The sequence below is a fragment of the Topomyia yanbarensis genome, chromosome 2 (assembly GCF_030247195.1).
Source record: "Topomyia yanbarensis strain Yona2022 chromosome 2, ASM3024719v1, whole genome shotgun sequence".
Classification (NCBI taxonomy): Eukaryota; Metazoa; Arthropoda; class Insecta; order Diptera; family Culicidae; genus Topomyia; species Topomyia yanbarensis.
The window spans coordinates 201773680-201917858 of record NC_080671.1 but is presented as its reverse complement, the minus strand read 5'-3'; positions in this window follow the sequence as shown (position 1 = coordinate 201917858).

Genomic DNA, 144179 nt, shown 5'->3' with positions numbered 1-144179 from the left:
TGGAACCTTTGGCGATCACTTCTGTTAACCTCGTTGGTTTTCAATATGAATGACCAAAATGACTAAAATTAATTAGGTCTTTTACGTTCCACTTTTGATAACTTTTGAAAATGTTTATGAATCTCGATGAAATTTTCACAACTAGCTACACAATTCTTTCTGATCAAAATGCAGTATTGTGCATCTCGCTACGACAACCGGAGGCGCTGCAATAATTAAAAGTACGAGTCTAAATTTTAAACTGAAAATCTTATAATCCGTCACCGTCTCTACTTAATCAAAGTGTGTTGAAACAGTCTACTACAAAAGCGTGAAAGTTATTGACATTTTCTATATATTAATAAAGTACAAACCGTCAGCATAACTTTCCATTATTCCAAATATGAAACCGGAACTTTTATCAAAATCCAGTTACACTTGAATAATACTGATATTTCAAGCGATCGATTAAAAATATGAGCAAAACGCGACGGTTTGAACTGTTTGGGTGTGCCAACACCTCAAATATGGAAATTTTGGAGCTTTTCACTTAAAAAGGTATGCGGCAGCATCAGCTAAAGGACAATACATGTACTAGAACCCAAAGTTCTACCATGCAATTTTCGACTTTTGGCCAGGTTTTTAGGGAAATCGGCCACTGTGCATTCTAGAGAAAAGCTTCTTAGAGGTCCTTCTCAAGATAGAATTCTGCCCATATTATGATTTATTCAAGATGCTGAAAGAATCATGTTCCTATTTTCAATGAAATCCGGTGTAAAGGTCTAATGAATATCCTGCTCTGAGTTCCAGTTAACTTTGACACAATATTGCTCTTCTCCTATTATCCCCTTCAACAATTGATTCCTACTCAGAATTCCAATGGTACCTTTAACCTGGTCATGCCCATGTTGTTGGTAAACAACCACATTTCTAAGCGCCTGTGACTTTTGGTTTACACAACATAGTTCACAACGACAAGTAAGGCTAATAACTGGGATTATTATCTTTTATTTGAGCACTAACGGTTATGAATATAATCAGTAGAACAGAAGTTATTACAATTAATCTGATTGGATCCACTGAAGCAGTGCTGTCAGGGATAGTTTCTGTGAATGATGAAAATGAAATCATGGAATTTTTTCATAGTCTGGCAATATTATTGAAAGCTGATAAAACTTTCCAATTTAGACTGCCTTCAACCACTTTTTTATGCAATTGGATTAGATCGGAAGGTAAATAGCTTCTAACACTGCAAAAGAAGCACTTATCTTTATTAAACCAGGTTTTCAATTCTTAAGTAGCTCAAGCAAAGATTGATGTTAGGCTATGTAAAGAGCAGTACTTCTCGTTGAGACGGTCGGGAACCCATCATCTTCGTAAGCTTTTGTAGTCCTTTGCTGGTGACAAACATGAGTGGGAGAGTTTGCGAAGACTACATGCGTAGTGATCACCTGACAATCCGGTAGGATATTGGTCAATTAAATGAGGCTGCAAGGACAAGGACAAGGGTCTCTTTGTGGAGGCACAATGCGCACTCTTCTAACTAGAATAAGGGTTAAAAGAAACGTTAGCTGTGACATGTGACACCACCACGTAAATTAAATTCGAATCAAGAAACAGACGACCCTCAGCTTACTTACTGTTGTTTCTAGTGTACGAGTAATCGAATAATTTGCCCCGGAAAATCGAGGTAGTCGAATTTGATCTGTATTGTAGAAAACACACCTTATTAACAACTTTGTCTTAGAACTCTTGCACAGATAGCTATAAACAACTAATACATACCGTTAACTAGTTATCATGAAATTAATGATAAATGAAAGCCAACTGAAAATACAAATCACACCTTGAAATTCTGAAAAATCGACTAGGGCCAAAATAGGTACATTTACATTTACCATAATAGAAAAATTCACCCTGATCATTTTATTTCCGAATTATTCGCGAATGAAGCTTAAATTCATAAAATAACACAGAAAAAAGTTTGACTCGATTACCCGGGCTGAGATTTTTTTGATATCTTTGTATAATCGAGTCCGACCTGTAATTCTTATCCTTGCATATTTAAGAAAAGAAAAATATGCTTAAGGAAGGTTTTAGTCAAATTTGAGTATGTTCGTCTGCTAAAGCAAATCAAACAGCATATTTTCATATGAGGTTGACAAAATCGGATAAAAAAACTGACAAAACCGGCGGTAGACAAAGTCGGAGGCAGATAAAATCGGGGAATGATAAAATCGAGTCTTTACTATACAATCTAATTTATCATTTAGGGGGTTAAACTAATTTGATTTATTTATTTTATTAATTTGATTCATCGAATGGGTAGAATGTTTTTATGAATTTAATATTTTTCATTTTTTTTTTGCTTTAATAATGTTTTAATTGTACTTGTTTAATTATTTTTTTTTTAATTTTTCCAGTTTATTCGAGGTTTTAATAATGCGGGACTCGAAATTATACTCATTCCCCCTCTAGTTGGATGCCTACTTCGCATGAATTCTAACTAGTGAATGAATGTGTAAGAAATATCTGATCTCACTGTTAGGTGGATTAAGTCGGTTTGAATGATTTGTTTTTGCCTTTCTCAATAGAAAGGTATTGCAATTGCTCTGAAAACCGACTTTTTAACGGAGGCCCGGAGGGCCGAGTGACATATACCATTCGATTCAGTTCGTCGAGTTCGGCAAATGTCTGTATGTGTATGTATGTGTGTGTGTATGTGTGTGTATGTGCGTCTGTGTGTGTGTACGCGAACACAATCTCACTCACTTTTCTCAGAGATGGATGAACCGATTTTTACAAACTTAGTCCCAAATGAAAAGTGCAACGTTCCCATAGGCTGCTATTGAATTTCTAATGGATCCGACTTCCGGTTCCGGAATTACAGGGTGATGAGTACGATCACGCAGAAAATGTCGATTTTAAGAAATTCTGCAATGAATGTATAATGGTGAAAATTTTTCCAAAATGTGACCACAACTGCTTCGATTTGTAGTACTAGGTCATTAACAGCCATTCAAAGTCTCTTTGGTCACATTGGCCATCATCATCGGTTCCGGAAGCCCCGGCGGAAGTATCCAAATTAAGACTAACAGTCACATCGGTTTCTCGGAGATGTCTAGACCGAATCAACCAAACTTAGTCTCAAATGAAAGATGTTGCGTCCCCGTAAATGGCTATTAAATTTTATCCCCAACCGACTTCCGGTTCCGGAGTTACTGGTTGTGGCGTGCGATCACATAGCAAATTGTGATTCAAACCGATACTCCGATGGAAGCAAAAAAGGTAAAAATTTCGCTAAAATGTCTCTCAAATAACTTTGCAGTTCTAGGTCACCGACGGCTAAACAAACTTTCGTTGACTACATTGACCACCATAGACGGTGCCGGAAGTGCCCGGGAAAAGCGGCCATCTTTCAAAATTTACGAACTCACATCAGTTTCCCTGAAATGGTTGGGCCGATTTTCACAAACTTAGTCCCAAATGATAGCTATAGTCTATAAAATTTCGTACGGATCGCTTATATGGGTCCGGAAATATAGACTAAATCGTCCGGTCACATATGAAATTCCCATATAAGCCGGAACTCAAATTTTTTTTCCAAAGGGGGGACCCCATGAAATTTCAGAAATCGAATTCGTATTTTTGATGTCAAACATCTTTAAAATGCATGAAACGTCGAGATTTTATGTTATCTCGAAAAAATTTTTTTTTAAAAATCGACTTTTTGAGACTTTGCCGATTTCGCACCTTTTTTCAGTTCAATATTACCGTGGCTGTTTTTTCTTTTTCAAAATTTTAGAACTCGAATAATGATTTATTTTCCTGTATATAGTTGTCATGTGATGCATAATAATAAAATGTAATATATGCATTTAAAAGTTTTTAATGAATATAAACAACGCACACATTCTCGTGATTCATGATTGAGAAAGGCACAATTGCACCGCTAGGTGGATTAAAATAGGTTTTTGTTGTATAATTTACTATACGATCCTGCTGCTCATGTGAAGCGCAAAAATGGAAAGCAGAGAGGAGCAGGGGTGCCAGAATTGCCCACACAGTCTAAGGATTTTCTCGTCACGTGGTAGATGAACGGCCTCTTAGCAACATTTTACATTTGTTTGGAAGAGTCGGTCTCGACTTCTAAGTTCTAAGAAACCTATCAAAATGTTTAATCGATCAAGTTAATCAGGCTCTCTGTGTCAATTTACAATGGTGGCGTAGAAAATGCGTTCAGTTGATTAAAACTTTTCCTGTGGAACACGACCGATAATAGCATAATAATAGGTAATAATTGACCTCCTCTTATGATAGGGGTGAAACTTTAGGATGCACAACCAAATCAGTTTTGGGCTACACTTGTTCCCAAACCGGCATGTGGTACTACAGATTCATTAGCAATGATTAGGTACTTCCAAATCCAATTCACTCAACCTAGATGGATTATTTCCACCTCTGTTTTCCCATTAATTGAAAATAAACATGTTTTGGTAAATGAAATGTGGCATCAACAGCTGCTCCAGCTCTCACTGTCTGTCTGTCTGTACGTCAGACTATCTTCGCCGCGATGGATGGAGGTACGTTTCTCATATTTTCCACTCCGACATAAAGCCGCGGCCTGCCTTTACCTCACGGGGAGCTGTCACGGTTGCCTGTCTGTGTACGCTGTTGCACGTCGTATTAATTTTAAAAATTTTAACTCATGTCACGAATTATGAGCTGATGATATGCGGCTTGAGTCGCTTCACTGTCAACTGTTGTTGCTTCTGCTGTTTCTGTTATGCTGCTCTTATTCGTGTTTCCCGTTCTACTCCTCATTGCTCGGATATTTCAAGTCAGCTCGGTTGGGATGCCTTTCTGTTAGCGGCGACGGTGCTGGTGATGAAAAAAGTGTCATTTTCAAATTATGAAATGCTATATAACACGGGAAACAAGCGAGTGCGCTGTGCGGGAAGGGTTAATGCGGTTGGAATGGACGAGACAGCTGGAGCAGAAAGAAATGTTCTCACAGTCAGAAGCAGCGAAACGAGTGCATTTCTGTATACATTACACATACTAACAGCCGACAACCGGCGAACGAAGCGATGGAATCAACCCCGGCGGATAGCGATGCTGGGGGAAAATGGTTGTAGTGTACGATTTGTCAGTCCAGGCAACAGACAGGGTTCTCAATTGAGTTAGAGCTTGTCGGTCGGGGGTTATACCACTGGCATTGTAGCGTGTAATTGTAATGACTTACACGTTTTCTTTTGACACATCTTGTTAGTTAATTGGGCTGGAGATGGTCCCCAACAGAAGTGGCTAGATGCTTGATGTATAATGCATCTGATGCGGATTAAGTTGATGGAAAGTGCCAAACACTCAGTCTCTCTGCATGCCAAGAGATTTTTTGTTACATGTTCCCATTCTCATCTATGAAGGTGTAAAATAAAAGTACAAGTACGAGTCGGATATATTCAGGTACCATAATTTTCAAATTCTTTTCTCGAAGATATCTACCGTCTTACATACTTTATACGTACTATATTAAAAAGAATAAAACCTATAGCCATCAGCTGCAATTTCTGATGAATGATGTTCACTCGTGTGTGAAAGAAACATTAGGATCATGGACGTTGTGGATTTTTTTTATTATCAGTCAACATAGTACCAGAAGCATTTTGGACAAAAGGTCCATTGACACCCCATATTTCTTAATGACCATAGACAAAGCTATTTAATCATCAATTGAATTTTATGTTCCACTTTAATGAAATAAACCCGTAGGCGGCTCCAGCCGGCTGGAAATGGAGGGGCACACCTTTTTGACAAAATAGTGTTGAATTTTAGAAACTTATTTCTTAACACAGTTTGTATGTAATGATTGGCGAATGGTTAGACAAATCACATCATCCTTGAATGCAATCACTATTATTTTTTCTCTACTAATTGTCAGGGAGTTCATTTTGCTATTGATTTTGTTAACATAAACAACACGTGGTGATTTTTTTTGTTTTCCAGTTAGTCCAATTTTACGCAACCGAATTTTCAATTACATTGATTACACAAATTGAAATTCTGTTTGAAGTCATTTGACATTTTTTCTGACCCAACACCACAAATTAATTCTTCATTCTAGAAGAACGGCGTATACAGTAATATACCCATATTGCCTTTTTGTGTGACTCCTAAGTTGTAGCGAAATTCTAGGTACCATTTTTTGAAATAAATGAAGTCCTGTCAGTCAAATGGTGATTCAACCACATTCAATAAAGGTTAGTCTGTTGAGAAGAGCCTTTTCTCACTCGTTGACCATAGTCGATTGAAATCCAGTATCTCAATGCAGCCTGGTACCTCAAGCTCAATCTTAGTTGAAATGCCTATAGCGCTCACACAAGAAGGTAACTTAGTATCATTGTGGGTTTATTCGTTAAAAATTTACACCATGGCGAAAAAACTGAACACTGAACTGTTTGGCGAATTCGTCTTCGAGAAGGCTACAAATGTCACCGAGCAAATAAACAACCTAACAGTAGCTCCAAACAACAGAAACCGGTCAGTACCCAGACCCGTTAGCTGTACGGCCAGGTGCTGAAGAAATATGATGGATGTGTCGGGGTCGATGATGGAGCTTATGCGAAAACCAATTTCACATTAATGCAGGCGCTCGAATTTTACGGTTTCTAACCAAATAAATTTTGTTTTCGAAACAAATGGTTTGGCAAGGAAACTGTTTATGTGGCAAGAAAATCAGCATCAGTAGTCCCACGATGGCTCAATTGCATTATGTCCAAATCTAGCCAGCAATTATAACAGCAAGGGCTTGCTTCAATGGTCGACTATGTGGTCCAGTTGCGTGTGTTTTTTTCTTGATGATAAAGCTTTTACGCCGACCCAGCAGACGTTGAATAGTTAGACCATAGTAGTTCATTTCGAGTGATTTCGTTCATCGTGTACCAGAGTGAGGGACTCTGAGCAGAAAAGATAACTCTTCACCCTATTCTACTAACCTCCACCAAGGAGTCCGACATTTACCCGATCTCCCAGATTCCATTTCAAATGACTACTCATAACCGCCATATCAGTATTTCCGGTTCACTGGTGGTTTGTCGCGTTCAGTTTTTATCGGCATAGTTCTCAACGGTGGGACTAGCCTACCTCGGCGGAGAGTTCCCCAACGAAAGAGTGTCTCCAGCAACCGTTGACGCACGCGTTATTGTTACCTCGATGCAGTCCGATAGAATGCCGAGGTCTGTCCGGCGATTCCGTGTGGAGGATTGCGTCCGTTTTACTGTTATCACGATGCTGGTAATTTAGGTGCCGAGGTCAGTCATGCGATTCCGAGGGGAGGATGACTTCCGGCTCAGGTGCCCCGAAGACCATCGTCGACGATGCATCCGCTCAGTCTTGTTCGCGGCGGTGGATCTAGCCTACTCCGGTCACAAGTGCTGGTTCACTTTATCTCTCTTCAGCAGACTGACTAGTCGAGTGCCAAGGTCGGTCTGGCGATTCTGGTTGGAGTTAAACTATACGTTGCTGGTCGTTTCTCCTCTCGCTATCTTCGTTACAACACTGACATAATCTGAGCAACTATTCTGTTCATCGCGTCCCATTTTTGTTTGTCCGCGTACATTCTTTGGACAATATTGTTCATGTTAACGTCCTTACCGGAAATGGTTCTCATATCGTTTTGTTCGTGCTCGAATCGCGGGCATTCGAAGATCATGTGCTCAGACGTTCACTCTGAATCACCGCACGCGATGCAGAACGGCTATCTCGCGTGGCCGAACCTATTCAGATACTTCTTGAAACAGCCGTGCCCAGACAAGAACTGTGTCCTGTGAAAATTCATTTCACCATGACCGAGATATGTTCCTCTTCGTCTGCAGTGCCGTCGACAAAGCAGGTCCTGCATGTCTGAGCACAGATGTGGAGATAGTGTCGAGATCACATTTACGACCCTCCCGCATGCGAGGTCGATGTTGTTATTAAAACTTAGGCAACTATTACTCCTAGTTGTCTAACTTCGCTTTGAGTTGATGATACACTCTCAGACAGAAATTCTCATCTGCCTTTCGGTTGCTTATCAAAATCATCTTGATTTTGTGGTGAGCTAACGAAAGCTTCTACTCGCGCATCGAGTCTTCCAGAACATCTATCGCCTCCGTTGCGAGTATTTCTACTTCCCCTAGTGATTCGCCCATCACTAGGTGCATCACGTCGCCAGCACTCCTTCGTACATAGCATTCCAAAGAGATGGGCCAAGTATGGAACTCTGTGGAACGCCCGCTGTTACGGTTACACTCAAATTACACTTCTTTTTCCGGCATCAGTTTCGTAGATCAGTTGCCAGTTCTGAAAGTAGAAGAGTAGAGAAATTGTATTTTACTTGTTACTAACAAAAATTTGAAACTAATTTTGTTACCAAATTTAATTCATACTTGAGGCTTTTTTCAAAAAGACATCCACAATGAGTGACTCTCATTGTTTACTTTCTCTTCTGTTAATAAATCGGTCACTTTAACATTTATCCCTCATCTCTATGCATAATATGTTAGTCAAAACAACCGTCTTTCGATATGTACTGTAAAATAAGTGAAAAGTGCCTCCGTAAAAATCGATAGAGAAAGTAAACAAAGAGAGTCATTCATTGTAGATATGTCATTTTGAATAAAAGCTCTAGAATTGTCTTTTACTTGGCTAAAAAAGGTGTAAAAAAGAACAAAACAAACTGATCACCATGTTGGTCACTTCAAAAATATTAGCAAAAAAATATCTTTTTACCAAAATGCAAATATCCTTTTACCAAAACAGCTTCTGGTGGAATAGAGGGGGCACGTGCCCCTCCCTGGAGCCGCCAGTGGTTGCCAATAATCCGACTATAGCGATGGTTCGTTGCTTCAACGAGTTTGCTTAGCACTTCGACTGACAATTCATTACAATTGCGTCACCGTTTGCTGTTAGATTAATTATTTTTAGTTTTCTTTTTTTTTTTTTCAATTTGTTTATTTGATAAGGCACGTATGCGTTAGCTTAAAGGTGCCATTTTTTCATTGTTTTACATTTTGAATTTCTTAAAACTAGGGGGTAACACATTTCAATATTATTTTGTTTTATATAATGAAATTAAAAAAAATTTACAGCTAACTTGTACATATAAAAGAGGGTATAATATAATATTCGTAAGATTTGGGGGACGGGTCATTTTGTGTGTTCTTTGTATAGTAATTCAGTTTATGATTTTTAGAAGGGAGATTGTAGGAGAAATTAATTATTAACTAAGCGGAACATTTTACAAGCTTATTAACTAGAAATAACTAGAGAGAGTGGTTCAAGATTAAGGGGAATTAATTAGGGCTATTTTAAAGTAGTGGTACTGTTGTGCATTTCTTAACGAGATTAACTATTGATAAACTAAAACTAGAAGATAGGGGGGCACATAAGTTTTGGGAAGATATTCAAGGGGAGAAGGGGGTGAAGTCATACATCTGTGTATCAGAGACATGGGAGGGAGGGTGGACAAGGCTGAACGGGGGGGGATATAAACTTTCAGTTTCCGGCGTAAGGAATTAACGGCCAGGATTACAGATTCGAACGGATTGATCAACTAAAACTAGAAGATAAGGGGCACATAAGTTTTGGAAAGATATTCAAGGGGAGAAGGGGGTGAAGACATACATCTGTGTATCAGAGACATGGGAGAGAGGGTGGACAAGACTGAACGGGGGGGGGATATAAACTTTCAGTTTCCGGCATCAGGAATCAACGGCCAGGATTACAGATTCGAACGGATGCGTCAAGTATTGGGACGCCGGGCGGTTTTCCTCGAGTCGGCAGGTGTTCCTCCAGACGATTTCGTAGTACGGCTCAGATACGGATCGGAAACACACCGCGTTGCGCGTGTGATGTTGTACTGTAGATCTCGTGTTGTTGGTTCATTCGACAGATGTTTTGTCTCGTCTTGGAGTCGTATCAAACCATCGTTGGGGTACGATAGGCGGAAGAAGGCACTTCTGGGAATGATAAGAGAAAAGATAGGGGCATTTAAATTTGGATATTGATGGTTTTGAGGAACGTGTATGTAAGGGACATGTAGAGAATATCGCGGCTTGCTAGTACATCTCGAACCGGGACATTGGGTGATCTTCCTCGGGCCCGAAGGGAATCGAATAGTTGAGATCTGGCAGAACAGTACTCGGCGCATGCCCAGACAACATGTTCGATTTCGTGATAACCGTTGCCACAAGCGCAGATACCGCTATCCACGAGCCCAATACGCCGGAGATGTGCGTCCAGCCTGTAGTGATTGGACATGAGCCGAGACATCACGCGAATGAAATCCCGACCCACATCCATCCCTCTGAACCAAGGATTCGTCTATACCTTAGGGATTATCGAATGTAGCCACCTTCCCAGTTCACCATTGCTCCATGATGCTTGCCAACTTTCGAGGGTTCTCTGATGAGTAATACTGAAAAATTCGCTGAAGCTAATAGGTCTTTCATATATGTCACCTTGCAAAGCGCCCGCCTTAGCAAAAGAGGCCGCTTCTTCATTACCTGGAATGGAGCAATGCGAGGGAACCCAAACTAAGGTAATCTTGTACGATCTTACAGACAAAGCACGCAGGCGCTCCCAGATTTTCCCCAGAAAATATGGAATGTGCTTTCTAGGTTTCATTGAACGGAGAGCCTCGATTGAGCTGAGGCTATCCGAGACAATAAAGTAATGATCGGTGGGCAAAGTATCAATGATCCCAAGGGTATACTGAATAGCAGCAAGTTCTGCGACGTAAACTGAAGCAGGATCATTGAGTTTGAATGAGGCGGTGAGGTTTTGATTGAATATACCGAAGCCAGTGGAGCCGTCGAGGCTTGACCCGTCGGTGTAAAACATCTTGTTGCAGTCGACTTCTCGAAATTTACTATGAAAGATGCTTGGGATCACTTGCGGACGTATGTGATCCGGGATTCCATGAATCTCGTCTTTCATGGATGTGTCGAAGAATACAGTTGAATCAGAAGCATGAAGGAGATTGACACGGTTGGGATAGTATGAAGAAGGATTGATATTTTGTGCCATGTAATCGAAGTACAAGGACATAAATCGGGTTTGAGAATTAAGCTCGACAAGCCTTTCGAAATTTGCGAAGGACGCCCGCCAGCACTTCTAAACTCATCGTATGTGTCGAGTGCATGCAACCCAAAGCAATACGCTAACAACAATATTGGATTCGCTCTAGTTTGATGAAATGTATGTTCGCAGCGGAGCGGAAACAGAAACTCCCGTACTCCATCACCGACAACATTGTTGTTTGGTACAGCCTGATCAGGTCTCCTGGGTGGGCACCCCACCATGTTCCGGTTATTGTACGGAGAAAGTTAATCCTTTGTTGGCACTTCTGTTCCAGATACCTAATGTGACATCCCCAGGTTCCTTGCGAGTCGAACCAGACCCCGAGATATTTGAAAGTTGAAACCTGAGCAATAGTTTGACCCATTAATTGAAGCTGTAGTTGCGCTGGTTCACGCTTCCTTGAAAATACGACTAGCTCAGTTTTCTCCGTGGAGAACTCGATACCTAGCTGGAGAGCCCAAGCAGACAAATTGTCCAAGGTATCTTGCAATGGTCCTTGCAGATCGACGGCTTTGGGACCTGTAATAGAGACCACACCGTCATCTGCAAGCTGCCTTAGCGTGCAGGAATTGACAAGACATTCGTCAATGTCATTCACGTAAAAGTTATAGAGAAGGGGGCTTAGACATGAGCCCTGGGGAAGACCCATGTAGCTAAATCGTGATGTCGATAAATCACCATGCGAAAAATGCATATGTTTTTCAGACAGCAAGTTTAGCAAAAAGTTGTTTAGAGTCGGTGAAAGACCATGCTGGTGCAGCTTCTCAGAAAGAATTTTGATAGAAACTGAATCAAAAGCCCCCTTTATATCTAGGAAAACTGATGCCAGCTGCTCTTTGCTAGCATAAGCCATTTGAATTTCTGTTGAGAGCAACGCAAGACAATCGTTCGTCCCTTTGCCTTTGCGGAAACCAAATTGTGTATCTGACAGTAAGCCATTTGCTTCAACCCAATTATCGAGGCGAAACAAGATCATTTTCTCGAACAACTTTCGGATACAGGACAGCATCGCAATCGGTCGATACGAGTTGTGGTCGGAGGCTGGTTTTTCTGGTTTTTGAATAGCGATGCTTGCCTCCAGACATGAGGGACAATATTACCCTCAAGAAACTTATTAAATAAATTCAACAAGCGTCTCTTGGCAGAGTCTAACAGATTCTTTAACAAGTTAAATTTGATTCTGTCTGGCCCTGGGGCTTTATTGTTACATGACAAGAGAGCAAGTGAGAACTCCACCATCGAAAACGGTGTTTCGTTCGCGTTATCGTGAGGGGACGTGGCGCCGTGTGCCGGGGCGGAATCCGAACAAACCTTCTTGGCAAAATCGAATATCCAACGGTTTGAATATTCCACGCTCTCATTAGTACTGTTTCGGTTTCGTAAGCGCCGGGCCGTACTCCAAAGAGCGCTCATCGATGTTTCTCTCGTTAGTCCGTCGACAAACCGGCGCCAGTAGCTACGTTTTTTGGCTTTTATCAAACTCTTCATGCGCGTTTCCGCCATCGCGTACTGTCGGTAGCTAGCTGGCAACCCGTCGTCCCGGAAGGTCTTATACGCAGCGGCCTGCTCCGCTTACACGTCTGAGCACTCTTTGTCCCACCATGGATTGGGAGGACGCCCGCGTGAGTTCGCGTCTGGTACGCGTTTAGTCCGAGCTTGAATCGCGGTATCGAGAATCAAGCCAGCCAGGAACCCGTACTCTTCCTCCGGAGGAAGCTCTTGAGTACACTCGATTTTGTCGGATATCGCGGACGCATAGCTTTTCCAATCAATATTTCGTGTGGGGTCATACGAAACATTGATTGTATTCGGTGGCCCTGAACCGTTAGCAATATTAATTACGATTGGCAGATGGTCGCTGCCGTGGGGATCAGAGACTACATTCCACATGCAATCTAACCGCAGCGATGTCGAGCAGAGGGACAGATCTAAGGCGCTCGGTCGCGCTGGAGGGGCAGGAATCCGTGTCATTTCACCCGTATTCAAAATAGTCATATTGAAGTTGTCGCAAAGCTCATGGAGTAGGGTAGATCGATTATCGTCATGAAGGCAACCCCATGCCGTGCCGTGGGAGTTGAAGTCACCTAAAACTAGCCTCGGTGCGGGGAGGAGTTCCGCAATATCGCAAAGCCGTCGGTGGCTAACTGAGGCTCTAGGGGGGATGTAGGTGGAAGCAATGCAAAGGTCTTTGCCTTTAATTCTGGTTTGGCAAGCGACAACTTCAATGCCTGGTGTCGAGGGGAGGTCGATCCGATTGAAAGAATAGCACTTTTTGATCCCCAAAAGTACTCCTCCGTAAGAGCCTTCTCGATCCAAGCGAATAATATTAAAATCGTGAAAGTGTAGGGTTATTTCTGAAGTGAGCCATGTCTCGCATAGGGCAAATGCATCGCATTTCAATTTATTTAGTAAGATTTTAAACGAATCGATTTTCGGGATAATGCTTCTGCAATTCCACTGTAGAACAGTGATTAAATCCTTGACCTCGTTCGATGAATTAGCCATCGAAGGATACAATCGCTGAAAGGAGGGGCCATTTCGCAGTGAACTGCATCAAAAATGTTTTTACTGCGGGGAGAAAGCTTATCAAGATACTTTTAAGGGGGTCAGAAATGTTTAACGCTGTAAGAATACGGTCCACAATGTCTGAGAAATTTATTAAGCCAGCACTGTTTTCTTTCTCTGGCTGAGATATGGGAACACTTGGGGTTTTTGATGTTCCTGGAAGTGCTGGGAACTCCTTTTCTGAGCTCAGGTTACTGAGACCGGGAGCGACTTGCTTCGGTTTTGCACCAGTACTTCCTTGAGTAGTTTTTTTAGGGGGACCATGAAGAGACACCTTCTGGCCTTTACGACGAAGCTTGGAAGAGGAAATGTTCTTCCTTTTTCTACTACTTCTAATAGCAGAAGCAGAGGCACAGCAGAAGATGTTCCCTCCTGGGGTTCATCACAGTCGCCTTCGTCAGTAGACAAATTGGTAAAGATGTTCGTAGAGACAGGTGGCGTAGCTATCTTAAGCATTTCTGCAAAAGATCGCTTAGAGCGTCCCTGAAGGGAACGCTTAAGATTTTCCTCGCGCTGTTTGTACGCGGGACATGAAGGGAGATCATGTGGGTTTCCCCCACAGTAGAGACACTTTTCTACATCTCTACCACAGGAATCATCCGCATGATTCCCACCGCATTTCCCACAGCGGGCTTTATTGCTACAATGGGAGGCTGTGTGTCCCAATTGTTTGCAATTAGTACAGTTCATGACCCGCGGCACAAAGAGGCGAACAGGTAGACGAACCTTGTCAAAGAGGAGATAATTGGGCAGGGCAGAGCCGGCGAAGGTCACCCGATAAGAGTCTGAGTTGACGTATATTTTCTTGCCGTCAGCTGCGACTGATGCTGAATGCAAACGTTTGCATTCCAGTATCTTCACTGGCTTAAGCATGGGGTCTTTGAAACAGCCAGTCCCATATTTTAGCAGGTCCTCGCAATTCAGACTCGAATCGGAAACGACCCCACTGACTTCAACCCTGCTAGCTGGAATATACACCCTGTACTCCCTCGTAAAGGGCTCGTAGCCAGCAATATCGTTTGCCTGAGTTGAACTGTTAACCACCACCCGAAGCTTATCAGGGCGAATTTTCGATATTTCTGTCACGGCCGAATACCGATCCGTCAGAACTCGAGAAATCTGCAACAGATTCAAACACTTTTTTTCTTTGGTCCGAAAGAAGATCACAAATGGCCCGGTGGCCGAGCTCGGATATACCTTGAGCCGGGGAGCCGATTTTATTTCGACGTCCATCTCACCTTGAGATGAACTGCCGTCAGGGGAAGTCATTTTTGCACGGGCCTATTGCCCAGTGCACGTTATTAAGACAACCAAGAAGGGGAAACGAAAACTAATACTTAGCTTGTGTAGGTAACGGTTTCCAGACGGCTTACTAGAAGAACACTGCTTCACTTCACTGACCGGCTAACGGTACTCAGAAACAGAAACACAAAAGAAGGGAAAAAATACTGAAACCTCGTAGTAGAGTGTGCAAATAACCTTGAACGCGGATTAACACTATTTGTCGCTATAGAGTGTACGGACCGATGACAAAAGACTTCTATCTCGACTGAGTGCTCGATAACGAATGATTATTTTTAGTTTAGTTTATTAAGACTCATTATCAGTTGAACACAATTTTTTTTTAAATATAAATGCCAATCAGAAGCAAAAAAATCACTATGCTAAAACCACCAGTGAAGCAAATAAGCGCTATGTGCGATATCCAGTGTACAAGCAATATTGTATCGTTGCCCCCGGATGCGCAGTGAAATGAGTTTCCGTACTACAGGAAAACACATTTTCAATTGACTTTAAGAAGACTTGTTTTAGACTCCCTGGTACAGGAGTTGGAACAACTAGTAAAGTTAAAATGGAACTTTACCTTGGGAAAGTGACGAGTGTTTAGCTACACTGTGTTAATAACTGTGTTGTGAGTTAGTGTTTAGAAGTTTAGTCCATGCAGAAAACTTCATTGCGGAGAGCTACATGCAACACGATTTCTAATAGAATAATATCAGACCAAGATTCCTGTGTATATGGAAAATTATATGGAACCTAAAGACAGCTTACTTTCAATGCAGAATGTAGATCACCGACGATAGGTGGCGTAACCTTTAAGCATAAATCGCTGATCACATATCTGTTTCTGTTATGCTGCTCTTATTCGTGTTTCCCGTTCTACTCCTCATTGCTCGGATATTTCAAGTCAGCTCGGTTGGGATGCCTTTCTGTTAGCGGCGACGGTGCTGGTGATGAAAAAAGTGTCATTTTCAAATTATGAAATGCTATATAACACGGGAAACAAGCGAGTGCGCTGTGCGGGAAGGGTTAATGCGGTTGGAATGGACGAGACAGCTGGAGCAGAAAGAAATGTTCTCACAGTCAGAAGCAGCGAAACGAGTGCATTTCTGTATACATTACACATACTAACAGCCGACAACCGGCGAACGAAGCGATGGAATCAACCCCGGCGGATAGCGATGCTGGGGGAAAATGGTTGTAGTGTACGATTTGTCAGTCCAGGCAACAGACAGGGTTCTCAATTGAGTTAGAGCTTGTCGGTCGGGGGTTATACCACTGGCATTGTAGCGTGTAATTGTAATGACTTACACGTTTTCTTTTGACACATCTTGTTAGTTAATTGGGCTGGAGATGGTCCCCAACAGAAGTGGCTAGATGCTTGATGTATAATGCATCTGATGCGGATTAAGTTGATGGAAAGTGCCAAACACTCAGTCTCTCTGCATGCCAAGAGATTTTTTGTTACATGTTCCCATTCTCATCTATGAAGGTGTAAAATAAAAGTACAAGTACGAGTCGGATATATTCAGGTACCATAATTTTCAAATTCTTTTCTCGAAGATATCTACCGTCTTACATACTTTATACGTACTATATTAAAAAGAATAAAACCTATAGCCATCAGCTGCAATTTCTGATGAATGATGTTCACTCGTGTGTGAAAGAAACATTAGGATCATGGACGTTGTGGATTTTTTTTATTATCAGTCAACATAGTACCAGAAGCATTTTGGACAAAAGGTCCATTGACACCCCATATTTCTTAATGACCATAGACAAAGCTATTTAATCATCAATTGAATTTTATGTTCCACTTTAATGAAATAAACCCGTAGGCGGCTCCAGCCGGCTGGAAATGGAGGGGCACACCTTTTTGACAAAATAGTGTTGAATTTTAGAAACTTATTTCTTAACACAGTTTGTATGTAATGATTGGCGAATGGTTAGACAAATCACATCATCCTTGAATGCAATCACTATTATTTTTTCTCTACTAATTGTCAGGGAGTTCATTTTGCTATTGATTTTGTTAACATAAACAACACGTGGTGATTTTTTTTGTTTTCCAGTTAGTCCAATTTTACGCAACCGAATTTTCAATTACATTGATTACACAAATTGAAATTCTGTTTGAAGTCATTTGACATTTTTTCTGACCCAACACCACAAATTAATTCTTCATTCTAGAAGAACGGCGTATACAGTAATATACCCATATTGCCTTTTTGTGTGACTCCTAAGTTGTAGCGAAATTCTAGGTACCATTTTTTGAAATAAATGAAGTCCTGTCAGTCAAATGGTGATTCAACCACATTCAATAAAGGTTAGTCTGTTGAGAAGAGCCTTTTCTCACTCGTTGACCATAGTCGATTGAAATCCAGTATCTCAATGCAGCCTGGTACCTCAAGCTCAATCTTAGTTGAAATGCCTATAGCGCTCACACAAGAAGGTAACTTAGTATCATTGTGGGTTTATTCGTTAAAAATTTACACCATGGCGAAAAAACTGAACACTGAACTGTTTGGCGAATTCGTCTTCGAGAAGGCTACAAATGTCACCGAGCAAATAAACAACCTAACAGTAGCTCCAAACAACAGAAACCGGTCAGTACCCAGACCCGTTAGCTGTACGGCCAGGTGCTGAAGAAATATGATGGATGTGTCGGGGTCGATGATGGAGCTTATGCGAAAACCAATTTCACATTAATGCAGGCGCTCGAATTTTACGGTTTCTAACCAAATAAATTTTGTTTTCGAAACAAATGGTTTGGCAAGGAAACTGTTTATGTGGCAAGAAAATCAGCATCAGTAGTCCCACGATGGCTCAATTGCATTATGTCCAAATCTAGCCAGCAATTATAACAGCAAGGGCTTGCTTCAATGGTCGACTATGTGGTCCAGTTGCGTGTGTTTTTTTCTTGATGATAAAGCTTTTACGCCGACCCAGCAGACGTTGAATAGTTAGACCATAGTAGTTCATTTCGAGTGATTTCGTTCATCGTGTACCAGAGTGAGGGACTCTGAGCAGAAAAGATAACTCTTCACCCTATTCTACTAACCTCCACCAAGGAGTCCGACATTTACCCGATCTCCCAGATTCCATTTCAAATGACTACTCATAACCGCCATATCAGTATTTCCGGTTCACTGGTGGTTTGTCGCGTTCAGTTTTTATCGGCATAGTTCTCAACGGTGGGACTAGCCTACCTCGGCGGAGAGTTCCCCAACGAAAGAGTGTCTCCAGCAACCGTTGACGCACGCGTTATTGTTACCTCGATGCAGTCCGATAGAATGCCGAGGTCTGTCCGGCGATTCCGTGTGGAGGATTGCGTCCGTTTTACTGTTATCACGATGCTGGTAATTTAGGTGCCGAGGTCAGTCATGCGATTCCGAGGGGAGGATGACTTCCGGCTCAGGTGCCCCGAAGACCATCGTCGACGATGCATCCGCTCAGTCTTGTTCGCGGCGGTGGATCTAGCCTACTCCGGTCACAAGTGCTGGTTCACTTTATCTCTCTTCAGCAGACTGACTAGTCGAGTGCCAAGGTCGGTCTGGCGATTCTGGTTGGAGTTAAACTATACGTTGCTGGTCGTTTCTCCTCTCGCTATCTTCGTTACAACACTGACATAATCTGAGCAACTATTCTGTTCATCGCGTCCCATTTTTGTTTGTCCGCGTACATTCTTTGGACAATATTGTTCATGTTAACGTCCTTACCGGAAATGGTTCTCATATCGTTTTGTTCGTGCTCGAATCGCGGGCATTCGAAGATCATGTGCTCAGACGTTCACTCTGAATCACCGCACGCGATGCAGAACGGCTATCTCGCGTGGCCGAACCTATTCAGATACTTCTTGAAACAGCCGTGCCCAGACAAGAACTGTGTCCTGTGAAAATTCATTTCACCATGACCGAGATATGTTCCTCTTCGTCTGCAGTGCCGTCGACAAAGCAGGTCCTGCATGTCTGAGCACAGATGTGGAGATAGTGTCGAGATCACATTTACGACCCTCCCGCATGCGAGGTCGATGTTGTTATTAAAACTTAGGCAACTATTACTCCTAGTTGTCTAACTTCGCTTTGAGTTGATGATACACTCTCAGACAGAAATTCTCATCTGCCTTTCGGTTGCTTATCAAAATCATCTTGATTTTGTGGTGAGCTAACGAAAGCTTCTACTCGCGCATCGAGTCTTCCAGAACATCTATCGCCTCCGTTGCGAGTATTTCTACTTCCCCTAGTGATTCGCCCATCACTAGGTGCATCACGTCGCCAGCACTCCTTCGTACATAGCATTCCAAAGAGATGGGCCAAGTATGGAACTCTGTGGAACGCCCGCTGTTACGGTTACACTCAAATTACACTTCTTTTTCCGGCATCAGTTTCGTAGATCAGTTGCCAGTTCTGAAAGTAGAAGAGTAGAGAAATTGTATTTTACTTGTTACTAACAAAAATTTGAAACTAATTTTGTTACCAAATTTAATTCATACTTGAGGCTTTTTTCAAAAAGACATCCACAATGAGTGACTCTCATTGTTTACTTTCTCTTCTGTTAATAAATCGGTCACTTTAACATTTATCCCTCATCTCTATGCATAATATGTTAGTCAAAACAACCGTCTTTCGATATGTACTGTAAAATAAGTGAAAAGTGCCTCCGTAAAAATCGATAGAGAAAGTAAACAAAGAGAGTCATTCATTGTAGATATGTCATTTTGAATAAAAGCTCTAGAATTGTCTTTTACTTGGCTAAAAAAGGTGTAAAAAAGAACAAAACAAACTGATCACCATGTTGGTCACTTCAAAAATATTAGCAAAAAAATATCTTTTTACCAAAATGCAAATATCCTTTTACCAAAACAGCTTCTGGTGGAATAGAGGGGGCACGTGCCCCTCCCTGGAGCCGCCAGTGGTTGCCAATAATCCGACTATAGCGATGGTTCGTTGCTTCAACGAGTTTGCTTAGCACTTCGACTGACAATTCATTACAATTGCGTCACCGTTTGCTGTTAGATTAATTATTTTTAGTTTTCTTTTTTTTTTTTTCAATTTGTTTATTTGATAAGGCACGTATGCGTTAGCTTAAAGGTGCCATTTTTTCATTGTTTTACATTTTGAATTTCTTAAAACTAGGGGGTAACACATTTCAATATTATTTTGTTTTATATAATGAAATTAAAAAAAATTTACAGCTAACTTGTACATATAAAAGAGGGTATAATATAATATTCGTAAGATTTGGGGGACGGGTCATTTTGTGTGTTCTTTGTATAGTAATTCAGTTTATGATTTTTAGAAGGGAGATTGTAGGAGAAATTAATTATTAACTAAGCGGAACATTTTACAAGCTTATTAACTAGAAATAACTAGAGAGAGTGGTTCAAGATTAAGGGGAATTAATTAGGGCTATTTTAAAGTAGTGGTACTGTTGTGCATTTCTTAACGAGATTAACTATTGATAAACTAAAACTAGAAGATAGGGGGGCACATAAGTTTTGGGAAGATATTCAAGGGGAGAAGGGGGTGAAGTCATACATCTGTGTATCAGAGACATGGGAGGGAGGGTGGACAAGGCTGAACGGGGGGGGATATAAACTTTCAGTTTCCGGCGTAAGGAATTAACGGCCAGGATTACAGATTCGAACGGATTGATCAACTAAAACTAGAAGATAAGGGGCACATAAGTTTTGGAAAGATATTCAAGGGGAGAAGGGGGTGAAGACATACATCTGTGTATCAGAGACATGGGAGAGAGGGTGGACAAGACTGAACGGGGGGGGGATATAAACTTTCAGTTTCCGGCATCAGGAATCAACGGCCAGGATTACAGATTCGAACGGATGCGTCAAGTATTGGGACGCCGGGCGGTTTTCCTCGAGTCGGCAGGTGTTCCTCCAGACGATTTCGTAGTACGGCTCAGATACGGATCGGAAACACACCGCGTTGCGCGTGTGATGTTGTACTGTAGATCTCGTGTTGTTGGTTCATTCGACAGATGTTTTGTCTCGTCTTGGAGTCGTATCAAACCATCGTTGGGGTACGATAGGCGGAAGAAGGCACTTCTGGGAATGATAAGAGAAAAGATAGGGGCATTTAAATTTGGATATTGATGGTTTTGAGGAACGTGTATGTAAGGGACATGTAGAGAATATCGCGGCTTGCTAGTACATCTCGAACCGGGACATTGGGTGATCTTCCTCGGGCCCGAAGGGAATCGAATAGTTGAGATCTGGCAGAACAGTACTCGGCGCATGCCCAGACAACATGTTCGATTTCGTGATAACCGTTGCCACAAGCGCAGATACCGCTATCCACGAGCCCAATACGCCGGAGATGTGCGTCCAGCCTGTAGTGATTGGACATGAGCCGAGACATCACGCGAATGAAATCCCGACCCACATCCATCCCTCTGAACCAAGGATTCGTCTATACCTTAGGGATTATCGAATGTAGCCACCTTCCCAGTTCACCATTGCTCCATGATGCTTGCCAACATTCGAGGGTTCTCTGATGAGTAATACTGAAAAATTCGCTGAAGCTAATAGGTCTTTCATATATGTCACCTTGCAAAGCGCCCGCCTTAGCAAAAGAGGCCGCTTCTTCATTACCTGGAATGGAGCAATGCGAGGGAACCCAAACTAAGGTAATCTTGTACGATCTTACAGACAAAGCACGCAGGCGCTCCCAGATTTTCCCCAGAAAATATGGAATGTGCTTTCTAGGTTTCATTGAACGGAGAGCCTCGATTGAGCTGAGGCTATCCGAGACAATAAAGTAATGATCGGTGGGCAAAGTATCAATGATCCCAAGGGTATACTGAATAGCAGCAAGTTCTGCGACGTAAACTGAAGCAGGATCATTGAGTTTGAATGAGGCGGTGAGGTTTTGATTGAATATACCGAAGCCAGTGGAGCCGTCGAGGCTTGACCCGTCGGTGTAAAACATCTTGTTGCAGTCGACTTCTCGAAATTTACTATGAAAGATGCTTGGGATCACTTGCGGACGTATGTGATCCGGGATTCCATGAATCTCGTCTTTCATGGATGTGTCGAAGAATACAGTTGAATCAGAAGCATGAAGGAGATTGACACGGTTGGGATAGTATGAAGAAGGATTGATATTTTGTGCCATGTAATCGAAGTACAAGGACATAAATCGGGTTTGAGAATTAAGCTCGACAAGCCTTTCGAAATTTGCGAAGGACGCCCGCCAGCACTTCTAAACTCATCGTATGTGTCGAGTGCATGCAACCCAAAGCAATACGCTAACAACAATATTGGATTCGCTCTAGTTTGATGAAATGTATGTTCGCAGCGGAGCGGAAACAGAAACTCCCGTACTCCATCACCGACAACATTGTTGTTTGGTACAGCCTGATCAGGTCTCCTGGGTGGGCACCCCACCATGTTCCGGTTATTGTACGGAGAAAGTTAATCCTTTGTTGGCACTTCTGTTCCAGATACCTAATGTGACATCCCCAGGTTCCTTGCGAGTCGAACCAGACCCCGAGATATTTGAAAGTTGAAACCTGAGCAATAGTTTGACCCATTAATTGAAGCTGTAGTTGCGCTGGTTCACGCTTCCTTGAAAATACGACTAGCTCAGTTTTCTCCGTGGAGAACTCGATACCTAGCTGGAGAGCCCAAGCAGACAAATTGTCCAAGGTATCTTGCAATGGTCCTTGCAGATCGACGGCTTTGGGACCTGTAATAGAGACCACACCGTCATCTGCAAGCTGCCTTAGCGTGCAGGAATTGACAAGACATTCGTCAATGTCATTCACGTAAAAGTTATAGAGAAGGGGGCTTAGACATGAGCCCTGGGGAAGACCCATGTAGCTAAATCGTGATGTCGATAAATCACCATGCGAAAAATGCATATGTTTTTCAGACAGCAAGTTTAGCAAAAAGTTGTTTAGAGTCGGTGAAAGACCATGCTGGTGCAGCTTCTCAGAAAGAATTTTGATAGAAACTGAATCAAAAGCCCCCTTTATATCTAGGAAAACTGATGCCAGCTGCTCTTTGCTAGCATAAGCCATTTGAATTTCTGTTGAGAGCAACGCAAGACAATCGTTCGTCCCTTTGCCTTTGCGGAAACCAAATTGTGTATCTGACAGTAAGCCATTTGCTTCAACCCAATTATCGAGGCGAAACAAGATCATTTTCTCGAACAACTTTCGGATACAGGACAGCATCGCAATCGGTCGATACGAGTTGTGGTCGGAGGCTGGTTTTTCTGGTTTTTGAATAGCGATGCTTGCCTCCAGACATGAGGGACAATATTACCCTCAAGAAACTTATTAAATAAATTCAACAAGCGTCTCTTGGCAGAGTCTAACAGATTCTTTAACAAGTTAAATTTGATTCTGTCTGGCCCTGGGGCTTTATTGTTACATGACAAGAGAGCAAGTGAGAACTCCACCATCGAAAACGGTGTTTCGTTCGCGTTATCGTGAGGGGACGTGGCGCCGTGTGCCGGGGCGGAATCCGAACAAACCTTCTTGGCAAAATCGAATATCCAACGGTTTGAATATTCCACGCTCTCATTAGTACTGTTTCGGTTTCGTAAGCGCCGGGCCGTACTCCAAAGAGCGCTCATCGATGTTTCTCTCGTTAGTCCGTCGACAAACCGGCGCCAGTAGCTACGTTTTTTGGCTTTTATCAAACTCTTCATGCGCGTTTCCGCCATCGCGTACTGTCGGTAGCTAGCTGGCAACCCGTCGTCCCGGAAGGTCTTATACGCAGCGGCCTGCTCCGCTTACACGTCTGAGCACTCTTTGTCCCACCATGGATTGGGAGGACGCCCGCGTGAGTTCGCGTCTGGTACGCGTTTAGTCCGAGCTTGAATCGCGGTATCGAGAATCAAGCCAGCCAGGAACCCGTACTCTTCCTCCGGAGGAAGCTCTTGAGTACACTCGATTTTGTCGGATATCGCGGACGCATAGCTTTTCCAATCAATATTTCGTGTGGGGTCATACGAAACATTGATTGTATTCGGTGGCCCTGAACCGTTAGCAATATTAATTACGATTGGCAGATGGTCGCTGCCGTGGGGATCAGAGACTACATTCCACATGCAATCTAACCGCAGCGATGTCGAGCAGAGGGACAGATCTAAGGCGCTCGGTCGCGCTGGAGGGGCAGGAATCCGTGTCATTTCACCCGTATTCAAAATAGTCATATTGAAGTTGTCGCAAAGCTCATGGAGTAGGGTAGATCGATTATCGTCATGAAGGCAACCCCATGCCGTGCCGTGGGAGTTGAAGTCACCTAAAACTAGCCTCGGTGCGGGGAGGAGTTCCGCAATATCGCAAAGCCGTCGGTGGCTAACTGAGGCTCTAGGGGGGATGTAGGTGGAAGCAATGCAAAGGTCTTTGCCTTTAATTCTGGTTTGGCAAGCGACAACTTCAATGCCTGGTGTCGAGGGGAGGTCGATCCGATTGAAAGAATAGCACTTTTTGATCCCCAAAAGTACTCCTCCGTAAGAGCCTTCTCGATCCAAGCGAATAATATTAAAATCGTGAAAGTGTAGGGTTATTTCTGAAGTGAGCCATGTCTCGCATAGGGCAAATGCATCGCATTTCAATTTATTTAGTAAGATTTTAAACGAATCGATTTTCGGGATAATGCTTCTGCAATTCCACTGTAGAACAGTGATTAAATCCTTGACCTCGTTCGATGAATTAGCCATCGAAGGATACAATCGCTGAAAGGAGGGGCCATTTCGCAGTGAACTGCATCAAAAATGTTTTTACTGCGGGGAGAAAGCTTATCAAGATACTTTTAAGGGGGTCAGAAATGTTTAACGCTGTAAGAATACGGTCCACAATGTCTGAGAAATTTATTAAGCCAGCACTGTTTTCTTTCTCTGGCTGAGATATGGGAACACTTGGGGTTTTTGATGTTCCTGGAAGTGCTGGGAACTCCTTTTCTGAGCTCAGGTTACTGAGACCGGGAGCGACTTGCTTCGGTTTTGCACCAGTACTTCCTTGAGTAGTTTTTTTAGGGGGACCATGAAGAGACACCTTCTGGCCTTTACGACGAAGCTTGGAAGAGGAAATGTTCTTCCTTTTTCTACTACTTCTAATAGCAGAAGCAGAGGCACAGCAGAAGATGTTCCCTCCTGGGGTTCATCACAGTCGCCTTCGTCAGTAGACAAATTGGTAAAGATGTTCGTAGAGACAGGTGGCGTAGCTATCTTAAGCATTTCTGCAAAAGATCGCTTAGAGCGTCCCTGAAGGGAACGCTTAAGATTTTCCTCGCGCTGTTTGTACGCGGGACATGAAGGGAGATCATGTGGGTTTCCCCCACAGTAGAGACACTTTTCTACATCTCTACCACAGGAATCATCCGCATGATTCCCACCGCATTTCCCACAGCGGGCTTTATTGCTACAATGGGAGGCTGTGTGTCCCAATTGTTTGCAATTAGTACAGTTCATGACCCGCGGCACAAAGAGGCGAACAGGTAGACGAACCTTGTCAAAGAGGAGATAATTGGGCAGGGCAGAGCCGGCGAAGGTCACCCGATAAGAGTCTGAGTTGACGTATATTTTCTTGCCGTCAGCTGCGACTGATGCTGAATGCAAACGTTTGCATTCCAGTATCTTCACTGGCTTAAGCATGGGGTCTTTGAAACAGCCAGTCCCATATTTTAGCAGGTCCTCGCAATTCAGACTCGAATCGGAAACGACCCCACTGACTTCAACCCTGCTAGCTGGAATATACACCCTGTACTCCCTCGTAAAGGGCTCGTAGCCAGCAATATCGTTTGCCTGAGTTGAACTGTTAACCACCACCCGAAGCTTATCAGGGCGAATTTTCGATATTTCTGTCACGGCCGAATACCGATCCGTCAGAACTCGAGAAATCTGCAACAGATTCAAACACTTTTTTTCTTTGGTCCGAAAGAAGATCACAAATGGCCCGGTGGCCGAGCTCGGATATACCTTGAGCCGGGGAGCCGATTTTATTTCGACGTCCATCTCACCTTGAGATGAACTGCCGTCAGGGGAAGTCATTTTTGCACGGGCCTATTGCCCAGTGCACGTTATTAAGACAACCAAGAAGGGGAAACGAAAACTAATACTTAGCTTGTGTAGGTAACGGTATCCAGACGGCTTACTAGAAGAACACTGCTTCACTTCACTGACCGGCTAACGGTACTCAGAAACAGAAACACAAAAGAAGGGAAAAAATACTGAAACCTCGTAGTAGAGTGTGCAAATAACCTTGAACGCGGATTAACACTATTTGTCGCTATAGAGTGTACGGACCGATGACAAAAGACTTCTATCTCGACTGAGTGCTCGATAACGAATGATTATTTTTAGTTTAGTTTATTAAGACTCATTATCAGTTGAACACAATTTTTTTTTAAATATAAATGCCAATCAGAAGCAAAAAAATCACTATGCTAAAACCACCAGTGAAGCAAATAAGCGCTATGTGCGATATCCAGTGTACAAGCAATATTGTATCGTTGCCCCCGGATGCGCAGTGAAATGAGTTTCCGTACTACAGGAAAACACATTTTCAATTGACTTTAAGAAGACTTGTTTTAGACTCCCTGGTACAGGAGTTGGAACAACTAGTAAAGTTAAAATGGAACTTTACCTTGGGAAAGTGACGAGTGTTTAGCTACACTGTGTTAATAACTGTGTTGTGAGTTAGTGTTTAGAAGTTTAGTCCATGCAGAAAACTTCATTGCGGAGAGCTACATGCAACACGATTTCTAATAGAATAATATCAGACCAAGATTCCTGTGTATATGGAAAATTATATGGAACCTAAAGACAGCTTACTTTCAATGCAGAATGTAGATCACCGACGATAGGTGGCGTAACCTTTAAGCATAAATCGCTGATCACATATCCTGGGCAGACTCCTGTATACCAGTTCTGTAACCATGTGGCCCACTACGGAAAAACCTGCGCCGAAGCAACTCTCTAACAAGCAGTCACCGATACTTACAGATAAACCATTAACAATCATCCTATCAATCAATAGCAGACAGGGACAATGACTACAATAAGCGCTTCCAGACCAACAACCAGTATCACCCACAAAAAAAGCAAATGATGATGAGGATAGATTTACAACAGCGGGCAGTGGCGGATTTGTCTAAAAACCTGACCAAAAGTCGAATGCTGCATGCTAGTACTTTGGGTTCTAGTACATATATTGTACTTCAAATAGGGTTCGTCGCGGTGCGGATGTGGGCGGTAAATGGATTGTCCGCACCGCAACCGCAAAAAAATAATAAAACCGCACCGCTTACCGCAACCGCACTTTATTTACCGCACCGCACCGCGCGGTAATGCGGTAAATGCGGTAAAATTTTTATATTTTTAAAAATAGTGTTGAAAAATTGTACATTTGTGTAACCACATATAATAAAATGTTATTCTTATTCACACGAAATTTAACTTTAAGAAACTCCTCCGAATGTAATGTTTATGAAAAAAATCAACTTTTGCATTTTCTATTAATAAGATTCCGTACATTTTAAGGCAAACGTTATACGTTCAAAAACGCTCTACTGCAATAATAGGAAAACTTTTATTTTAGCAACCTTTCAGTAAATTGAAAAATGTGGAATAAAAATGTAATAAGAAATGAAGTTGCCCAAATGGAATGAAATAGATGATTTTCGCATTTACGTAGTAAAACCACTTTTCATTCTTAAAGGAATTTCACCAAAAAAAAATTAAAGTCGAAATACCAGTACTTCTATATAGTAGCGAATATATTCCAATACAGTGAAATAAAAACATATTGTATTTCATCAATAAGAACGACGCCATATTTGACTAAAAAAATGCTCTATACATTACATTTAATCAGGAGTCCGGTCTCAACCGGTACAGATTTATTGAACATTAGAAAAACTACAAAAAATGTATGATTTGTAACATACAGCAGAAATGATTTTAAAAAATAGGGGGTTTTTCGGACAAAATATCCCAAAGCTCTAACTTCCGCATTCTTCAAGAAACAGTATTCTCATTCAAAAACTAAGATTGCTCCCTTTAAAAATGTATGATGTGTAACTTTCTAAAGGCTAGTTCAAAAGTTTTAGCATTTAATGTATTTTCCTCTAATATTTTCCCAAAGATCTAATGGCAAAAACTTCAATTGAAGTGAACGGGAGTCAAACTATGTTCAAAAGAGCTACAAAACAGTCTTAATTGAAAAATATTAGGACTTAATTTGGTAGAAAATTATAATAAATTTGAATGGAAGTACGCGAAAAAAAGTTATGTAGCATGCTTTTTGAGAAAGAGTCCAATAAAATTGACTGCAAAAAAATTCACATTGAAATTACACAGCAATCAAAGAAGATAGAAATACGATGTTGATGAACGAATGATAGAATAATCATCTTAATTGGGACCCCTCCTTATTTTGGACGCTTTCATACATTTGTATCCTTTACCACCAATTACTCCAAATTCGTTTGGTTTGATGAAAATAATTATATTTTTTGGGTTGTGTTTAAGTCCCAGTATAATTAGTTCATCTCTAATTCCTTTAAATTAGTCAAAATTCACAGTTGAAAAATTGATATCGAAAACGATTCATAATTCCACCATTTCCAACGGAAATCGAGAGAAGTGATGCACTTTTAAATTGGATTTAAGAGGAAAAATTTATTGTTTTTAAATGATCTAATAATTTTGTCTCTATTTGGATCTTGCATTTTATGTATTTGAAATGGTTAGTTTGTGAAGTTTTACTTAGAAGTATAAAATAACTAGTCCAAAATATGTCGTAAAAATAATAGCGTCCAAATATTTCGGACACAGCTAGATTTTCTTTCGTTATAGCAGTCTGTTTATCAATTTAGAATAATCAAAATTATCACTTTATCATTTTTTTTGCGGTGCGGTTGCGGTAAAACCGCGCGGTAAAAGCTCTTTCCCGCACCGCATCTGAAGGAAAAAGCGTCTCACCGCACCGCAGATCTTGCGGCGCGGGTGCGGTAAATACCGCGCGGTTGCGGTAATTACCGCAACCGCGATGAACCCTAACTTCAAATGATGCAGCCGCATGCCTTTTTAAGTGAAACGCTCCAAAATTTACATATTTGAGGTGTTGACACATCCAAAAAGTTTAAACCACTGCGTTTTGCTTATATTTTTTTATCGAGTGCTCGAAATATCAGTCGTCGTATAGGTTGGGACGCTGTATAGGTTGGGACAGCTCGATATTTTCGCTCATATGCAGTGTTGCCATCTGTTATTTTTAGGACATACTAGACTCGATCGTAGCTCACTTTTTATACCAAGTTGAAGTTATAGTTCATTATTGTCACAGCTGCACTAAGCAGTGTCAAAAAACGAGCGAAAAATCTTTTGTTGTGCTGATTTTTGCGCCATCTTAAGGCGAAAGGTTGCAGGATCGGCTGCGGCGCTTTTTCTAATTTTTAAAACTTTTACGTAAAAGATATCAACAATCCCTCTCGTGTAAAGTTGCGCAAGGAATTAAGCTATTTTGGTATAACTAAAATTTTAAAATTTTGATGATTACTCACGGCTAGCATTTTCTAGTTCGAACCAAAATATCTCCGATATTTTATTCAGAAGTACCCCATATTATTGCATAGGATTGTAGCTTGCTTTGTGTAGATTTTTTCGTTCGCTTACATTATACAGCTACGATGCTTCGTTTTTGAGTTATTCATATTTTAGTAAAGTTGATGAAATATCCATATTTGCAGCCGCATTTTTACCAAATGCCGTATGTCCATTCTAACTTCACTGAAAATGTATACAAAGCGCACGCGCATGCAAGATGTCGGTTTTGTGCCAGACCGGACTAAGCGATATTACATTGATACAGAGAAAAACGTGTACAAAGATTGAATCCTTGCATTCTTTACGATATTATCCGCAATGGATTCATTTCATAATTCATGCTAATGATAATATTTTTCAAATCTGGCGCAAATGAAAGGTAACTGAAGAAGAAATTCTTGATTCAATCCTATCATCATCTCATCCTTTGAGATTTTGCTACTTAGTCCGGTCTGACTTTACACCGATCATATAGAACAATGGTGAACGAGGTAAGAAAACACAAATCGTCGCTGTTGTGCTATCTTATGACAAACGCCATTTTGGGGTAAACTGAGTTAGATATGCCACATTACTTGTTTGAAAAATCTCTACAAAGTGGCGTTTTCAGAATTTTGAAATTCTACTTGGTTACTTAGATATAGCGAGAAACATGATAAGAAATTGTGAGTTTTTTGCTTCAAATCACTATATCTAGGGATTGGCTCAAGTTATATTGAAGTTTTAGACGGTTTTATGTGTGAAAATGTCTGAGGAACACAATGGCATAAACATTTTCGAAAGAAAATTATACGAGTTGTGAGAAAAACACAGTTTTAGTTTTGAACTGGAAATAAAATATATTTGGCAACACTGTAATCAAGAATAACCATTTTTTCTAGATTCCCTGACTCATTTCCTTTAAAATGCATTTCACCGAATGTTTATAGACCATATGAACCCAGAGATATGAATAAAAGTTAAAAAGTGATGATTTTTTTCTATGGAAAATTTTCCATGCACGATTATGACACGTCATACAAATTTTGTCATCAATACACGCCTATGACACGTGTGAGTGCGACTTTTGTTTACATTCATAGTAAAAACTCGCAACATAGTCAACCGATCTTCGTAATATTTGAGAGATTAATGCAGAACAGATAGAAGCATCAATTGTCTTCTTTGGATTGTTTATACCATTTATAAGTTTCAAGATATTCAATCTCAAACTTTAAAAATCGTTTTTCTCGAAATGTGCTAAATGGCGCTTGTCATAAGATAGCACAACAGCGACGAAATGTCGGTTAGCCGCATGCTACCGGATGGTTATTTATGCAGAGCCACGTGTTTCCCCATTGATGATTTCTATAGTCTGACTGTTGGTTTGAATATTTCATTCTTTCCGATATGTTATTATAGTTAGGCCATTACAAATCTTTTTTAAAAATTATGTCCAAGTACAAATTTTTGTCTGAAGGGGGTGGCAAACAAAAAATAAATATTTATTTTAATAAACACATTTTTTTTTCTTTTTGCATTTTCTTTCGATTGTTCTCGTGGACGTTTCCACAGGGTGATTTCGTATAGCGGGGTTGAGCTATTTGTTTTACTAGAAAAATTCAAGCAAACATTACTGAATCAATCAAAAGTTCACATAGGAAAGGGATGCTAAAGTTTTCGTTTTAAAAATTTTTCCCAACAGTGCAATTCTTAAATTCCCAATAAAAGCTTGAAAGTTCTCTAAGAACTTAATGTAAACATTTAAAAGTACTTTAAGGTATTAACTTTTGGTTGCTTGAATAGTTTTCGTTCCGTTGTGGCGGCACATGGACCGATTGTACACACAAGGCATGAAAATCGGTCAAAGGTGAACCTGCTTGATAACAATGTACAGAAACAGGATTGCAACATTTCACTTATGGACTTTTGGAAAACATTCTGGAATGAATCCAAAGGTAAAGTGTGCGTCAATGGAATTATTCATCTCAGATATGGTTTTCTCTGATATTTTTTTCTATTGCGTATTTCGTATACAGTAGCCTGGCGAACGTACATCCTGTGCATACTATACTTTTTCGAACTCTAGTGGAAACATCAGATTTGGTTTATCGCTTGTGCTTGAAGACTTGTAGATTTGTTTGTTTGGTACATGATAGTAATTCGGCTCGGTTCCGTGTACATCTTCGAAATCTTTGCATTTTTCTCCATCTTGTTGCGCAGTAGGTAACCACATCAGATAAATTCATTTGATAGTCGTACGGATTTATGAAATGTATAGCAATCATCAGTTCATTTTTTGCCTTTTTCATATAAGGAAGACTGTGCAATCACTCTGAAATTCGACTTTTTAAGCTACACCCGGAGTGTCGAGTGTCATATACCACTAGATTCAGTTCGTCGATATCTGAAAATGTCTGTATGTTTTATAGTATGGTTAAATAGCTTCAAAAGTGCATTGGCTCTAGGTGGGATTCACTTTTGTGCGTAACCGCTACTAATAGTCCTTACTTCTCTTCCTTCCTTTTGTTCCACGAGACTGCATCGAAGTGTTATATCGAGGGGAGGCTGATTCAGTCTTAAGACAAAATGATACATTAGAGCGGTTTAGCTCCGAACACATATCCGGCTAATCGCAGTGGTGAACTTCCGTTAGCCATTTGGCACCCGTTTCTGTGAACCATTTAGTTCCTGTTTTCGCGAACCATCTCAATTCCTCGTCGGAAGTTCTCCCGATGCCGATGCCTGTTGCGTGAGTCATTTAGCTCTTAGTTTTGTCGCAATCTTCTCGCATAGTCCATAAATCCTTCTCAAAGGGCCAACCAGTACTTGGCGAGGACGGTTCGGCGATACCGGATGGAGCGTACCTTCTGGTTCGCTGCTTCCGGTTCGTTGAAAACTCGACGACCCACCGCTGGTGCTTCACTCGACCTACTCGATCTTGTCCCTGACAGTGAAACTAGTCTGCTCACATGCTTCGGTCCGGCGATTCCAGCTGGTTCGTGGTGCCCAGTACACTGGCGCCTCAAGCAAAGCTGTGGTTGCTCTCACAGCCTTCCTCTTAACATAATCATCGTAACTTTAAAAGTTCAAATCGATGATATATTTTCCGACCGCGCTGTCTTTCGGCAGCTAGTCATCCCCACATCTGTTTTATGATGGGCAATCGTCTCCGTGTCGAGTGTCTCCTCTTCTAGCGATTGTCCGATTACTTGGAACACCACATCATCCGTGAAGCCGAAAATCGTTGTATCTCAGGGAAGGTTCAGCTTCAATACACTCCATCGTACACTGCGTTTCACAGCGTCGAGTCGAGGAACGTCAGTTGTAGTTGTGATTCTCCCTTGTCTGTCTCATAGATCAGTGTTCGGTACTGAAAGTAGTTTTATAATATCCTGGAGAGTTACTCATGCTGTACAGCGAATGGGCGATTGCTTCCCAGCTAGTACTATTGAAGCATTCTTCACGTCTAAGGGAACCACCACGCAAAAACGATATCCTTGTCTCTGCTGTCTCCAAAGCTCACACAACCGTTTTTTTTTTTTTTTTTTACAATGGAGAAGACCTTTATGTCCTAGCCCAGTACACGTGCTAACGGTAGGGTCCAATCTACCACACGGGGTGCACTGGGGGCGTGTCGGACTCGAATGGTGACCAGCCATTAATACCGACTAAACTCCATTGGGCTCCGCCATCATTCCTCCCAGGAACTACCTCTCGGTATTACTTCTGGGGGGATGGCTGTACTATATGTACTCATTCACTCTCACTCACGCGATCATACATCCTGTATGAGGCTTACTTGGGTGCTCTCTCAATCACACTTTGATTCACTCTCAAACACTCCCACATGAGGCTGACTTTTGTGCTCACCTTTTACGTTCCATGCGAGGCTGACTTGTGTGCTCACCTTACTCATTCCTTGCTAGGCTTACTTTTGTGCTCGCCCTACCCATCCATGTGAGGCTGACTTGGGTGCTCACCCTATCACCTTTGTCACTCCCTCTGGCATCCCATGTGGGACATTTTTCTTAGGCCCCACTTCTGACATACCATGCGAGGCTGACTTTTGTGCTCACCTTTTTCATTCCTTGCTAGGCTGACTTTTGTGCTAGCCTCTACCAACCTGTGAGGCTGACTTTTATGCTCACCCTTAACATGCAGTGTGAGACTGACTTGGATGCTCACCCTTTCACTCCTCTGCCACGCCATGAGGCATCGATAGCTTAGTTCCAACATACTACGCTACGACCCTCCCGTCTTGGCATGAGGCAGTCCACTTATACGCCTATACACTCACTCTTCTGTCTTGCTTCGGGGTGGCTGGGTTTACCCCTTACGCGGTTGCCATTCGCTGCGCCAACCTACCTCGGCATGAACAGACCATTCACTCTCTTATTTTGCGCTTGGCCTTTTTCGCTCCAACTAACCAATCACTAGTTAGCCGTGCCCGCCGTCTGTTGCTCGGTTCGCCAGATTACCTGTAGCCTACTGGCAATCTGGATGGTAGCAGCCGAGACTGCGTTCCACTTCTCCACCGTTTGACACATCCGCTGAATAAGGGTATCCGGGGTTGTGTCCCAGCCACAGACGTCAAGCATTGCTCTTCTTTCGACGTCGAACCGATGACATACGAACAGTATGTGCTCGGCAGTTTCATCTACACCTGGGCAGTCCGGGCAGACTGGGACCTCCGCGTGTCCGAACCTGTGGAGGTACTGACGGAAACAGCCATGGCCTGACAGGAATTGTGTCAGGTGGAAGTGAACTTCCCCATGGGGTCTTCCCACCCAGCTCGATATGCTAGGTATCAGCCGGTGGGTCCACCTACCTTTCGAGGAGTTGTCCCACTCATGCTGCCATCTGGCGACCGAGGTCACCCTGGTGCGCTCGCGGGCTCCCCTATTTCCACGTAGCTCAAAGCACTCCTCATCTTCCCGAATGACCAGCCCGACTGGCATCATGCTCGCTATCACGCAGGATGCATCGTGTGATACCGTGCGGTAGGCAGATATCACTCTGAGGCACATCACGCGGTAGGTGCTCTCCAGTTTCTGTAGGTAACTGGTTACCCTCAGTGCTCTTGACCATGACGGGCCGCCGTACCTGAGGATAGATACGGCAACGCCTGCCAGTAACCTACGTCTACTGGCGCACACCTTTGAGCTGTTGGACATCATTCTCGATAGTGCCGCAACAGCAGTCGACGCTCTCTTGCACGTATAGTCGACATGGCTGCCGAAGGTCAGCTTGTCGTCTATAATGACTCCGAGAGACTTCAGACTTCGCTGTGAAGTGATCGCGACTTCTCCCACATGGATAACTGCATATTGTGCCGACTTGCGGTTGTTGACGATAACTACCTCCGTCTTATGATGAGCGAGCTCCAGGCCTCTCGCGCTCATTCATTCCTCCACCGTGCTAATCGCGTGTTCTGCGGTTAGTTCTACCTCAGGAATTGACTCCCCGTAGACCTCCAAGGTTACGTCGTCGGCAAAGCCGACGATCTTGACCCCAGGAGGGAACTTCAGTCTCAGAACCCCGTCATACATGAGGTTCCATAGCACCGGGCCTAGGATCGAGCCCTGCGGGACTCCGGCGGTAATCGGAACCCTTTTCTGACCGGCATCGGTCTCGTATAGCAGTACGCGGTTTTGGAAGTAACTTTCCAGGATCCGGTACAGACCCACCGGTAGGCTAAGCCGGTGTAGCGAGAGCGCGATGGCATCCCAGCTTGCGCTGTTGAATGCGTTCTTCACGTCAAGTGTCACTAACGCACAGTATCGAATACCTCGCCTTTTTCGTTGGATCGCTATCTCGGTAGTATTTATCACTGAGTTGAGAGCGTCCACTGTGGACTTACCCTTTCGAAAGCCAAACTGGTTGCTTGACAGACCGTCCGTACCTTCCGCGTACGGGGTGAGCCTGTTGAGGATGATCCTCTCAAGCAGTTTGCCAGTCGTGTCTATCAGACAGATTGGTCTGTACGCCGATGGGTCGCCTGGCGGCTTCCCGGGCTTCGGCAACAGCACCAGTTTCTGCCTTTTCCATCTATCGGGGAAACGGCACTCGTCAAGGCATCTCTGCATCGCTGCCTTGAGAGCGTTGTTTGGAACTCCATCCGGCCCTGGAGCTTTGTTCATTGCTAGGGATTTAGCCACTGCGAGTAGTTCTTCATTCGTCACTGGAGCCACCATTTCGACCGTGCCCGCACTGTCTCGTAGTGCAGGTGGCCAGGGGCTTGTGGCTCGAGACGGGAAGAGTACTTCGATAATCGTTGCCAACCGGTCCGGAGACCGTTCTGGGGGTGAGGAGCCCCCTTTGGTCTTGGCCATCACAATCCGGTAGGCGTCACCCCACGGATTCGCGTTGGCACTCTCACACAGGTTGTCGAAACACGCTCTCTTGCTGCTTTTAATAGCCTTGTTAAGGGCTAATTTCGCAGCTCGAAACACTTCACGGCGGTTCTCTCTTGCATCCTCGGTGCGAGCTCTTTGCATCCTACGTCTAGCTCTGAGACAGGCTGACCGTAGAGCTGCAATCTCGGCACTCCACCAGTATACCGGGCATCTACCGTTTCTTGGCAGTGTTTTCCTCGGCACAGTGGCGTCGCACGCGCGTGATAGAACAGCTACCAGCGCATCCCCGCTTAGACTGTCGGTGTTGGCCTCCAGTCCCAGGGCCGCGGTGAAAGCTTCGCTGTCGAAGTGATTGGACTTCCATCCGCGTACCTGACAGGGATCTCCCGCCCTCGGATGCTGCACACCATAGTTGATCTTAAAGCGGATTGCTAAATGATCACTATGGGTGTAGCCTTCGTCTACCCTCCATTCCATGCCTGGAGCCAGACTCGGGCTGGCAAAGGTCAAATCAATCCACGCCTCCACTCCGTTTCTACGGAATGTACTAGCGGAGCCATCATTAGCTAGCACAGTATCGAGTTTCGCAAACGCTTCCATTAGCGCTTGACCCCTGCTATTTGTACAGCGGCTGCCCCACTCCACTGCCCAAGCGTTGAAGTCTCCCGCTATTACTACCGGTTTCCGGCCCACGAGGTCCGACGAGAGCCTGTCGATCATCTGGTAGAACTGTTCTATTGGCCACCTTGGTGGGGCGTAGCAGCTGCAATAGAACACACCATTGATCTTGGCAATCGCCACACCCTCGGCGGAGGGGTGTATTACCTCTTGAACCGGGAACCTTCCCGTTGTACAGATTGCCACCATTCCAGACCCGTCCGACACCCAATTGCCGTTGCCGGCAGGGATGCTGTACGGGTCTGATAAGAGGGCGACATCTGTCCTCGACTCCGAGACCGACTGCCACAGCAGCTGTTGGGCTGCTGCACAATGGTTAAGATTTAGCTGTGTGACTCTCACGGCTTCTTCTTATTTAACTCGCCGAAGGGACACGAAGGTCCGCCCATAGCATGTTTATGGGCTTGCTTCTTAGCGGTGCAGATAAGGCACTTATATGCCTTAGTGCACCCCCGCTCTTTATGCCCCTCCTCGCCGCATCGACGACATAGCTTGCTCCTGTCTAAGCCTTTGCATTCGTAAGCTTTATGGCCGGATTCTAGGCACCGATAGCACCTGTCCACTGAAGGCGGCTGGGGTATACTAATAGGGCATACCGACCAGCCGATCTTCAGCTTCCCTTTCTCGGTTACCTTTTTGGCATCCGCATTGAGTAGCCTGAGGTAGGCTACTTGGGTGCCAGAGGGTCCGTCCCTCAATCGCACAGAGGCCCGCTCGATTGTGACGCCGCATTGCTCCTTGACGGCTGCGACGACGTCTTCTGCGGTCGCGAACTCGTCCAAGTGCTTGCACTGGAGAGTTGTTTCCGCACCTAGCGACCTTATTTGGGCGCCCTCACCAAGGACCTCTTGGGCCAAGGCCTTATATACTGCACTTGATTGTGCGCCTCGCTTCAGCACCAGGAGCATCTCTCCCGTATTGGTGCGTCTTACGCTACGCACATCCTGCCCAAGGGCCGAGAGACTTTCGGCCGCCTTCATCGATTTAAGGACATCGGCGTATTTGTCCTTGTCGGTTTTTAATTACAAGGCTTCGCCTCTGTCCTTGGCCTTCCTCGCAGGCCGCGGTACCTCCGGTTTCGGTGCCGGCTTTTTCTTGGTAACCAGCGTTCAGGGGTTTGAGCCCCCCTGCCCCGGTCGTGTCGGGTTGCTGGTACCATCGCTCTCCACAGCGAGGTCGCTCTCGCCCTCGCTTACCTCACCCAGGCGGCGTTTGACCTTGACGGTTGCACGCCGAGTGGTGTCGGTTTTGGCACCCTCTCCTGGCGACTTCCTAGGGCGCTTCGCATTCGATGCCGTCTTGCGATTGCCCTTTCCTTTTCCCTTCGAGGGGAACTCGGTCGCCGCTCCGATCGACGTGGCTGCTCCGTAGAAGGTAAAGGCCACTGTCTGTGAACCTCTATTGACCTTCTCTCTTTCCTCCCTATTGGAGGCCACTGTCTGGGTTTCTCTGTCGGGCCTCTCCCGACATTCCACCCTCTCAACATATGCCTGCTGTTCCTGTCTTGCGACACGAACAGCTTTCCGGAGCTCCAGGAGGCTCAACTTCAACTCCTTGGCTATGTTCTGCTTTGCGCTAGCGAAGTCGATTATAGCATCGAGTTGCTTCGCTACTTTGCGCATCGCAGCTATTGGCCCCTCCGATGCATTGGTAGGGGTATTGCCTACCGCTGCTGGGGGGTCACTGGTGCTTTCGGGTGCAGCACTCATCGCTCCACTACTCTCCCCACGGGGGGGAGACCTCGCCAAACCACCTCTTGCGAAGGGGTTTGGCACCTCCGTCTGTTTATTTTTATTTTTATTTGCCTCCATGTATAGTCCCACGAGTAGCGCGAGAAATATATGTCCGCCACGCCAGAGCTCCGCATTAGCGTGGTAAGGGACGCTTACTGTGGGGGTTGCCCAGGTACCCCACAGGCTCCGTTAACGATCGAGCATCTTTTTCACCCCCTCGATCACTCATCCCTCGGCACGGGTCGCTTCACGCCTTGGAATTGGGGTTATGCCCTACCTTGCTTTACGTGGTGATCTCGGCCCGGATCATCACAACCATCCTCCTTTACCAGGGCTTTGGACCTGTAGCTCTGGATCTCAATAGTTCCATGTACGTATGTTATTACAGACATGCTACTATTGGGATCCGTCATTCGCTAGCGGAGTTCACACAACCGTTTGGATGGATTTCACTGTAGACCTGCCTATAAGGAAGCCTAATTACATGAGGAGCCGTTCTCACGGTCCGCGTACTTCGTTAGCTTGTTCAGGATTACTCCTTCTCTCTAACATTACCAAGGGATATATTGACTACGCTAAAAGATCTCCATGTTGTCCCGGCATCAGAAGCAACATCAGCTTTTGTCGCTTCCAATTATCGGATCGTTTTGAACATATCCGGGCTCTCATGTATCACTTCACTTTTATGACTTTCGCCATCTCGATAAGCTGTTTGTTGGTAAATCGATCTTCATCTTTGTGATCATCCTCCTCACTGTACGGCGAAAATAGATTCATGTTGTGGGGAAAACCTTTCGATAGTGACCTCCATCGTTTCCGGGCACCTTTCAGGTGGTGCAGCTGTGCCTTTTATCTTTGTTATGCCAACTTTGTAGGTCTCTCCTAACGAAATTCGCGTTGGCTTCGTGGCAAGGCTTTCTTGTACAGCTTGACTGCTTTGTTGAGAGCGGTTCTTGCAGCTCGCTTCCCTTGAGCTTTCTGACTTCTGTTTTAATTTTAAATATATTTAACACGGCTCAATGCGTTAGCACAACTGAGCCGTGGAATGCACCTTGGGGGTCATTTGGTCCGTCTTCTCTCGCGTTTTCGTTTACGTCCATGTCATCATCGGTACTGCATTCATCTTGCTCATCGTCGGATGTTCTTATTTGTTGTTTGTGCTTACGGGTCGCTATTGTAAATCCTTCTTCATCGGTATTAGATTCCTTATTGGTGGTGTTGGTTGTTGGTTTAGAAACATTTGCTGTAATCGTTGTTACTTCGATGTTGGTAATGGCAGTTAGTTTAGTGGTACTGGGGCCGATCGTTGTTGAGCTGGTGTTTGTGAATGCCCGGTCTGCAGTCGTTGGTTTACCAACTGGTTGTGGTTTAACATACGATGATTGTATACCGGCTTTGGTCGTATCAGGTGGAATTTCTTTAGCATTCTCCGCGCAAGGTTTCCCGTGGTGTAGCGGATGATCACAATATTGACAGGTAGGAATCTGTCCTGGGTGCGTGACTAGTGTTCGTTGAGAATATTCAACACCATGAGGTGATTTGCATGTGAAAGTCAAGTAAGAGGGAATAGGTTTTGTCGGACGCATTCTCACTACACGAACTCCGTTGCGGAGTCTTTGGAAGAACTCCAACTATCTTCCTTAACACTATTCACCTCTCCGTATTTTGACAGGATTTGTTTGATAGCGATGGAACTAGTACGTGGTGCCAGGTCATGTATCTTTATTTCAATACTGTCAACATCTATATACGTTGGGATACTGTATAAAATATCATTACATTCGATGACGTGTTTCATGTTGTTCTGGGAAGCGAATGATTCTGCTTGACTAATATTTTTTAACATATTCAGTACCGCATGACGCAAATGGTGGAATTGTACCGCATAAAGTACCGCAAGCTACGTTGAACTTCAAGTTCACCTTCAACATTTGCTCCCCTTCATGAATTGATGGTATTACCGGATATTTCGTGTAGTCAACAGCAACACAGTTTGCCCGCATCGTGATATACTTTTGCTTGTCATTGTCATTTGTTCACGTATCACACACTAGGCAGAAGGAATCAATTTTTGCTATTGCAGCGGAGCGATTTCTAGCTTCTGAACTGAGCGAGATGAGAAACCGAAATGATCTCCGACTTCTTCTCCAAGCTCGGAGGCAACTTATACGTAGATCGATAATCGTCGTATTGCACTCGGCGACCGTTTCTCAGTTTCACATCCCTTGGTATGGTCGCATTACACGCCTTTGTTAGTAGTGCCGTGAACTCGTTCGCATTTAGGTTGAAGAGGATACCCTCAAATTCAAGTTCTTCGACGGACACGTTCCTGTGAAAAATCGCTGTTTTCCATCTTCCCTCGTTTATATATCTCCTACATATTCATATTCATGTGTAGTTCATAGTCCTGTTATCAACGCTGTACCAAATCGCTTGGTGGGCGCTGTGGATATATCCTCGCACACTTTTCAGTCCATCTTTCCGGTTACTCCAAGGCTACAAAAATTGACATCGATAATGGATTCCCGGTTCTTCCTGCGGTAAGTGCCGATGATACTACTATTTGTAAGATCTGTATTTAGCTTTGCTAGAGCATTCTTGATCGCTGATGGCCAGACAAAGTTCTTTTGATTCCAGCGTCTATCTCGAAAATTTCGCATGTTTCTGGTTCTTGGAATATTTCAGAATTAATGTCTCTTCGGCTTCTTGGAAAACGGCTTATTCGATTTTCACAAGCTTAGCCTTAAATGGAAGGTTTGGTAGCAGATTTTGATCTGATCAAGTTCATAAGAATCGCACATATGGCTGCGGAAATACGGTATGAATACTACGATCCCATATGAAATCTTTAAATGTTAAAAACCTTTCGGTAAAGCTCATGTATATTGAATATTGAACCACATATAAATCTCCAGGAGTCTGATTTGAATTCAGATTGTTTCTTTATCGAAATTATTTTCGAATGCAACGATCGATTATGTATCTATCGACTGTTGCGTTTAAAATGGAATCGATTCAGAGGTCGGTCTGTATTAGCCTTTACATGAGATGTTTGTTTGATAATACACAGATGGGTCCTTCCTTCCGCGACCAGCAAACGTTTCATTTGATGTTGGACTGGATCGATGATCTCATTTAAACTTCACATTTACCCGAGAATGGTCAAAATAAAAATTATCATGGGATGGTAATTTCTAAAACTACCATAATAGTTTTCAGTTACGAAAAGCAAAACTCTATGGAAGTTATTGTTGTTCTATAAAACGCGAAAAAATTTTAAATTTTGGTTATTTAAAAAAAATTTATTTGCCCCCTGATTTTTTTCAGCGATTTTGAAGGGGGGGGTGACATAATTTTTAAAAAAGATTTGCGATGGCCTTACTAAACTGCCTGGGCGTTTAATAATAAGGGATGCCGTTGAGGTGGAGCTTCCATACTGCATTGTCAGTAGCTTTTCGCATGTTCTTGAGAGGTGAACATTTGGTTACTCTCCCACTAATGAAGAATAAATAAACGATAAACTGCTTGCCGGGGAAATAAACGCACAATTCAAATGTTTATATTTACCAGGCTGCTGATGTCAGATTCTGAGAATTATAGGTGATTTTCCGTAAGTGCTTGGGAGCAAAATTCTTCATTCTATGTTTGAATGAAGAACTTTTCTCCCAAACCTTTACACAAAATCACATCTTGGAGAGCATACTTCAGCATAGTATGCATATGTATCATTAGTCGATTGTTCGATCTAGTAAAAGCTTCTGCTAAATCGAGAGAGATTTTGAAAATGGCTGTAGTTTTTAAATGTCCGTGTTTGTTTTTGCAGATATACGTTTCCCTACGTTCTTATTGCTGGCTTGAACCTTTCGAATAGAAATTCGTTCAGTTTACTCTTCATATAAAATAATGAGGGAGTAGTACACATGTCCCGTCTAGAACAAAGGTGATAAGCTGGATTGTTGCAAGTACCAGTCAATCACATTGCTGAATGCCACCTACAAAGTGTCCACCGCTGCCCATAGAGAGAAATGGGGAATTCAGAGCAGGTTTTACTGGGGCATGCATCACAACAAACGAAATATTTTCGATTCGACTAGTCTTTCAAAAATGTTGCAATTATAACGTGCCACCTGTTTATAGATTTCAAAGCCGCATATGATACAATCAATTGAGATCACCTATGGGATCTAATATACGAGTATGGGTTTCTAGCTAAACCGACATATTTGATCAAATCGATTATAGATCGAGTGATGTGTTACGTCCGAGTATCGGGGACACTATCAAGTTCTTTTGAAACTCAAAAAATGCGGTAATAAATGGTAATAAATATGTACACGAGAGCAAGAGGTTCGAAGGAAGAAACATTACACCTTATGCTCATATGCTCTGTTCTAAACCAAGAGGCGTGATATAGGATCATGTCAATCATCATTTCAACACTCTAATAACCAGACCTCGAAAGCGAAATTTCCATCTCGTTACATCTTAGCAGTTTAAAAAACATTGCAAACTACTATTTTTTGGGCTATCTAGACTACTGTATTACTACTACTGCATTTAGATGCGACCAAAGTTGAATTTTCTACGACTAAAAAGTCGGTGCAAGTACTACAAAACACTGAAAATTACAATTATGTGGAAGAATTTAAATCTATCGTTAATATCCATGAATGATATAACCTTAAATTATTTGTATGTGAGCGAAACATTTCTAGAAGACCGTTGATAGTTCCTCATGTAAGGAACAAAAATAGCTTCACAATACAATACAGAAAATTTATCTTCACTGGATTTATTATGAAATTAGTATGTATAAGAGTGAGACATTTCTAGATTAACTCAATGAGCTATCTTCATATATAGTTCAGAAAATTTTCTTATTTTCAATTCAGATTTGTTATTTGGCCGAGTCTCATATACCAATCGACTGTGTGTGTTTTTTGTTTTTGTTTTTAGAGGATAGCAAAAAACTTCCAAAAAAGCCCTGAGGCTGCAGGAAAAAAATATATTAAACTGTAACGTGTCAGGGAGCTGGTTTGTGTTGCCACCCGACTTGCCAAAAACCACTACTCTTGCCCAAAACCTGAGTCCTCCCCGGCACTACCTTACGGCATTACTTCGGGGAGGGGTTTTTTATGAGCATAACACCCACTCTAATTCCACTACTTAGCAGTTAGTTCCTTCAGTAGGTTTACAGCACTACTCCTCGACTGTGGTGTGTTCTTCACCATCAATACAGACTGGCAATTTCTACATGGTAGTCGGAAAGCTAGCAGGTGGTTGAAACTTTATGCTCTTCCCCTACGAAGACAATCTGGGTGGCAAACTTCAGAGTGTCTAATTTACCTAGCCCTTCGGTTCCCTTGTGCCGCTCTGCACCGAAACTTTCTTCTCGTACTATTCAGCACCACTTACTCGTTCAGCTCCCGATTTGTTCGCAAACTACTCGGTCCAGTCTCCAATGATGGATCTGGCCTACTCCGAAGGAGAATTCCTAGGCGAGACAGGTTCTCCCGATACCGAGCGGTAGATTTCTCCCGATGCCGATGTTCGTTTCCGTGAGTCAATTCGCTCCCCGCTTTGTTCTGATCTACTCGATAGAGAGCCCCAGCGATGGACCTAGCCTACTCTACGGACCAGCCAGTAGGTGCTAAGGTCCATCCAGCGATTCCGGGTGGAGCGTAGCTTCCGGTTCACTGGCGCCCCAATGATACATAGCTAGCTATTCGACGCGGTCTGATCCCCGGCTGTGCATCTACCCTATTCACGAGCTATCCGGTAGGGTGTTAAGGTCGGTCCGGCAATTCCGGTTAAGTCTGACGTCCGTATCACTGGCGCCCAGATGACTCGAACCCGGTTCTACGTTGCGTACTACTCAACTGGTCCCCGGCGGGGGACCCAATCTACACCAACGGATAGTTCCCCGGCGGCGGAATTTTTCGCGAATCCCAATTTGTGATTTAACGGCGACTTTCTAGCCAAGGGCGTACTTTGTTGGTCCCTTCGCCACTTCCTCTGCATCTCGGAGAGTATACTCGTAACCACTCTATTGATAAGCGTCCCAGGTATGCTCGTCGTCTCACATCTCTTCAACGATACTGTCAACTATCACACCCTACGAAAACTTTTCCGAACCTAGACCACGAGTTCCTGTGTCTGTGCACGTTTACACACTCCGGACAAAGGAGTGCCGAAGCATGTCCAAACCGGTGAAGTACTTCCGGAAGCATCCGTGCCCGTACAAAATCTGCATCAAATGTAAGTTCACATCTCCATGCTTCCTATGCACCCAAGCTGTCACATTTGGGATTAGTCCTCAGCCATAGTGATGTATTTTCGGGATCATGCCGGCGATAACGCATACTACCTCCGACGATATTGTTCTGTAACCACTCGCGACTCGTACGGGTATCAACCGAAATGTCTGGTTCAGCTTTTCACGGCTCCGTTTGGTTTGCAGCGCAGCACCCCAGGCAGGAACCTCATATCGAAGTATCGATGACGAAACAGTAGATAGCATACCTCTCGTCTCGGTAGCCGACATTTGGCATAATTCTCGTTGTCTTCGCCGACTTTTCACAGACGTAGTTGACGTGGTTGTTGAAGCTCAACCGGTCGTCGGTTATCACTCAAAATTCTGCCCTCCAACGTCGATCTGAATCCGCTGAATCGCTTTGACGCTGCTTGTGGTGGGTTATTTACAGCTTGACTCCGTTCATCCAGCTCTCGGTCGCGTCTATTGTCTCCGTCACCGACAACTCCACTTCTTCAAATGTCTCACCAATCACCGTTAGTTACATGTCGTCCGCGAAATCCACACAGAAAAAAATATTTTGTAATTTAAGTTTATTTTCATAAACATATTTGGAGCATGAATATAAATGTAAAATTAAGTTCCACCACAAATCCACACGACTTGTCGTGCTTTCTTCAACGAATTTTATTATAATTCTACACGTGGATTGAAAATTACAGTTTCTTCAAACGGAAAACCAATGCACTTCAATGTATTTTTTACACGCTTATTGCTGTAAAATGAATGACATGTAATATTACACGAACGAAAGTGTAAAATTGTATGCTTTTTGATGCTCTAATTGAGTGCATTGATTTTAACGTAATTTTCAATCAAAGTTTTGATTAAATCTTTGTATGTTTACATTCGTATTGATTTACATGTCGTTTAAATTTCATTATTTTTTTGTGCGCGATTTTCACTTTCCTGGGCAGCCGAAGAGTTATGACCCCATCGTATACCCGTTCCAAAGAGTTGGACCAAGAATGGAGCCTTGAGGAACCTACGCTGTGAATGACATTGACTTCTGCCCTTCGCTCGTCTCGCACAGCAGCACTCTGCTCTATAAGTAGCTCTTCGGGATCTAGCATAGATAGTTGGGAACCCTCATTCTGTGCAGCTCTGCAGCAATGGCTGTCCAGTTGGCGCTGTTAAATGCATTCTTAACATCTATCATGACCACAGCCCAGTATCGATATCTGCAGCACCATCCTGAACACGTCCGGATATGCCAGGATCGCAGCTTTCAGCGCCACGTTTGGTGTTCTATCCGGACCGGGGGATTTCTTTGATTTCAGACACTTCGATGCTTTGTCGAGCTCATCGTTACTTACCAATCGTCCGTGTGTACTCCTTCTTCTTCGCCGTACGGTGTTGGTGGCCAGATAGTTGGATCATGCTTCGGGTAAAAGACCCTCGATAATTATATTCAGCTTACTCGGGCATATTTTGGCTGGCGTCGTCGAACCCTTCATTTTTGCCATCACGAGTAGGTACGCGTCGCCCCCCTCGTCACAGTTCATTGGGGCAATCTGATTTTTTAAGTCTCTCAGGTTACTCACCAAACCCCAGGCGTTGAAGTAACCACCAATGACTACCGGCTTCCGACCGATCAACTACTCGGTTAACTGCTCCAGCATTAGGCTGAACTGCTTTACTGTCCACCTTGGAGGAGCGTAATAGCTACACACGAAGACGCTATTGATTTTGGCGATCACGAAGCCTTCATATGAGCGTTCAACCACTTCTTGAATGGGGAATCTGCCCATAACTTTTATCACAGCCGTTCAATCGATATGAGAGTTCCTAAAATCGATTTTCCAGCGCGAGAACGCCCTCCAGCATTACGAGACTCATCGTATTGGTCGCGTGCATGCAACCCAAGGCAATGCGCAAGCAACGATACTGGATTGTCTTCAGTTCGATGAAGTGTATATTCGAGGGTACTTTTTAAGGTTTTAGACCACCCCTCCCACGCCTAAAAGGACTCCCGATTGCCTTGCGATGGCTTCAGTCTTCTTGGATATAAAGGGGGCTTTTGACTCAGTTTTTTTTCTGAGAAGCTGCACCAGAATGGTCTTTCACCGATTTTAAATAACTTTTTGCTAAACCTGTTGTCTGAAAAGCACATGCATGTCTAAGTTCCCTGTTCTACAATTTTACGTAAATGACATTGACGATTGTCAATTCATGCACGCTAGGGCAACTTGCAGACGACGAACAGTGTCGCCTAGCCGGACAAAACCTCTAAATTTTATTTTGGATTTTTCATGATTTAATATTTTATTTGTTTGTAAAGAGGTTTAATGAAGTTTTCTCAAAATATTAAGTGTTGAAGACGAAAGATAGATTTTTTGCAGAACTTCAAAGGTGAAATAGATGATCAATTCTGTAAAAAAATGTATTTAAACCTATGTTATTCAAATGACTATATATTTTTAGTTAAGATTCCGATTAGGGTCGAACTAGTTTCATTTGAAAGGTTATTCGCTGGACTTATAACTTTCTATTTAGTCGATACAAGCTTTTTTTCTCACACAGACATGAAGCACAAATAATAAATCGTGCATTAAATTAAAATTATAATGTTCAAAGTGGCTGGCTGTACTTTATTTTGAAATAGTTCGAAAAGATCACTTGTAGTTAATGATACTTGAAAATTGGTGAAAATAAATGTGCTTTTTGCCCCGAAGTATGAAAAAATTTGATTTTTCATTATATGTCTTAAGGAGACGCACGATTGTGTTTGATTCCCCAAGGTACGAAATATAATTTATGAATGTCTACCAGCATTATCAACAATTGAAAAAATGTGTATTCTGCTAAAAATTCGCTACACCAATTTTTTTGAAAATGAATTTTCATATATTGTGCACCTCAATAATCGTTAATGTTGAATTTTCCAACCACGAACTAAGTACCAAAATTTTGAGGTAGAAATAAAAATAAAAAAATAACATCAAATATGAATTCAGTGCGACAAAATTACCCCAATGTGAAGTTTTCATCAAATTCGGGCCACTTTTGAGGTTTTGTCCGGCTTTTGTATGGAAGATGATCACTGTGCGATGGGGTGGTCTCTGTTACAGCGCCCAAGGCATTTGGAGGTTTTTCTGTTTCCGCTCTGCCTCGAACATACACTTCATCAAACTGGAGAGAATCCAGTATCGTTGCTTGCACATTGTCGGCGTAGCCAGATATTTGGTTTTGACGAAAATCTTAGATTTTTCAAAAATGTTGGCGGGTCTATTGATGACATTTAATCTGTAGGCCGCGATCGACTGGGTACTACCGTGTTCTGCAGTAATAGCGAAATAGGATGGTGTGAGCGGGCATGGGTGCTATAACCCTACTGTAGGTAGAATTAAATACCTGTCGCATGTGTCAGTTATGTTGGGTGGCGGACTACGAGACAGGTTAGGTCAAGTTCAACGAGTGGCCCAAAACACCACTTTACTAACAATCAAGCAGAAAAGGATGAGCTGAAAATTCGCAACTTCGAAACCGTAGCATTGCAAGAGCTTTAATGGACGGGGCAGAATGTGTGGAAATGCGGGGATCGAGCGACGGCATAAGACCTGGGCAAAATGCGCCAACGCGTATCAAGTGGCAGGCGATCAGCGAAAGGATTTGTGTAGTGTGGATCAAATCCACAGCATTATCAATGTGCACTGACCTCACGAAGCCGAGAAAGATGCATTTTATGCGCAGCTGGAGCATGTCTATGATAGCTATGATGTCATCGGTGACATAAACATCCTGATAGGCCGGGGCATTGTATAAACCGGTTATCGCACAGGATAGTCTGTAAACCTTATAAACAATGAGCAGAAATTCTCATGATTGATAAGTATATTATGACGAACACCTAAATAGCGAAGCAGTAGACGACAAGAGTATTGCAAGAATCAGCTTGGAGACGCGCGCAGTCGACAACAGATCCCGGATCTAAGTCTCGAACTAAATTTGATTGGAATTAGTGATGCATCCAACTGGAAAAATTAATGAACAACATTATTCTGCTAAATACTAAACCTCCAAAGGCTGATAGCTTCCAAATTATGGAATCTTGGCGCCATTCAATTCGATACCCAAATGTACACCATAAATAGCGAAAAACGTGAAAAATTTCAATTTTTTTATTACCAATCTTAGCTAGTGGCACTTTATATAAGTGATAACCCAAAAAAAAAAAAAAATCAAATGCACATAAAAACCGATTCTCACCTGTTAGAGACAAGCGTAAAACGCCATTTTTCATCAGTTTCAATGTAGGCGTTTTCATTGAGCTATTTTGCTTGATATTTACATGATTTATCAACTATAGGTTCCTCACTAAAATATTAGTTACAAGATCCCATTCTCACAACTTACAAAAAGTCCCCATAACGTTTTAAACATGAGGTTCTCAACGTAATGAACAGATAATAAACTTCCAAAATTAATAATTGAATATTTAATAAACTAGTCAGCATCAAACTTTTTTTTGCTTCAATTCAAATATTTTGGTTTGGAGGGGGTTTTAACCCCCAAAACCCACCCTTGGCTACGCCACTGTGCCTTGGGTTGCATGCACTCGACCAATACGATGAGTCTCGTAGTGCTGGAGGGCGTTCTCCCGCTGGAAAATCGATTTTGGGAACTCATATCGATTGCTCATCCGATGCGACATTCTGAACTCGTTGGTGATTGGAAACTTCAAGAGGCTCGTTGAGCTTAATTCTCAAACCCGATTTATGTCCTTGTACTTCGACTACATGGAACAGCGCATCAATCCTTCTTCGTATAATCCCAACCGCATCCGTCTCCCTAATATTTCTGATTCTACTGTATTCTTCGACACATCCACGAAGGATCGTGGAATCCCGGACCATATACGCCCGTAAGTGATTCCCAATATATTTTATAATAAATTCCGATAAGTCGACTGTTACAAAATGTTGTACACTGACGGATCAAATCTCGATGGGTCCACTGGCTTCGGTATCTTCAATAATACTATCACTGCTTCATTCAAGCTCAATGATCCCGCTTTAGTTTACGTCGCAGAGTTAGCTGCAATTCTGTACACCCTTGGGATCATCGACACTCTGCCCACAGATCACTACTTCATTTCGGAAAGCCTCAGCTCTGTCGAGGCTCTTCGTGCGATGAAGCCCAAAAAGCAATTCTGGTATTTTCTGGGGAAGATACGGGAGTCCTTGTATACGTTATCTAAAAAATCTTACCAGATTACCTTTGTTTGGGTCCCATCTCATTGCTCTATCCCGGGCAATGGAAAGGCCGACTCTTTAGTAAAGGGGGGCATTAGATGGATACATATACGAAAGACCAATCTGCTTCAACGATTTTTTTAGTATTTGTCATCAAAGGACACTCAACAGTTGACAAACCTTGTGGAGCAATGGGGAACTTGGACGGTGGCTACATTCGATTATCCCAAAGGTATCAACAAAGTCATGGTTCAGGGGGATTGATGTGGATCGGGATTTCATTCGTGTTATGTCCTGGCTTATGTCCAACCACTACACCTTGGATGCGCATTTGCGGCGTATTGGGCTTGCGGAGAGTAGTCTGTGCGCTTGTGACGAGGGCTATCACGACATCGAGCACGTTGTCTGGGTATGGGCCGGTTATTATGACGCCAGGTCTCAGTTTAAAGATTCCCTTCGAGCCCTAGGTACACCACCCAATGTTCCAGTTCGGGATATGCTGGCAAATCACGATCTTCCCTTTATGTCCCTTATTTACATTTTCATAAAAACGATAAATATGCCAATTTAGCTCCTCTTTTTTATTTCTCGTTTTTAGAAGTTCCCTGTCCTGCCTTGTGGAGCCGATCAGCATCAGAGTGCCATTATGTGACCGCCGTCGCCTTTACCACGCAATTTGAGGCGAGAGCGACCCGATTCCGCAGGTCCGATGAATCCCACTCATCAACCCGGGTCTTGGCGTTTGGCACGTCACTGATCTCCCGTTTGCCTGAAAGTGGCAAGTCTGGTCTTCTTACCTGTCAACATATCCGCCTACTCTCTTCTGTTCCTGATATAACTACTTCAACACCGATGTTGGAAATAATCCACATTTGCATTCTGTATTCCTAGTTTTAAGATAGCTGTATTTTTGTCATAAAAATATTCTTTCCCACCTTGTATATCGAACTGCATTCCTAGTTTTAAGATAGCTGTTAAGAAACCTGTTCCCCTTTCAAACTGCATTCTTAATTTAAAAATAGCTGTAAAATTTTTCGTAAAAAAACTTATGTTCCTCCTTTTGTATATCAAACTCGATTCCTAGTTTTAAGATAGCCGCAAAAAAATTCTGAAAATCTATTGTATCCTACTTTTGTATATAGCATTGCATTTATAGCTATAAGATTGCTGTAAAAAATCCCCCTTGTTGCAAAAAATATTTCAAATTTGTAACCTTCTAGTTTTAAGATATCCAAAATGTAAACAAATGAATTTGGCACCGCTAAGCTAACGCATTTGTGCCTAACAAATAAACGAACTAAATAAAAAAAAACCTGTTTTAATCCACCTAGTGGTGCTATTGTGCCTTTCTCATTTGTCCAAACTACGATTCCATGGCTGATTATGTTCAATACAATGCTGTAAATGTATATTACCTATTCAGTACGATTTGCACATACATACAATGGATCGACAGCCAAGATCTTGAGATACGATGTGTCGACACTGAAACATCGCTTGAAACTAGCGGCGAATCAAGGAGGAAGATCCGAGGGGTCTGGATCCTGCCTAAAATTTTCAACTTGTTAAGAAATTTTAAACTAGTTTTAATTTTAAAGTAGCAACCCCTCATTGCATACTCCTACCTAAGCCTATATAGGTCAAAAAATTTAGGCCGGGATTAGGTTGACGATTTTTAAAGTAATTGCATAATATTTCTATATGAGAATGGCAAAAACAGTTATTTAATTTTGTTATTGAAATTTACGTTGTTCCGTTTATTTCCTAAATCTAGAAACTGGTTTCTCAAAAAATGGCACAAAGGAGAAGCGCGGACTGTCCAAGATGCAGCTCGGATTACGGCAAGGAGCATCGACAGTGGATGCAATTCAGACAGTGCTCAAGAGTTCTGAGAAGGCATCTAAACAGAAGTGAAGAGGAGATTGCTGTAGTCACGATAGATGTTAAGAATGCATTTACCAGCGCCAGCTGGGAAGCCAGCGCTGCACAGAATGAGGGTTTCCGATTATCTACGCCAGATCATGAAGAGCTACTTCTAGAGCAGAGAGCTGCTATAAGAGACTAGCGAAGTGCAGAAGTCAATGCGAGTCACAGTGGGCGTTCCTCAAGGCTCCATTCTTGGTCCAACTCTTTGGAACGCGATGTACGATGGGGTCATAATTCTGCGGCTGCCCAGGAAAGTGAAAATCTTGGATTTCGCGGACGACATGTAACTAACAGTGATGGGTGAGACATTTGAAGAAGTGGAGTTGTCGGTGACGGAGACAATAGACGCGATCGAGAGCTGCATGAACGGGATCAAGCTGCAAATAGCTCACCACAAGTTGTTGGTCAGCAACTGCAAAGCGGTACAGCGGATGCAGATTACCGTTGAGGGCACGTGATTGTATCGAAGCGTGCACTGCACAGTGGTCCCAAAGAGCAAAACAGCGTTTTTTGTAGATTGCATCAAAACTGTTGACTTTAGCAATGTGGTGTCTTCGAGAAAAAACTCCCCTTCTTTCTGTCTTATCGGATTGATGATTAATCTCCCTAGTAGTGAGTTACGATATTTATTTTCTGCAATAATTCAGATAGACAAACACTTACTTCAGTAAACTAGTGGAGAACTCACTGCAAACATTTTACCTGAAGACTTAAACTCTCTAGCTTTTATGCTTTTTGAAATATAGGGGATTATTTGTGAAAGGCCCGTTAAAAGCTTTTTTCATCATAAGTTTGCTTCTAGATTTTTTCCACTATATAAATGTTCTAGAACATTGTTTAGGCTGTTAAACTGCATTACTTTGCCAAAGCCGGAAACTTGATATCGCTAGTATGTGTGGAGATATTAACGTTTCGTGATTGAAAATAGCTCTTTTTTCCAATACCGATAACTTTTAAACGGGCAAACCACTCGGTAAACAAATTAAAGTGCAAGAAAAACACAACAAATGTTGGAAAAATCAGATCTCCCCAAGGCGGCCCTCTATGGAAATACTCGAGTTAAAGTTTGTCTCATTCCGTCATCAAATGCATGTTCCCCTATTTACCATTTTGTTGCACTTGCGCCATTGTTATGAAGTAGGCGCAACGGAATTGTCAGTTTCTAATGTCAGACGTATGTATTAAGTTGTTAAACAACTGTAACTTTCGATTTACTTAAGACGTGCCAACAAAAGTAAGAAAGGCTAATTATTGCGACATTTCAGAGCTAATAGTAATATATAGTAATGTAATTGAACTAATTGTAATATAATGTAATGTAAAGAATGAGACAAACTTCTACTCTAGTATTTCCATAAAGGGCAGCCTTGGGGAGATCTGGTTTTTCCAGCATTGGTTGTGCTTTTCTTGCACTTTAATTTGTTTATTGAGTGGTTTGCTCGTTGTTGCCCGCTTAAAAGTTATCCGCATTGGAAAAAGAGCTATTTTCAATCAAGAAACGTGAATATCTCCACACATACTAGCGATATCAAGTTTCTGTCTTTGGCAAAGTAATGCAGTTTAACAGTTTAAGCAATGTTCTAGAACATTTATATAGTGGAAAAAATCTAGAAGAAAACTTATGATTTAAAAACTGCTTTTAAGGGGCCTTTCACAAATAATGCCCTATATCTCAAAAAGCATAAAAGCTAGAGAGTTCAAGTCTTCAGGTAAAATGTTTTCAATGAGTGTCTCCACTAGTTTGCTGAAGTAAGTGTTTATCTATACGAATTATTGAAGAAAATAAATTTCGTAACTCACTACTAGGGGGATTAATCATCAATTCGATAAGACATAAAGAAGGGGAGTTCCATTTCAAGAAAATTTCTCAAAAACACCACATTACTATAGTCAACAGTTTTGATGCAATCTAAAAGCCGCTTTTTTGCTCTTTGGTACCACTGTGCACTGCAGCAATTTGGAGTGATAACCGACGACTGGTTGAGTTACAACAACCACGTCGACTACGCTTGCGAAAATTCGGCGAGGGCAACAAAAGCAATAGCGAGAATCATGCCAAACGTCGGCTGTCCGAGAAGCAGCACGGGACGTCTGCTATCTACCGTTTCGTCATCGATACTTCGATATGAGGTTCCTGCCTGGGGTGCTGCGCTGCAAACCAAACGGAGCCGTGAAAAGCTGAACCGGACATTTCGGCTGATGCCCGTACGAGTCGCGAGTGGTTACAGAACAATATCGTCGGAGGTAGTATGCGTTATCGCCGGCATGATCCCGAAAATGCATCACTATGGTTGAGGACTAATCCCAAATGTGACAGCTTGGGTGCATAGGAAACATGGAGATGTGAACTTACATTTGATGCAATTTTGTGCAGGAACGGATGCTTCCGGAAGTACTTGCACCGGTTTGGACATGCTTCGGCACTCCTTTGTCCGGAGTGTGTAAACGTGCAAAGACACAGGAACACGTGGTCTAGGTTCGGAGAAGTTTTCGTAGGGTGTGATAGTTGACAGTATCGTTGAAGAGATATGCCACGACGAGCATACCTGGGACGCTGTCAATAGAGTGGTTACGACCAGTTGAGTAGTACGCAACGTAGAACCGGGTTCGAGTCATCTGGGCGCCAGTGATACGGACGTCAGACTTAACCGGAATCGCCGGACCGACCTTAACACCCTACCGGATAGCTCGTGAGTAGGGTAGATGCACAGCCGAGGATCAGACCGCGTCGAATAGCTAGCAATGGATCATTGGGGCGCCAGTGAACCGTAAGCTACGCTCCACCCGGAATCGCTGGATGGACCTTAGCACCTACTGGCTGGTCCGTAGAGTAGTCTAGGTCCATCGCTGGGGCTACATCGAGTAGATCGGAACAAAGCGGGGAGCTAATTGACTCACGGAAACGAACATCGGCATCGGGAGAAATCTACCGCTCGGTATCGGGAGAACCTGTCTCGCTTAGGAATTCTCCTTCGGAGTAGACCAGATCATCGTTGGGAACTGGACCGAGTAGTTTGCGAACAAGTCGGGAGCTGAACGAGTAAGTGGTGCTGAATGGTACGAGAAGAAAGTTTCGGTGCAGAGTGGCACAAGGGAGCCGAAGAGCTAGGTACATTAGACACTCTGAAGTTTGCCGCCCAGATTGTCTTCGTAGGGGAAGAGCATAAAGTTTCGACCAACTGCTAGCTTTCCGACTACCATGTAGAAATTGCCAGTCTGTATTGATGGTGAAGAACACACCACAGTCGAGGAGTAGTGCTGTAAACCTACTGAAGGAACTAACTGCTAAGTAGTGGAATTAGAGTGGGTGTTATGCTCATAAAAACCCCTTCCCCGAAGTAATGCCGTAAGGTAGTGCCGAGGAGGACTCAGGTTTTGGGCAAGAGTAGTGGTTTTTGGCGAGTCGGGTGGCAACACAAACCAGCTCCCTGAGACGTTACAGTTTAATATATTTTTTTCCTGCAGCCTCAGGGCTTTTTTGGAAGTTTTTTGCTATCCTCTAAAACAAAAACAAAAAAACACACACAGTCGATTGGTGTATGACACTCGGCCAAATAACAAATCTGAATTCAAAATAAGAAAATTTTCTGAACTATATATGAAGATATAATAGCTCATTGAGTTAAAACTATCAGCAATAGTCTAGAAATGTCTCACTCATATACATACTAATTTCATAATAAATCCAGTGAAGATAAATTTTCTGTATTGTATTGTGAAGATATTTTTGTTCCTTACATGAGAAACTATCAACGATCTTCTAGAAATGTTTCGCTCACATACAAATACTTTAAGGTTATATCATTCATGGTTATTAACGATAGATTTAAATTCTTCCACATAATTGTAATTTTCAGTGTTTTGTAGTACTTGCACCGACTTTTTAGTCGTAGAAAATTCAACTTTGGTCGCATCTAAATGCAGTAGTAGTAATACAGTAGTCTAGATAGCCCAAAAAATAGTAGTTTGCAATGTTTTTTAAACTGCTAAGATGTAACGAGATGGAAATTTCGCTTTCGAGGTCTGGTTATTAGAGTGTTGAAATGATGATTGACATGATCCTATATCACGCCTCTTGGTTTAGAACAGAGCATATGAGCATAAGGTGTAATGTTTCTTCCTTCGAACCTCTTGCTCTCGTGTACATATTTATTACCATTTATTACCGCATTTTTTGAGTTTCAAAAGAACTTGATAGTGTCCCCGATACTCGGACATAACACATCACTCGATCCATAGTCGATTTGATCAAATATGTCGGTTTAGCTAGAAACCCATATTCGTGTATTAGATCCCATAGGTGATCTCAATCGATTGTATCATATGCGGCTTTGAAATCTATAAACAGGTGGCACGTTGTAATTGCAACATTTTTGAAAGACTAGTCGAATCGAAAATATTTCGTTTGTTGTGAACCTGCTCTGAATTCCCCATTTTTCTCTATGGGCAGCGGTGAACACTTTGTAGATGGTATTCAGCAATGTGATTGACTGGTACTTGCAACAATCCAGCTTATCACCTTTGTTATAGACAGGACATTTGTACTACTCCCTCATTATTTTATATGTAGAGTAAACTGAACGAATTTCTATTTGAAAGGTTCAAGCCAGCAATAAGAACGTAGGGAAACGTATATCTGCAAAAACAAACACGGACATTTAAAAACTACAGCCTTTTTCAAAATCTCTCGCGATTTAGCAGAAGCTTTTACTAGATCGAACAATCGACTAATGATACATATGCATACTAGACTGAAGTATGCTTTCCAAAATGTGATTTTGTGTGAAGGTTTGGGAGAAAAGTTCTTCATTCAAACATAGAATGAAGAATTTTGCTCCCAAACATTTACGAAAAATCACCTATAATTCTCACAAGCTGACATCAGCAGCCTAGTAAATGTAAACATTTGAATTGTGCGTTAATTTCCCCGGCAAGCAGTTTATCGTCTTTATTCTTTATTAGTGGGTGGGTAACCAAATTTTCACCTCTCAAGAACATGCGAAAAGCTACTGACAATGCAGTATGGAAGCTCCACCTCAACGGCATCCCTTATTATTAAACGCCCAGGCAGTTTAGTAACTATAATAACATATCGGAAAGAATGAAATATTCAAATTAACCATGCGGTAGCATGCGGCTAACCGACATTTGTGATTTCTTACCTGTTTCACCATTGTGCTGTATGATCGGTGTAAAGTCAGACCGGACTAAGTAGCAAAATCTCAAAAGAAGAGAAAATGATAGGATTGAATCAAAAATTTCTTCTTCAACTACATTTCACTTGCGCCAGATTTGAAAAATATTATCATTAGCATGAATTATGAAATGAATCCATTGCGAATAATACCGTAAAGAACGCAAAGATTCAATCTTTGTACACGTTTTTCTCTGTATCAATGTAATATCGCTTAGTCCGGTCTGGCACAAAACCGACATCATGCATGCGCGTGCGCTTTGTATTCATTTTCACTGAAGTTAGAATGGACACACGGCATTTGGTAAAAATGCGGCTGCAAATATGGGTATTTCATCAACTTTACTAAAATATGAATAACTCGTAAACGAAGCATCGTAGCTATATAATGTAAGCGAACGAAAAATTCTACACGAAACAAGCTACAATCCTATGCAATAATATTGGGTACTTTTGAATAAAATATCGGAGATATTTTGATTCGAACTAGAAAATGCTAGCCGTGAGTAATCATCAAAATTTTAAAATTTTAGTTATACCAAAAAATAGCTTAATTCCTTGCGCAACTTTACCCGAGAGGGATTGTTGATATCTTTTACGTAAAAGTTTTAAAAATTCGAGAAAGCGCCGCAGCCGATCCTGTAACCTTTCGCCTTAAATTGAATCTTTTTCATCGAAATTTCAACGTAAATAATTTTAAAGTATTAAGAAGTAACTAAAATGTTATTACCGATCAGGGTTTTGCGATCGATTTTGTTTTCTTCGAAAAATTGGTTGGGACAAGCGTGTCGTATAGGTTGTACACCATACAATTACGCATGCGTACAAGATTGCGTACAAGTTTTACATGTAACAACTGTGAGTCAAATTAACTTTGTCAAATGGAAGTAAATAAGTTTTTCAGTTACTTATTCTCATTTTAAAAAACCAATTAACAAATAAATATTACCAAAAAATAAATACATTGCATTAAAGTTTAAATTGCCTTTAATTATTTAAATTGTTTGAAGTGTCCCAACCTTTACGATACTTTTTTTGCCATTTTGCCGTCATGCAGAAAATTGATCCTGAGTCTTATTTAAAATTGCAATTAAACATCTTCCATTCACAGACATTAAGCCACATAATATATCTACAAAATAGTATACTACTACAAGCTAAAAAATATTGTCATGGAAACAAGATATCAGCCTCTAAACAAACCCGTCCCAACCTAGACTACATTCCCTTATTATTCAAATGTAGCTGGATTTTGATAAAAAAGCCAGTTTCGAATTTAAAATAATGGAAAGTTATGCTGAAGGTATGTACTTTGTTTATATGTATTGATGTCAAAAGATATTATTTTGTTTGTTTATAGAAAATGTCAATAACTTTCAAGCGTTGATAGCTGACGGTTTCAACACACATTTTTGCTAAATTATTGAAATACTTTTTTTGTCCACGTATGTCCACTACGTTTCAAAGCAACTTGTGTTCTTGGAACGATTCTCCAATTGGAACATTATAGAATTCTTGCCCGAATTTGTCCGTTTTTTGAATAATCTTTGATTAAGTGGAGACGGAGATGGATTATAAGATTTTCAGTTTAAAATTTGGACTCATACTTTTAACTACTGTTGCACCTCCGGTTGTTGTAGCGAATCGCACAATACTGCATTTTGATCAGGAAGAATTGTGTGTTTAGTGGTAAAAATTTCATTGAGATTCATAAACACGTTCAAAAGTTACCAAAAGTGGAACGCAAAGGACGTAAATAATTATGGTCATTTTGGTCGTTCATATTGGAAACCAACGAGGTCAACAGAAGTGATCGCCAAAGGTTCCAAATTTCAACAATCGATTATTAATACCATACTTAAACGTTACCGGGAAACACTGGTTTCAAATTTGGACGTTTGATCATGGAAAGCAAAAAAAATCTAGAGGTGTAATATATGACTGGATACTACGAGCGAAAATCAGTAGAGTAGTGCAAAAGTATACTGGGATCTCCGGCCGTTATTTGGCCAGAAACTTACTTTGGCGTACACTTCAGCTTGGCGAATTTGTTCGTGAGAAGGTTGTCAGTCGTAGTATTGAGCAAGCATGACAACAAGACGTGGTTGCTCAAAACTATACCAGGAAGCAGTACAAGCATGTTCTGACCAAGCATAACGCATGAATTTAAATGGACGCTTCATCGTAATAATGGACTTTGGACAAATTTTTGGTCTAACAATGTAAATAAAACTATGAATCTTAGCCAATTTCACTTTTTTTCGTATTTTTATCATATTCATTTTTCAATTACTGAAATTTGCTTGCAAACTTGTTGTCAGTTTTCACTCCATGCATTTCGTCGCAGGATCGGCTTATTTTCTATAATTTAGAAAAATACTATTTTCGCTCTTTGAGAAATATGTGCATCGGACAGCAATTGAATAATAATCGTACACACTGATAATATAAATTCGTAAATATAACGAAATCGATCATGCAATGCACGAATTCATTCTCGTCTCTGCAACGAAGTATTTTCGTACATTGTAAACAGTACACCCAAAACTCGGCCGTAATACCTTTACGGTAATAAGAAAAAATGCTCTAATAGCAAGACGTTTCATGCTAAAACGATCACAACAAAAAAATCCTCAAACTGCAATACCAACACATTCAAATCTTCTCTGCGTCGCACTCATCTTTCATCAATTCTTATTCAATAAATATTATCGCGTCGGATTGTCTGGAAGTGTGTGGCACTTCGCTTGTCATTGTATTGCGCATCAAGTGAAGTGAACACTATGTGGACAAAGATGAGATTCGATTTTCTCTACACGACATATTTGAAGATCGGCTCACACTCGGCTAGCTTCAAAGCACAGTCAGAAAAAAACGACTCGGAATAGTGGTGGGGTATTTCGGCTGGTGTTAAATTGAAATTTCTTTTCTATCACGGACGTTAACAGCAAGGTAGCGACTGCACAAAACATGAACAGTCCTTCCCGTCATGTACGGGAAGCAAGACCTATGGTTTGGATCCACGTATCCGAACCGAGGGTCTAAGCACCAGGTCTAGGTCTGGTTCAGGTCCGGACTTGGTAAGGGGATGGGCTAGATCCGGGTACTGGTCCGGATCCGGGTACTGGTCCAGATCCGGGAACTGGTTCGGATCTGGGCACTGGTCTAGATCCGGGTGGTCCGGATTTGGGGACTGGTCCGGATCTGGCAGCTAGGCCGGATCCGGAAACCGCCTAAATTTTTTATTCCACTATCCAACCTACCCAGTAAAAAATCCGTAATTCTGGCTGGTTTCTGTCAATATTAGGGCAGATTCCAGCCGGAATTCGGTCAGAGATCCGCCAGGATACCAGTTGGTTTGACTCGGTACTAATACTATCATAGCAATTGACCGAATTATCCTACATCCGAACAGAGCCGAGGTTGACACATACTGAAAAAGTGTTTGATTGTGTGATGCGCATACATGAACAGCAACCGAAATTCGTCATTCCACCGTTTACTACCTTTGCGGGAATATGAGTTTAATACCTCAATGCGCAATTGCGTGGTCTGTTACCGAAAAGACAATAGAATCTTACCTAAAAGTAATAGAAACATACCCGTCGGATTTTGGGTGTAGGTTTCGTTCATTTCATGAACAAGAATGGCCGCTTGCTCAACGAAAGCTTTCGTAAATTTTACACATTTAATGTACACTTCACGAATGCTATCGTTGATAACGACATTATTTTTCGTGAATTAAACGAAATGTTTTGTTTATTTGAATAAACGTTTGTGTATATTACGAACGATTTAATTGCTCACACGAATTTATTTCGTTCTTATTAGAAAACTTTGCGTATTTATTAGCATGTTGTTGTTTTCAGTCGATCTTTTGGGATCGATGTTTGACAGCATCGATTTTTTTTTATTTAAAAAAATCGATGTGGCCAAATCGATTCTATTGTGGTACGCAGAAATGGCCGGTTGATGAACGAAATCATTCGTAAATTTTACTTATTTAGTTTACGTTGCGCGAATGTTATCGTTGATAATGACATGTAATATTACACGAATGAAAATGTAAAATTGTGTGCTGTTTGATGCTCCAATTGATTTTAACGTAATTTTCAATAACATTTTTGATTCAACCTTTGTACGTTTACATTCATATTGATTTACATGTCGTTTAAATTTCATTATTTTTTGGCGCGTTCGTTTATTTCCTTAAATGTTTATGTATATGATGAACGATTTTGTTACTCGCACGAATTTATTTCGTTTTTGTATTTATTAGCCTATTATTGTTTTCAGTCGACGTTTTGGAATCGATGTTTGATAACATCGATTTTTTAATTTAAAGAATGCGAGGTGGCCAAATCGATTTTATCGTGGTACGAAGAAATGGCCGGTTGATGAACGAAAGTTTTCGAAAATTTTACTTACTTAGTTTACATTGCACGAATGTAATCGTTGATAACGACATTATTTTTCGTGAATGAAACGAAATGTTTCGTTTATTTTAATAAACGTTTATGTATATTACAAACGATTTCGTCGCATTCGATCTTTTAAGATCGATGTTTGACAGCACCGATTTTTTTTAATAAATGGGATCAATCTGGCAAATTCGATTCTATTTCAACTTACTCATCATTGTTGAGGACTAGAAAGATTGTTGTGTGAAGAAATGGCCGCTTGATGAACGAAAGTTTTCGTAAATTTTACTTATTTAGTGTACATTGCACGAATGTCGTCGTTGAAAGCTACATTATTTTTCGTGAATGAAACGAAATGTTTTGTTTATTTTTATAAATGTTTGTGTACATTACGAACAATCTCGTTGGTCGCACGAATTCATTTCGTTCATCTAAGAGAATTTTTCGTATTTAATAGCATATTATTTTGACATTGCTCCTGCAGAGAAAAACTCAAACTTATTTATACAAAACCAACGAGCAATTCGCGATGGCTCAACTGAATCCGTACTGCTCCGGATTCTGGATCAAATGAAAGTGAAAGAGGTTCAGGAAATGTTCCTGAAACCGGCGGACACGGATACGGCTACTAAGTAGTCAGACCGAGACCGTCGTGAAGATCAACAATTATCTGACGTATAGCAACAATGATTCCATATTCTACCTCTATTGAAACTCCTTTGACGTTGACGGTTTGACGAATGGTGGTCGTAAATATAATAAAGACTTTCGTATATAGCAGCGAACAATTCGTTTGCCTAATGAAGCCATTTCGTAATAAGCCAACGAAAGTCGTTTCGTGGATTTCACTAAAAACTCGTAATGAAAAATAAAAATGTTTCAATAGAACTACGAACGATTAATTATATGTACGAAAAATTCGTATATTTTATGAAAATTTTCTGTGCGAAACTAATTCCTAGCGACTTACGAATATATTCTATCAGTGCAGAGAGTTTAGACACCCAAACATCTTAATGCGGGCAAATCAACAAAATCTATCGTTTAACTTCACACCATTTAAAATGCATTGTATTGTAAACGTTATTGGCATACACTGGGACCATTAAATCTTCATCCGCAAAAATTCACATTTATTTAGCTAAAAATGTTGGCCATTTTGTATCCGCCATTTTGAATTTTGAAAATCTGACATCAAAATCGTAATCTGCGACCCAAAAACCGTGGTATGCATCTTTGCAGGTCAATCAAAACCATTTTCGACTTTTGGCCAAGTTTTTTAGGGAAATCCGCCACTGTGCAGCGACCCCATAGGAACAAGAAACAGATAAGAACATTTGACCGTGAACAGCACGAAAGCCGTCCCGATGAAGACATGGAAGTGCGCGATAATACGGGAGAAGGCAGACAGAATTACCACCAATCTGGAGTAGATAATACATTAAAGATTCACCAATCAATTGTGCTACATTTATTGAGCCGTGTCAACTAATCCTATTAATAATAAAAAAATCTCATAGCGGTATCCCTGGTTTGGGCAGCTATCTTCACTTTTTAACAAGTGCGGTGTTATAAGAAAGGTCTCATCACACTGCTGGGTGAATTGAAACAGTTTTATACACAATCGGCTGCCCAAGTAATATTTATGTAATCAAGTAATAAATTTAAATCAAATGAGAAAGGCGAGGGAGAAGGATGATAAAAGGGCAACACTGTTTAAAGAGGGAAGGTCTGACTTTTTTAACGAAATGCAACGAGGGAGGTTTGATAATTATAATCGCCGTGCACGGCTTTTTTAGATCTGTTAATCCTACACACCAAAAAAATCTGAATTTTATCGTTGACGTAATTGCAAACATGACACAATTCAACAAACCGTAATTTACGAAATGACAGAACATTACCGTGTTCCATTTAATTTTACATGAAACATATACTTTACATGCGCAATGACTTAAAATTACACTTCCTACCATTCAGAACAAACGCTGTATATGGAGTAAAATTACATGATTTACGAAATTAAACGTCATGTAAAATTAAAATCAAACGTAAAACTAAGTCATTTTTGATGCTCGTATATGTCATGGTCAGGAGACGTAAATTTACACTATTTTTTCTAGGTGTGTATGCCGACTTTTACTAAGGTAAAGATTATACATACTGTGTGATGCTGTAGTTGTATACGTTTTCATTCAAAATAAACTATTTCTGACAAAATTTCCCAAGACAACAACTTTGCAAAATATATGTATTATTCAAAAAAAAAAATCTTGAAAATTTGAGCGAATTCTGTACTTTTTTTCATAAGAAATGTAAAACTGTGTTCCAAGGTTTAGCTGAGCGGAAATCAGTTCAACGGTATTTGGGATACATTTATAGATAATTAACTAAAGCATACCTGCTATTTTATTTCCCCGGTATCGTCACAAACCGCTGCTACGCGCAATTCAAAATTAGTGTAAATCTAAATGACAGCATGATGAATGAAATACAACACCTGATTTCCAGGTCTGCTTTTGATTGATATTGTAAATTAATCGGGTTCCTACTACGCAATAAGTTATTCAAAAGTACCGATAACGTCTTCCACTTGAACGATAAACCCCTTCGAATTCCCCACACCGCTTTCTGCTTTACCCAATGGTGCAGCTTTTTTTATCTCCCGTTATAAAGAATCGTTGAAAAAAAGTTATAATTTACAACTTAATTGAGTCATAAATCTGTTCAGGTCTGATTTTTCCGCTTGATTCCCACCATGCAACGATTTCTGTGCGAACGCTGTTTCTTCACGTGCAAAAGACCAGGTGACGTACCTCCACATGCTGTACGCGATTGTTGTTGCTCTTTATCGATGCGGTTTAATTTAAGGTTAGATAAATGCTCGAATTTGTAACTCACGTAGTCGGAAACAGTCCCGGAGCGCACAGCGATACAAGGCTACGACGACTTCGGGTCGCCGTATTTTGTTGTTATTGTTGCCTTTTATTACAGTCCATAAATTATCGTTTCGTTATAAAAAAAAATGATAAATTTCAACGAAATTGGGTGCGTGAAAGGAGGGAAACCAGTCAGGGAAACGTCGGCAGCACCTATGTACATGCTTGACAGGCAGACAACGTCGAAAGCAAGTAAGCTTTTTAAGAAACTGAAATCCTTCCATTAGCACTTCACAATAAGTGCCTTTCCCTAAATTACGGCCCAATGCCTATCGGGCGTAATTGCGAGCTCTGAAAAATCAGCTGCCTCAATTATAATGACAGGGAACGAAAAGTGCATGCCGCGACTGGACAGTTTAGAGCCGCAAGGGGTGCGAAACAAATTCTGGACGGACATAAAAAAATCGCTGGAGGTAAGCAAATCATTCCGAGCGGGAAACAAACCTTTTTCCACCGAATACAGTCAGAGCCTCGTTTGGTTATGAATCGTGAAGTTATTCACCGTGGATTGTTGAAGTTGTGTTATAATTCTTGCAATATCTCTACCTTTCAACGGCGACCCAAGTAAATACTGTAGTAGATTCAATTTATGTACCGTCTTGTGGATAACGATTATTGATGAACTTTGTTAAGATTTTTAGTTTGCGTATTCGCACTTTCCCGAGTTATTCTCCCAGAATAAACGAGAAACTTACTCTAGGCTTCGATGGGTACAACAGGAAGGTGGGTAGATTCCATTTTTCATTATTAAAACGAATGAACATGTTGAGTTTCAAAGCGAGTGGTGTAAGTTGACAGGCTAATAATAATATTATATAGGCTGGGCCTTTTGAGTATCGAGTGGCAGGATCACCACCGAGCGCTCCGAGAACACCAGCGCGAATGAGTGTGAGGTTAAACGAGTTGGCAGCGGTTTGTGTTACAAAAGAGGCATCTCGACTAGTACGGATTGTTGGAAGAGGGTAGAAAAAATACTCTGCCAAACAGGGAAAATGTATGAGTAAACACAGTTTGAAAAGGACTAGTTTGGGGTTTTAATTTGACAGGGAGCGGTTGAAGCAGTGACGTGTGTCTTATATTGAGGGCTATTGGATTGTAAAAACGTTCATATCCTATTCTACTTCTGAGGTAACCCCTTATTTCGATTTCGTTTTCATGTTTTTCGCTGCCGGTTAAATGTTGTTTTTTAATTTTCATGTTGATGGGAACATTTTTCTTGTCTATTGGTGGAAGCAACAACAACATATCAATTTTGTTTGCTTTTTCAAGTAGCTCATCGAGAAGGACCTTTGTACCTCATGTGAATAATTGACGAAGGGTACGTTCTGTATTCGAAATTTGCCAGGATGTCAGGCAATCATATTCTCAGGGATGTAATCAGTACTTTCACCACCGACGAACCGACGTGACAGAGGCATTCGAAAAGTGTCCCATACAAAACGATTGTTTTGAAATACTGTCAAACTGTGACAGATCGCTCCGCTATGTTGGAATAACAGCAGGCTTCTCGATAGGTATATTGAAGATGTGTAATTTTTTCAGATGTGTATGAAATGGTATTGTTGCTTTGTTTTCATCACCGCTAGCAAATTTGGTATGGACGGTCATCGATTTTTTTCGGTGAAAATAAAACAAACTGCATTTTACCGGACGTTTCGACCTACTAACATGTTCAGTCATCGTCAGCGGCTTACTAAAATATAATATTTGTTAAAATCTAACACTAAACACAAATTTAAACAACATCACTTACATACTAACAACGTCTACAAAACGAACAATCACATTATCAACTGCTGTCTTGTCTTGTACACTCAATCTCCGTTGGTACTTTCTTCGGACGCACGGTGCTCTTTAGCTTCTCTATTAAGTCGTTGTATGCAGACCTAAACTTAATAGAATCCCGTTATAGATTGAACGTGTTCGACTCTCCTTTTATTTTTATTTGGAACATTTCCACTATCAACCGGGTATCGGTCCTAGGCACCTCGTCCAATATTTTAGCATTTTTAAAATCAAAAAGGTGGCTTTCATTGATTGTATGTTGTGCTAGCCCCGTACTTACTACGCTTTGATTTTTTATATCGTTCTTATGCTGTTCTAAACGCTTTTCTTAAAAATTGACTTGTTTGTCCTATGTATGTCTTATCTGCACAGACACCGCATGGTATTTCGTAAACAATATTAGTTCGTCGGTCTTTTCTATTCTATCCTTAAGGTTACTGTGTACTGTGTCTTTAATTTTGTCAATGGTTTTAAAAGCAAGTTTTATGTTATGCTGTGATAAATACCGGGCTATTTTCCCCCAGACCCGGTATATAAGGTGCAGAAACAAATTTCATTGCCACATCAGTGTTTTTAGGTTCAAGAGTATTGTACAATTTGTGTGTTCGTTCTTTAATAATCTTGTTACAGAATGAAACTGGGTAATTATTATTAGTTAAAAATTAAACACGGGGTAAGTTTGATCAAATGAGACTTTTTTCAGTAACGTACGATATAATATAATGATATGATGATTCCCGCTAATAAAATTATCGAAACAAAATACAAACCATATTCTAAACATGTTCAGCATCGACCGGTAACGATTATTTTGTTATTTAATGTACCTTTTATAAACACAAATACAAATTAAAAATGATACAACTTTCATGCATCGTTTCAATCTGTTCAAAGAATTCTTTGTATATTAATGAAATCAATCAACTTCAACTGGACTGATCACTTTTTTCGAAATCTTAAATATTTCTGTCCAATAGTTGATTTAAAAAATCCGAGATTTTTAACTATTCTATTTCGACTATTTTCCCGAAAAAGCTCGAAAAAAGTCGGCCGAACCCTTCCAGGCAATTTTGTTTTCTTACTAGATGACCCAATATCGGGCCATAAAATCGCCTGCAGATATGCAAGTTACACAACATTTGGAGCGTTATTTCTCATTTAGATACACATAATTTGTTGATCAAAGTTACCCCAAAAACAACGAATGAAAATTTACAACATATTTATTTTATTTTTATAGTAAAACGAAATAGATTACCAAATCATTTGGACGATATCAATCTGGGGGTACTAGTACTTGTTTTGAAAATGCGAACAATTACATCTCCCCCGTATTTGAAGAAAGTTATTCGAAAAAATGTAGAAAAATTGATCAATGTTCGCCCGTTTTACGGTACCGTTGTGGTGAACGTGATATTTCAAAAACTATTCATCCGCTTGTCAAATATTTTTTTTAATTGTTTGTATTTGCATTCTCGTGTACTTGAACGGTTCCTTTTACATCAAAAATTTTTCGGTTCTTTGCAGTGAATTTTTGTTTAAAATTTTGAACACCACAAAACTCAATTTATTGGTCAACATTGTTTTTGCAAGAATTTTTTTTTATTGGGAAACCGAAATACACCAAAATACATTTTTCTTCAACAATCTTTTAGTTTTGGGATGATCCATAAATGACGTAGCATTTTTTGAGTGATTTTTAACACCCCCCTCCCCCATCGTAGCATTTCGTCACAAATCTCTAAATACCCCCCCTGGTAAATACGTAGCTCGACGGTAACTCTCCCCCCCCCCTTTGTCCCGCAAATTAAAAAAAAAAAAAATACGATGTTGGTTATTCCCCTTGAAAAAAGCTACGTAGCATGTCATGACCCCCTACCCCCCTGTCGTCACACATCATCACAAAATACAAAACTCCCCCATATAATGCTACGTCATTTATGGATGGTCCCTTTTGGGTTTCAGTTGAGCGGTTCGGCTGGAAGAGCGTTCACCGTAAACCTCTGCCAAAAACATACTTCGGGGGATGGACCATAACTCCGACAACCTTGAATATTTTTGCCTTTCTCATATAGAAAGGTTATGCAATCACTTTGAAAAACGGGAAGCTAATCTCTCTATTTTTTTTTGATTGGCATAAGGTTTCTGGATTTTAACAGGGGCGTAGTTGATGGTTTACGGAGGGGGATTACCCCCCCCCCTCTACTGATCACTCCCCTCCCTTTAAAATCCCCTTAAATCACCTCTCAAACCACCAGCCCATCCAGCCCTCATACCCCTTCCTCTAAATCCCATTATCTTTAAACCACCACTATATCACAAAGCATACCAAATTAAGCTGGGGAGTCGTTCGGTCATAGGACTTTCGCCCTCCTCACACACCCACCCCCGCATGACAAAATGAGTTAGCAAGCAGATAACATTGATCTAATGCTGATTAGGCTAATGAAGTATGATATTTTTTTGTTTCAAGTGTTTCACCGTCGACACGTAGCTCATCAAGTTCGTGGCTGGCAAGCCATTGTGTATAAGTGCAAAGTGTACTAAGAATGTAATGGACATTTCCACAATTATGTTGAACATAAACAGCCTCCGAGCCATAGTTTAGAGAAATGAGAAAGGCACAATTGCACCGATAGGTGAATTAAAAATGTTTTTTTTTTCAATTAAACTTGGTTTTTCTAACTTCGATAGTGCTACCAACGAACAGTTATTCGCTTTTTCAAATTAAATATGCATAAAACAATTTTTAAAAATCACGAACTCAGCTGACTTTTTCGCCAGAACTTTGTATGTAACCCCTTAAAACGATTTAGTATTCAGAATATCATGTCCAAATTTATGAATTAGTTACCTTAATATGTGGTAGTTTACTTTAGAGCGTAAAGAAGATGAAATGCGCTACACGGATACGAAAAACTACAAAAAGTTGAGCTCTTTTGACTCAATCTCGGGGTATCGTGGAATAAGCTAAAATTAGATAAACTGTGCTGCAGGTAGTTTCCCTTTAACCCATTCATGCCCATGTTGTCAGCTCTAGAACTGAAGTTATTGTGATTAGTCTGATTGGATTCTAAGAGAATTGTATTGAGCATTGGAAGGTAAAAATTGAGCAGCTTCTAGCACTGCAGGGGAAATACCTACCTTTATGAAAAAAGGCTTTTTGTGTTTCTTGACCGCACCGATTTCAAGAAAAAATAGTTTTGAAACCCTGCATGCACTAGAAAAAAGTTGGGCATGAAAGGGTTAACTACGGCAAAATCACAACTCATTGAGATGTTTTTTATACTCAACCTTGAGTTAAATATACTTAAATTTAAGTTGAATCTATCTAATTTTGAGTATACTTCAAACAACTCAAAAGTAACTTATTCTATGGAAGACCCCGACTAAGTCTAGTGTTTTTGACAACACTAATAAGTGCGAAAGCGACGCAAAACTCAAAACTATCTAAATTTATGTTAAAAGAACTTATTCTGTGGGTTGTTTTATTTTTCCGTGTATAATGCTATAATCAATTAAACAATATCTAAATGAAATTATATCGATAATCGAACTGGCAGAAATGTCGAGATAGAACGTTTACTATACACGCCACCGAAAAAGAACTGAATGTTAACGTTAAAAATACTTAATAATACGTAATGGTTAATGTTTATTATTTATGGGTGAAAAGAACTGTTTACAAACGATAGTTTATACTCAACGTTTGAGTACAAATCAGTAGTTACATATTTTTAATAAACGCGCCAAGGAAAAGTCAAATATATTTTTTACCTAATGGTAAGTTATGTTGCTGATAGTTACTGTTGGGTGAAAAATATTTTGCGTGCTATTTGACTGTCGACAGCAAACGAGAGTAGGTAACGAGGACGGAAAATCAAAATTTGAAAGGCAAATCCCGATATTCTTGGATCATTAAAATATTTTGTAAGTATTTTACTTATGTACAATTAGTAATTTGAAATAGTTATTTAATTTCTTTTGTTTTCATTTTAGGGAAATGGATACCCGATCAGAATGAAATAAAATTATAACAGAACACATTTTTGTAATATATTGTGTTATAAATTAGGTATCGTTAGTAGTTAAAATAACAGAAATTTCTAACAAGTAACAATGCGAGATATAGTTTTGAAATATTTCTGTTATGTGTTTCTGATCGGGTAGTGCCAATAAAGCTCCCGACCAACGGAAAATCGTGAGAAAGTAATTGTAATTTACTGATTATATTTACGTTCACCTAATTTTTAACTATCTTTATCCTGGGTAAGTTCAGTCGGATACTGGCTAGTTCTAGTTAGTAGTCCGGCTCCAGTGACACAACTAATTCTAACTGGAATCGATTGTGTCACTGGGGACGGATTACTAACTAGAGTTAGCCAGGATTCCGGGGAACTTTACACGGAATAAGTTACCGCGGTATTATATAAATTATATATTATATAAAATAAATTACAAATTGAGCAATGTAGTCGATATTTTACTATTGACATCATTAGGTGGTTGGTTATAGTAGCGAATTCCGTGCGTTAGTAAGCTTTTTACCAGCTTGTTGTATGCGCTGTTATATTCTAGACTGTTCCATTTGGACACGTAGATGCTCCATGATGTATAATCCGTTCTGATAATAGTTAAAAGCAACAAATCTGCTGATAGTGGTCGGTGTCGGTTAGGTTATAACAAGCATTTGTATAGCTGTTGCCTCGGTATGGAAGTAAGGCCAGAATAGTACACAAGATCACATGATGTGAACATGGGTCAAACTTAATATTAACGTTTGTCATCAATTTAAGGTTACTATTCCGTGTCATTCCATAGTTGACGACCTTGATTTTTACGGTAATCTTTTTACCACGAAATTTACTTCGCTTAGATTTCCTTTATGTTAGAAACCAGTCTGTTTTTCCTTGCCCAATTGGCGAGTATCAGAAAATAGCTTGGATTAGTTTATCCACATTCTCAATGGGAACTATTAGTATTTGGAGACCGATAAACTGTATGCGGTAGTCACATTTGAGCTTTGAAGGAAGATTGTTGACGTACGAACGAATACCAATATTCTTCCATATATTTTACATGCGCCCATCCACAAGTGTCCGGTCAGTGTGCATATAAAATATATGGGAAAATATTGGTATTCGTGCGCGGTACGCTTCTGTGCTTAACAGGTTGACTCCGATTACCTAAGATTACCATTCAGCTGAATGAACTGTTTGTTACAAAAACTTACAGGTTAAAATGGCAGATTTCCGGAGGTGTAGGATTATCTTTAATCTGATGCAAATGGTCGGATGAACGGGCACAGACTTTGAACCCTTGTGTCCCTAAAATATTTTTACTCATATATTTAATATAACTTTGCTTTTTGCAAATATGTTAAATATGGTTGATTAGCCCAGTATAAATAGTTCTAAACCTCCGGAATCGGCAATACTATTAATTAATATGATCAATTTTTTTATTCTATCGATATTCAAGGCTTGCGATGCCATGTAGATGGATGTCGCCAACAGGTCGAAGGATTTATTTACGAGTTGAAAGAGCATTTATATGGACAAGTTTAAAGAGCATTTCCGAACTGCACATAGCCTACAAACAAGTCGAAAATCGCCTATTCCCTTCATATGTTGCTTGTGTCAAACAATATGTTACTATTTCTTCGACTTCAAGAAACATGTGTTAGCTAAACACCCGCTTGATAGTTTGAATACTCTGGATGATGTATTCCAATTAGATGTATTGCTTGAAGACTACAACTCAATGGACATTCATGTTGCTCAGGCCAACATAACGAATCTGTTTTGTTATGAAGAAACGGTTTCTCTCGAAGACGTTTCAGCGGTTGTTGGACTGATTACGGAGCTACGATGTGATATGGTTCTTCCAGAAAAAAAACTTCAGAGTTTTATCCAAGGATTTACCTCTGTTTTGGAATGGGGTCAACGTTACAGTATGTCTTTAGTCAAGCAATACGTTCGAGACAAACTGCAATCTGTAGGACATAATGCACTGCATATTCCCAACATTTCTGTGGACACCTGAAGACAATATTATTTTTCTAACATCTATAGCCGGTTGCCCTATTCCGGAACCTTTGGAAATAGTTATCGACAATCAAAAAAATACAAAAAAGGTTTTGATAAACAACCAGCCTGGAAAAAAATTTCAACAAAGAATTCAAAGAAATCGGTTCACTACAAAAGTAATGATTAAAAAGATGTATACCATTACATTTAAGTTTTAGATACTCTACGATTGCTGATGTCGAATTCAAAAGCTTGAAAATGACGAACCACAAACAGACTGATCGCTTCAATCATTTAAAGACAGCGCTCAATATCATCAGCACAAATTGCTTCAGCGATATCCGCATGCACTGGATTTTTTTACCGCGTTGATAAAGATAGATCTTGCAAAATAGAACAAGTGGCATGAAAAGGTAGACTGTTGGCCACATTCCTGAATTTTATCAAAGTGTTAGTTGCATTGTCTTTGTGTGTATAGACAAAATTGTGTATAGCGGAAAACCCGCCAAATTTTCCTGGCCCCAGGGTAAATTGGCGATATGTACGAATACGCCGCAGAAAATAACCTATCAAATGGAGATTCAATTACATCAAGAGTCCTTATGGAACGTGCTGAATGTCTTTTCAAAAAAACTGTGTATTAACCGACAATTGTCGAAATATTTCAGTCTCAATACCCCGGCATTTTACTTTGGCGCGTATTCCATACTCAAAAGCATATTTTCGAAATTATTCAGGCGATTGGCCAAAGAAAGTATCCCCTGCATTGACGAGATTATAGGTTTCAGCGTAAAAAAAACACTTTTTTTGCGAATTTGTTTTGCAAATTCGGGTCAAGTGAATTGATTAAAACTTTTGTACATTATAATGTATCATTTGAATAACACTATGTAATTTTTCTATGCAAAAATTTCGAAAAGCAACTCGGTTACGAAACTTGTGGTGGAACGTCGCTGGTAAAAAAATGATTTGCGATGTTGACTGCCATTCAAAAACTACTTAACTCATTTATTCCAAATTTTGCACACACACACATTCTATGTTAAAAATACCTAACCTATAGGTTGAGTTTCGAGATAATTTTTCAATTAGGGTTTTTTTGCTGATTTTAAATAAAAATTGCTATTTTCTTGAAAAATTCCGCCATTTTATAAGTTAAACACCTCCTTAATGGAAATATTACCTCGAAAACTCAACCTAGAGTTTAGGTTTTTTTACTTAGAATGTATGTACAAAGTTTGAAAAAAATCGACTAAGTAATTTTTGAATGGCAGTTAACATCACATATCCTGTTTTTTCCAGAGACGTTCTACAAAAGTTTCGTCACCGAGTCGCTTGTTAATATTTTTGGATGGACAAATTACAGAATGTTATTGAAATGATACATTATAATGTACAAAAGTTTTGATTAATTCGCTTCACCCAAATTTCATAAAAAAATCATAAGGAAATCGTTTTTTATTTACGCCGAAACCTTTCGAAACATTTTGTTCAAAAACTTTTCTATTCTTAATAACCATTCTGCTGTATGCTGCAAATCCTACATATTCTGCAGTTTTTTAACCCTTGAAGGCGCAAATCAATCTTTTTCTGCGACTGACAATTTTGGGATGCTTCCGCAATGTTGTTTTGAAACAACATTGTGCACATAAGGGTTAATGTAAAAAAACAGAAATCGAACGGATCCTTTGCGACGTTTATCAGAACACGAATAGTTTGGGTTCTACGGCATTTATCATTCATAGCAAATTATTATTGTATGCAGCCTTTAACAGATAATAATGTTTTTACGCGCATCTTGAGGGTATTCTTTAATCTAATTTCAAATGTGCTTTTACTAATTCTATGTTTCATGTAGGCCATGTAGATCAGATGAAATTCATAAATAATCAACTAAATGATAAATAAATATATAAAAAAAATAAATGAATAAATAAATAATTAAATATAAGTAACTCGGTAAAATAGTTTAATAAAAGTGTCTGGTATTATTATTGAACTGTATTATGCAAAATGTAAATGCAAAAAATCTATCTTAACGCAAATATTGTTACAATCACAGACAAATAGACAATATAAGACTTACCCTTTTATACCTACTTGGTCGGTGTTGAGTCAGACCGGACTAAGTGAGAAAATATTGATTTCGAGAAAAACGAAAAAATAGAAGAAAAAAAGTTTGAATCGCAGCATTCTTTACATTATGTTTGGAAATAAATTTTTATTAGAATTCTTTTTTGTTGTTACATATTTCAAATCTGGCAAAAGTCGAATGTAGCTAACGATAGTCGTTATCCAGTGCTTTCATTATCTCATTTTTTGCGACTTAGTCCGGTCTGACTAAACACCGACCACTTTTTCCATTACAAGCAAATATTCGAAACATCAGATGTTTAAACCTTTTGTCTCCAATATCACCACACCTCAACATTATTGACATACATGCATCTCGATCCTAATTAATCTAAAAATGACACAGAATAAGATCACAAGTGGCAATCCAAAGGGGCGTATCTCTCTATAAATAAACTGAAGTAATAGTTGGTTTGAAAGGCTTCTACGACTAGTATGGTATCAATTACACTCGTATTTAGACTCGCAGTAAATGAAATTCCATGAATTCAACAAGCCTATAAAAATCGTATTAAAACTTGTCTTCCTAAAAGTCCACCATTATTTGGAACTCCAGATTTCTACGTAGATCACAATGAAATTAAATTATAACACTAATCTGAAATTAGTCAAAATCATCAAATAAAGTAGCGGATGACCCTAAGTAGGGTTCGTCGCGGTGCGGATGTGGGCGGTAAATGGATAGTCCGCACCGCAACCGCAAAAAAATAATAAAACCGCACCGCTTACCGCAACCGCATTGCATTTACCGCACCGCACCGCGCGGTAATGCGGTAAATGCGGTAAAAATCATGTATTTTAAAAATTGTGCTGAAAAAATATTCATTTGTTTTGTATATCCATATATAAAAAAATGTTATTCTTATTTACACGAAAATTAACTTTGACGGACTTCTAAGAATGTAACATTTATGAAAATATTCAACTTTGCAAGTTTTATTAAGAGCGTAAGGGTTTTGACATAAAAAAACTTTCTCGATTTTTTTAAACTGCGTAAAGCGAATTGATCAAAACTTTTGTACATTATAGTGTATCATTTCCATAACATGCTATAATTTTTCCATACAAAAATATCAACAAACGACTCAGTGACGAAGCTTTCTGTAGAACGTCTCTGGAAAAACATGATTTGCGATGTTACCTGCCATTCAAAAACTACTTAACCGATTTCTTTCAAACTTTGTAAACAGATTCTATGTAAATGATACTTAACCCCTACGTTAAGATTTCGAGATAAATTTTCAATTAAGGCAAAAACTGTCCAAACTATGCAAAATTTGGCATCTGGGCTAACTTTGACACTTGTCACAATATGAAGGGAGGCCTTGAGTGAGACTTTGAGAAACACAAAAAAAATCGCACTGCCCTACATTAACTTCGAAAGCTTTACTTTCATAAAGTTAAAAAATACTCCTAACTGAAAAATATTATTTGTTAATTTGGTAGAAAATATTCCCAGTTAAACGAACATTAGATGCACGCGAAAAAAAATTCCTCCAAATTCGGTTGGTTTGATGATGATAATTACATTCTTTGGATTGTTTTTAAGTCTTAGTATTAGTAGTTCTTCACGTTCTCCAAATTAATCAAAATTCACAGTTGAGAAAATGTCATCGAAAATTATTCATAATTCCACGATTGCCAAGAGGAATTGGGAGAAATGATGCATTTTGTACTTGGATTTGACAGTACAATTTCATTGTTTTTCAATGATTGGATTTTGCGTTTTATGTATTTGAAAAGCTTCGTTTGTAAATTTTTTCTTTGAAGTATAAAATAAATAGTTTTTAAAATATGTCGTAAAATAATGGTGCCAAATAATATTGGACACATCCTTTAGATTTTATTTCTTAGTAACAGTATGTTTCATCATATTATAATGACCAAAATGTAAAAATCAACTAGTAGCGCTAGGTCGAATACAGATTATACTCGGATTTCTTTTCAAATCATTGTCAAGTCTATGGAAATTAGAGCAATTAAATGTTTATCATGTTTCTGTATTGTAGGGTAATAAGTAAAACTCGAACGATCTGAAGGAGGAATTTTCCTAATAATGACATTGCTAAGCATTCGTTCAGAAAATAAATCTAGTAGCGTTCTTCACAAATGGTAAAAGTCATAGTTTTAATTCACTTTGTAATGCAGACTGCAGACTTTATCAATTGTTTTTTGAAGTGCGGTTGCGGTAATACCGCGCGGTAAAAGCCATTTCCCGCACCGCATCCGCGGGAAAAAGTGTCTCACCGCAGTTCTTGCGGTGCGGGTGCGGTAAATACCGCGCGGTTGCGGTAATTACCGCAACCGCGACGAACCCTAACCCTAAGGGTAAAAAGTTTCCAATTAAATAATAACAATAAATCGCAAAACTATCATGGTAATTATTGAGACAGGAGAAAGAAAATACATATGATCATCGAGTTCACCCCTGAATTGTCGCTGCACCTCAAAGTGACAACCGATTTGGAGTTTTTTTTTCATCATCATTGTCACTCTTGGTCGTCGAGCTCGTGTTTGCCGCGAATGGCGGATGGAACGGTGCGAGACCTTCGTTGCTTCTTGTGACATTTCTCAATCCTTCATTCTCTATTTTTGCCGTGTTCCACAAGGCGACTTTGATTGATCGGTTAGTTACGTGCGGGATGTGTGATCAATTTCTGCTGATTAAATTTTCATTCTCTTTCAATCTCTCATTTTCTCCCAGAGTCGACAGTCAATGTCATGCACCCGGTCTTCCCTGGCTTGCCGTTTTTTTTACTACTCTTTACTACTGACTGCTGCTTCAGTTATTTGTGCACTGTCACTCGTCGTCGTTGTCATTCTACAACTTTGAAAAGGAGTTCATTTCCATATCCATTTATATTGTATCAGCCGGCAACTGTCGGAATGGCAACGGGCCAGGACTAGAAGGAATCCATGTACAGCCTAGAGAAGGTAGAGGAAAAACCATGAAGGCACACGGATGGACTGTTTGATTGACATGATTCATGATGATGACATCGTTCATTCATGAGAGTTAGATTTTTCTGCCAGATAGATTGGTGTGTACGGGTGTCTTCGACGGATCGTACCAGCAATGGTGCTCTCCCACCGGGAAACAGACACCGGAGCCCAGCACATATTGTGAGAAAATGTGCGAGCCGGAGTTTTTCTCTGACACCCCTCACTCTTTTACGTCACTCGAAATCTTTGCCTTCATTATTCAGAGATTGGTCTGGTTTGGGTCGCTGCCACCGTGGCCGATGCCGTGTCGGTTTGCTCCCGGGCTGCGGTGACAAACCATCACATCACATCGAACCGAGTCATAAGCCGAGTGACAATTGCTGCATTTTACGATCCGGAGATGGTGACAGTGTCTGTCAGTGTCACATTAATCAAACTTCAGTTATCATGGATGTAACGCAACCGGCTAGTCGTTCCTACTCTGCCATCGAAAGTACGATGTGTAGTATAGGGTATAGCACGGGTCTTTTTATTTGTTTTATAAAACATATGCAAATACTAGAAATTATGTTATACTTGCTCTTGTTTAAATACAGTACTGTTTCGATTATATCACGCCTAGTTATATATATATATATATATATATATATATATATATATATATATATATATATATATATATATATATATATATATATATATATATATATATATATATATATATATATATATATATATATATATATATATATATATATATATATATATATATATATATATATATATATATATATATACACTGATTTACATATACATACTAAGCTACGTTCATATACATATGTACATACACAGGTACATGCATACATATATGGATATATAAGCGTGATATAATCGAAACATTACTGTATTATAAATGCACAATGTGGACCTGATACTGGCGATTTATCTCTCTATTGCAATGGATTTATTTTAAAACAATTAAGCTCTTTTCGATTTGGTAAAGACCCGATTTTATCAGTATCCGATTCTGTTTGTCCCCGATTTTGTCACCCTCATAAAAATATTGTTGATGCGTTTTAGCGAATGAACCAAGTTAAATTCGAGTAAATCTTTTCATGGGCATAATTTTCTAATCTTAACTATAAAGCAAAAATAAAAACATAAACAAACACTAAACTCCAATACTGCAACCGCGCGGTAAAGCGGTAATAATTAAATATGACCAAGCTGGGCGGTAGAAATATATTATTGGTAGTTTTAGAATAAATCTGTCTTATTATGTTCCCTTAGATACGTATTGAAATGGATTAAAGATATATTAATATATCTTCGGAAATGCAGATTCTGTTGAACAAATACTCGTAACGAAAGAAATGTATTGCTGATAAAACGAAGTTCTTGCCAAGCTAGCTCCTAACTCACAGTTGTCAAAAAATATCATTTTTCTAGTTAACAATTAAGACTTGATTCATGATAATTACAAAACAAATCTTTGCAATTAGTATCACTCATTCTTTCTCTAAAAAAATAAATTTCTAGTTAGGGACCATTCATGAATTACATAACGCGTTTAGGGGAGGGAGGGTGTACTACAAATTGTGACATATGGGGGAGGAGGAGTAAGCTAGATCGTTACGTAACATATTTTTACTGAACAAAAAAAATATTTCGAGGAATTTTTTACGTAATAGGAGAGGGGGATAGAGAAATTTGTGACAATTTGTTACATGGGGGAGGGGGAGTCAATTTTGAGTAATTTTCGCGTTACGTAATTTATGAATGGTCCCCTAAACCATTAATGTTGGCAATGGAGATTTCCAATGCGTACATGATTTGAGCTTTGTTCGTCCTTCAAGCTCCAACAAACCTGTCGCATATTTGCAGCTCTGGAAAGGGTGGCTTTCAATGTTACAATTTCAGATTACTAAAAAAATATCGTTCATAGCTTTATATCAACAACTTTTAGTGACAACATCTCTTCACAAAATGGTCTGACTTCCAAGACGATGTAATCTAAAGCCATAAGACTTATTTCTTAAAAAGTATATGAATCCTACTTTTTGCATTTTCATTTACAGAAATCACAACTTTTCCTGAAGAAGTTTCAAAAATTATTTCAAATCCCTTTGGGGGGAAGAGGGGAGGGGTGCTTCTCTAATCTTCCGGCCATCACATCACATGATTTGGTATTCTTAGTATGTATAACAAACATAAAGATGTGACACAAGTTGCTAAAACCACACTAAAATCATGTCAATTATACTTTGCATTGGATTGTCTGTTCTAAATATATCACTAAGGAGCCGTTGATAAATGATGTCGCGTATCGACGATTGGGGAAAAGTGTGACGTAACATAAATTACCAAGATAAAAACTAAAAATGAATTTTAGAAGTACTGGTTGAGCCGGGATAACAACAATTTGTAGTGAGCTTGAAGAAGAAGTGTATTTGAGATGTATGCTAGACATTGTTTATGAATGGCCTCCAAACAAACACTATTTCATAACGAATATCACGTAACATCAATGACAGCGCAATGGGATTAAGGCCAAGTTCCCTCTGGTTCGCGCAAAATTGAAAAGCAAAATAAATTTAGGCACAGAGAAAAGACGTCCATCTCAAGTGTGAAAGTTTATGGTACATTCAAAGGTAATTGTCATGTTACCACCATAGGTTGTTCTGTCGCTATTCCGTTTAGTGCATGAGTTTGACTGAATTGACAGTGGACCAGTCCCATCCCAAAGTACCAAAGGAGTGACATTAACCTTCTTAGCCAAGTCACTCCCAACGATTTATGATACTGTATAATTTACTGCGCTCTTCTGTTCCCTTGTGCCATTTTGTACCACTTCCTCGTTGAGCTTTCGACTTGTGAATCTGACTGTACGCTGACGGAGAGTTCCCCGGCGAAAGCAGTTTTCCCGGTACCGAATTTCTTTGGTTTCAGTATCACAACTTCTTGACTGGTGCTATTTAGCACCGCAACTCCTTTAAGCCCTTTAGTTCTCTTCTTGTGCTATATATCACTACTTCCTTGATGAGCCATTCAGCTCCTCGACTTGTTCGCGAGCTACTCGATCTAGTCCCCGACGATGGACCTGACCTACTCCGACAGAGAGTTCCCCGGCGAGAGAAGTTCTCCCGAAAACAATCAGCTGGGTGCAGATGTCAGTTCAGCGATTCCGGTGAAGCAGGGCGTCCGGTTCACTGGTGCCACAATGATCCGCGACTGGTGGTGTCTCGTCGCCGTCTACTCAGTCTAATCCCCAGTGGTGAATCCAGTTTACGCTAATGGAGAGTTCCTTGGCGAAAGTTCTCCCAATACCGATTGGTTTTTTGCTATATTTCTAACGGAATAACCGATGGAGTGCCGTGGTCGGTCTGGCGATTCCGGATGGAGCGTGGCTTCTGGTTCTGGCTGGCGTTTCGACTCATACTTGGTGCTCTGTTGCAGTATACTCGACTAGTCCTCGGCGGCGGCGATCTAGCTTATTGTTGCGGAGAGTGCCCTGGCAGTGATTGCTCTCCCAAAGCCGTTACTCGATGTTCATCACGCCGTTTCCGCTGTAAGACGGTCATGATCTATACCACAACTCTATTTACTGCGTTCCACGTCTTTACGCCGCTTGTCATTCTGTAGGCTAAATTATTCGGGTTGATGTCCGGTTCGCCAGTTATAAGTAGCTCCATGCACGTCGCTTCAAATCTCGAACATTCGAAGACCACATGCTCTGGTGTCTCCTCGACGTTCTCACATTCTGCGCACAATGGTGACGTTACGTACCCGAACCGATGAAGATACTTCCTGAAGCACCCGTGTTTCAGGTAATCTCTCCGTGCTTTCTATTGACCCACGATGAGCCGGTAGGTCCACTTTCCTTTCTCTTTATTGTTCCATTCCTGCTGCCAAGTAACCATCGAATCGATTCTCATCATCTTCTTCGCGTTTCTGATGTTTCATTGATTGTAGCACTTGATATACTCCGCCTAGGGTGATGCAGATGGGGATCACCTCGGCGATAACACATACTGCCTCCGGTATTCAATCGAACCTCGTACGACCACCAGTCGGAACGTTCTGTTCAGCTTTTCGCGGTTCCGCTTGGCTTTCAGCGCTGCACCTCAGGCAGGAGCCCCATATCACAGTATCGATGACGAAACACTAGATAATAGACCGACATTTCGCAAATGTAATCAACGTGGTTGTTAAAGCTCAAACAGTCGTCGCTTGTTATTTCAGTGCACGCTTTGATGCAATCACATGCTCTTCGACAGTGATCTGTATCCGCTGAACCGCTTTGCACAACACATCCGTCTTGTGGTGAGCTATTTGCAACCCGACCCCGTTCATCCATCTTTCGATCGCATCTATTGTCTCCGTCACCGACACCTACATTTCTTCTCACTCATCACCGTTAATGACACGTCGTCTACGAAATCACGATTTTCACTTTCCAAAGCAGCTGCAGTGTTAAAACCCTATCGTACATCCCGTTCCAAAGAGTTGGACAGATAATGGAGCACTGAGGAACGCCCGCTGCGACTCGCATTGCCTTCTGGCCTGTGTTCGTCTCGTACAGCAGTACTCTACTCTGGAAGTAGCTCTTCAGGATCTGGCTCATTCTTTTGTGCAGCGCTGCGGCATTGGCCTATACGAGGCTGGATGGCCCGGTGACTTTGGCAGCAACATCAGCTTCTGTACCTTCCACATTTCGGGAAAATTTCCATCATCTAAAGACTTCAGCAATGGCATCCTGAACAAGTCCGGATATGCCAGGATCGCAGCTTTAAGCGCCATGGTTGGTATTTGTCCCCAAACCCCCCGCTACTACGTCACTATATGTGTGAGTCGGATGACACGTTACAGTTCTATAGCTCAAGAAAAAGACCAAATAATAAAACATTATGCCAATGCAATGCACTAGAGGTAAACGATAATATACTTCAATAAACTTCAGAGTAGATCATTTGTTGAAAGTTACCCCATATGCGGGATAACTTGCAACAGGCATGTTTTTGTCTATCCGTAAGGTAGGAAATGATATTTAGATATTTCTTAAGCAGGCCCGTTCGCAAGAAGTGGGGAGGATTTGGGAATCCTTCCAAAAGGATTTTGAATTACTTTTGAAAATTTCTTAACTCCAAAAACGTATTTTGCTAGCCGTTTTGACAGAAAACATATCATTTGATTACGGTAGTCGCTGATGAAACCCTGCGTGTGATGTAAGTCAAGTTGTTTGGCATCTCCGGATCGATTCACGTCTCTACAAGTTTCAATATTAGTGACAGTTGTAAGTAGATTAGTTACACATCCAAGGTCGGTCAGTGAGCTGGCAATGGCAGCTAGGGAGGAAAAAACGATTGAATAACGCGAAATTTCAAACAATCGGGGTTATCTAAAGAAATTCCTCCGGCGGTGATATCTCCGTCGCCATCTAAATGGCTTACGGAAATGGACATTTGTACCGCGGGAAATTTTGCCGCCGTTAAACTCTCAGTAACAGATAGCTTGATAAATAGGAGCGAGTAGCGCAAGAAGGATAAGAAACCCTGCGTTGGTGGTTGTGAAGAGATGGAAGTCATTATGGTCGGCATTTCTGGATCGGTTCGCGTCTCGGTAGGAGACGATATTTGTAGTAGGCCTGAGCAGGTCAGTTAAGGGATGATCCATAAATGACGTAGCATTTTTGAGTGATTTTTAACACCCCCCTCCCCCCTCGTAGCATTTCGTCACAAACCACTAAATACCCCCTGGTAATTACGTAGCTTGACGGTAACTCTGCCCCCCTTGTCCCCGTAAATTTTTTAAAAAATTCTGTTCTATTCCCCTTTAAAAAGGCTACGTAGCATTACATGACCACCTACCCCCCCTGTCGTCACACATCATCACAAAATACAAAACTCCCCCCTCCCCCATATAATGCTACGTCATTTATGGATGATCCCTAATCACGAAGGTTGTACAGCAAACATGAAATAGTAATAGTAATATTTGCCCCGAAATAATGAGGCTCTGAAGGAACAAAAGGTTTCGATTTAATCGGTAGGCTAACTACAACCCACTGCAGTAAGAATCCGGAAGTAACACGAGCCAGCAGGAAGCGATGATTGCTGAAGACTGTCCTCTCGCTAACTAATTATTTGAACTGAGTCGATTGATATACAAGACTCAGCCCCCAGGCTTCAGAAAACATCTTTTCTCTTATAAGAAACATAAAAAATCAAAAGTCAACCACTGAGGATTTTCTGCACACGCGCCTGTTCTTAAGTACCATTTACTATTCTTCACAATTCTATTAATATATGTGTGCCACACGGCTCAGTTTGGCTCACGCATCCAGGGCCGGCGGAACACTTTTTTCCCGAGTGGGTACTAAGATTCGGAGTGATTTCTACCCGTGGTGACGAAAGATCAGACCTGGCGTGTGTAAGTGAACAGGAAAATTCCCGGATTCTTTCTGGTGGCTGTTTGGAAACACTCTTTGTTAACGTGCTGTGTGGCCGACGGCTCAGCGAAAATGTGTTTGTTGATTGCTGATACTTCAAATGTTCCACAGCTACCAATTATTCCATTATTTTAAATTTAATTGCATTAATTTTCCGTTTCCACCATTAAAACCTTTCGCAGGTACTGAAGCCTGCACGATAACAGCAAAATATCTCCAACGACCGCCACCCCCGCAGGCTCAATGCAGGTCGATTTGGATATTTCTGCGTTGGCAAAAATAATACCGATAAGTCCACTTTCCGATGCAAATTATATCCATCTAATACAACCGGCACCAGGAATGTCTTCTTCTGGAGCAAATATAAGCAATTTAACATCATCGCTATATGCGGGATCTAACTAAACACTCGGCCATGTACGAAGAAGTCTTGTCTACGTACCCGCCTGGGATTGATGGTGTAGTCTCCTACGGGGGCCCTAATTGCCAAGTATGGGGTTGGATTCTTTAAGAACCCTTTGCTTTAGTCAGTGAAAATTCTGGTTTGCAAGTAATTGCGTTTGGTAAAAATCGAGGAATGTAAGGAAACCGCTAACCGGTCTGTCTGCTCTGCTCTTCTACATTTTGTTCTTTTGAATGGGGCTCGTCCACCTGTTCGTCTTTTTGTGCCGCGAGGCATTAACTGCCCTCGTCGCAAGCTATTGGGCCTACAGCTACCTATTGTAGAAACAAGGTACGGTGTGGAAAATGCGGAGAGAACTGGAGAGACTCCGCGTGGTCTCTCAACATATTCCACATATAGATTATTTGGGGAAAAATTGAAGCACTCTTTCAAAGACGCTCCGAGAAGAATTGTTAAATAGGCCAACGCTACCGGCCATGATTAATTTATACGCTTCCTCGTTCACTAAGAGCGAGAGCCTGACCACCATTGTGGGAACATTTTCTAGTGTGCCATATACATTTTCGAAGGAGGAAATTCGCTTTCTCTCCTTAGCTTCCTCGTAAAAGCCTGAGACTGACGAATCAAAAGCAAAGACTTATTGATATAGTTTCCATATTCATCGCACCTCAGCTGGTTTTAGAAGATTTCAATTCTGGGATTGTCTTCACGATGATAACCGATCTATCTAACTGCGTGATGTTTGTGACAATTTCAATATGACCATCTTGAATACGTTGGAAATGGCACGAATTCCTACTCCACCTGCACGGCTAAACGCTTTAGATTTATTATTGTACTCCACTTCGCTACAATTAGTAAGCCCCTTGATTGAAAGAGCTAGGCATCCTCTATATCCGAAACAATCGAATTAAAACAAGAAATTCTTGCGGTGGAAGCATACAAGGTTTGGACTGGGTTGAATCTGTACACTGCGATTACAAGGACGAAGACGATTACAAGACGAAACGAGTACCCGGCGCGAGCAAGAGTGGACGGTCTCCCACTCCGTGGTGACCAGAGAGTGTTCAGAATTGTACGCGAAAAGATCTTATAAAGACTTTTTGAAAGCCGAATCGCCCGAATTATTCCGAATATGCATGACGTTAGAAACACAAATGAAAAACTTAACGAAAGCTGAAAAACGCAGTTATTGACACCGGTTCGTCGACGGATTAACGAGAGAATAAATGTTTCAACTGGTGACTAGGCCCCACGTTGTGTATTCGATTCAACCTTTGATCGAAATACACGCAACCAATAATCTTTCGGTGACAACAGCATTCCGTGTAGCTCCACATTCAAATCTACGTTTGACGATGAAATGATAATGCTGCATTTAAACAAAATGATTATTTTTTAAACACACATTTTTATCTGACAGCATAAATGCTCGCGCTAAACATTGCAGTGCGCATATTACCGTAACGTTCATCAAAAGATGCCAGCTATGCATAGCTTCTATGTTATTTATTATGACAGTAGTGAAGTGACAAATTTCATGGAACCATGGAAGTTTAGAGATCCCAAAGGTATCAACAAACTTTGGGTAAAGGGGATTGATGAGGTTCGTTACTTTCTTCGAGTGATATCTCGGGTCATGTCTAATAATTATACGTTGAATGCGCTTCTCCTTGATATTGGGTTCGTGGAGAGATCCTATCACGACATTAAATATGTTGCCTGGTCGTGCGCCTAGTGTTCTAACGCTAGACCTCTGCTAACCGAATACATTCGGACTTATTCCACTGTGCTGGCTATCCTCGATCTCCCATTTATGTCTCTCATATACATATTTTTAACCACCATAGATATCCAAATTTAGTTATCTCTTCTCTCTTGGTAGTTATGTTACCATCTACCTGGTAATCAGGTCTCAAAGAATGGAGTTCCCAGCGGATCCAAGGAGGTCAGTTTGCGATCCGGTTCATGATGCCCTGACAGTGGTCTTCCGTTTGCCAAAAAAGCTGCAAGTTAAATTTCTTCTTCTTTTCCCTGTCATTATTATCCGCCCTCTCTTTATTTCCCCTGACACGATCTCTGCTACTCTGATGTTGAAATCAATTCCTTTTGTGTATGTCTTGCCTTCCTTATAAAAAAGAAACTTGTTTCAATTTTTGATCAAACAATAATTCTTTTTGAAAAATTGCGAATCATATATTAAGTCTTTTAACATGCTTTTAACTGCATCCTTCATTCTGAATAAAATCACGTTAATATTTTTTTGTATATCGATCAGAATTCCTAAGAAATAAAAATTAATTTCAAATTTCAATCGAATCCTGATTATTATCCCACATTTTGAAGAAATTGAAATTGTAAAGCAAAGAAATTTGTATCTGAATTAAAATATGAAATTGTTGTACATCGAGAGTTTCGGACGCATTCATTTTGTGCGCTAGACACATACATGGATAATCTTAGTTTTCAGGTTTGGGTTTGTTCCAAACTTTTGAGTGGGTAATTCCCCCCTCGGTTATTTTCGAGTGGGTAGTACTACCCATACTACCCATGTATTCCGCCGGCCCTGCACGCATCGATCCGTGTCAAATAAACAAACAAAAATAACAACTAGCACGGGGGGGGGGGGGGAGGTGTGGTGTAAATTATTTGATGGTACTATTTGTTCAAGGTTGTAATGTTTTGTTCAAGATTATAATGTTTTCGTTTCTACCTGGTGATACACCTGAGTGTAGTGCAAAAAAGAGATAGACTGATTACACCGCGATGTAGCGTACTGTCAAAAACCAAAATTCCATTAGATCTGTGCATCATGTATAGGTGGGTATCGGTATTAATACGAAACCAAATGCGAATCCGTACTCAACGGATTCGTGTTTGGATTAGGGTACGAGGCCGGATGCGGTAATTTTAAAACTTTTAGTCTCGGCTCGCACATTATTTTCCAGCCTCGACATGAAAGATGTGCGTTACGAGTTTTGTTGCCCTCTTGGGAAGGTATTGTATGCAGACATGTCGAATGATTGGACACGGATATGCAAAATGATTAATTAGACCAGTATTACTCTTTCATGTGTGTTAAGTGTTATGTAAATATTTTCTGATATTTTTGAGGAACATAGTGTAGCGCAAATTTTTTATCTATCGGATAGATGCAAATATGGCAACCCTCGTAGAATATCATACATTCATGAAAAATGAACCATCGCTGACAGTTTTCAAAGCGAATCAAATGACACTAGCATGTAAAACATTTCTGACACAATTCGATCGGTATCGGGAATTTTGTCCTGACGCCACCATCAGCCACTCGCCGGGTGGTACGACGTTCACGCCTGGATTTGCCTAGGTTGTGTCCCACGAACCAACACACGAGGAGTGGAACAACGAATCCTCACTTTTGATGGCCTGTCACGATTTCAACATGCAATTTGAGCAAAATAGAAGCTGACACGTAAAGCCGCTGAAATCCGTCGCCCTGCGCTTGAAAAGTAGGAGAGGAAACTGACATTATCTTGATATGAGATCTTTCAAAAGAACCACGTTAAAGAGTAACAAATGACAAGTGTCAAACTGTTTGAATGAAATACAGCTATACATTATTAATAAACAACTTGTGAGGGGCTCTAAAAGGCTTACCTCTGCAAAGTATCTACGAGTGTTGCGAGATGGGGAACATCCTTAGAGTACGTTCCAATCGATCTATTCTATACTACCTGAGTACAACCACATGCATATGTTGCTTTGGTTTCGTAATTAGTGGACGTCAAGTTTTCTCGAGCAAAAAACATGTATTTCAACTTCCTGTGCCGTCTCTCCCACTGAGCATTCGTCAAAGAAGTCAAAGGCATGCCGTCATAAAATGAGTGAACACAACATTATTTCTACAGCACTTTAGCTTCTCTCGACCGGCTGCGGCATTGCCGCTGGCTTCGGTCTTCTGGCTTAGTTCAGCTCACTGACTGTGGGGCAAAGTCACGCACACACGCCGCGTCACGAGGGGAATTTAGCTCGACTGGAAGATCGACACGTCAAGATAATTCTACCTCCATTTAAATATGAGAAGTAATAATACAAATGTTAAGGAATAATAATGAATACATTAAAAATGTTGAATTATGACTGATGGTACTCTGAGTTGGAAATTATTTATCCGAGAGTCGTGATTTATAGATAGCCATTTGTTATATTTTATGGGTGATTCTGGAGGCTCAGTGGTTGTCGTCACCATTCCCCACCGAAAGTATGAGGCTCGATGCAAGATTCTTTGCTGTTACACGTGGAAGTAATAGTCAAGCTCCATCTGGGGTCGTAATACCGGGCGTGAGCAAGAAAATGTTGTTCTTTATGTTATTCTCTTTCTTGATTTGCCGGCGTGCTTTCAGCGGCTAGCCATTGGCGCGAATTCGTCAAAGGAAGTCGCTTCAAATTAATTTTGCGTCGGTTCATTAAAGCTACACGGAAATGGATAAACAATAAATTACAGTGGGGTCTCGCAAGCCTTGCCAGCTTATTGGGGTCATGTTTCTTATTGGAAACAGTCAATTAAAATTGTTTGATTTGTTTGTTGTTCGCGCCCATACTAACTAACAGCTTTGAGATTTATCAGAAGCATTTGAAACTCTAGTCGTTCCTAACTTGAGTCAAGATAATTTTCTGCAAATGGATTTTGTGATTGATTTATTGATTGAATGGTTTACTCTCAGCAAATTCATCCATAAACAAGGTTTAAACCAGGACAGGTTGTAATCAATTGGTTCCATTACATGTTACCTTTTAACATAATAACTGTTTTTTATCGTCGTTGCAAAGCAATAAACAGGCCTGCTCAGAATTCATGAGTTCTAAAACTTTTGTGATTTAAAATTGAAATAGTTACAACCCTGGTGATAAAACTCTATACAGTAACTGGCAATCCTGTAGGAGCTCGTTTCTTCTCTTCTAGGAACATAAATCAGCTAGACTAACAACATTTCACAATAATTCATGCTAATAATATATATTATCTAGCAATCGTTCTCGTCCGGATGGAGCCCAACATGATTAAGTGCAAAGGGCCACGTCGAAAGGATGAGGGTATCACGCGGAAAAAGGCAACATTTTCCGATTCCTTCCAACTTCACAGCGGAAGTATTTTCACCCTCCTCAAGTGGGTGGTAGCTAGCTGCCTTGTCGTATTTCATTTTTTCTGCGGCGAGGTGTTTGAAAGCACCAGAAATGCGAATATAAAATTACGGTAAATAAATCAAAACAAAATCTTGTATATTTCATCCTTATGGTGGTAGGCGGCGCGTAATTTATGATGTTTCACCCCACGTCGAGTCGCTGTCAGGGCGAGTATTATGGAATAATTATCTGTCTATGCTAATCCGCGGGTGCCTTCACCTTTTATTTCCCAGCAGTGTATACCGCGAAGGAGTAACCCTGTCAACACTGTCGAGAAAACAGATCCGACAAGTGCGACAGGCAATCCCCAGATGACAAAAATGTCAACGGCGGTGATTGATTGGGTGGAAAATTGTAGCTGAAGCGACGTATGAAGGAACCTAATTCTGTCGCCGCAGGATATTTCGGTAGGGTAGGATAGTACGATTGTACAACGCCAGTTGAAATTTGATATTGCATTATTCAGTGGAAAATGTCATCTAGTATTGAGGGATAATATTTCATTTCATATGAAACTGAGTTCTGATAATTATAATTATATTCATGATTGTAATAATAATTATTCTTGTTTTATAGCATGGCACTTAATTTCATTCATTTCATTTGTTATGAAAATGAAAAATATTTTGAATTTAACGTTACATGAAAAAATGTAAAGTCATATGCTTGAGCTTCTGCAACCACCACTAGTTGCTATTCGATTATTAGTGATCGGGATTAACTGAAATTTCACAAAGAATCATTAAACGATAATGGCTGAGAATAACGAATCATCCTTCAGTGTACAACTCCTAGTAATCCAAAGTTGTTTATTGTTCAATACCGGCGCTGGCCAAGTCCGAACGTAGATCGTAGCAGAAAAGGGAAGGAATGTTAGTCCGACTCTTATTTTTGCAAGATGCCGTATATACTACTGGCAGAGCTGCCAGAAGATTTTGTAGAAAATCTGTATCCTCGTAATAAAAAATCTGTGTTTGTCTGCATTCAATGAAGAAAAGGAATTTTAGTGATTAATTCATATTTAAAAGTTGAAGTATTGTGTACTATAAATTCAAACATTAAAAGAAATGAATTTTAAATGAGTACTTTAAAGTAACTTGTACATTTTCTATTAATTAGTTTTTAATATTCTTGAATGTAAAAAGTGTTACCTAACAACAATTAATTGATGAATGATTGTAATTGTTAATAAACACGGCCAAAACGTTCTCAATTGAAATTTCAAAAAATCTGTTTTAATGTGTATTGCGCATGAAAATCTGTATCAAATCTGTATTCTTTATCAGGTCTGTAACTGCGATTAAAAATCTGTATAATACAGATTCAAAGTAGCAATCATTGTATAGTTCAAAAGATCGTACCATTAACAACGTTCATCTGCTTCCCACAGAACTTGCCCGTCATGGCAGCGGCCTTCTCCGGTCAGATCCACAATTGCAGCATGCCGATGGGTGCATTCAGCCCGATTCCATCAACGACGTTCTTTTGGTTTCTACGGAACTTGAATGTTATGACAGCGACCTTTGCCGGTCAGGTAAAGCTAAGGAGGGTATATGTCCTTCCGAAGCTACTCAAGATACTGCGCACCTTAAACTAGATCCACAATTGCAGCATTCCGATGGGTACAATCAGTCAGATTCCATCAACGACGTTCTTTTGGTTTCTACGGAACTTGTATGTTATGACAGCGACCTTTCCCGGTCAGGTAAAGCTAAGGAGGGTATATGTCCTCCCGAAGCTACTCAAGATACTGCGCACCTTAAACTAGATCCACAATTGCAGCATTCCGACGGGTGCAATCAGCCAGATTCCATCAACGACGTTCTGCTCTCCACGGAACTTTTATGTTATGGTAGCCAACTTTCCCTGTCAGGTAAATGCAATGAATGTATATGTTCTTCCGAAGTAGGACACACAAATGCTGCTCCCGCTGAAAACCCACCCCCATTACAGGTGGACGTCATCGCCGCTCATCTTTCTACCGCTCAACCGTCAGGACATTACTTGCAGGAACATCTTAGTATCTACTATCAGAACGTGAGAGGACTACGCTCCAAAATTGACGAGTTGTTCATCGCTGTTTCAGACGCCGAATATGATGTTATTGTTTTAACCGAAACGTGGCTGAATGATCAAATCAATTCACTCCAGTTATTCGGCTCAAAGTACACAGCTTACCGTAACGATCGCGATCCAGACAGTACAGGGAAAAAAACGCGGTGGCGGTGTGCTTATCGCAGTGTCCAACCGGCTCTCGTCCAAACAAAAAAAAATGCTAGAACCGATCTCGAACAACTATGGGTAGATATTCGCGGTCGCGATACTAATGTTTGTGTTGGTGTTGTGTATATTTCCCCCGACTCCGCATGTGATAGTGATATTATTCAGAAGCACATAGACTCAGCACTTGACATCGCAACTTCCATTCAACCCAACACGGCTCATCTACTGTTTGGTGATTATAATCAATCTGGACTTCTATGGAAAAGTACCTCCTCCGGCTATGCCTCCCCAGACCCTTCTGAATCAACATTCTCTAGAGCGAGTATTGCCTTACTGGACGGAATGTCTGTATTGAACATGCTGCAAATGTGTACAGTAAATAACAGACGAAATCGAACCCTGGACCTCCTTTTCGTAAATGAAGAAGCTTCTATTAACTGCACCGTTTCAGAAGCCCTTGAGCCGTTAGTTGCTTGTGACGCACACCATCCTCCTCTTCTAGTAACGCAGATCTGTCCCCAGTTAGTTGTTTATGACGAAATGCTAGATGTCAGGGAGTTCAATTTTTCAAAAACTGATTTCAATAGGCTCCAGAACTCACTGCTGGCAATCGATTGGGAGACTTTGCTAAATTCCGCGATCGATGTAGATGTTGCCGTAGAAAAACTTTCACTGGTCCTAAAACAACTTTTCAAACTACATGTTCCCGCACCACGTCCCCGACCAAAACCAGCGTGGTCCAATCGTCAATTACGTAAACTGAAAAGACTGCGAGCAGCTGCACTTCGGCATTACACCAGCCGACGAAACCCCCTCACAAAATGAGAGTTTATTGAAGCCAGCAACAGTTACAAGGCATATAATCGCTTTCTCTATTCAAGACACGTCGCACAAACCCAATCGAACCTGAAACAAAATCCAAAGCAGTTTTGGTCTTTCGTTAACGGGAAACGTAAAGAAAATGGGCTTCCTTCCAGTATGTTCCTTGCAAATGAAACATCAAGTACCCCAAGCGGCATCTGTGACCTATTTGCGCAGCATTTCTCAAGTGTGTTTAAAAAAGTCTCGGCCAACTCCACTCAGATGGAACATAGTCTTCAGGATGTACCTCATGATGTAATTAATTTAGGCATTATTCAATTTACTGACGAAGATATTCTGACTGCTATGAGAAAGCTAAAGTCTTCAACATCGGCAGGACCAGATGGTATTCCTTCCATTATAATCAAAAGATGCGCAAGCGCATTATGTACGCCTTTAAGACAAATTTTTAACCAATCGCTGTCGCAATCAACGTTCCCCGTCTGTTGGAAAAAATCAGTTATGTTTCCGGTTTTTAAAAAAGGTGATAAGCAAAATGTTGCGAACTATCGTGGCATAACTTCACTCTGCGCTGGCTCAAAGTTATTTGAAATATTAGTAGGAAATATGCTATTTCGTGAGACCAGAGCATATATATCGAAGGACCAACATGGCTTTTTTCCTGGTAGATCGACAACTACTAATCTAGCCCAATTCACTTCGTTCTGTATTAAAAATATTGAACTTGGATCTCAGGTCGATACTGTATACACGGATCTCAAGGCTGCATTCGATCGTGTAGATCACTCTCTTCTACTGGCAAAGATGAAGCGGCTGGGCGCTTCGGATTATTTTATAGGGTGGCTTAAATCATATCTCGTAAATCGTTCTCTGTGTGTAAAATTAGAAAATAACGAGTCATACAGTTTCATCAACTTGTCGGGAGTGCCTCAAGGGAGCAATCTAGAACCGTTGCTTTTCTCGTTGTTTTTCAATGACGTTTGTTTTGTTATACCTCCTGGGTGTAGACTTATATATGCCGATGATCTCAAACTATTTCTTATTGTGCGGTCAATAGAAGATTGGAAGGAACTACAGCAACACTTAGACGCTTTTTGTAGTTGGTGTAATCGCAACTTGCTGGCTCTCAGCGTGTCCAAATGCTCCATAATATCTTTTACACGTAGAAAAAATCCAATACTGTGGAACTACACCATTTCCGGGGAATCGCTAGAGAGAATGACGGTTTTCAGAGACCTCGGTGTACTTCTGGACTCACAACTGACATTCAGAAATCATTACTCTCATGTTACAGCACCGGCAAATAGAAATCTCGGTTTCATTATAAGAATCGCCAAAGAGTTCACTGATCCATATTGTTTGCGGGCACTCTACTTTTCACTTGTGCGATCTGTCTTGGAAGCTTCAGCACCCATTTGGTGTCCTTACACAAGCATTTGGATCAACCGAATAGAAGCAGTGCAGGCAAGATTCCTCCGTTTTGCTCTTAGAACTCTGCCGTGGCGTAATCCAACAGAGCTACCACCGTACATCGATCGCTGTCGTCTGCTCGATATGGAAACCCTAGCCAAAAGGCGGAACACATTTAGAGCAGTATTTGTTGGGAAGATATTAGCTGGCCAAATAGATGCTCCAGATATTCTCTCACAAATAAATGTCAATGTGCCCCCGAGAAGTTTCAGATCGCATAACTTTTTAAGACTCGAGTTTCAACGCACCGAGTACGGTCAAAACGAACCCATTAGGGAGATGTGTAATGTTTTTAATAGTGTTTATGGCCATTTTGACTTTTCTGTATCTTGTGATGTTTTCAAAAATAGACTAAGAAGGTTGACTTAGATTTTAAGATTCATTTTTTTGTAATATTTGTATTTTTTATTTATGTAATGCTGTGTACTATGTTATTATATTTTATTGTAGTGTGAATCCATTGTAATCAGGTGTGAATAGATAATGGGTTTTTACGCCCATTTGAGGATTGCTTCTGAAGTATATCCTGAAATGGACTTTTCCCATTCAACTACATTTCATGTAGACCAACATAGGTCAGATGAAAAATAAGAATAAATAAATAAATAAATAAATCTGTATAAATGGCAGCTCTGACTACTGGGTGCTCCATAAGGGTAGCAACTCGCAACTACACTGCGAAACAAAAATATGCATAGTTAGCATACTTTCTATTTCCGTCTCTTTTCTTCTGCTGTTATTTTTATGCATTTTCATGCAAATACTTCTAGTAAGCATTCAATGAGGGGATAGACAGAATATGTCCAACGCATAAAATTTACAGCAGAAGAAACGAGAGGCAGATAGAAAAGTATGTTATCGATGCATAAATAAAATTCTGCGTGTTTCCGATGCTACGATCGAGCAGCAATCGCTACACTTAAAAAATAATTCACTTTAATTTTACGTGATTATTCACTTAAATACATATTTTTTGCTTGTCAACATACATTATGTGATTCCTATAAATTATATTTGGCAGTCATCTAGAGGTTATGTGAATAGCACATAATCTTTATATGACGACAATACTTTATAATTCCGCTTACGTGAATTTCATGTGCGAAAAAATCAACCGTGAATATGGCCGACAACTTGCTGGTTGGTGTTTTATTTTCATAATTCTATGTTTTCAACGTAAGTTTTCCATTTATTTATTCTGATGATGGATAAATTTCATTTTCCTTTTTTTATAATGTCAGGGATCGAAAAATGTATGGCCAAATTTTCGTTCAACAAGCTCCTGGATAAAATTTACAAGTAGGGGATGGTGCTTATACTTTTCAACCAGTTATGTGCTATACGATACGATACAAGTGTAAGTTCTATTGTAAATGAATCAAAGAAATAAAATCAAGCAGTTTATTTTATTTGAAACGTTAAAAATTTAAACTTTCTATTACTTATTACTATATGAGTTTAAGTATCTGGTTCATCAGGTAAAAATTATCTGACTCGTCAGATAAAAGTTACGTGTTTCTCACATAATGCGCAACACAAATTCACGTAATGAACGTACATGAACACAATCATGCTTTATATGTTTGACGCCACGTAATTGTTATGTGAATTTCCGTTCCCGAGCATGTGAAAAACACGTAGCTTTGACCTGGTGGATTAAATAACTATTATGTGATGCCCCAGATACTGATTTATCGGCCCATCCTATTGAATATACGTGAAAAGTACGGTGGATGAGATTCATATATGTTTTCACGTGAAAGTAACGTGATTTATTTTTTGAGTGTATTTGACATATGCAAAGAGAATAGGGAAAGAGACGAAGAGTGAAAACCACTCCAAACGGCAACACTCTCTTTATTATGATTTCAACACATAATGTTTCGCAACCGCTTCCCAGCTATAATTTTAAATGACTTCAATTTTGTTTTGAATTCGCATCGTGTCGTAATCGATAATAATTTTGTTTTCGGTGAAAATTAAAATGAAGTGCGTCGCGAGTTTTTGTAGAAACCAATTCATGGGGTTTCGGAATATAAGTTTTTTTCGATTACCAGCGAAAAAGGATTTAAGGCTGAAGTGGATTGCTTTCTGTACGCTGCCAGATGAATACATCGTTTCTGATAATTGCAGGATTTGCAGCGTAAGACATTTCGTCGCTGTTGTGCTATCTTATGACAAGCGCCATTTTGCACATTTCGAGAAAAACGATTTTTAAAGTTTGAGATTGAATATCTTGAAACTTATAAATGGTACAAACAATTCAAAGAAGACAATTAATGCTTCTATCTATTCTGTATTAATCTCTCAAATATTACGAAGTCGGTTGACTATGTTGCGAGTTTTTACTATAAATGTAAACAAAAGTCGCACTCACACGTGTCATAAGCGTGTATTGATGACAAACTTTGTATGGCGTGTCTTAATTGTGCATGGAAAATTTTCCAAAGAAAAAAACATCAATTATTAACTTTTATTCATATCTTTGGCTTCATTTGGTCTATAAACAACCGGTGCGATGCATTTTGAAGGAAATGAGTCAGGAAATCTAGAAAAAATAGTTATTTTTGGTTACAGTGCTGCCAAATATGCTATATTTCCAGTTGAAAACAAACTGTATTTTTCTCACAATTTGCGTATTTTTCTTTTGAAAATGATTATGCCATTGTGTTTCGCAGATAGTTTTACACATAAAAACACCTTATACATCAAGATAACTTGAGCCAATCCCCAGACACAGTCATTTGAAGCAAAAAATTAAAAATTTCTCAGCACGTTTCTCGCTATATCTCAGTAACCAAGCAGAATGTCAAAATTCTGAAAACGCCACTTTGTAGAGATTTTTTTGACAAGTAATGTAGCATATCTAACTCAGTTTACCCCAAAATGGCGTTTGTCATAAGATAGCACAACAGCGACGATTTAGGATATTTTGGAACCATTTTGTGCATAGCTGGCCATATTTTCAGCTCCATTTCAACTACGATGATCTTTATCGTATATCGGAAAACGGCATACGTTTGAGGCTCCCAAATTAAGCTCCGATTTACGAAAACGTACCGGATTTATGTTCTACTAAGGGTACCAACGTACTGTACTGTACTTTTAACAGGATTCAGTAAGTTTGAATCAGTCGGAATATCCGACAGAGTAGAAGCATAAAGCTACTCCGACAGAAAATAACCCGTATGAAAAAGTATTCCGATAATTAAGAGGATGCAGCTTCAAAGTCATTTAACCCAGATCTAGTCAATATTTTGAAAAGAGGACTGAAGAGAGCAAAAAAGTAGAGCGATAAGACAATTTCGGACAGTTTTGAATACCGTTTTGCTTGTGGGTCAAAGAGGTACAATTTTCTTCGCGATGAAAAAAACTTTCCAATTCCATCAATTCGTTTACAGTAGTACCACCTGCAACCTCTTCATTTCGATACAGGAGTACTGGGAGAAGTGTTTACTTTGATGGGAGCAAAAGTAAACTGTATGTCTCTTGTTGAAAAAGATTGCGGCTTGATTATGGATGATATAACGATTCCTGGACAGCAGGGTAAAGCAACCCATGCACTAGTATTCATGCTGGCAGGCGTTTCCAGTCCGTTGAAACAAATAGTGGCGTACCATTTTTCCGGAAATTCTATGCCAGAAGGTTTCATGAAGGCGATATCGATTGATATTATCAAGAGAGCAGAACGTATAGGATTGAAGGTACATTTTGCTACCTCTGATTGTGGTCCAAATAACGTGCGAATGTGGAATGATTTTGGACTGAATCATACAAAGGGCCAGGTATTGAGCAGTCCCCCTCTAAAGCACCCCGCCAGCGATGAACGATCTTTTGAGTTGATACCGGATGCTGTTCACGTTTTCAAAGGCTGTGTCTAAGGATGGGTGAAAAATCGATTTATATATCTGCTTGGACAAATGGTCAACGAAAACAATTCAAGTACTGGTTGTATTGATATATATCACTTACAAGAGTTGGTTAAATTTGAAGAAGGTAAGCGACTGAAGATGGCATCGCGATTAACTTGGAAAAAAGTAGATTTTTTAAATGGAAGTCAGCTTGACGCGATGAAAGTTTCCAATTCATACAAATTGGTCAATCACGACGTCGCTGCAGCTTTACGATTCATGAGCGCTCTGAGAAGAATCGGATATATCATATTGGCGGATATATTCTTGGAAGCGTAGCGAAAAACTACAAGGTTTGTGAAGACTGCTTCATGCCGTGCATCAGTGAATATCCAATTTTAAAGCAGTACAGGAAGATTTTGAAGGACTATACTGGTAACTCATTAATTTATATCACTGAATCGGTGTATATGTTTTTTGTCGCATTAGAGAGGATTTTTCGTGATAACATTGAAACACTTGCGAATATTAATAATAACATTGCCACGACGTTAAATACTTTAATGAAAGCAATCAAATTTTCTTCGTTCGAAGATTGCTATGACATTAAAACTAAAATAATCGAAAGATTTGTAGGCTTTAGACTTAAAATTCACGAACCTTACAAATCGCGATCCATTAAGCACGATAGTCGTTCAATGGCTCTTATGAGATTTGTGTAATACAATTAACTTAGAGCATCAAATACCTGTTTTAGTCATTCAAACCTAGAAATCATGTCCCATGAACCTTCCCAAGTAACCATCAAGCAATAGTATATGCTGTAAAGTGGCATATTTTGCTAAAGGCGACCTTTAAATAACATGTAGCACTATTTAAATACTTATTGGGTAGCCATTTGACCTGTTCGTTTCGTAGAATATTAAAAACCTTAGAAAACATACAAAAATGTCACTCGACGAAGATATTCTCAAACTAGTTCATAATAATCAATACGCTTCCCGATCAGAATGAAATAACAAGATTATAACAGAACACAATTTTCGTAACATATTTTTTTTATAAATTAGGTCTCGTTAGTAGTTAAAATAACAGAAATTTATAACAAGTAATAATGCGAGATATAGTTTTGAAATATTTCTGTTATGTGTTTCTGATCGGGTTTACAACCAAAATATCAAAAAATTGATTTCTATACGGCGGAAAACATAATTTCAAATCTTTATTGTTTTACATTAAAATATGTTTGCGTCATGTACAATACTGCCCCTCCGCAAAGTGAGGAATAAGAGAGCATGAGTAATGTTTATTTACATTGCTCGATTGGTCTGCTCAATAAGGTATTTTTTGCTTCACACTATTCGCCTCTTTCCCTATTCTCTTTGGACATATGGCGTTGGTGGTAACGGTCGAATATACGTGTACCAACAGGGTTGCCAGGTACATGGATTAATCTGTGATACACAGATTTTCAACGCGTTGCATAATTTTTTAAGCTGCATAGATTTTCACATTTTTCTTTTATTTTACACCAGCAAGCACTGATTTTTTGAATTTTTCTCTTGCACTACGTTTTTCAAAACTACTTTTTATAGTCAGCTATAGTCTAATTGGGACTTTTGGCACTAGAATTGTTCTGGAAAGGAGAATAGATTTTTCCAACGGTATGCTATGTTATTGTCTGGGTTTTAGACAACAATACGAAAATAATCATTATTTGGCAGGTTGTTCATGAGAAATATTAAAATCGCTCAACATTTTTATGTAGAAGCGTCTTCGTTTCAATAAATGTTTAGATAGAACATCTAATTCCGCATCTGACTATTTATAGATCACCAAAAAGGGTGAAAACTGCAAGAGTAAATAATTGTATTTCTATATTAATAACTTTCTCGCACGATTTTTAAGGGTCTCATATAAATTTAGAAGACAATGGATTTTAATTTAAAATAGTCTAATCTTTTAATCTAGGGGTGCCGTTTCAAAGTGTCGGCCGTAGCAACCGCGTTAGCATTTGAACCTTCATTGTACTGAACAGAATGATTTGTTTTTTGACGTAGGACTACGTCGTTGTTTTCGATAAGGGTAAATTCAACAACAAAGGTAATGTAACGAACAGTGGTTAGGTTTTAAACGCTTATAACGCAATTTTTGCACATATCGCTCAGAAATACTTCTAAGACTAGATGCCAATGGACAAATCTATAGATTTCATACTAAAGCGCTAAAATTTAGATTTTGTATAATATACACACTTAGTTGAGCTCAGCACTTTTCTACACAGACGAGTGATCAGTAAATGTTTATACTGATATCTCGAAAAAGTGTAATTTGTTTGCTGATTTTAAGCAAAATATTTCCCGAATCTCAGCAAACAATTAGAGTTTTTACTGAGATCTTAGCGAAAAATTCCTTTGCCGAGTGCTCGGCTATTCATATCTCGGCAAAAGTTTCCAAAAATACTGAGATTCGGCAGAAAAAATTAAGTGTGTAGTCAAAACACCACGCATGTAGGTGAACGGAGAACATTGAATCTAGTTATGTACGGTATGCAAACTAGGCTCGATGGCGGATCCAAGTCATGCTGTCTCGATCATATACATTTGGAACAACATCAGGAGTGACATTGCGCATCTCGAAACGAAAAGTTTATTGTACACAAACTGCCTATGATCGCATATCAGTCCCATAAAGATAGGAAATCCCACAGAAAAAAGGACAACTATGCGATCATGGGTAGCAAACTTGTATGAAAAAGTCGATTCGAAATGGTTGCATAATGTGACCCCAGATGTTGTTTCAAACTATTCTCATCCCTTATTCGACAGTTCTCACAACGCCACCCACGATACATTTTGATAAGGATAAACTTATGTCAAGGGGGGTCAATTGTAGAAGTCTGACGTATTTTTGATGGTCACATCGCTAGCATTTCGGTTAAAAAATGGCAGACAACCCCAATTGATTTTAGAGTAGAATATTCAAATAAAAGGAATTAATGTTATTATCGTTTCAGATAGTAGTATATTGCAAAATGCGCGGTCAAATAGCCTCTTCTCAATAGGGCAAACTATGCTATGCTATGCCTGACGAAAAAAAATCACCCGTAAGAAGGATTACAAGATAGGAGGAATAATAAAAGTGATCAACAATCCGGTAAGACCCACCCTACATAATATGAAAATTAAATATATAAGAATTATTCCATGCGAAGTGATCAAGGCACGTGTTATCGACTTTCACGGATTTGAACCAAATTTGGAGGATATGTTCATCTAGGGTCAATATAGAAAAACTCAAATTTTTGTGTCAATTGAACCACCCCGCGGGCCATGGGAGCACCCCCCCCCCCGTTTTGACAATCTGCCAAAACCCTTGATTTTCTGTTGATCATATCTCCGGTTCTATTTACTCTAGTATCAAACCGCAAGATGGTTTTTCAAGGAGTCTAGAAAAAATATTAACTTTTGGCGGCAGTGCTGCCAGCTATGCGATTTTTTCAGTTAAATATTTAAAGTTAATATTTCTCTCAATTTATATTTTAATTTTGAAAATTCTAATGCCATCGTGTTCCTCAGACATTTTTACATGAAAGAACACTTATAATCTCAATATAATTTGAGCGCATCCTGAGATACTCTGTTTTGAAGCAAGAAAGTCGCGATTTCCCATAGGGGAACTGGTGGTAAAATGAACACGTTAAGCAAAGTCATTATTTGCTAGCTAATAAGTGATTGAGGAACTACAATCACCTTATATGTTTCGTGTTAAGCATGTTTTGTGCATATTTCGTGAACATACTTCGGCATAAACACATGTTTTCAAACATTATTTTTGATTTCAAAACATGTCCAAAAATAAAACATGTTTATTGCGTGTGGGTAAAATGAACATGTGGTGGTGGTAAAATGAACACCTTCTAGTGACCTGCAAAATGTCCTGTATGTATGCAAAGCATTTTCCGAGCAATGCTGATGTCCCAGCGGATCATGAGCACTGCATACAAACAGGGCATTTTGTAGGCAAAAAAGAACTTGTCACGGAAAAATTAAATTTTCATGACGAAATATTAACCAATTTACAATCCTGTGTCATCCAAAAACATCTACAAACTTGGGGTTATCCACTTTTAGGATCTGTTATAAAACAGTGAAGTTGTAGCAACTTGAGGTTAGCGTTTCGGCTCATTTTGGGTTTGGTACTTAGAGTGGCAAGATGGTTCCCACTACAACCTGTTCATTTTACCCCCAAGACATTTTATTTTCAAACAGCCGTTCCGATTGAACAATTTTGTCCTGACCCCTACTTATTGCAGTAAAATAGCTGCAAGAGGTTCAATTACTATAATGTAAAACCATTTTCAGAATAACATTACAATCAAAACCTCAAAGTACCTTATATTCTACATACTGAATTTAACATCAGCGACAGACATGAATGTCGATTTTGGTTTTTAACATATTTATTTAACATTCGTCATCTTTTTATCAACATAAATGGTTACAATATGCTTTGAATACTTGACAGGTCAGCTTTCTGTGAAGTTTGTTCTAAATTTAACAAACATTTTCTTGTTTTGGCTTCCTGTTCATTTTCCCCTCCTGTTCATTTTACCCACAGTTCCCCTATGTGCGGAAACGAAAGATGATGCAACGAACAAAGATGATGATACCTATTTAAGCGCAATCCACTCAATCTAAGTTGAGTTATCAACGAAATAGTAGGTTTGTTCCAGTACCAGGAGAAACTTGAAGTACTCCGGAGCAAACACGGAGAAAATCGTTCCTGTATTATCTTCTTCTCTTTTTGCCTTTCTCATATAAAGAAAGGCTATGCAATCACTGTAAAAATCGACTTTTTAACCGAGGCCCGGAGGGCCGAGTATCATACACCATTCGATTCAGTTCGTCGAGATCGGCAAATGTCTGTGTGTGTATGTATGTGTGTGTGTATGTGTGTGTGTGTATGTGTGTGTGTGTCATTTAAACTCACACAATTTTCTCAGAGATGGCTGAACCGATTTTCGCAAACTTAGTTTCATCTGAAAGGTATAACGCTCCCATAAGCTGCTATTGAATTTTTAGTTGATCCGACTTCCGGTTCCGGAGTTACGGGTTGAAGAGTGCGGTCACACAGCAAATTCCCATATAAACTGGTACCACCATGATGTTCAAATGATGTAAAACATATTAAAATTGATGTAACATTACTCTAGTTTGCGGGTCTGGATCACTAATGATCAATCAAAGCAGCTTTGACCACATTGGCCACCTATGACCTATGAAAGATACAGTAATGCCATTGGCTGCTGCTGAATTTCATTCGGTTCTGACTCTTGCTTCCGGAGTTACAGGGGTGTTAGTAAGGATACACTGGAATTTCCCATATAAATCGGTACAATCGTAATACCTCAGAGGCTAAAAACTATTGAAATGGTCACCAAATTACTTCTAATCGTAGATCTAGATCACTGATTGTCAATCAAACATTCTTTGAATATATTGTCCACTATCGACGATTCCGGAAGTCCGGAATTCCGGGCATATTCTACAATTAAAGTCACATCGGTTCATCGGTGATGACTGAACCGATTTTCTCAAACCAAGTCTCAAATGGAAGGCAAAATATGCAGTTGAGTATTGCGTAGCCGCCCCTTCACCCCCCCCCCCCTCCCCACCTTGCCCTTACACCTCCCTCCTTCATCACTCCCCTCTTCTTGGATCACCCTCACGCCCAGATTTCCTTCATCCACCCCGTATACCGAAATAAGATGAAGGATTTCTGACGCATCCTCCACACCCACTCTACTAAACCCCCATTCCCTACACGTTCAAACGCATTCCACCAACCTTTGCAAATTATAATCACATGAAGATAACATTGAACTCATGCTTATTAAGCTAATTAAATATTATTCTTTTGCCTTTCTCATATAGAAAGGTTATGCAATTGCTCCAAAAACCGACTTTCTAACCGAGGCCCGCAGGGCCGAGTCTCATATAACATTCGACTCAGTTCGCCGAGATCGCAAAATATCTCTGTGTATGTATGTATGTGTGTATGTGTATGTGTGTATGTATGTGTGTGTATGTGCGGATTTGTTAACAAAATGTCCACATCGGTTACTCGGAGATGGCTGAACCGATTTTTACAAACTATGATTCAAATGAAAGGTATAATATTCCCATAGGTTGCTATTGAATTTCATTTTCAACCGACATCTTGTTCCGAATTACGAGTTGAAGAGTATGGTTACAAAACAAAATTTGTTGATTTTTCCAAATCGGTTTCTCGGAATTTTCTGAACCGATTTTGACAAACTTAATTTTAAATGAAAGGTCCATCAGCTGCTGTTGAATTTTGTGTGGCTCCGAGTTCTGGTTCCTGAATTACAGGGTGATACGTACGATCACGCAGCAAATCCCGATTCTAACGAATTCTGCGATGAATGTAAAAAGGTGATTTTTTTTCCAAAATGTAAACACAACTGTTGAATTTGTAGATCTAGGTCCCCAACAGTCATTCAAAGTCTCTTTGGCCACACTGGTCACCATCGACGGATCCGGAAGCATCCAAAGTCAGAATAACGGTTATATTGGTTTCTCGAAAATGGCTAGATTTGCTCAACTTAGTCTCAAATGAAAGGTGTTGCGTCCCCAGAAACTGATATTAAATTCCATCTCCATCCGACTTCCAGCACCGGAGTTACGGGTTGTGGAGGTCGATCACATAGAAAACTCCGATTCAAACCGATACCGCGATGAATGCAAAAAGGTGCTCTTATATATACTTACCAAGTGTAATAAGAATGAAAGACATTTCCATAAAGTTATATTGTACGAACCAGCTATTAAATCATAGTTTGGAGAAATGAGAAAGGCACAATTGCACCTCTAGGTGGATTAAAACAGGTTTTTCTTCTTCTGGTAGCAAAAGGAGTTTGTTTTAGTACCAATGCTGATCTGAATTTTGAAATTTTTAAGATAGTTTTGAGGTATGCAGAGTTTTTATTGAATTTAATTTTTTTATTTCTGATATTACATATGTTTCGCCATAGAAATCTCTAAATTCTTCTGAGTGAACTAGAGGTATAGGAAAAAGCTCATATTTGGCATATGGTTTCTGGAGCTAATTACCAGTTAGTTTAGCAATGTTTCGAAAAAAGTTCAAGAAAGTTGTTGGTCTAGTACTACATCTTAGTAGAGTCGGTATGATAAAATAACTACGTGGATTGTGGCTACGAAATATGCATCAAATATATTGGTATATTTTTTAAGAAAAATCACAATCTACCCAATTCTATTTAACTACTCAGTCGATGTGTTGTCCTAATCCTCTGCCACGGTAAAAGTCATCAATCTTCATCTAGTAAGAAGTAGAAGAGTCCGTAGAAGTAATTCATCATAAACGATTCTGCTGAAAGCTGTCAAACATAAAATGGCATTGTTTTGATTTGGCCACTTTGGAAGTCTTCTTCCATCGTTTTTCGCACCATCTACCAGTATTTCCTGTACAAAATCGGCATCATACATCATAGCGTGAAAACAAAGACGTTTCACTGTGGATAGACCGAAAATAATATCGGTTGACATTTTAACAATCGATTCTGTTGCCCTTCCCATGCACATCCCTTACTTATATCGAGGCGACGACGGAGTCAGGCCAAGGCGTCACTTTAACTCATTTTCCTGTCGTTTTTCACTGTCAAAGTTTTCCCTCGTTCAACCGACATCTACCTAACGTTTCGAGGGGTGACCGGCTGCCACGCCACGGTATTCGCTGTCTATTCGGTGGGTATATGAAATTTCACTTAATCATGACGGGTACCATCCATAACACTTACTTCTTCATATTTTTGTTTAATTCGTCATCGTCGTCGGAGGTGCCCTTCTCGGCCTTCTTGTTCGTTTGATGGATTCCCTCTTTCCATTGTACGAATTAAGGACGTTGTCCTTACGGTTAGAGTTTGTTTGCCGAAAGAAACTGTTGAGAAAATTCTCGCTTTGTCAAGGGTACCTGCTCACCACTGTTGGAGCGCGGAACGCAGGAAGGCGGAAGGAAAAATCCTGCTAATTATAAAAGCAATTTCCCTGCCTTTATGCTATCTCATCAATCATAATAATTGATTAACCCCTCGTTTTGTGACGTGAAAGTATGCTTTTTCATGGCCTGCCAACCAGCTTCTTCGGCATGACTATAACGATAGCGGCGATGTTGATGGAAACGGTGACGGTATTAATGGTTTTTGCTATTACGAGCAATGGCTTAAGATAAGATTAGCATAATCGAGTCAATGTTGTTTGGAACTGGTGTCGGAACGGATAACCAGTACCACTCAGTTTGTCCTTCATACTGGCCAGGGAATATTTGCAATATATATAACATGTTTGACAACACAAGAATTGATCAATTGAAATAATGCCGTTTGGGTAGTATCATCAAGTCACTGAACTACGGATTAGGTGGTTAAATGTACCAGTTCACGTATGTTCGAATCCCAACCAGGAAGTATACTCATTGTCTGTAAGATCCTAGTACTAACCTTGCAATTTCTAAGTACCTATGCCAAATTCGACTGTGAGGTATGTTGAACCAAAATGTGAGCTTTATCTACTATTCCATATTATGGAAAGATTTTGCTTTTGAACAAATTTGTTGATGATGGCCCTGCCTTATGTCACGGAAAAGTCTTGAGCTGAATGATTCATCTAAAACTTATTTAACATTTTGTTTACAGCTAAAAGACGTTCCAACTTGTATTCATAAAGTATGCGAACACTTGCAACTCTTATTTTTTTAATAAGCAAACGTTAGCTAGTGGCGCAGTTATCGAAGCTAGACTGGTTAACAGATATTTAAGTTCTTAAGTTTTTCGTTACACAAATAGGGTAGATGATCATGTTCTTTTTACGTTTTGTTGAACCAGAGAAAATTAACTAAAGTGGTTGGTTCCAGTCGTCCTACCTTATTGCATTATCTATAACTATCTAATATCTATAATCTATACTAAACGGAAGACATATGTCTTAAGAGGATTAATCTATAACCGATGAACAATTTATTTTAATATTTATATTATGCATATAACAAATCTAACATCTACCAATTGTCAGATACCACAATATATTTATTATTTGTAGGACCCATTTTTGCCATGTTATTTTATCAGCCCAACAATTTCGTTCTGTTAGCAGTTGCTCTGTTCAACGTACTGAAATTAAACAGTAAGGTGAAGTTTTGCTACGCTACGCAACTATTTTAGATTTTCATATCCGTTTCGTTAGTGGTGGAATCTACATTCGTAGTAGATCCCAACAAATTCGGATTAAAAGTTTCAGATACTTTGTATTCAAAAACTGAATCTAACGGGGAACGTTCCCACCACAGTCTCGTCAAGTGGTTTTTCAGTCCTTAGTAATTCAACAGTCTGACGTCGTATTGTGCTTCCCTGATTTAATCTCTCAATAAAGCAAAAAAGTGACAGCCTCTTCATTTCAACACCTCAAAGAAAACCGGCGCAAGTTCATAGAGGCGTAAAAAGAACATGACGGAAAACTCAATTCAGTTCGTCACCCTTCAAAACTCGTTTGGCAAAAGTACTTCTGTTGATGCCTCCCTTGATGTCGTTTCGTTTTTCATACCGCACAACTTTGACGCTTCAACAACATGCTGGTCGAAAAACCGAACCTGCTACCAAGGCCACCGCCAAGAGGGGGAAATCCGTATAGTTTATGGAATAAGACGACACCATTTAGTTACGGAACATATCGGAAATGGGATGCCTGTCATAAAAAGCGATGTGTGACACATTATTCCCTTCCGTTTGACGTACAATTGCCTGGTTGGTTTGCCGGAAAGGTTAGGGGAGGTAAGATGTTACTTATGCACAAGTTTGTCTGAAGAAAATGTAGTCTTCTTGCTGAATACGAAGTATTTTTAGGTAAAGTGGATGAAAGTTTTAGTTCAGCATTCCTACGATAACATCGGGCATTTTTTCAACCATGATAATAGCGACAAACTCATCACACACAGTAATTATCGAGTTCCTCATTCTATCACATACTAACTGAGCAAATTGAACGGAAAGCAGCAATTACTTTGTTTTATACAACAAATTATCCTGCAGCATATGTGGCGATGTTTTATATCACAAACATAAATTACTCCCTGACTCGGCCAAGAAGGGAGGGATGGGTTTCACCCACAACTCATCTCATCCCCATCGATCGGAAGAGAACTGAATGTTCAGTGCGGAATGGAAGATCAGCAACAGTGGCAGTCGGGATATTGAGCGGAAGCACCCAATATTTATGCCGAAAGGAAGAATTGAAAGACAGCAGAGCAATTTCGGACGGAATAGGAGCAAGCGAAAAAATATATGGCTATGTGTACACATTGGCTCGCACCTACTTTAACTGGGTGGTGCTGGGCTTACACCATGCCGGGGGAAAACGTTCAACTTGGAAGCTTTTCGGAACAAATATATTGCCCATAAATCTCTGCTAAAACAGAGCTCCGAGAAAGCTAGAGAATAAACGAGAACGGCTTTTAGGGTGCGTCCATTAATTCAACCCTTGTTTTTTCTGTTTTCTCTTAGTAATATTGGGTTCGTACAATATGACCGAACCGGATTGAGGCAAGGTAAAAACGTCTCCCTACTCTAGCCTGAAAAGCATCAGTTCGGGCTCAGCAAGGACAAGGAAACACGACCACACGAAGCTCACAGAACTTGGGCGCGCTCAGAAACGACGACGACAAAAAGGAGTCGACGATACGGATGGTGCGGTTGTAATATATGGCCAAAGTGTACATAACATTGTTGAAGGAGGGTAAAATATCATAAATAACATTGATGGTTCTATTTCCACAGCTAGAAAACATTAAAAAGAAATTTATTGACTGTATATGGCGAAAGACTTATAATGTATACTTTATAGCTGTTGTGTACCATAGGAAACCAGTTTGATGTGGCGGAAGGGCGGAAGCACAGGATAAGAATGATGCGTTTATCCACGATACTTCCTACGCTATTACTACTTTTCCGGTGATTGGTGGCAAGCAGCTCCGTCATTTGTGGAAAGCCGCAATTTCCTTAGGACGGAGTTTTTATGCCTTTGCTAATTCTGACGTTACAATTGAATGACGCGGGCCCTGGTTACGCTATTTTGCAGTCCAAGATTTCAAGTATAGATATTTATATATCTACCTAATAATAATTGTGCAATCATGCCTGAACTTTCACATAAGGATAATTTATTGTCTGAAAAACTTTCGACTGGATGACTCTGCGAAACGAATACGTTTGACATCTCCTTGCACGCAGTAGAACAGCCAAATTACTTGGGGTCTCCGTGATCAATGTAAACGTAAGCCTTATCAACGAATTAGACTAGCCAAGCCACGACTTTAGAAGCATTCTGATAGTATTGTAATCGAGGTACGGGCATAGCGTAGCTGGTAAATCAATTGCCTTGTACGCAACTCACCTGGGTTCGATTTTAGAACCCCGCACATAGGGTTTTGCCAAAAAACGATTTCTCTAACCCGAAAAGAAGCGAATGACCTTAAGGCTAAAACCTCAAAAAATAGTATTTAAATCATTGTTATTATCAGTTTCATTTCTATAATGATTAACCTGTAATTTTTGGTTTACATTACATTTCAAATTCAGCATAATACAGCGATGACTTTTCATCCCTATTGCGAATCAAGAATCTAAACAAAATTTAACTTTGACTTGTAAAATATAAATTGGTTTCTGTGATGTTTGAACTATAAACCAGTTTTATTTTACCTAGTGGTGCAATTGTTCCTTTCTCGTTAACCCAAACTGTTCAATATAAATGTGGAATATATTGGTTTTTTTTTGCCAAAAATCATGTTTCCAGACGAAGTTCACTTTTGGTTCAATAGTTATGTAAACAAACAAAACTAACTATTCATCGTAATTAGCAGTCAGAGTAGATTCAATAGAACTCGTTGTATCCTAAAAAAGTGACTGTAAATGACTGTGAAAAAATGACAAAAATTAACCAAAATTAGACCGATATAATGGAAACGTAGTTGAGGTGGATATTAGGGTATCGCAAAAATCGTATTTTTTTATTCTCAAAGCACCCCATCCCCTCATCTGGTGACTTTGAATTGACCATGTTTCAAAATTAAAAATTTCATACCTGTTTCTCGCAGATGGTTCGGTCAATTTCCACAAACTTTATTTTAAATTAACGGTCCAATTTCCCCAAAAGGTGATATTGAATTGATTGAATTGAATTGATCGTACGAGTCGGCTATATGATTCCAAAAACATGGACTGCACTGTTTAGTCACAAATAAAGAAATAGCTGGTAAAAACTTCACAATGATTGGTAAATTGGCTTCGGAGATATCGAACTTTAATATAATTTTCTAAGACCCCTCCTCCAAATTTTTCACAAGGTGGTGCGTTGCATTTACTTTTAGGGATTAACTGTACTGATTACATTGCATGTTCACACGTCACCAAATCAGCCATATACAGTATCTTAATTTCATATTCGTTCACCTCTAGTGTATATGTTTAATATTGTTTCATAAATGTTTGCGCTATTTAATATAGATATTGTTTTATAAATGTGGTAGTACAATCATCATCTGTCATTTTCTTATCATAACATGTCGTTAAAAGTTTTGATGTGACGAAACGTAGAGACTGGTGTGCGTCTGCACGATCTATCCCCGCGAACAACCAAAAAATTCACTATTGATGTCGAAGTACGTAACGGTGATAGTTTGAAATCTGGAGAAACTTTTTTCCAGTTATATCCAATGGTGTTCGTATCGTGAGAATGCGATTTATGTAACCTATTCCTTCATATCTGAACATTCAATACGAAATAGAAGGTGTAAGCAAATCTCAAATCACGCTGTGCAAATATGAAGGACAGATCCTGTTTCATCAGAGGCTTTCGCCAAGCCATGTGCGAAAGCCTCTAATGAAACAACATCAACTGCGAGCAAACCCAACAACATTAACTAAATCACCGACAACCGGAGTTGCAACTCAGCCACCAACGAATGCTGGAACAACAGAATCTACACACAGCGTGTCCGATCATTGTGACGATACTTACCAATCAACTGCCAGCACCCACGACAATAAAGTAAATGACAAAAAAATACGGATACACGATCGTGACCCGTAGGTCCCACAAACGATTCAAACCAAACGATAAACCGAGTGAAAGCGGACTAAGTGATTTACATGGCTTTGCGCATGGGCATTGCTACTTTCTGCTTTGCTTCAATGACGTGTATTTATTGCTGAAAAATCCTCGCCTGTTCCTGCACAGACGATCTCATATTAATTTGTCTCATTTGCTCAATTCAGGATTTCCGATTTCTCCAACAACAGCATGAAACTTTCGCTGGTGGTGGTGTAGCAAGAACTTCGCGTGTGTGTAAATCCTAAAAAGCACGGTAATCGAATTCCCACGAAAAATTTTCTGGTAGAGCTCTTCCTCCCAGACCCATAAAACTTTTTTACTGCCGAAGCTCTGCCTGCCCGACAAAATCTTTGTAACTGCCGAAAATCTGTGGAGAAGGCACAGTCGATTGATAGGTAACGGGGGGAGGAAGTCCCCTTTCGACTGTCCTGGTTTTTTACTCGCCACATATGGTCACCCTAGTTTCATGTCAAAGAGATGAACGGCATTGATGCTGCATCCTTCCATTCGGGTAAACTAAACAACATTGAAACATTTTGTCGGAATATTGGAAAGATTGTAAATTTTGTCTATGAGTCCAAATTCAACATCTTTGACTGAAATGGCTATTGTTTTGAGTGGAACTAAGACCTGGACGCAAAAGCGTTATAGCAGCAGCTAAGCGTAGGGACAGTGGAGTTATTGTATGAGGTATTATATGACCACTAGAAGTGCTAAAAATTTGGTCTTCATTGATGGAATATTGGATCAGAATGTGTATTTTCATATGAATATCTTAAAATAAATTTTAAAGCAAAGTTTCCGTAAAACGGTACTTTTACTAAAAATGGTTGATATTGGAGATCAGGGGAAGAACCTAAAGCATAAGGCGTGCAAAAAACGTTTAGAGTAAATTTATAATTGTTTAAATGTTATGGATTCTCCACTGCGGACTTCGTTTATTAACTGATTAGAAAAATAAATGGAGTATTTGGATAAAAAGTGCGAAACTATCCGGATTATAATGAGAATGATCTTAGAATCTACTGTTTAGAAGAATGGGATAAAATTTAAGTTGAATACACACAAAAACTAGTGGTCAGCACAGCATTCCAATACGATTGAAAACTCTAATTACAAACCAAAGCTACCACATTGAATATTTAATATAGAAATTTCAATTGAATTTCAAGAAAATATGTGTACGGTACGAATATGAGATTGAGTGTATATTTGACTATCTTTAGAATTATGATTATTTTTGAGAAAACAAGCATTTGTAGGACAAAGATAATTATTGTATCTTCCCTATGCTGTCTGATAAACTATTTCTACATAAATAAAATGTCTCATAAACTAATTTTTTTGCTTGTAAAATGTACATAAGCATTCCGCATAGCGGTTTACGAAAATTAGATTGTGTCACTGTACCTGCTAACTTTGTTTACTAGTACAGTAGGATTCCGTTTATGGCAACAATTTTATTTTTTCTCTTGCCAAAACCGGAGCCGTACCAAAAATGGAACCATGTTTTTAAAGTTTGGATTTTTAATTTACGATTTCAAAACTGTTTCAAGGGATTTTATTCATATGTGAAAGAGAATGAGATAAAAGAATAAAATAAGCAAATTCAATTTTATTAATGTTTTTATTAAATTTAGACGGCGTACAGTGGGGCAGAATGCTACATTCGACGCTTAAAACTTCTAGCGTCCTGGGCATATACCCATTACTGGAGCAGTGTCTTTAGCAAAGTATCTTAGATTGAAATGATCATTATTTTGAGAACTTTGGTATTGATTTAGATAAGTAGAAACTGATCTAGATCAGTTTGACAGAAGTGTTCTATCAAAAAAATTTCTTCGGCAAAGTTGTTTGTTTGATATTTTAAACATATGTACTCATGACATTTATACTTTATAACTTATGTAGGTGGCGCTACATGACATTAAAAAAAATACTCGAGAAAATGAATTTTACCATTTTTGTGAAAAATATATCTAGAAATAAATGTTTTATTCCTAAATCTTCGAAAATAAACAATAATAAAAAAAAATCTTAAAAGAGTGATAAATGTTATCATGATATTCGCTTCTGGGATTGTTATTTTCTTTCGTGAATATTAATGAACAATTTTGTTTAAAAAACATAGCTCCTTTAAAAAATAAAAAAAAAAAATTGTTCTCCACAACTAACCAATCGTCGACCTTCCAGATGGAATTGATAGACTGAAAATCAAATTACAATGTTTGCAGATAGTTAGGTTTGAAGAAAACTATTTTTGTTGTAAAAATCACTTGCAACTGTCCGAACAAAAGGGATTGAAACATCAGTGGTACGGTGAAAATGTGCTCCAATAAAAGTTCCAAAAAGACCATTGAGACCGATTTTTTTTTAATTTTTTTTAATGGAATTGCGTAGGCCTATGAAATCTTTATTGGAGAAATTCCTGAAGATGCAAAAAAATAAATAAATTGTGTTAAAAAAAAACAATCTGAGTAGTCACAGCTGTCGATTGGCAAATCATATATTTTCTTTGCGGTGGTGTGTGCAATCGTCGTTGAACGGTGGTTGATATAAAAGGGAACCCGAATAGCACCGTACTTTCATTTCGTACAAAAGTGAAAATTGAAAATATCTGCGTTTTCACCCAAGCAAAAATCATTACATGAAATAGGAACCTCAAGTTTATCGAAGCACTTACCTGCCAATTTTTTTCATTTTTGTTTGTTGCTTTAATCACGGTTTTACAACTACCATGGTTTTTGTTTTGAGGATGGCAATAAAATGAAACGCGTTGTATCTCCTTTCCAAAAAACTGCAGAATGATATTCATCTGTGTTATTAAATGATTCAGGGTAATGGTTCCGCGAATAAGTACGACATTCAGAAAGTACTTACGATTTTCGGAGAAAGTAAGGGGGTTCGAATTACCCCCACGGTCTTAATAGCCCCGGGTCCCTCTATAACTTTTTTTAAAATATTGTTTAATTTTTAACTGTTTGAATAATTTAATTTTAATAAATTAATTCATTGCATTCTGTTTATTTCTTTGTTCGTTCACTGTATTCTATTAATTTTATTGATGTAATTAATTTTATTTTTTTTTATTTTGTTCATTCTATTCATTTCATTCATTTTAATTTTTTTTAGTTTATACATTTTATTTTGTTTCTTCATTTAATTATTATTATTAATTCTATTCAGTCATTTCTTTTATTCATTTCACCCAATTTTACTTTATTTAATTCATTCTATCAATTTTGTAACCTCTTTTGAACTTTTCTTATTTTTCATTTGATGAGCTGAATTAAATGAATTTTTTTTATTTATTATTTTAATTTAAATTGATCATTCTTTCATCTTTCGTGCACTACGAAAACTGTGTTCATCATTCATTTAGTTGGGTTCCTAATTCGCATGAGTTCTGGAAGCTAATGAATAATCAAACAGTGATATGTATAAGAGATTCATCATCTCACTGCTAAGTGCATTAGGTCGATTTTGTAATAACTACACACGATAAACAATCATCACGTTGATATAAAGTGATTTGCTGTTGAATTTGCACGACTTGCCAAACGGTTCAAAATGAAGTGTAGGTCCATTGGGAACGTTCGTATCGAAATACACTCGAATCAACAGCAAATCACTTAAAATTGCATTATCTTGCACACCGCTTTGGATGTGCCAGACTTAAAATTTTGATTGTTTACCATATTGATAGTAACGATCCATCACATCAAGTTAAAACTATTTATTCTTGAATTGGAGTAAAAATTTCTGAAGTGCCCCCCCCCCCCATTTTTCACAAAGTGGTGAAATTTGCAAAACATTTTATTAATTAGGTACCCGTGAACATCTTCGCGAAATATTTTGTCATTATTCGAAATATTTATAATAGTTTTTGTTAATTGAAAATTTATACACCTTTTTATTGTAATATTTTTTACAGCCAAAGTTAAATTTCGAATTGCACCAAACTTCACTGGTGGTTTAACAAATGTTTATTCTAGAAAACGTCAAAAAAATGTCTAACAAATCTTTACTAATTCTACTATTTTTTAAACAATTTTTCAAACAAATACAGTTTTAATCGGGTTCTTCACGCGATATTCATACCGTTTAAATTGTAAAATGTTGCATATATTCTCAGCTTTCAATTCCAAGAAAAAAAGTTTTGAGCGAACATAAGGATTCTAAAATATTTGATTTTTCGTGCGACCCGGCATGCAAAAAACAACTCGCGGGCGAAACAGTCGCTGGTCGCCACGGCACGCTTGGACCAACATCGCGTGAGCGAGTCGGTAGAAGCTCGTCACGGCTCTGACTACACGAAAATGCGAAGTTTGAGAATGAGTTTCGTTGCGATAGTGTTATCAATAATACCTAATTGAATACTAGTTCAATAATACCCAATTAATACAATAATTTGAAATTACTCTTCGTTCAATCAACACGATAGTTCATTTATCGCTTCAATGAAGATCTGTTCTTGTTCACATGAAGTAAAACAATTTCTTTCGCATCTGTAAATATCCATTCGACAATCATTGCTTATTTGCAATCCAAATTTTTTGTTTTAATTTGTGCGTATCAACGGAAAAATTTCACCGCGTACATTGGTTATGTTTCTTTTATTATATGCAAAGAATTACAACATTCTCCCGGGTAACTAATCAACAACACAACTACAACTAATTTCAACAAACAGTATGTTTTAAGCATGATTGAATCCGTCACACGCCATTTGTCAACCGAAACTCATAATTGCCAACTTTTATACATGTCTAATCGTGTCGCGGAGAGTACGGCAGGTTCGCTAGTGCAATGTTGGTCCAAGCGTGCCGTGGCGACCAGCGACTGTTTCGCCCGCGCGTTGTTTTTTGCAAAAAATCAAATATTTTAAAAACCTTATGATTGCTCAAATTTTTTTTCTTGAAATTGAAAGCTGATAATATGTGCAACATTTTACAAACGGTATGAATATCGCGTGAAGAACCCGATTAAAACTGTATTTGTTTGAAAAATTGTTTAAAAATAGTAGAAATAGTTAACATTTGTTAAACATTTTTCGACATTTTCTAGACTACACATTTGTTAAACCACCAGTGAAGTTTGGTGCAAATCGAAAAAATATTACAATAAAAAGGTGTATAAATTTTCAATTAACAAAAACTAATATAAATATTTCGAATAATGACAAAATATTTCACGAAGATGTTCACGGGTACCTAAACAATAAAATTAAAACATGTTTTGCATGTTTTACCACTCACCACTTTGTGAAAAATGAGGGGGCCACTTCAGAAATGTTTACTCATTGTCTATTGATTGAATATGCGTTTTATTAAATCTAAATTATTTATATTTAACTTATTTCAATTTAAATAAACCTGTAAAAGTCGCCATTCTCAGTTTGAATATACAGTGGAGACCCGATTTTATCAGCACCCGATTTTATCTACCCCCGATTTTATCTACCCCCGATTTCATCAGATTTTTGACCCGATTTTATCAGCTTCATATGAAAATTGATAGTTGATAGTTTGATGGGTTCTAGCAGATGAACCAAGTTGAATTCGAGTAAAACCTTTCTTGGGCATATATTTCTTATCTTGGAGTTCCGAAAAACGCAAAAATATTTTTTTTTTTAATTTTGCACTGTCAGACCTCCTTAAGGGGAACTTAAAGTAAATAATCAGAAAAGGTTGCGAGGCTATATCTAAAGACCAAAGAAGAATATTTTAAGAGCTTCGGTTTACTAAAACGACAGAAAAATATATGTCCCGATTTTATCAATATCCAATACTAAAACGTATCAGTTTGAAGCGTAGGACTTCTGCTTAAACAGTTGACAGTCTGCTTGAGTTATTTTGACATTTGTGAACAAAAGTTGAAACATGAAAATCCAATAGATATGGACAGTTAGGGTTCGTCGCGGTTGCGGTAATTACCGCAACCGCGCGGTATTTACCGCACCCGCACCGCAAAATCTGCGGTGCGGTGAGACACTTTTTCCCGCAGATGCGGTGCGGGAAAGAGCTTTTACCGCGCGGTTTTACCGCAACCGCACCGCAAAAAAAATAATTGATAAAGTGATAATTTCGATTATTCTAAATTGATAAACAGACTGCTATTACAAAAGAAAATCTAGCTGTGCCCGAAATATTTTGACGCTATTATTTTTACGACATATTTTGGACTAGTTATTTGACACTTCTAAGTAAAAATTCACAAACTAACCATTTCAAATACCTAAAATGCAAGATCCAAATAGAGACAAAATTATTCGATCATTTAAAATCAATAAATTTGTACTCTTAAATCCAATTTAAAAGTGCATCACTTCGATTTCTGTTGGTAATCGTGGAATTGTGAATCGTTTTCGATATCAATTTTTCAATTGCGAATTTTGACTAATTTAAAGGAATTAGAGATGAACTAATTATGCTGGGACTTAAACACAACCCAAAGAATATAATTATCTTCGTCAAACCAAACGAATTTACAATAATTGGCAGTAAAGGATACAAATGTATGAAAGCGTCCAAAATAAGGAGGGGTCCAAATATGGATGATTATTCTATCACTCGTTCATCAGCATCGTATTTCTATCTTCTTTGAATGCTGTGTAAATTCAATGTGAATTTTTCTACAGTCAATTTTAATGGACTCTTTCTGAAAAAGTATGCTACATAACTTTTTTTCGCGTACTTCCATTCAAATTTACTATAATTTTCTACCAAATTAAGTCGTAATATTTTTCAGTTAAGACTATTTTGTAGCTTTTTTGAAGCTTTTTTTTGCCAAATACCACATAGTTTGACTCCCGTTCACTGCAATTGAAGTTTTTGCCTTTGGCTTATTGGCAAAATATTAGAGGAAAATACATTAAATGCTAGAACTTTCGAACTAGCCTTAGGAAAATTACACTTCATACATTTTCAAAGGGAGCAATCTTAGTTGTTGGATGAGAATACATCTGTTTCTTGAAGAATGCGGAAGTTAGAGTTTTGAGATATATTGTCCGTAAAACCCCCTATTTTTAAAAATCATTTCTGCTGTATGCTACAAATCATACATTTTTTGCAGTTTTTCTAATGTTCAATAATTCTGTACCGGTTGAGACCGGACACCTGATTAGATGTAATGTATAGAGCAATTTTTTCGTCAAATATGGCGCCGTTCTTATTGATGAAATACAATATGTTTTTATTTCACTGTATTGGAATATATGCGCTACTATATAGAAGTACTGGTATTTCGACTTTAAATTTTTGTTGGTGAAATTCCTTTAAGAATGAAAGGTGGTTTTACTACGTAAATGCGAAAATCATACATTTTATTTTCATATGTCAAAAGCATTGAAAATATGAAAATTTAAAGAAAAAAATACGCAACTTCATTTCTTATTACATTTTTATTCCCCTTTTTCAATTAACTGAAGGGTTGCTAAAATAAAAGTTTTCCTATTACTGCAGTAGAACGTTTTTGAATGTATAATGTTTGCCTTAAAATGAACGGAATTTTATTAATAGAAAATGAAAAAGTTGATTTTTTCATAAACAATATATTCTGAGGAGTCTCTTAAAGTTAAATATCGTGTGAATAAAAATAACATTTTATTATATACTGTTACACAAATGAACAATTTTCCAACACTATTTTTTAAAAATATAAAAATTTTACCGCATTTACCGCATTACCGCGCGGTGCGGTGCGGTAAATAAAGTGCGGTTGCGGTAAGCGGTGCGGTTTTATTATTTTTTTGCGGTTGCGGTGCGGACAATCCATTTACCGCCCACATCCGCACCGCGACGAACCCTATGGACAGTAGTGCTAATGCAACAGATACAAATTTTAGTTTGAAGGTAATTTCTATTGAATTATTTTCAAAGATATATCATTTTTGTACGAATCGTAAATCACTAGATAATCAATACTAAATCACTTCAATTCGTAGTGAGGCATGGAAACTGATTCAAGTGCTTAAACATTTGGATTAGACGGGACAATTTTTACCATGTATAATAATAGTAATAATGGGCCCCACGCAAATCCGACCGTGTGGGTAAACCCGACCCCTCTCTGTTACCGAAAATCGGAAGCACTAAGCAAACTAATATCAGTGTTGTCGTGTAGAACATCGAAAATAATCATAATGGTGACATAACAGCATTTTATTAGTCTACATTGAGATGCCCAAATGACAACAAGTGTGTTTTTACAACTTTTGATTTGATTTTGTGCATAATTGACTTCAGAATATTTCTGGTTGTTGGAGTTATCGCATAAATAAGGTAGTGGATTTAGTTCTACAAAGTGCATAGATGAATTTGGTTCAATTTTTGAAATATATTTTTTTAATCGCGTCGTAAAGAAAAATGACGCGATGGGGCAAATCCGACCTCTAAATAGTGGGGTAAATCCGATTGCTTTTTTAAATTTTTTTTTGCCATGAAATTGTTTATTTATCAAATTAAGATGAATTTTCTTATTTTTTTAGCACTATGATTCGTAATTACAAACGCAAAACACGGTTGCGGAAGCCCTGGTGGAATAATCCAAATTCAGAATAACAGGGAAATCCATTTCTCAGTGATGACTGGACCGATATGACAAAATTAGGTGTTACGTCACTTAAAACTGTTATTAAATTTTATTTCTATTCGACTTCCGGTTACGACTCCGATGGGTCATCAACGATCTGGACTTATAAATACAAGTAATGTATTGCATCATTTGGACATCATGGTGGTACCAGTTTATATATGAATTTGCAGTGTGATCGTACTCTTCAATCTGTAACTCCGGAACCGGAAATCGAATCAATAAAAAAATCAATAGCGACCGATGGAAAGGTAGTACCTTTCATTTGAGACTAAGTTTGTACAAATCAGTCCAACCATCTCTGAAAAAATCGGTGAGATTGTTTGACACATGCACATGACACATACATACATACACACATACAGTCATTTTACGATCTCGGCGAACTGAGTCGAATGGTATAAGATATTCGGCCCTGTGGGCCTCGGTTGAAAAGTCAAAATTCCGACCGATTGCATAACCTGTCTATATGAGAAAGGCAAAACTCTGAAAAACAGACTTTTATCGTTCTTCTTATTACTTAAAGAATTTATATACCGAATACCGTCAAATTAAAAAAAAAAATAAAAAATTTCAAGAAATAGTAATTATTTTTTTAATTAATTACTGAATAGAGATCTAATTGTAATAGTGACTAAAAATGTTCTAGGAATAATTGATAGGTTTTGCAATTGTTGATCAAATGATATTAAAATCATTAAAATTGGTAGAGTACAACTGGAGATATTTGTGATGAAGTGAAGGGACAATTTATTAAAATAGGGTAATTTGGGGAGAGATGCCGCACTTTTCTTAAAATCGATCTTGCATCAGAGTAAACCATTAAATAATTGATGAAATCATTTTTATCAATTGCGACAAGTTTCTAAAATACTGTGAAATGGTTTTTGTCATGAAAAAAAATTCATCAAATTTCCATGAACATTTTACAAAAAATGGTCATTGCGGGAGAGATGCCGCATGTGCGGGAGAGACGCCGCATCGTGGTCACAAACTGAAAAATGGTGAAGAAAAGTATTTTTTAGCTCTCATTGATGTTTTTGTGATTAAGTGTCTTCAGCTGAGTTTCATGAAGTTTGATTACACCTATAAATCGGCTAGCACGTTCACTTTTCTTAAGGGGGTACTACCATTTCCAGAAACATTTTTTTAATCAATATTTTAAAAATATTTTTCGTTCGCAACCTTGTGTAACGGTTAAGTTGGAGTAACTTAATTGAGGGCATTATTTATCTATATGTTTGTACGAGCGATATACATATCTATGTGTTGGTAGCAGTTCCTTACAAGCACTGTTTGGCTGTTTCTCCCAATGAATTTATACAACTTAGGTTTGTTCTTGAATGATTCATTTTGAAAAAGCATCTATTCGTTCAAATTTTCGCTTTTATCTCAATATTAACATTACTACAAATCAATGCGTTCACGAAAATTAGTGCCAAGAATAAACCGAAGTTACTAATACTTAGATACATATCGCCCGTTTAAATATATAGATAAATAGACTCATAATCCTATATGTCACTGTGTTAGGTCCGTTAGTTTGTGGATATACCTTATTACGAACCTATACCTGACACAAATTATCTTTTAATGACATTCCGAGGTGAAAAAAATACATTTTAGCTATGCATCCTCTTCCATTGAGTGCGGCATCTCTCCCAATTGTAGGGGAGAGATGCCGCACGGCGACATTTTCCTCTAATATTATGGATGATCGTGCTCATGATCAGAATGCCTTCTAAAAGGTCCCAGCTATTCTACCGATACATGATTTACCAAATAAAAATCGAACCATTTAAAAAAACGAAATTTTTATGCGGCGCTGAAAAATTTTCGGCACTCCGTGATGCAACTGAACGTTATTAATAAAATTTTCGTGGGTAATTAAAAAGGATTATTTTACACTTTAGAGTTATAATTCTTCGAAAGACAAATTCACAATATCATATTACCGTATAAAAGTAACCCCATATACGAGATATAGAGAGTGCGGCATCTCTCCTGACACGGCATCTCTCCCGAAATTACCCTACAAAAACCGTTTTTCGCGATATCTCAAAATCTGTTCCATACAGAACTCTTTCAATTACATTTTCGTTTTCAGCGGGCCATTTTACTACGGAAATGATAAAAAAAGTTGAGGATATCACAACTTTTTGAAATTTGTGCACTAGTGAAATTGAATGAGTGACAGTGAATCTCCGGAGACGCCTCGTCGAAAACTTGTATTGCGGTGCAGATCATAATTCAAAATCTACTGGACCAATCGTGTTTAAATTTTCCACAAAACTTCTTCACATCATTCCCAGATAATAATGGCAGCCCGGTAATCAATTCTTTGTACTTCCCTTCAAAGGACGCTATTGTCGCTCGTATAAGCGTATTTTACAGTCAATCCAACATGAAGAATCCTTTCCTTGATTTATAACATTTTGCTCCCACGGCAGGCTGTTTGGAGTTTAAATTAACTTTGATTAGAAAACAGGATACTATCGGTAGCGGGCTCCCCAGAGTTTAACAAATCTTTAAAAACTAGGCAAGATCTTTTTTGTTCGAGTGATCACACGATTTAAACTATTACATAATAAACTATGCTTTATAGGTTGCATCGCTTACATGGAGCGAATCCTAGACCTTATACCCTTCTAAACCTCCAATTCCACGACATCTATGAGTCGGTGTTCTTCCGTTAAGTAGGTGAAGTATAAACACTTCACATCTCCCGTAACCTTCATCGTGAACGATGGATGGAGGCACCCGAAAATGGCGGCTATCATACTGTTGAGGCTTTATTATGGATCGGATTGGTATGAATTCCCACTTCCCATTTCTTACGCAACGACGCAAGCCAAAAATCCGATTTTCGCTAGAAACAGATCGGTTAACATGTTATTGCAAAAATAATACTAATAATAGTCCCTTCGTTGCCTGAACATTGATGTCAAGACCTGTTGTCATTACTTTGTATATATTGTCTATGTTATGTAACACAAAAGCTGAAGTTTGGTGTTTGTCACATTGCTTTTGTCGAAACCCATTTTAATCTAAAATCAGACCCATTAACCAGAAACTCAACAGCACCATTTCGTTGTGTTCAGTGTCCCGTATTTCATATTTCCTCGATCTCGACATTCAATTCCCCCTTGCTCGGATTCTGCTTCTCTTGTTAGATCAACCGAAAAATTTAGTTGTAACATGACATTTTCATCTGTCGACTAATTTAATTCGACAAATGATTTATGTACTCAGATAGATGGTTTAATTTATAGCTGCTTCGTGTTGGCTATATTTATGCTGCATTTACGAGAAAAGAACACGCCGGAGAGCGAGCGATGGCGCGCACTGACTGCCATCGTGATTGGGAAACACACCATTCCGGTCCCGTCGCGCGTTGCCTCGCCTTACTGGACAAGTCTCTGTTCCTGTAACAAACCAGAAGAGAACGTGACTTTTAAGTAGGCAACTGGTTTCCAAACCCCGTCAGACGAGGGGAGAATTTCAAAAAACTATCGAGCCTTCCTCGGTTGACTTTGAAGTTCAGCTCATAAATAAATTACATACTGTATCATTGCGAGTGTAGGTGAAGTATTGGAGCGCGAAAAGAACGGCAAATTTATGGCTGGTCTAAATCAACCTCTGCTTTCCGAGCTGAACGTTGAAATCGAAAGCTTGCCATGGTGTAGCTCCCCGGCCATGACGCTTTTTTGTCTATAAATAATAAATCCCTATCCCCGCATGTCATAACAGAATATGATTGCGTTTCGGTGCGCCATATTTCATGCCACGATAATCGATTACACTTTAACGTATTTTTCGCCATCATTAGGGAAAATTTATTGAAAAGTTTTCCAGTTTTTTCATAAAGGTGTGGATTTTGATTGGTTTATTTGTATTTTGATATCAGGAATCAATAGCGACTGGCTCAAATCACACGTTCCCCATGTTGATCGGAGAATTGAGCCTTGCCATGATTTGCTTTTTCATAATCAGGTTAAGAGTAAGGAAAATAAAGACACAAAAAAATTAAAACAGATCATTTTACACTCCCGGAAGGCTGCATTCAAATGCGGCTTAATCTATAGCTCTTTACCACACTGGGTTAGGAACAATAGCATATCCTTGAGTTTCAGCTCTCTGTACATAGGTTCATCTATGCATGGAGAACCAAAAGTCCGGACACGCAATTGCATTATTGCAGGGCAGTTACATATCAAATGATATGAAGTTCCGTAATCGGATTCACAAAGATCACATGAATAATACTCAGCACGCTGAATAATGTGATAATTGACTTGGAAATGTCAAGTCAGAACCCTGACTAGAATATTGCAATTGTGCTTAAAAAAGCTGCAACTTCTTTGCTTTGTACAACTTATCGACAGTAGTAGAACTGGTTCTGGACCATCGAAGCCATTTCCAAGAATACCAGGATGACTGGGTACCCATAGAAGGTAGATTGCATTTGAAATGCTAAGATCTTAGTTTTGAGTTCAACATGCGATTACTAACTTCGATCTCGAATCTGTCGAACTTAGTGCTTTCAGGGCAGCCTGGCTGTCAGTGCAAATTAGACTCTTTTACCGCAAATTTCCTGTAGGAGTGCCGATTGTGCGCCACACAGAATCTCGAAGATGTTTGCTTGGTATACGGAACAGTATCTACCAAGCGAATGAGATGGGTTTAATATCAGCAGAGAGTTACATCTAACAATTATCTGCCAACTCGTGGAAATTCTGGACGATTTCCTACATTAAGTATGTGCAGGTTTGTCCTACTTAACTATTTCATCAATTCGGTGCCTCTCAAATTGATATCTGAGCTACCCCAAATTATGTGGTGGGCATTTGCATAACCGCCGATTATGAGCGGACACCCATTTCTGCCATGACCAATAAAGCAAGCAATTAATTTTATCTACCACTTTGTTGCATATCCACAGCACAAACAAAATAGTATCGTTCCTTTGACTCTACCATGAAATAAGTGAGCCGCCGAAAATAAAAGAGCCCCTACTATTGAGAAGACACTTTCCGTTGACTTCAAATAAACTCGCATTATACTTAATTTTCACAAGGTAGAACAGTTTAAATAAGTGAAAATGATACCTAAGCTCAAGGAAGTCACCTACATATTACTATATCACGTATCTATCTGTGTAATGTTAACATTTAGAAGTTTAGACGAGGCTGAAACTTTCAGTGCGTAGAACAATATGCCACATGACGTCGAATATCACAGCGTTAAAACCAAGATCCCGGTGTATATGGAAGACGATAAAATTGAAGTACACACCTAGAAAAAATAGTGTAAATTTACGTCTCCTGACCATGACATATACGAGCATCAAAAATGACTTAGTTTTACGTTTGATTTTAATTTTACATGACGTTTAATTTCGTAAATCGTGTAATTTTACTTCTCATACAGCGTTTGTTCTGAATGGTAGGAAGTGTAATTTTATGTCATTGCGCATGTAAAGTATATGTTTCATGTAAAATTGAACGGAACACGGTAATATTCCGTCATTTCGTAAATTACGGTTTGTTGAATTGTGTCATGTTTACAATTACGTCAAAGATAAAATTCAGATTTTTTTGGTGTGTATATTTACACGAATCAGTACCGCGACACAAGTTCATGCTACTTCAAAAAATTCATGTTAAAATTGGTAGAGCAATTCTTCGAAACACTGTGATATAAACTGTTTATAGTTGAAATGAGTACATATTTCAACATCTTCAACATATTCTTTTGGAGTTGTAAATATCTTTGGGTGAATCGGTTCACTTGTCAATGGATAAGATGTGATAATAGATACGATAATTTCGGGAGTGTTGGTTCAAATGCTTTTTAATGACAAATTTAAACTAGCTGAGTTACTTGTCGCACAACATGTGGTTATTGTGTATAGTTGGAGCTTGAGCTTGTGCGACCACCACTGGCTGCTACTCCGTTATTGATCTGGCGAGCTGAAGTTGCACAGGGAATGGGTAGATAACTATGCTTAAGAGTAGCAAAACATCTTTCAATGTGCAACTCCTGGTAATCCTAAAGTATTTATTGATCAATACTGGCGCCGGCCAGGCCCGAATGTAGATCGCAGAAGGAAAGGGCAGGAATGTTAGTCCAATGCACTATGGTCCCAAAGCTGTATTTAGGAAGACAAAACTGTTTGCGCTTAAACCGTTGGTTTTAGATATATAGTATCTTCGGCAAACTTTCTTAGAACTTTCTTGCCGATTTTTTTATATTAGCTGAATTAGGGTGGTCCTTGTCGTTATGGTGTTCAAAGTATCAACTTCTTAGATATGTAAAATTCAGCTACATAATGTTCTACAAAGTTATAAATCAATTAAATTTAAGCAACTTTTTTAAAGAAACTATGTGACTATCTCTAATGGTTCATGTGCTATGATTTTTGCAATATTTAAGGTAGGGTGGCTCTTTAAAAATTGGTTTTCTATTAATATCTTTTTCTGTGTTAATTTCTCGCTAATGCTTTGTTCTAGAGATTTTTAGAACTTTTGTAAATACACATTTTTGCTGAAGCAATAAAGTTTCTATCTCTTTTGTTTGCATAGTTACAGGCGATTTTCAAAATAAAAATGTTTTTTTTTTCAAAGCTATATATGTTCCAACATTGCAAATGGATTTTCAATATTTTAATTTCATTTAAAAGATCGGAACTTTTTAAGTTTTTGTTGAAAAAAATGCGAGAGCGTTATTTCTGTAAAATAATTAATTAATTTTTGAAAATGGTGTGTTTTTCAACAAAAATCGTTCATAACTTTTCAAATAGACGAGATAACAACTTTGTTACTTCAGCAAAAATATTCGCCATACAAAGTTCTAAAAGTGCTGCAAACAAACTATTTACGATAAATCAATGTCTGAAGTGACAAATAAGAAATAGTGATTTTAAGGGGTCACGTTTTCATCGCTCAATCTCTTATGGTACAATCAACTGAGAAATAGTTATTGTGTGCCGTATGTCATGGCAATTCTATTGGATTTGTAAACGTTTTTCAAAGAACAGACTACCGTACATCTAAATGGTACAGTGGATTAACAGTAGTGTTAGCTGCAAACTAACGTTAATTCTAAATCGGCCAACAAACGTTATCTATGCTCACTTAAGTAAATCCTTTTTGGTTTGGACTAGTGCTCAAAACGAGTGCTAGAAAGAAAATGCTTTAGTTCACGTATTGCTATCTTAAAATAAAATCTTGAAACGAGTTTGTTATTCATAGCAGCGGAAATTATTGTATGCTTTTCCAACATTTATGCAATGTTCGGAACTATAAATTAATTATCGACTATAATGACGGCTGTGGGTAAGTTAAGGAAAGATTCTCAATTTTTTGTTACTTCAAAACAAATAAAAGTAAGAGGTCTGAAAATCGCTAACCGCGAACTGGTAAAATAACTCATAAAGCATAATACCCCCCCATATAATGCATGGCGGTTGCTTCATTGGCCACGTAATAGATAACTTTTATTTAGAGTTTACTATAGTACGCTTTTAACACTATTGTAAATTCACACTAACGTGTAGTTGTACGGTAGAATGTAGTGTCACATAGATGTCAATAGATTTTCTGTGATTTTTGGTATTATCACACACATTGACTATTTCTCAGTTGATTGTACCATAAGAGATTGAGCGATGAAAACGTGACCCCTTAAAACCACTATTTCTCATTTATCACTTCATACATTGATTTATCGTGAATACTTTGTTTGCAGCACTTTTAGAACTTTGTATGGCGAATATTTTTGCTGAAGTAACAAAGTTGTTATCTCGTCTATTTGAAAAGTTATGAACGATTTTTGTTGAAAAACACACCATTTTCAAAAATTAATTAATTATTTTACAGAAATAACGCTCTCGCAATTTTTTCACCAAAAACTAAAAAAGTTCCGATCTTTTAAATGAAATAAAAATATTGAAAATCCATTTGCAATGTTGGACCATATATAGCTTTGAAAAAAAAAACATTTTTATTTTGAAAATCGCCTGTAACTATGCAAACAAAAGAGATAGAAACTTCATTGCTTCAGCAAAAATGTGTATTTACAAAAGTTATAAAAACCTCTAGAACAAAGTATTAGCGAGAAATTAACACATAAAAAGATATTAATAGAAAACCAATTTTTAAAGAGCCACCCTACCTTAAATATTGCAAAAATCATAGCACATGAATCATTAGAGATAGTCACATAGTTTCTTCAGAAAAGTTGCTTCAAGTTGATTGATTTATAACTTTGTAGAACATTATGAAGCTGAATTTTACATATCTAAGAAGTTGATACTTTGAACACCCTAACCACAAGGACCACCCTAATTCAGCTAATATAAAAAAATCGGCAAGAAAGTTCTAAGAAAATTTGCCGAAGATACTGTATATCTAAAATCAACGGTTTAGACGCAATGAGTTTTGTCTTCCTAAATACAGCTTTGGGACCATAGTGCACTGCTTGCTTTTGCTAGAGGCCGTATGTACTACTGCGCCACCCCAAAAGTATCATGGGAGGAGGATATTTATTAGTAAGTATAGAGGTCAGCCTAATTCCACTGCGAAGACAAAGACCGACACCACAGAGGTGATTCCACTCTATCTGGACTAGATATCGACCCATCAACTCATGCTTTGACCGGAGACCAACGGCTTTACTTCCTTTCGGAAGGAAGACGTGACCACAGATTATCTTCACCTCAGAAAAATCTCAACAACCTCGGCTGGAATTGAATGCAGATCAATTGGGATGAGTGGCGGTCACGCTTACCACTCAACCACCGTCGCCATCGGCTGGTTATTGTGTAGCTAATGTATAATGAAAATTATATTTTATTATACCCTTCATTAATCGAAATAAAGCATCATATAAAAAGTCTTACATTTCTCAGTGACCATGTTTTGAAATTTTGCACCTGAGACCTATTAATTTGAAAGGACAAATTCTACCTCCAAGATTTCTTTTAAATCCAGCGCAACTATTTACGCTAGTACCTAATATATAGGGGAGCCTGGAGCTATTCGAACCTACCTAAGCAAATCGCCCTTTTAGGTTTGCTATTTTCTGAGAAATCGAGGGGGTTACCCCACTGTCTTAATAGCCCCGGGCAGGGCCGCAGAGAGAAAATATGGGCCCGGGGGGGGGGGGGGGGGGGGGGTCCAACGTACGGGCTCCCACCACTGTGTATTGCCTGAGTACAAAAAAGTCAATGTTTGAAATTCATAGGAGTTCACAGATATTATGTATAGTACACTGAAATTTTATGTTTATGTACCATTTTTTTTTGCTCTAGTTGTTTGTAGTGCCAATGAAGGGAAAAACGTAGAGTTTTTTATACTTTGGGAATTTTTAATACCTCTTCGACAGTTTTGGTGACTTTGAAAAGCGCCATTTTTGTTAATAGTATTTATAAAAGTAAGGAAATGGCAAGATTAAAAATGTAGTAATTACAAAAATTAAAAATATCTAAACGGCGATCAACGGCAAAAGATTAAAAAAAAGCAATAGGAAAACTAAATATTAAAAGAATGTACAAAAGAGCTAAAAACGACAAAATCAACCAAATAAACAAATTAATGTCAATTGTCAAAAAATGTTTAATCGAGAAAAACCAAAACAAAACCTGTAAAAAATTGAAAAATCGATAGGAAAGTAGGAAAAAAAATTGAATCAATGAAAATGAAAAAAAAAACTACTAAAAAGAATTCAAACATTAATATACAAAATGCATAAAACTGAAAATCTCGATAAATAAAATAATCAAGAATAATAAAATTTATTTAACATTAAAACAATACATATTTAAAGCAATAGAAAAAATTAAAAAAAAACATTATGAATACATAAAACTAGAGGCGTATATATAAAAGACAAGAATAAAATAACCATAGAGAAATTTAAAAAAAACGGACAGCCTAGAAAATTTTGAAAAACTGGAAAATTGAAATGATGAAAAGACGAAAAAGTAAAGAAAATTAGAAGTATTGAACAAAAACGGAGCAAACAGACAAAATGGAAAACAAAAAATAGTAGAAAAAAGCCAACATGGTATACTATGAAACACAAAAATGAAGATATCAACACAAAAAAATGAATAAAATGGATATTATTTAAAGAATAGAGAAAGCTCTAGAAATGAAATTTGAAATAAATTCAAACAACGAACTAAATGTAAAATTAAGAAACAGTGCGCATAGTATCATGAAAAGATAAATCAAATTTTTTTTTTTAGGAAAATATAAAAAAAATCAATGGTAACGTATATGACAATGGTCAACAGAAAAAGTACTTTCTAAATAGGTTAAATGGAAAACATGATGAAATAACAATAACGAATTAAATCTTAAGAAAAAGGTATAAAAAAGAATAAAATTATATTAACCCTTGTGAAGGCAAGCTAAAATCCTAACATTAAAGGGCAAGCCGGGCCTCTCAGGCCCGTCTAAATGCAAGCTCCTTTTTGCCGTTCTCATATAGAAAGGTTATGCAATCGGTCGAAATTTCGACTTTTAACCGAGACCCGCAGGGCCAAATCTCTTATACCATTCGACTCAGTTCGTCGAGATCGTAAAATATCTGTGTGTGTATGTATGTATGGATGTATGTATGTGGCAAACAATCTCACCGATTTTTCTCTGAGGTGGCTGGACCGATTTGTACAAACTTAGTCTCAAATGAAAGGTGCAGCCTTCCCATCGGTCGCCATTGATTTTTTTTATTGATCCGACTTTTGGTTCTGGAGTTACGTGTTGAAGAGTACAATCACACAGAAAATTTCCATAGAAACTGATACCACCATGATGTCCAAATGATGCAATATATATTAAAATATGTGCAACATTACTTGGCTTTGCATGTCTAGATCATTAATGACCCACCGAAGGCACTTCGACCACATTGGCCAGCTATGGCGGTTCTTGATGCCCCGGGGGAACTTACCAAGTTCCTAAGATAATGTCATATCTATTTCTCAGCGATAGCGTCATATCTATTTCTTTACCGATTTTTACAAACTTGGTTTCAAATGAAAGGTACAGCATTCGCATTGGCTGCTGTTGAATTTCTAATTGATCCGACTTCCGGTTCCGGAATTACAGTCTGCATCAGATTCATCGTCGGAAGCAATATCATTCACGTCTTCTTCCTCGCTTTGCAAATCAGTTTCGGAATCGTCTGCTGTTGAATTTGCATTTCTTCCATTATTTCAGATTCTTTGAGACGATTGAAAACATGGGCATATCGTCTTATAGCCATATTTATTTATTTATATTTAGATCCTACAATTTGAATAATTACGACAACTATAACACAAAGAATAGACAACAAAAATAGACAATAACGACAGAGTTAGGTTATGTTATATCCAAATAATTGTCAAGTAGACCACAGTGGGTGAAATAAAAGTATTTACTCAAAAAAGTGTGACACAGGTGATTATCGTATGCTATTTTTTTCTTATAAAAAGGTAAAAAGATAAAATCAGTTAAAACTTGAAAAAATACCTGCTAATATAGAGATGAACTCATCAAAATGTTTTTTTCAGATAAATATTAATGTATAAAACCCGTGGTATTCCTAGTAAATATTGCATGCACACCGGGCCTGCCAGGCCCGGCTTGCCTTTTTGTGCATGTAGAAAATTCAAACATAGCTGCGCATCACTCTATAGATGAAAATTTCACAATTCTTTATTTTTGTTATAGATTTCAAAGCTACTTATTAAAATTTACATGCCCAAGCTTATACTGCATACACATTTTTTTGTAACTAAAAAATTGTAACGTGCCGGGCCTCTGAGACCCGGTTGCCTTTTTGAGGGTTAAATGAATAATGGGAAAAAATAAAACTACCATAAACGGAAAGCTAAAAACTAGAAAATGAGGAAGAAAATAGGAGAAAGGTAAAAAATTAAACAATAATACAAATTGGAATGAACTTGAAGAAGTAAAATTGCTTTCGGAAATGCAAAAGAATATGAAAAAAGGAAATAGAAAAAGGCTATGACAAGAATAAATGTAGTAAATAGATGAATTGTAAAAATTAGATAGAATGACAAAAGAAAGAAATAAAAAAGCAGGGTATTAAAAGTAAGTAAGAAAAGTAAGAAAGAAATAAAGAAAGCAGAATTTTCTAGAAAAATTGCGAATAAAATTCAATACCAGAGAAAAAACTATAAATTAAAGTAAGTGATAGTGATAGCAATAGAAAAAAAGCAAAAGTAAGGAACGTAAAAAGATGGATAAAATAAAAGTATGCAAATAGATAAAAAAAAGCAGAATCTTACAATTGTGGAAATACAATCCACAAATTGAAAAAATAGATCAACGAAATTTTAACAAAATAAAAAAAAATCCATGCAGGAATAAAAAAAAAAAGAGAAACATGGATCACATTTCAAATAAAGGTTTTGGTTGGATTTTACGCTATGCTGGATTCGAATACATTCATAATCCTATAAAAACATGAATTATTCTTTTATTTGTGTTGGTGTGTTAGCATACCTTAAAATATTTTCCAAGAATGTTGTAACTGATTTCTAGAAAATAGTTCAAAAATAAAAATAAAATCGTTACGGTCAGGAAGCGACGTTCAAAATCTCACGCTCACTCCTCCAAAACGAAAAGATTTTGTATGATTTAATTTGCTACATTAATTAGCTAATCTTGCTAACTAGTTGATTTAGTTTGGTAGCTGAGTTAAATTTTCTCTTCGAAATCAATCAAACACAATTTAATAATTTAGTTGAACGTATGCTTCTTAGAATCATTGGCAGCTGCAGGATTGTGACCTGAGAGATCTTCTTTTCATGCTCCATTGCATAAAATTCAAAACAAAACTATTAACACTATACGCGTCACGAAAGAGGCTTGTTGTGTACGCAATTTGCTGTTATAATGAAAATGTTGATAAAAGGCCGTATTTGAAAGAATTGTAAAACGTATTAATTTTTTTCCATCCCTGGCCTCTTTGCTAGGGAGAATTGGTAGCCGAAAATCGCCGAAAAAAGTTACGTCATTTGAGTATGACCCCTTCACAAAAATGTTTTTATGTATCATCTCGTATCTGAATATGATTTTTCATAAAATTTGTATCAATAAACAGCAAACCATATATATTAAATTTTAAATTTAAATTTTTGGATTATTTTCGAATTCTTTTGGTATAACAAGAGTTTTTGATGACTCATTTGACCAATTGAGCTCTCAAATAGAGGTAGGGTTACCGCCTCTAGGGGTACTTTGACCAGCAGAATTTTACTGAGCAGGGCATAGAATTGCGTTGGGTATGCGTTGAAATCAATTGGAATTTCGAATTAAAGTGATCTCGACTGGACAGAATTTTGGAGCGCTTCTATTGCTTTGCAATAGAATAAAATTGTATAAAACGCTTAAAAACAAATAAATATGCACTGTTTCATTTCCTTTGTAGCTCGTAGCACTAGGAGGAAAAATATTTTATTTTCTTCACATTCACCGCAGAGTGTAATGTTTTGATAAAGCACACCACCTTTCTGTGCCGTTCACATTTAGTTGTATGTTTTTGCATTTGTTAACAGTTTTGTTGGTTTAGATGGATGTTGTAACTGATGTTGCTTTCTCGGATATTCATAAAGAATCCAAAAGCACCAACCACTCTCGCTGTGAAGGATAACCCGAGCGAGCTTTGCTCTGCTCCTCAGTAAACAAACACGGGGTGTGAAATCATACTTCAGTTTCTTTCGAGAATCTTTGTGAGGACTATTAATCCATTGAAGCGATGGTTCAATGGGGTAAAGTAAACTTAAATGGCACTTTTAAAATAATATTCGTCAACGCCAAGAGGGGCCCTCCTTAACAATTAGGGCCTGCAACCCGACCCAAGGATGATGTTTATGAGGACTGGGTGCTGGGCCATTCCTGGTAAAGAAAAGGGCAACGCAAAATTGCAAAATAATCTAAAGGATTCTTCCGGGCGCATTCGGATTTACCTGAACGAAGACACGGAATTCGTCTCCAAAAACCGGTGTAGCAACCCTAAGCAGGGTTTTTTTTCTTTCAATAATCACTTTCGATACTAATCCAGCGCTTTCGAAGATTGGAAATTTATTAAATCAAAAAAATCGATTTCAAATTGGCGAAATTTAAAGATAAACTGATGACTTCTAATCAAACCATTTAATTGTTTAACCCTTACACATCTGATCATATTTTTTCGATTATAGAGATTTTAACCTTAAGGTCATTCCCTTCTTCATTCAGGTTAGGAACTTTCCTATAACAACGGGGTTGGGATTCGACCCAGGTGAGCTGCGTACATGACATTCAATGTACAAATTCCGCTATGCCCGCTCGAGTCTGATCTTGTTGCGATGAGTGAATTAGGTTGGTATAAACAAAGTTGATATCAAATATGCAGTAGTTTAGAATTTTCGCTATTCTAGTTACCTCATACACAAGATATTGAATTTTTAATTATATTCTCAAATAAATTTTTGTCGAAAAAGTATTTGTCAAAATTTTAGTTTCTGTTAAAAATCCGGGCCCCCTTCAAAACTCCGGGCCCGGGGGGAAACACCCGGGTCCCCCCCCCCCCTCTCGGCGGCCCTGACCTCGGGTCCTCCTAACATTAGGACTGTATTGGCATAATTTTTCTATCCGGACAAACACAGTATTTTAAAATCGTTTATCTACCCCCGTCACAAAATTAGTATTTGTTCAATATTCATGACAAAATCGCTCAAAGGTACGATTTTATTTGCATCACGCTACAAAAACATTCTGTAGTATAAAATAAGCGTACGGCTTTTAATTTCGAATGGATTATCTAGCAGTGCAGTGCACTAATTTTTCGAACATAAATAACAGCTGGTTCTGGTCGGTTTCTGTTTGTTAATTTACTGTCACTGGCGTTTAAATGACTGTCGGGAGTCAGTTGGCTTCGAAGAATCAGCAAGCAGTCCACCGCTCAGCATCAGATTCCCGTTTTCCCATCACTATCTTTTAAAATGTCTGTTTTCATTAATAAGTAAACATAATACATGGATGAAACGAAACATTTGTTTCGCGCCCTCCCGTGGTGTAATTTTTCATCTCCTTCCCAAAACTGGGAAGCACGCTGCAAGAGGCATAAACATACGGAGAAATACAGGCAAAATAGAATAGGCGCATATATCTTTGGCTGGCGACACCAATTACATAGGTTTAATATTATGATATCCATAAAATGTGTCATCTTTTCTACCTCCTCCGGTTAGCTCGTTCCGAGCTCCCATCACTAGCAGCACAGTCGATCCATTCGAGCACAGCGGGTGGCACGTGACAATTACGACAGAAAACATACAAGCCGAATACAGGCATGTTCAGGCACGTCATAAACAGAAAGCGATCGAGCGATCCCATGAAATTTAGTCAGTTCGATTCCCCTCCCAACGAAGAATCGGCGCTATCCGAGGGGGAGGGAAATTTGCTCAGTTTGGCAGATTGAAAGATTCATACATACATATTCGTGCGGCGAGATCCTTTCCGGTCGATATATAAACTCAGCATCGCAGTTTGTTGTGCATGGTTTATGATTACCACGACGTTCAACATCATCACGAACACACCGTTATGCAAATCACTATAATGACTTATATTGTATAGAGCACTTACGGTATTGCGTTAATCTTGCGATTTTGGGCTACGCAGCTCACATTGGCTGAATTGAATGGTTATGGAAATTCCAGCTCATTCGCTGGGCACTATGCACCATAGCGAGATAGTGTATGGTTTTGCTGTCCTATATATATCGGCTGTCAATACCAAGTCACGAAAAATAGTTAAGTCGGTTCCATAATTTAATTTCACCATTTCTGAACGCAGTTTTATTGATGAGAATGCATTTGGAACATATTGTCGATTTTGATTCTTTTGTAGTAAAAGAAATGTCAATATTTTTTACTGATTTTAATGATCAACCAAGAACATATTTGTAATACACGTCTGGGACAAATTTGGCATCCTTAGCTATATAAGAGCTCTGTATCATTTCCACTAATCTTGAAATAACGCCCCCCCCCTTCGTAAGCATTATCCAAAATATTACGAAACATTCGAGATAACGTGTGCATTTTTTAAAAAAATGCTTTCTTTGTTGTGTATTATTTTCAAAATATATACGAAAAACCTATTTTAATTCACCTAGTGGTGCAATTGTGCCTTTCTCAACCATGAACATTCGGATTTCATGGTTGGTTATGTTCATTAAAAACGTTTTAATGTATATATTACATTTTTATTATACATGACATGGAAACTATACAAAAGAAAAACGGCCAAATCAAAAACTTGAACCATCATAACCAGTAAACGGCGATTCGAGATATTGTCTTGATCAGGTGGTAGGAGAAAAAGGATAATCCCAAGTAACAATCCAATGCTAATTGGTTTTATTTAGGTTTTATGGTAGTTTTATCAAGGCATTACATAGTGAATCTGGTTTAACATTGCTTATGAAAAGGGCTTTTAGTTTTATATGCTTGACGAGGTTTAAGAGTGCTTCAAGAACTATTAAAGAAATATCCATAAAGCTACATTTTTCATAAGAGTAATTAGTCTTATGAGCAGTTTTAAGAGAATCTGGAGCCCTTACTTAAGATATCGCTTTCCAACCTCCTTAAAACCCAAAAGATAGTTTCTTGACATTCTTGTTGAAGTATAACGTATCTTAAGAATGCTACCATAAAACCTCCTTAAAGCTTTAAACGAGGTGAAAATACTCTTGCATAAGAGCGTTCTATAATAAACAAACTGTACCGACTGACGGGATATGTGACGTATCCCAACGGAGAAGACGAGACATGTATCTCAATCGTTTATAAACAGCAAACTCGATGATTATAAATTAATCATTTAACTTTGCAAATCTGTAGGTGCTGCACATATAGCGAGATGTCGTTAGTTGTTCATATAGCTCTATTTAACATGCATTGTTGAAATAATTCAACGACTTTTAGATGGAATTGTGATTACCATAATAATTAATCATAGGCATTTTTATTTCAACATTGACATTTTCAAAATTAAATAGACTGGCGAACTTCCATCTAACCTTTCTGTCTTGAAAAATTCCTATTAGTTTTATTTAAGTCCAACAGCTCTTCTTCAAGTGTATCACAAATAAAAATGAATTTATCACAATCTTCAAAAACTCCTATTACTCTTGAGCAAAAATAATTAGTTTTAATAAGATTTTTTGACGGTTTCAGTTAAATCCAATGATAAGTAATGGCGTCGTGGATAATTTTGACCGCTTCGAAATGGTAGCCATTAGCATAAGAATCAAAATAATAACTTTTTTTCATATACTGAACTGATTTTCACTGATTGAAATGCATTTCTGAACTAGAAAAATGTTTATGCACGCGTTTAATCCAAAATATGACAATTATGAACAATACATACTATTGAATTTTCGAAACGATTTAATATTTCCTATAAAAATCAATGTTTTAGAGATTTTTTGACGGCGCTTTGAATTTTTCGCACTTTTATATTGCATATTATCGGAAAACTGGCAATCGCATGCAAATTTTCTCAATTATGAGCTTAAAAAGCCACTTATATTATCGATTTTTATTTGTATCCATTTTGGTGATTGAACATCATATGATGGATATATTTTTTCCCAAGCTTATTCTTTTCATCTATACACCAACCTGTCTAACTAATAAAGCAGTTTCATAGCACTAGAAGTGTTCTAGAAGAATATCATAAAACTATCAAGACTTATGGTAGCCTTATATTAGTTTTAAGCAGCTCTTGAACACCACTATAAGAATGTATTGATAAGATCTAAAAGTTTTAAGAAAACCTTGGAAAATACTCTTGAGAACCATCTTAAGAATGGGCCTTTTTCGTCTTAAGAAGGGTTTATGGTAGTCTTGAAGCAGTGTTGTAGAGAAATCGGTTTTATGTTCGGTTTTATGGAACTAATTTTGAAGATATCTTCAAGTGTAATAAAACTAAATTTGTTACTTGGGATGTTTGAACCATGTGTAGGAAGGATATTTTATGCCCAAATGGTCTAAACACCAAATTGGTAAAGTCGGTTTTTTGTCAAAATTTTGTAGACGTCTTCGGGGATAATATACCTTTCATTTGAGACTAAGTTTGGTACCGGTCCGGCCATCTCCGAGCAACCGATGTAATTGTTATTTTAAATTTGGATACTTCCGGCGGGGCTGCCAGAATCGTCGATGATGACCAAAGAGACTTTGAATGTCTGTTAGGGACCTACAACTACAAGTCCAAGTACTTGGGATCACATTTAAAAAAATCAGCTTTATATATTCATCGCAGTATCCATTGAAATCGAAATTTTCTGCGTGATCGTACTCATCACCCTGTAATTCAGGAACAAGAAGTCGGATCCGCACAAAATTCAATAGCAGTTGATGTACCTGTCATTTACGACTAAGCTTATGAAAATCGGTTCAGAGAATTCCGGAAAAACGATGTGGACAAATTTTGGCAAGGTTTTCTATGTAACCGTGCTCTTCAACTCGTAGTTCGGGATCCAGATGTCGGATCAAAACGAAATTCAATAGCAGCCGATGGGAATACTACCTTTCATTTGAATCTTAGTTTGGAAAAAGCGGTTCAGCCGTCTCCGAGAAAACGGTGTAGACACTTTTTTAATATATCCGCACATACACACATACATATACATATATATATATACTAAATGGAAACATCCAATAACATAAATGATTGTGTTTGCAAGGAGCGGTTTGCTGCAGAGATCACCGGTTACGCCACGGGTAGCCACAGCAAATACCAGCAGTGGCTTGATACAGAATGAGCCACGAGGAAACCAACGTGAGATGGGGTTACCGAATCGAGTGTTCATCTCGAGATCAGATAACGACACCACCTAGAATGACTCACATCTTGGAAAGTTGTACTTGACGGAATCGAGGAAAAAGGTCGACGAGCTGAAGCAGCTTGTGACGAATATGAAATCGGCTGTAACAGCGATAGAACGCGATCAGAAGGCGCTCTTGATGAGAGCTGAATCGACCGAAAAAGTATCATAATACTCGCTCAGAGAAAAAAATTAAGGACCCGCCAGGGAAGCAACAGGGCCCGAAAAAGCAAAAAATCGACCAGAGTAACGTGGGAAAGACCGTTGTGGGTATCGTAGGAAGCCAGCAGGCGGAGCGAAGGGAACGAAAACAAAAGGAAAAAAATCAGGAACAAGGGAAGAAAAAGAGACGTAAGCTTCCTCGGGAGTAGAACAAGGGCGACGCACTGATCATCGAAGCGAACGAAGCGAGTCGGGAGAGAACGTTGTTAAAACGAGGCGCACTCAGATAGGTAACACAAACTGGAGGAGACTGGCAAGATATAAGTCGGATGGTCGGTGTGCTCGTTGAGAGTCGCTCCGCGAGGCCCCAAACAGATGCAGCGATGCTTCTGGTGCTTGGACCTCGGCCATAAGGTGAGAAACTGCAAGGGCTCGGACTGGTCTGCACTGTGTAGAAAATTCGGAGAAAAGGGACAGATTGCTAAAGACTGCAATGTGCCCCTTTTCTCTGCAAACCAGAGGACAGAAATGACCACACGACGGGAGGCTTCAAATGCCCAGCGTACAAAATGGTGAAGCCGGGCCAACAATGATGGAGATAACCCAGTTTAATCTCTCAATCATTGCGACATTGCACAGCAACTGTTGTAGCGGTCAACAATAGAAACGAAGTACGACGTTGCAATTATTGCAGAGCTGTATTGTGTTCCTCCCGATAACCGCAACTGGGTGGTGGACAGTGCAGGGATGGCGGCAATCCAAGTAATGGGCGGTTTTCCTGCCCAAGAGGTGGTGAATGACGCACACGAAGGCTTCGTGATCGCCAGGATCAACGGCTTATTCGTCTGTAGCTGCTATGCTCCCCCAAGATGGACACCAGAGCAGTACAATCAGATGCTAGAAACACTAACCGACTCATTAGTCAGAGGAACGCCGGTTGTTATAGAAGGAAACTTTAACACTTGGACCGTGGAGTGGAGTAGCAGGCTTACCAACGCAAGAGGTTACAGCCTATTGGAGGCACTGGCAAAGCTGGACGTAAGGCTGTGCAACGAAGGTTCCGCTAGCACATTCCGTAAAACGGCCGGGAATCCATCATCGACATAACATTATGCATGGATAACATGAATTGGCGAGTTAGTGAGCAGTATACACATAGCGACCAGGAGGCGACACACTACACCATTGGTCGGCGGAATCGTACAGTCACGCGGAGAGTGAGGACTAGTGAGCGGGAGTGGAAAACAAAGGACTTCGACACGGACCTTTTTGTGGAAGCACTTCTTGCTGACAGCGTCACACCAAATCCGAGCCCGCGTAGCGAGTGCATGTGATGTAACAATGCCGAGGAAAATGGAGCCAAGGAACTACCGGCGTACTTGTGGAACGAATGGCTCAGCATCCGCCGCGCTGCCTCCCTAAAAGCCAGAAGACGCGTTCAAAGAGCAAGATCTGTGGTAATCAGAAAAGGGTGTAAGGTAACATTCCGGGCGACCAGGGCCGATTTTAAACGTGAGATAGTGATAAGTAAGTCCACCTGCTACAAGAAGCTGTACAGAGAAGTAGACGCTAACCCCTGGGACATTGCTTACGGTGTCGAAATGTGCGCTGACAAACTGAAAATTGTCGTGGAGGGTCTTTTCCCGAAGCACGACCCAACCGCATGGCCACCCGATCAGAAATACATAACAGAAATATTTCAAAACTATATCTCGTATTGTTACTTGTTATAAATTTTTGTTATTTTAACTACTAACGAGACCTAATTTATAACACAATATGATACAAAAATTGTGTTCTGATATAATCTTGTTATTTCATTCTGATCGGGCACCTACACCGTACATTGATGCAGACGGTGGAAATGCTGGTGACGACCGAGTCTCCAACGACGAGCTCCTTATTGTGGCAAAAAGGCTGAAAGCGAAAGAAAGCTCCCGGACCGGATGGTATCCCCAATGCGGCACTGAAGACCGCGATCCTGGCGTTTCCGGACATGTTCAGGATAGTCCTACAGAAATGCCTGGACGATGGCTACTTCCCGGATAGATGGAAGATCCAGTGTTACTGCCAAAACCAGGGAAACTATCAGCAGATCCAGCAACGTATCGGCCTATATGCCTGCTGGATACTCTTGGTGAACTTCTGGAAAGGGTCATCTTCAACAGGCTGACGGCATACACTAAAAATGAGAAAAGAATCTTGAGGATTCCAATTTCTGAGCTTAATGACAGCGTGGGTTTTTATTTATTTACAAAGATCGAATACTTTGCACGCAATTTACCAGTGCGTGCTGAGATTATTTTTAAACTGCGATGACGAGTTTTCAAAACTCGGAAATAAGTTTTTCCGTGATCAGATGAATATTATATACGGCCTATATTAAGCCAAATAAAACCAAGCGCCATTTTGAGATACATGCTTAAAAAACGCTATCGTATCCAACATAGGACTTGCAACACCCCATATATTTATTTTTGGGAACACAAAGAGCAAAACGAAAGCAAATAAGTGTTCTTTGCTTGCTATGCCAATGGAAAGTTATCTAAAAATTCATTTCAACATGGAAAATAATAGAAAAAATAATGGTGCTCAGTTCGGTTTGACTTAACGCAGGCTATATTTGCATGTCGTAATAGGTAAAACAACGCATATTGTTCACTTCGCGAATGGGAAAATTTCGAATCCAGAGAAACAATTTCTACCGAAACGTAAAATTTTCCATGTCTAAATTACCAAAATTAAACTTAGTTACGAACACAATTGAGCAATTCTATTCACAACTCAGCATACGACCATGTTCCAGCGCTCAATTCCAGAAGTATCACATATCATGAGTATACGCGAATGTGTCTGTTGGCGGACACGGTCGCACACTGATGAAGGCATCATGATTCAGGATTATTGACTGTAAATAATAAACTTTATGAATATCATCATTTCCATTTACCATGCACAATCAAAAGCGTTTATAGCCCCAGAGATTGCTATTAATTCTTGCTCTTTCTATCTCACTTCGCTTCCAAACATGCTTGAGGCCGAAGACTGGCACTAACCGAAACGAGATGGCAACTGCTGCCTACAGATGTGGAGGTGAATATGAGAAAGCTGATTTTAATGGATAAGCAAATTAAGGAAATGCCAGGTCGTAAATCATCTCTCACCAAGCCATCCATAATGCCGTGTGTCGCTTGGTGGAACAACTAAGTGGCATGGTTTGAGAGGATTAGCCAACCCACGGATTTGACGTGTTTGCAACAATCTCGAGAGCTCCCTGGTAGCCCGTTTTTGTCTCATATCCATCCGCGGGGGAAAGTATCGAACGAAACACCCGCTGGGATGCATCATGCCATCATTTAAAATGACTTTTGATGAAATCAATTTAATTAGGAAGCCAAGGGGTCTGCTTCTCTCCGAGGGAGACGATGTCATGAATAATTTGTGTAATTGGATATCGGTCCTCGGAGAGTTTGTTTTCGATAATGGATTTAAATTGCCAATATCCGATGCGGCCGGTTGGCGGCTGCACGCTAATGGAGACGCCTGGTGTGTTTTATCGATTTCCTTTCGTTTCGTTAGACGTTAAATCTACATAACCTACCTTCCTACGCTGCGTGGTGCTGTGCCTGCCCATGTATGGCGTTCGGTTGTAGCGCACAAGAGAAAAGCGATAATTAACAGAACATTATTTATATTCAAGTAATTTATTATCACTTCCCGATCGACGGGAAAGGAGATTGTTATCAATTCATAAATTTCATTATTTTATAGCGCGATTTGAATATTAATAATTTGTTTGAATATACATGTGCTAGATGTTGCTACGATCAATTATATGTTGAATGGATTAGTTAGGTAATTAAGCAACCTATCTGTATCAAGAGACTGTTCACTTAAATTTAAACTCAACTAGCTTTGCATTTCTTTATATTGTTCTGGGTCACGTAGCGCATTTATCGCCAGATAATAATGCTTCAGAGAATCAATAGACACTACATGAAAGTAAGTAGATAAAAAATATTTAAAGGGGGAATATTTCTTTTTTGGGAAAATATTAAAAATATAAAAAATACATTTCGGCGTACTTCAACATTGTTCCCTACTTTTAAGATAGATGTAAAAATAACAAATAAAATGTAAAAAAATACAGATGGACTCAACAGTTTATGTGCCGTTTTTCATTAGGGGCGATTTCACGTTAATTTCATGCATCACGTCGTATTTTGTATTATTTTATCGTATTTTGTCGTATTTTATCGAATGATTCTTTTCACTAATTAACGTAAATGTCGTAAAGGTGGAGTGGATTGTTCGTTTTCGGATAATAATTCAAAATTTGTTCGAAAACCAAGAATACTTATCCCTACGCAATACAATTTTCCACAACTAGATGTGCATAGAATTTTCTATTTTTTTTCTAAGCCCGTGAATGTGATTTGAAGCAATAAAATTGCTATTACTCCATTCTGCTTAAATGTTTAAAATTAAAAAGCGACTCATCGACTTATCAGTGAGATAAGACATTTCTTACATTTATCACTGTTAGATCATTCATTAGTTTGCACAACTCATGCGAAGTAGGCTAGAGATAGGATGAATACAGCTTCGAGCTCTGCACGAACAAACTGAAAACAATTTATAGAAAATCAATAAAACAAATGAAACTTGAAAATTATTGAAGCAAAAAAAATTGATAAAAAGTAATCAAAATCATAAAAAGAGTAGAATGATTAATATAAATGCAATTTATAGAATAAATACAATCATACATCTCTCTAAGTGAAAAATTAGAGAAACTGAAAAAGTTTAAAAAATAATAGAATAAATTAAATCGATTCAAACTAACCAATAGGATGAAATCAATAAAAGAGATGACTGAACAGAATCAATAAAATGAATAAAACTAAGAATCTGAATCAAGCTTATAAACAAAAAAAATTACAAAAAAATTAAATTTAATAAAATAAATGAAATGAAAAAAATATATAAAATGAATAAAATGAGTAAAAAAATAAATAAAACGTGAAATGAATAATGTGGATATAATCAATAAAAGCAATAGATAAATAAATAAATAGATATGGTAACATGAATAAAAAGAAGAAAAAATAAGCAGAATAAATTGAAATCAACGTTTAAATTAAAAATTATGCGACATTTAAACAGTTATAAAATTAATAGGATAAATTGATTTATGTCGAATTTGAAATTTGGATGGAATGAATAAAATGAATGACTGAACAACATTAGTCAAATTATTATTAAAACGTAAAATCTAAATAAAATGCATGAACTGAGAAAATAGTAAATTGCATAAAATAAATAAACAAATAAATAAATAAAATAAGTTAAATAAATGATATGAATAAAATGCCCGAAATGAACGAACTGATCAGAATGAATTCAAAGAATGGAACAAATAAAATACATAAAATGAACTCAAATGAATAAAATGAATGCTGAATCAAATAAACAATTAAAATGAAATGATTATATATTTAAAATTATTCTTATGTTCGAAATTAATAAAATAAACGAACGAAATGAAGAAACTGAAAAATGTGTATAATGAATGCAACTAAAATAAAAGATTTAAATAAAGTAAATAAATAAAACAAATCGTACGAATTTCATAACCAGTTTTTCAGAAAGTTCTGAAGTGTTGATGACGTTCTACATAAAAAGGAAGTATGGGACGTTGCGCTTAGACTAATATCATTAGCCGCATTGGCCACCTATGACGGTTCTTGATGCCCCCGGGCAACTCGACAAGTTCCCAAGC